Source organism: Erithacus rubecula (assembly GCF_903797595.1).
Source record: "Erithacus rubecula genome assembly, chromosome: 3".
NCBI classification, from domain to species: domain Eukaryota; kingdom Metazoa; phylum Chordata; class Aves; order Passeriformes; family Muscicapidae; genus Erithacus; species Erithacus rubecula.
The window spans coordinates 124,613,325-124,757,503 of record NC_136689.1 but is presented as its reverse complement, the minus strand read 5'-3'; the positions used below and the strand labels follow the sequence as shown (position 1 = coordinate 124,757,503).

General features: G+C 38.5%; 1 protein-coding gene across 1 annotated transcript; it reads left to right on the top strand.

The window, feature by feature from the left end:
• The first annotated feature begins 45,685 nt into the window (after window positions 1-45,685).
• Window positions 45,686-103,658, top strand: TRIQK (triple QxxK/R motif containing). Its single transcript, XM_079301570.1, has 5 exons — window positions 45,686-45,807; window positions 62,685-62,787; window positions 63,250-63,330; window positions 90,585-90,670; window positions 100,596-103,658. The coding sequence occupies exons 3-5, from the start codon at window positions 63,270-63,272 to the stop codon at window positions 100,707-100,709; spliced, it is 261 nt and encodes an 86-aa protein (XP_079157696.1). The 5' UTR covers window positions 45,686-45,807; window positions 62,685-62,787; window positions 63,250-63,269; the 3' UTR covers window positions 100,710-103,658.
• The last annotated feature ends 40,521 nt before the right edge of the window (window positions 103,659-144,179 follow it).

Below are 144,179 nucleotides of genomic sequence, written 5' to 3'. Positions count from 1 at the left end.
TTTCAAGCTATGCATTTTCTTCTTCCCTTTCTCCCTCCCCAGTCTGATAAAATTTACTGAAGTGACACATGAACATTTCCACATTGTGGCAACCATGGTTAAAACATGCAAATTCAAGGAGTGGTTGCAGAGAAAGAGAAATGGAACATTACTTACAAAAAAAAAAAACAACCCAGACATCCCAGAAAGCAGTCAAATATTTATGCAAAATGAGTGTAGCTTTATACACTGGCACTGAACAACACAATGCTCTGTCTCACACAATACTGTCATTCATGTGCGTACATACTGCCACAGGCAAAAGTCCCACACAATGTATTTTTATACAATTGCTAGCATATTTCATTACAAGTTGTTTTTTTAATTCCCTTATGCAGGGATTCTCATGATAGAGACATTCTGTCTCTCCAGAGTTTCCTAAAAGGAAGAAAGGTTGCCACATGAAACTACAGAAAATCGTGGAATAAAACATTAAATCTCAATTTTAAATAGCATTAGCAAAGAATAATGTTATAGCAGTAACAAAGGAGATGGAAAGAAACTTTTTCTTCCCTTAAGAAAACACACTGGGTTCTATTGTGTGTTCTCAGAGCTATCATGTAAGCAATTAAAAACACAATGCAAAATAGAAGAATTGCTAGTATTAAATTTATAATACACAGCACACTAGGACCTTGAAATCTCTTAGTGTAAATAAGAACTGGAGCATACCTCAGCAACTGAAACACAGAGCAGAATGACCTTCCTACCCCAACAAGCAAAGATCTGGTATCATTCTACCCACCCAAGTAACAAGTGATATGATGACAGGAAATGGCCTCAAGTTGTGCCAGAGGATGTTTAGATAGAATATTAGGAAGGATTTCTTGGCTGAAAGTGTTGTCAAATATTAGAACCATCTACCCAGGCAAGTGGCAAAGTCACCATCAGTGGAGATATTTAAAAGATGTGTAATGTTATGCTTAGGGACGTGGTTTAGTGGTGGACTTGGCTGTGCTAAATTACTGGAGTAAGTTAAGGACTTGATAGCTTTTTAAGTCTTTTACAACCTAAATAATTCTACAATTCTACTTTGAAAGACTATCAAAAGGCAAATTTCTAAATACTTAAATTTGGGCAAGGCTAAAGGAAAGCATATTAAATGTTTCACTTTAGTTGTCTTTGAGTAGCTGGGATGCAAAAGCCATGGTTGAAAACATTGAGCAATTATATGCACGAGTTGAATCCTGGACTGTGGGTTTCTGTTAAGCTGAAGCCCTGTGCACATCATGGGCAGTCTTTCCAGGTCATTGGTACTACCTGGCCTCAATGTTCCTTGTTCCAGCACTTGGAAGGCCTGTGAGTGAGGAAGGAATTACATATACCAGAAAATGATGTGGCTTTCCCTGTTCTACCCTCCCAAACTGGACTGCCCCTCTTCACTCAGCATGAGTTAGAAATCAGAAATATGGAAGCACTGTCTGGTTCTTTCCTGTACAAATAGACTGATCATTTCCTGGGGGAAAAAAAATAAAATAAATCCTCTGTGGAAGCATCTAGTGAGGAACCAGCTGTTTGTTCTTCTCTGAGATACCAGAGACAATGAAATGATGAAATCTGCACATAAGACAAAGTCTGCTTCATAAATGAATAAAACATTGTTTTTAATTCCTCTGTGAGGGCTTTTCTGTGAAATCCAGGTGTCCTTTCCATTGAAACTCTCAGAAGAGAAAAAAATTACACTATTCATTACTCCAGGCAGAGCATTTGCATAGAACACTTTTCATACTGTGGCTCTTGTCAAAATATCCCTTGCTCTGCCACATCAGCTCTCTGCCACTATGTACTGCTTGTGACACTCTGGCATATGTTTCCCATGTCCACTACACTCCAGCATGCTAAACATCCTATGCCATGCATCCTCTTCCCCTTTGCAGGATGGTTAAGATTTATCTTCCTTCCTCTTCTTGGAGGACTTTCATATCCTGCTGAAAATTTGTAAATCTGAAACTTCAGGTCTCTATTAGAAGGGACACACAACGATTTGAAAATGGACTCTCCTCATGGTGCCTTTTTGTGATATAATTTTCCTCTGACACTTTTCCCTGCAGTACACAGATACTTGTTTTGGGGGGAACAAGTTTGTTTTGTTTAATTACAGTGCCTTCACATAGAATTGAGTACTATTATGAAGCATAGAATAGTAGGATTTAAACAAGCCAGTTCCTGTAACTTCATGCCTTTTAAAAGCATTACTTCTCTTTTATATCCTCTTAAATAATTTATGTGCACATCACTATTGAACATACCATACTTCACATTCCTCATGTAGAGGCACAGGACACTTGCAACAATGCAAGCTAATTAAAGCTACAGGGTAAAACTCTGACCCTGTTGAAGTCAAAGGGAATTTTGCATCTTACTTCAATAGAGCAAGTATTTCACCCCGAGGCCCCTTCTGTCCTCCTCAGTCTTTCTGGCTGTTTGTGCAAAAAGTCCTGGAGAGTGTCAGGTCTCAGAGAGCCAATTAGCCAAAGAAAGCTGTGTAACAAAGCATCCTCGAGCCAGTGTGGAGTGGGCAGCCCTGTGCCTCAGGAACAGGCCCAGGCTGGAAGAGGTCTGAGCTGGGGTGGGACTGTGGCTCCAAGTGGCAGCTCCCATGGGCAGAAGGGGAAAGGGCCTGAAACTGTGCTGCCAGGGCAAGGGATCTGAGTACTTGAAAGTCAGATGTTTCCCTAATTGCTATTTAGAAGGACTACTCCTGACCAGGGGTCCCTAACCTTCCCCACTGGGTGGGACACAGCTGCCACTGAGGAGCAGCACACGATGACATATCCCCTGGGAAGGACCAGATGTCCTACACATGCAGAGGACATGTGATATTTTGCTTTTATTTTCTACTTTCCTAAGGGTTCCTCAATACAGGAGAGAGAGTAGGTTGTGGCTGGAGAAATTGCTCCTGCAGTGGCAATCCATTCCCAGTTGTTCTGTGTCCCATGGGGTCCTTCAACCTCTCCCAGCTCATGGAACAGATGTGCACTTTCCACATAACAGGAAACAGGGTGCCAGGAGGGGCCAGAGCAGTGGGCTGACCCATGTCCATCTCTACATGACAAAAGTGAGATCTCTAATCACCAGCACCACTGGCTCATGGTTTGTAAAGCTTTAAAATGTGACCTACAAAGATAAGTGCTTGCACGCACAAACTCTCCAAGGCTATTGCTCCTGGGAGGGTTGAGGAGTGGTCTGAGTAGTCCAGTGGGATTAGTTGCTCCAAAGCCAGGTTTTGAGGAATATAAGTGTATTCTGATGTGAAATATTGAATTAAAACTGTATTTTCACATATTTTGTTTCAATGAAGAGGATTTTGGCATGATCTGGCCTTAATACTGGACAGTACATTGCAGATCATGCAGTGGGAGGATCACACAAGAATTACAAGCTGTTGAATGCTTGGGTGGCTATACTGGTACTCGTAGAACAGTGCACTTGGACTAATGTTCTTGTACCATGGTTACACTTACTGTGAAACTGAACCTAGAGAAGAAAAATGATCCTTGAATGTGCTATTAGATCAAGGCTGCTTGGAGGTTTTTGAGATTCTTAAGCCTTATGAAAACGTGAATCAGACATTGTTCACCTTCCAAACTACTATGCCATTGCCTGGAGGCCTCCTTGGTGCTTGAAGTTCCTCCCTATTTCACTTGACTTTTCTCTGTGGGAATTGAATGTGAACAAACTGTATTCACTTCAGTACTCTTGTGTTGCAAAAGGTCAGGTCCAATTCTATAATTCTATGCATTCATCTTTACAAAGAAGTGTTGTGTTCAATCTGTACACAGAAAGATAATGAAAGCTTTTAAGCTGGTTGGAGGAAGACATGGACTGATTTATCCAGTTAATTTTGTTGTTTTAAGAATAGTGAAATACCGCTTTTGAAAAATCTTTGCTGAATTGCCTTGAGGAACCTCAGTGAAATCAAAATCAATACACTTGTAAACACTTAAAAATCTGCCTGTGCCATGATGGCATGAAGTTTTTTGTCTCCATACTACAATCATTGGAGAGGATGACATAGAAGAGGATGACACTGTATTCTTATCAAACATTTGGATTTTTTTTTCCTGAAATACTTTATCAGCATAGGGATACGTTAGTCAGAAAGAAGCTCAGATTCAGAAAAATAAAGTTATTAAAATGAAGCACCATAACTTTATCTATCCTTGGTGGTGTTATTGATGAACTGCAGGAGTATTCAGGATCATTGGATATATTGGAATGAAATAGCTCTATTCTGGGCCACATCAGCTGTGGAAGGTTGTTTAATAATCCCCTTACAAATACAGACCAAATAATGACATTATATAAACAGACCTTCCATTAATTTTCTTTCTAGTGCTACTGCTAGCTACAAACAACAATACTCTTTTTTTATTATGATCTCTTTTGGGGTGCAAAGTTTTTCTTCTGGGCAAGCACAACTGGGACACTATCAGAAGACCATAACAGATGGTCAGAGGTCTCTTGTTGTACAACAAGTTGTACAACAGCCTTTATTCCTGGTTGTACAGACTTTCAAAAAAGGGATTTCAGGTGAATTCTGGTTAAAAGATTTTTAGCCAACAGGGAAGAATTGATCACCATTTTTCCTCTCAGAGTCACTCTTGATTAGCTCTTGAATTTCTCAGGCATCTGAGGTGCAGAGCTCAGTGAACCTGCAACCTTCATCATCAACAATGGGGTTAACTGAGTGTAACTCTAGGCAGAAACTGTTAGGCCAAACTTGATCATCTTCCACAAAATATCACCACCATGCAATGTACCTCATGGAAAGGTCTTCTGTTGTAACAAAGTATGATGCATTGAACCACATGATTTCTTGCCAATACTAATTTCTGTCACATGGCTGCTCTGCTTTATGGATGGTAGAACCAGCTAGACGCCAACCTTCACAAGTCCAGGGACCTGCTAGGCACAAACTGAGTGTATTCTGAATTGCTGAGACCACTGCAGTCAATAAGCCCATGGCATGCAGTGAAAATGTAGAAGAGGAGAAATTCCAGCTAAAAGAGGAATTTTCATGGATTCAGAAAGGCACTAACAGGAGGCGTTTTGGAAGAAGATGACCTTTGACTGAAATACTCATGCCAGGAGTATGACTTTCCTAGTGTCCTTTCCTCGGGAGAATGAACAGGTTTTTATTCACCACACTTTGAACAGATAAAAGAAAGATTTCTTTAATCCTATGCTGTAAGCAGCATTGCTTCCACTGTCAGTGGTATGGCTTGGATTTTCAATCTGACCCGTTCTGGGATACCCTGTGAAGGAGTGTCTCATGCTAACCAGGCAGTGGGCAGCTGGAGCACAGGCATGGGCTGTGATAAACAGGGACCTGCTACTGTCTGCTGCACATTTGTGAGCCCCCAGAGCAGGACATGGATGTGCTGATGTGCTGTATGATAGGGACTGAAAAGGAAAATGCAGTGCAGTGCTCAAAATCCAAGTCCTTTGACAAGGTCATTTGAAATCAGTGGGTTAGCCAACTGGAAGCATTCAATGCAAACATTCACTGTTCACAGCCTGTGACTGCTCTGCCCTGACCTTCCACATGGAATCTCCCTCATATCAGGTGTATGCTACCCTTCCAAATGTTACCTTCAAAATAAAAGTTATCATAGCATATTGCCTGTTGAATTGACTGCTGTATTTATCTATCCCTTGACTGCTGTGAAGTATTGATCTCCTAAGATTGGATATGATCATACTTCCTCCTCAATTCTGACATAAGTACGGAAACAACTGTTGTTTCAAGGTTGTAAATCTTTCAAATATGTGATTATATTTTGTTCTTGTAAGATGACAGTTATACCAATATGTGTTTTTAGATTAAGCAACGTGAACAGCATCTTATTTTGCATACCTTGTTTGTAGCTGAAATATAATAGAGTCATGTACTTGGAAATGTAAAATCATATTTCCTTTCTCATATATATCATGCTTTTCTGATGAACACCATCCAAACCATGGTTTCCCTGACTATTGAAAGGATTGATTTGCATCATTGGATAAGGAGGGTTCTGCTGCCCAGGCAGCCATCTCCAAAATGGCTTGTTCTTTCCACTGTTTCTAGGTATCATAATGAAGTGCTCTGGAGTAATCTAAATTATGTAAATACTCTTTCCTACCAACTATGCTTCCCATACATTCCCTTAGAGCAAGATTAAAAACAGTGAAGGAAGTGTGCTTGATATTCCCTCTAAAATACTATGCACTTAAACAGTACTTTTCCCTGGCTTTTCTACTGGAATGTATTAGGCAAAGCAGAATTAACCTTGTCAGTCACCAAGTCACTTTCTATGACACAGAGTACTGTAACTAAGAATACAGAAATAACAAGAGAGCCTCAATGCATTCACCCTTCACTGATTCCAGCAAAGAGTATGTAAAGTGCTTTGGGGTGCTCTGAGGAGATAGACCCAATATAAATGTAAAGTAAAAGTTAGCAAAGAAAGGCCTTTTTGCCTGGAAGCAAAGGGCAAGGGAAAGTAATCTCAGACAAAAAAAAAAAGAGTCTCATGTCCAAATGGAAAACCTAAAACTCTTCTCTGCTTTAGGACAAAGCAGAGGAAAAGAGAGAGACCAGAAAGATTAAGGGAGAGTCCATACACAAAGAGATGTGCAAACTGAGTCCATGTGGTGGTAAACCAGCCTGAACACCAGAGAATAGTCGCCAGATCTCCTGCTCTGGCTAATTTAGTCTGGTAAAGCAGATGATAAATGGGAGCAAGGCAACCATGTGCTTCTGAAAGTATGGTGTCTGCCTTTCTGCTGAGAACACCCTCTGCATTAGAAAAGGAAGCAGCTCTAATTTTATATGCAACTTATCTCTTTCTCTCTTGGCTGTTAGAAAGTGATGAGCATTTACCAGCCCCAGTTGTTATTCCAGTCATGTGTTCCCAAACAAAGGCCAGGATGGATTCAGAACACAGCACTTGGGATGCTTCTGAGGATGCTCCTGAAGTTGAGAAAGACTAACTTCTTCTCAGAATGGGGCAATCATGAAAAAGGATAAGAAAGAGGTGAAACACCACTTGTGAACTGTTGAATGGTATTGTTAGGTATCAGTATATGACAGAGTGCAAGGGGCTCTGTGGCAGAGATACCCTCCCAGCCTGGTCCATGCTGCTATGGAACACAGATAGCAGGAGGGATAACAAATCAGAAATCCTACAGCTGGCTTCAGCACATCGACTTGATCCCAGGACTATGATTGCATCTGGCACTAATTTGGGACCCTCTACATCACACCTTGTTGCATGGTAAAGACAGGACCATGTCTGACTGGTCACCAGGAGCTCTGCCAGGAGCTCCATCAGTACAGTTCAGTGTTATATTCCCTATAGAAACTCATTTGAGTTCCTCAATAGTCAGACTCTTCCTGGAGTTACTTGCTGAAAACTATTCCTGCAGCACACTTAAGAAAGAAGAGAGATTCCCTGAAGCAAGAGCTGAGGGTTTTGATTTTTTTTTAAAACAAGCAAACAACAATATCCAAAACTCTAGGGGTTTTAGCACTATCAAACTTTCTTCTCTGCCCTCGACTTAGTGTTTTGAATTGACTGTGTTCCTACTTGGTAACTCTGAAAAAATGACTCATGTCAGCTACTACAGAGCTGTGCTGTGACAGGATGTTCCCCAAATTCAAGTGCAACACGATAGCCATTATGTAACCATTAGTAACTAGCCATTTCAGTTTTGTGGTGTTGTTTTCTTGCCACATCTGGATAATGGAGAAAGGACATCCTGAACACTCTGAATGGGAGCTAGGGGTACATTATCTCTCTTTTTTAGAAGCATTTTCTTACAAAAAATTCAGTGTAACTCAAACATCTAATTCTTAATGCAGAGCTGATTGGCATAAAAGTGCCTATAGTCAGATGGAGGGTCAAACAAGGCTCCATGTATAACTGCTTACAAAGCAAAAACAGGTGACTAGAAGATCTCCCCTATAAAATTCATAAATTAGGTAAATATAACTTTTGTATCAGAGACCAAATACTCCCTGTTAACATTGGAGCACGTGACAAATCCAAATGTTTCTGGCAAGATTTTCTTAATTCTGTCTTTCTAATAATGGCTAAAGCAATGAAAGTATAATTTGATGGAAGGAAAGGAGATAAACTCGAGCAAAGCAGAAGGTGCAAGGAGAACATGTTATTTCAAAAGGGCTTACCTTCCTGAGCTTTAACAGAAGAGGCTACTTTTCATTATAAAATGTTGCCAAATTAGAAGAAAAACATATCTCAAAATACTCTTTGTGCTGTGAATGCATGTTTGTGTAACAGAAGCAGCATTGTTATTCTGTGTCATCCCTTGTTGACGAGCCTGTTTGAGTTCCAATAATGGAAAACTATCATGCTGATTTGCTTCAGATTAACCTCATCTTCTTGTCATACTACAGGTATTTTCCACTACAAGAAACAAATATATGGTGATAGGTAGATGATTTTGATAAAGTCTGACAAATATTTTAAAACAGTTGCATAGCTGCTTATTTTATTTTAGAAAAAAACCAACAGCATCACAAAATGGCATCTGTCAGATGTCTTTGGTAATTTTATCATTAGGTGTTGTATGACTTTCTACATCTGGCTATAAGCTACTAATGCTTTTTTCTGTGTTATAAACATAATTTTGAATATCTTAGAATTCTACACAAATCTTTAAGAAGGGATGAAAATAGTGAATTCACCAGCAAAACTAACATTAAGGACTGTAAATAATTGCTTAAAGCAATTATAATAGGTTAGCTTCAGACTACAATAATTTTGTATCCCAGGCACAGAGCTGCTGATTGCCTCTTTTATGTTCTCTCTTTCAGATGTAGGACATGGGAATAGGGAGTTATTCTGATTCTGTAAGGAAAGTAGTAATGCCACAGTGCAGAAAGTATCAAAGCATACAGAGGTACACACTTGTATGGTGTTTACTTCATAGTTAGCAGTTACCAGAAGGGATCAAAGTCAGCACTATTTTTGTCTATAACAAGACTTATCTCTTCAGTCCCTTCCAACACAACAATAACTTGTGCAATTAAAACTTTGGAATTCTGTTTGAGAAGGTGAGCTCTGCACTTATGTAAAATGTGTAGATGCTGCAAGCCTCTATTTATCCAAACCCATACAGGTACTGTGGTGTGCACAGTAACTTCCTATTAGGCAAATAAAATCAAACTCACTTGTGCTAAATGCTACCAGCACAGGGCTGAAACTTGAAGGCAGTGTCTGCTCTTTTTCTACAAATTGACCCTTTTAACACCTGTTGTTTATCAAGGGATGGAGAATGCTTGGCTGGTAATGAACTAGTGGGGTTTAACCCCTTTGGACTGCAGTGTGCAGCAGAATGTTGTGTTTGGGTTGGAGTCAACAGGGAGAGCTTGAACAAAAATGGGACTATGTCAAAATCCTTGAGATGTCCTCTACATTCCATAATAATGCTGACTTCGGAGATTTTGAAACTACCAGTAAAGCTTGTCAGGGAATCTGTAAGTATAAGTCTGGTTGGGGGGAAAACAAACAAACAAACAAACAAACCCTATGTGCCTAAATGACAAACCTTATCTGCACTACAAACATAGAAGGAGCTGGTGGTTTAATGCAGAGTGTTTTAAACCTGAACCTTATTGCTGTCTGATACCTAGTTGGTCCATCTGATAACATTTTCTGGTCTCTTCCAACTATGATCATTTTAGATTTTAGATGGAATAGGTCCATCTAAAAATTCCAGCAGCATGATTAGCACTTACTGAACCATCCTCAGAAAAAAAGAGAAGGGCTGAGCAGTCAGCAAGGCAGAGCTGAGTCCTGTGATGTGCTACCTGTGGAGTAGGATGTCCCTCCCTTGACCAAGAGCAGGAAGGAAATGCACCTTGTCTCCATGCTCTCCGTGGGTATCACCGTGATGCAGCACCACCTCACCAGCTCATGGATGTAAGACAGACCATTACACACCACAGGAGCTGAGAACAGGACTCCTCCTCTTGTTCCCTCTGTGTCTGCAATCTCTGAGCACTCAACCCAGCTTGCTCCTTCAGTTTATGAGTGTCCTCTCACACATCCATGATCCCATTTTAGCATCCATTTTCTTTGTCTTACCTGTGCGAGGGAAGCACTTGGAATCACATGAGGGTTTCCATTATTTCCACCTTGGGAGATTTAGTACATTTTTAGTGGCATTATCTGTCAGTCCAGGCACAAAAGTAAGGTCAGATCTATTCCTAGGGCCCTGTTGGCATCTATAACTGCCTGATTTGTGCTCTAACCATATGTGACACCCACCGAGTGAATTTATTGTAGCAATCACTTTGAGCATATCTCAAGGATTTCATCATGATATTTTCTTGCTTGCAATGCCAGAGAGAGAACAACAGCATGGAATGAAATGCACAGAACTTTTCCTCTTATGAAAGAGAAATGAAGGAACAGAAAACAGGCTGAATTTCTCCAGGGTAATTTTATGTAAAAGAAAGACCAGCAATATCCTTTAAGGCCTGAAATGTCAAGCTTGTAAAAATAGTATTCTTGGGAGTTGTATTTGATCATTTGTTAAATACTGTGATATAAAATGTAGAAATCCATGTGTAATGCTTCAAATCCCTAATCTGGTTTAAAAGGTCAGTTGAAGCCTAAAAGGACTTGACATTTTCCCTTTAAAAATCTGACTTTTTGACTCAGAGCTAACAACATTTGAGCCTGAATGACCTGAAGGATAAATACAAAAGCTGATTTCAATTGAACTATTTAGAAAGCAGGGGATCTTCTAATTTGTAAGATAGCATTCAGGGAGGTTTTTCCATTAAGAACTCAATCGACTGAAAAATTATTTCCTTGGGTATTCCACAATCTTTCAATGCTTGTGTAAATTTTACACAGGAGGGGGCAGCGAGTGAGGCTGAAGATATATATAACACAATGCCAGGAGAGCAGAAAGCCTCTTATGAAACAGAGGTAACTGGTATTTGCCTCAAAAAGATGCATCCTTTCACCTCCTCCTTCACTGCCTTGGCAGACTGGGTCTGCTTCAAAATCTTTCATGTCCAGTGCAAATGAAGCTTGCAAGTGAGTACTAATGTCTTGATAAGCACGAGTGTAGTTCTTTCCAGCAGCACCTCTTGCCACAGCCTTCACTTGGTTTGCAGGGAGTGCTCCATGGGGGTTTGCTGGCTGCTTTCATGGAGGTGTGCACTAACCACCTCCCTGGCTGTGCAGGTGAGAGCCTCTGGCTCTCCTGCCTGGCCCCAGCTGCACCCCAGGCTCACTGCAGCAAATGAAAGCACAGTCCCTGTCTCTTCCCCAGCCCTCCACTGCTCTCTGATCGCCTCCCACCCTCGTGCCCTGCAGTGCCAGACCTCCTCCTGCCTGCCTTGCATCCTCCCAGGGCTTTTACCAGTGCAGTGGTGAAGAAATAGGGGTGCCTGGTGGTCACCCCCACCCCTGGGGCTGCTCACACCCGGAGTGCTGGCCCCTGCAGCCCTCCAAGTGCCCTGTGAGGCAGAGGGTGATGGAGGGGTGACATGCTGTGACACCTCACCAATCCCCATGGAAGTCTGCAGTGGGTGTGAGGTGCTGCCTTCCCTGGACAATCAGCACAGGGCTCCCTGAGAGTGGGAGCAGGAGCACAGTGCCACACTGACACCCGTCAGACAGAGCACACCCATCAGCCACCCCTGGAACAGAAACACCATTGATTCAACAGAGTGCTGTCCCACAATGGATGTCTCCCAGCTTCCCCTGGTATTTGTTTTTGATAAATGCCTCAGTTTCAACTCACATCCACCCTGCAGCTGGGGACTATTATGCTGTGACAACCTTCTATTCCATTGTCACAGTGTCAGATGCCTGAAAAGGATAATAGGTAGATATTTCTGCTCTTTGGATGCTAAGAAGTAAGTGGCATTCCTATTCCTTATTTAGTTACTTTTTAATTTTAATTAATGGCTTTAATGATAATTACCAGATTCCTATATTGATAAAAACTGGCACATTCTGCACGTTAATAATAGCACAAATTTGATATTTATGAACTGCTGTTCTTTTGCAAATACAGACATTTGGTAATCATCATTATGGTGATAAAATTCATTAGAATTTGAGAAACAACCTATTATCCCTTCTGCCCATCATCTTTTAATTAAGTAACACAAAAAGATTTTATAAGACTTTCCTACTCACACTGCAGAGTATTGTTTCTGTAACAGAGTCTTTCTGTATCAAAACACCTCCCTTTCAGTTTCAATAGACAGTGAAAAGACTGTAAGAAGACTGACAGTAGATTTATTCAAAAATGTATTTCAGATATTTCAAAAATTCTAGCCATGCTTAGCTCAGCACACACTTGAACTTTGTTTGGATGTAGACTGGAGTTTGTGTGTAAACTGCAAACTGTTAGAGTCTACAATACAGTATAGTAGTTTGCAATAGGAGAAAACTTTCATGATAAATTATTCTTCAAAAATTTCTAGCAGTATGAATGCTGGAAAAATTGTGAAACCAGTCACTCACACTACAAGTTCAGCTGTATCTAAGTAAGTCTCTCTTTTAATATGGATTTGGCCAAAAATCAAGAAAGTATTAGGATGGATTAGATTTAGACACATTCAAACAGTGCAGGCATTTGATGAGGTTCAGTTGGAGCTTTCAGTCCTCATCTAATTCTGATCTACATCATACTTACAAACTGTAATCTACATTTTGAATGACAAAAATATAAACACCATTAAAATAAGGAGTTTTTGGATGTCTTTTATATTAATATCTGGACAGAATAGATTTCTCTTAAGTAGTAGGAGTGTTTTGTTATTATGACCATGACCTTTAGGACTACATCCACAATAGACACAGTTCGTTTTATTTGATAATATCCTAAATTCAAGTCTCATCTTGTCAACACACACCTGAAGTTACATTTTTAAAGCATGTATTTACCTGGCTTAACCAAAGACTCATACTAATTTCCTTTGATGCTTTCTTCTACTGTAATCAGCAGAACTGTCAAAAATACTGCTGACAACTTATTTTTAGAGTTCTGTTCTATTTTCCTTTTATTCCTGATCACTTTGGTGCTGGAGAATACTCATGCACAGCACAGGAAAATGTTTCAGGGAAAGATGCCTACCCTATCTTTGCCTTTCTTAACCAAGCCCTAATATACTAACACATCCCAGCAGATTCTCATGCATACTGTGATATATCATCACTGTGCTCAGCCAACAGTGAAAGAAGCAATTTTGTGAGGTCACAGGATGGTCAATGCTCTTCTATTTGAGTTTTTCTTGGGTTCATACAGGCAATTTTAATCTCTAAAGGTTGTTCCCCTTTGCATAGTTAATTCCTTCCTCTAAAAATCTGACATAACTCATTTAAGAAAGATCCACAGGCATTTCTTCTTCCACACACAACTGTGTCATAGAGATACCATGATGACAGTAAAAGGAAAAGTAATAAAAAACCTCCTCATGAAACAGACAAACAAAATATTTCCTCCTGCTTAGTCCAAACTCCACTCTTGTTTGTTTGGAAACTACTGAGGATAACTAGGGAAGTAAAATTCCCAATAGAAACAAACAAACAAACAGAGCATATCCACCCAGCCACCCAAGCAAAAAAAAAAAAAACAAAACAAAGAAACAAAAACCTCTATACAACAAACTCTCCCACCTCTTTTAATGAAAAAATCAATAAAAACTCAAGAACTGAAATACTTTTTCCTAAATACGAAGATTTAAAATGGAATGTGATTCTGCATCTGAGATTTGCTGCCTTTCTGTTCCCACCATTTTCTGAGAGTTGACTTTCTCTGGCAAACTGGAGCTTCAGTGATGCACAAGAACCACTTCTATTTCTGAAGAGTAATGGTATTTTATGGAAAATACAACCTTGTCCATTCAAACACCAGAATGAGGCAACTGGACTGCAACATTGAGGATGTCTAAAATTGTACCACAAACATGGGGTGGGAAAACAAACCAAAACAGTCTGATCCTCAATTGAGATATCTTCTGAAACATTTGCTTTAAAGCAACAAATCAAAGCATAGTTCGTTTTCTCAGCCTTCCTCTAAAAATCACATAGAATCACAAATTTTAGGTGAATTCTGTGATAATCTGCACATCAAGAGAAACCTTCTGGGTGAAAACTTTCCCATCCCTAAGTTTCAGAGTCTAAAGTTACCTGGACTAATGCTGAATTTCTGTGCAAGCATTTTTACACAATTTCTGGTAAATACACAATTTTGTTGCTTTGAAATGGCAGATAAAACAAGCTATGTTAGCACAGACAGTCTGTTCAAGTACCATCTTTCACTAATAATAATAAAAAATGATGGAAATGTGATTTATATCTCCAGAAATTTCCAAGGCACTGCCAAATGTTGTCTTCAAGCACCCTGCTTGCAAGCAGCCACTACAGTGAAAACATTCCCAACATCTTTCCAATGCAGCAAGCAGGAATAATGTAATGCTCTTCCTCCAGATGCATTACATTGTTAAGCACTTAATCTCAAGGACCTTTTTGAAGTTCAGATAGTCCTACTTTATTCATCATCTAGTGTTTAGTTTAAAGTAACAAATGATTGAGCTGAAAGTCTTTCAGAAACAAAATTCCTTTTTTTCCCATACATAAACAGAGTTGCAGCCTTTGCATTTTTTGCCATCTGGCCCGCAGTGTGAAATGACATTAGTAGCATGTCAGGTTTATTCCCTTTTCAAAGAGAGAAATAAAGAAAGCAAAAGAAAGAAAAAGCATAATCCTAATCTATAGTATGAAGAGTATTAAAATGAAACATCTGCCTTGCTGAAATGAGTGGATGAACTCTGAAGTCTACAAGCTGCTGGAGTTTGTCAAGTACATGTTTACATTGCTGACTGTTGTAAATTTGCAGGATGATGACAAGAAGTCCACAAACTAAAATATCTTATTCAAATGTTTTTAAACATCTGTTTCAAACAGAAAAGGCCAGAACAATGAAGTGGCAGAGTGATCACAGGCAGACGGGGGATGCAATAATATAACTTGGGTTACATAATAAAAGACGATGGCAACAGAGGCTTGTAACTGCAGTCACCAGCTTGTGCTCAAAAGTCAATTGACTGGAATGCTGACAAGGTTGTGCCTGCCATCAAACTATGTGACTCTATCCAGAGTAAGGACAAAATACAGTCAAATGCTCCTTAAAAAGCCTGCTTTTGCTAAAACACCTGCTGATTACAAAGCCAAATAAATTCTGTGCTCAGAACATCTTTGAACACCTTCGAGAATGAAAGATGTCAGATTTCTCAAGAGCTTTGAACAACCAAGAAGCACTTGAGCAATAAGATTATATTGTTTAGCAAATAGATTTTGTCCTTGGTACTAAAGGCCTTTTGCTTTGCAGGACTTCAGATTTAAGTCTGAGGATACAGATCTTTTTTTATCACCAGCAAGAACTTGAGATGTTGCCATGTGCTGAATAGGAATCTTTATTCTCCCCCTGAAAAATACAGAGACGATTAAAAAAAAAAGGTGTTAGATTGTTTTACTTCTCAGTCTTTTGAGACTTAGCCAAGAATGAAGAAAGAAACCCCAGTATTGTCCTGGTCAATACTCTTTTATAAACCAATTTATTAAAAAAAAAATACTCCTTAATTGTCTTTGTGATATGATATAACATTCTTCTGAAAATCACACAAGTCCTTCGGAGAGTGCTGAGACCTAAGCACATTTGATATGAACCAGGGATTGATATAAATCTTGGATTTTAATATAAATCTGGGATTTATATAAATCCTTAGCTCTAGCAAAATTAAAATATTGCACTGTCTTCAACATAACTTTAAACTGATGGGGCATAGTGCCAGGAAGATGAGCAAGGTGATCATGGCAAAATATAGCCATGGCACAATTATGGACAGGGCTGTAGTATTTATTGTAAGCACATTCTCCCATCCAGTTTTGGCACATGTCAGTCAGCCACTAGTATTCAGGAGCACTGAGGGAAACTGAAAGGAACTAGGATTGCTCCCAGAGAGATTATGTTGGACAAAACACTGTTTCTGTTTTATTTTGGGAAATAGAAGGCAATGTGAATTAAATTTCATTATATGGATATGAGGTGTGCCACTTGCTTGAAAATTAGCAAATAGTCCTTGGCAATTTTATTTCCTAGTATCTGTATTTTATACAGACAATTTATTGCAACTAGCATTTACCACAAGCAAGAGAATTTTACTGTGTATTTGGTTAATCTGAATCATACAATAGTATATTTGCTCCATTTCTCCCCCACATTATCTTGGGAGGATTAATTCCCAGCAACTTTGTGTTTATGCAGCTGGGGTAAGGACACTTGCTTGTGTTTGTAGAGGAATGACAATATTACTGACCTCATCAGTCAGAGCAGGCTGAGCTGTCTGCAAAGCAAGTGTGTGTTCCAGGAGTGCTGCCCAGGCTGCTCCAACACAGGTACTAAAACAAGATATAGATGGAGTTTCTTGGGCAGTCACACAGCAGCACGACCTAAATTGATTTTGGATCTTCAAGGAGAGGAAGTAAGATGAAAGCAGGAAAGGGAAGAGGGGTGATTTATAAGCTAATGCTAAAGGAATGAATAAGGCTCCCTCATCCATCGCCCACTACAGAGCAGTACAGGTCTTTGTTCTGGAGACATAATTCAAGATACAATTTATACCAAAGAATGTAGCTAAGCCTCATGTTTGAGCTTTGTTAACATAGCTAACCAGTTATCTGACTGGTTTCAGATAGCTTTTATTATTATACTTTTAATATTAGTGCCTAATTTACTGTATATTCACATTATCCCAGCCTCGCTAAACTTACAGTTAGCACTACTAGTTACAGGTTTTATTCTTTATTTCCATTTATTGTTGCCTGCTAGAATTCCTTTCAAGGGAAGGATCTCAGTGGAAGTTTCCATTAGACTATGTACATAAAATAAATTATTTTCTCAGGGACCCTGTATGACTAAAACCTTAAGAGTGTGGCTGCCCCTTTAAAGTACATCTTCAGCTTCTTTGTGCTTGTTTGCAGTGAGACACAAAGCTAAGGATTTGGCTTCTGTATCATTTCACTTCATCCTTCAGGGTCCTACAAACCTGGGCTACATCACATAGAGACAGCATAGAAAAAATAACAGCCCATACAGGAAATAACAGAAGTCTTATGAGTGGGTAGATAAGGTGTATCTAAAGTAACTTAAATGAGGAAGTGACTGATACAAATAATAATTACTTCTGTACAGAACTTATTTGTCTAGGTGGTTCTTAATAGACTTAGGAGGTTTCTTCATAGACTTAATGCCATTCTTCATACATTTAATACCATTACTTGTTCATGTAAATACTTTTTTTTAAGCTGAGGTTGAACAGAGAGCTGGTGGTCATTCACTTGGAGAGGGAATTTGGGTGGAAAGCAAGCTATGGTTTTACAGAGATACAGGAATTGTTTATAAAGGTGTTAGGGTCCAGCAGTCAGTTAGGCAACTTGCTTAAAAGAATCTTCAACAGCAGTAGGAACCACTGGTTTATACTTACTGAAGCAAAGGACTGCAATTTTCAACTCTCCTGGTTAGCTGCCCCAGACTTGGCTCTGTTTCTGCTGAAATCATTGCTCTTGAGCTCATGATCCCAAGTTAATTTCATCAAGATGAAATTTGCTCCCTATCTTTTTCTATTAATGTTTTCTATTTCATCTGAATGTAGCACCCTCTTCTATCTAATTGTTCATTTATTAGGAGAAACATTGTTATAATGAACTTACATACTGGATTTTCCAACTCCTTGGTTGTCAGTGAGAAGTGTTCCTAATTTAGCCTATAGTCTAGCTCAGCTAAAAATACTGGAGCAAAATCTTTCAGGGTGAAAATTTAAGAGCTTAAAGGATATGTGGAATCCTCATTCAATAAGTAAATCTACTGCTCAAAAAACCACAAAGCTTACACAATTACCAATGTACAGGCATGGTAGAAGGATGTTTCTTAAGCCTAGAAACAAATAATCACAATGTAGATAATTATTTAAATGCTATTTAGATGGGAAAGAGAAGCTAAATACCCTAAAACAATTTTCATTTTCTAGCTGGTTCTCACACCTAATGTAGTCATATAAAAATAAAGCAGCCTTTCCACACAGAGCAGAACTTTCTTTAATATGTCTTCTGGGTTCTCAGCTCATCAGACTGAAGCACAAACAGAAGGCCAGAATAATTCAGAAAGTGTAGCAAATGTACAATCACAGAATCTTCTTCTGTGGCCATAATTGCAAGCAGTGGTAAAGTGCTGCCTCATTCTATATAGAGACATAGGGATGTAAAAGGTATATGTAAATACATCTTGTGAGATATGTGAGCATATTGTGTGCAGAATAGGTTTAAGAAAAGGTAATTTTTTGCACTGTATTTATACTGAGGGGAAAATTCACAGGGAAAGAACAAACAAGGGACCTCGCTAAAAATATGTTTCCAGCACACTGCCTGGGAGAGTATGACAAGCCCCCACGGTGCTGGGAGGCTAAACTGCATTTCATAAAGGGCTTTCTGCAAAGCTGCAGCAATACTAACAAAGATTTGTCATTCTGAGCACTCAGAAGCTGTGTCAGCTCCACACAAATGCAAGTACAGCACAAAGCCCACTGGAGCCTCTGTTGAAGTCAGTGGAGTTACACAAATATATAATTTATTAAAATCCTTATCTAGACATAAGGTTTCTGTTGTAGAGATGCTGCCAGAAGCATTGTTAGCTTCTCCACTTCACTCTTTGATAAAGTAAAAGGACTGATCACGTATATCACATGGTTGGCTTCACCTGCTATAGTGCAAGGTCACAAAATAACAAAAAATATTCATGAGAAGATAATGTTGGAGAGTTTGCTCTTCATCTGTGAACAGAAAATTACTCCTCATCATTGCTGAAATAATTAAACTGATATTTAATGTTAGAACTGCATTTGTGTATGTGTTCAAAAATATTTGAACATAATTTGGATCAATAGCAGCATATATTAACATAAACACTTTTTGTTGCAAATTAAACAGAAAACATTTTTACATGAATAAATAGTGAAAAAAATTGTGAACATAAAGATAAATTAAGTGAAGAAACCTTTCTTTCCTACTCACTGTTTAGGATGGGCACAGGGAAGGCTGAGGAAGGTGTCTTTGAAACCTAAACTCCAGACCACAATTTAAATTCCACAAGCTGGCAATAGGACAGTCCTCCAAAAGCATGAGTATTTGCAAAAAAGTGAAAAGTGCAAGGTTACTAAGACTGTAGTAGATAACAGTTTTCTGAATGAACAAGAATTTTATACAATGGAAAAAAAAAATGACAAAATATTTAAAGTACAGCAAAAAGAAAAGAAAATTGAGTTATGACTAAATATTTTGGGAAATACATAATTCTATATAAAAATATTACAAAAGTTGAATAACAATGTACATCACTACTGGCAGTGCTCTTGTTAAGGAAAATATCCAATTTGCCAGGTGTCTTTTATTGAACATAGAATCCTTCAGTTTGACTTTAACTCCATAAAATTCTGAGTTTTTCTAAAGAGTGTTTAATACTTCCCTGGTGGACTCCTGGGCCTTTCTCAAAATATTTCATGAAGGGACAAGCTTTTCTAATCAAGGTGCTTCTGCTTTCCAGTTATCTATAAAGTGCATTATTGAAAACCTTTTCCTTTCACAGGAATTTCATCTATTGTTTATATAGGTATCACAGAGAGATATGTTTGATACAAATTGTTTCAGCTGGAAAGAGCTCTGCCAAAGAAAACAGACAGGCAGCTGTTTGCATTGCATATAAAAATTTTGTTAAATATGGCTGCACCTGTGTAAACACAAATTTATTTCCAAGAAGTGCCCCTGCAGCTGCAAAAGCTTTCAGACGTTGCCAGACAAGTTATTTTTATTAAACCATGTAACATACTAAATAGCTCTTTCAATGGTTGTCATGCTGTAAGAACATGTAACATAAAAAAATCTTGTCCATTTTTAGAGAAGATTTATTTTGTTTTTATTTTTCAAAATCTAACAGAGCAATGGATCTACTATATAAATTAGAATTATGCTGCATTAGTATGAAAATTTAAAGTAATGCATGATGTATGTACTTTTTGAACACTATGTGTTTGTGTACACACATATGTAGAATTTAATTCTTTGTTGGAGGCTCAGTATCTGCTTGACCCAGAGTGTATCAGAGATGATAGAGAGATTTTTACTGCCTGCAGAAGACTATGAATCAGAGTTAACTTGAAATGCCTGTATCTGGCATGGTGTTGTTTTCACTGTGCTTCACCTCCAAAAAGCCCAAACAAGACATTCATTTAAAGACCAGGAGATGCTCAGATGCCTGTGGTGGGCTGAGATGGAATCTGGGGAAGGCACAGGGTCCCTGCTTTCCAGCATCCACCAACACTCTCCTGCTCCAGTGAGACAGGAGAGAGGTGACCAATCTGGGTGCACTGCAAACCTGCCTGGATTGTGAGGAGCCTGCCACCAAATCAGATGGCCAAAGAAAGCAGAGTGTCCATGCAGGACATAAACAAGACAGTGCTTTTGAGCCATAAGGCAGAATTTCTCCCCCAGCTCTGGTCACCCTCAAAGACACAAAACCACCTTGCCAAAGTGGGTACAAACGAGTCTCCAGGGGCCTCCTCAGTGACCAGGGGCCACAGCCCATGTTTATGAGCATGCATTCTCCAGCCTTTAGCAGCCCCTGGGGTAGGATTAATAGACATGGTGTGCCTCAGCTCTGGGTTTCCCTATGCAGATGCATATTATGTAATTTGTCTGGGGTATTTGCACTCACTCTGAGGTCCATTCTGGTCCTCTGCCAAACATGGGACTGAAAATACATGTATCATTAAATCTATACATACACACATTCAGACTATGTGCAACACATCAAGAGGTCTACCTGTGCTTAATAAGTTCACAGATCTCCCACTGACATTTATTTTAGTTATTTATACTAAATCATTTTCAGGCAGAATAGAAGCTCTTTTATACACTCTAGGCCATATGAATGGCTTCTCTAGAAAGCCAAAATCAATAGCATTTAGTGATTCTAACAGTGTTAGGTGCAGCACCAAGTCAAGGGTTAGGGAACTTCACTGGATGGGGTAATGTGGTGCCAATGAACCCATCTGAGCTTAGCTCTCCTTTCTGTCTCTGCAGGAGGATGCAGGGCACAGGGTGCTAGAGGCACTGCTTCAATTATAAGGTGAAGTAAAGACCCGTGTGTTAATTTATAAAGTGATCTAACCATACATAATTATTTTAAAAACATATTTCTAGTAATTAATGTGTAAATACAAATAAACATAAACACACATTACAAATAGACTTTTTAAAGACATTTTTCAGTCATATCCCCCTTGACAGGTGTCCCTCTGCTACCAGTTCAAGCACTAGGGAATGGATCTTCAGTAAATGCCACAATACCTCTCAGCAGCCTCAATCTCACTACCCATGAAAATCTGAGGAAAACTAATTGATAGACAGGGTATCATGGAGCTGCCAGAGCAGCATTCAATGAGAAATAGAAGTATCAGAGCAGGTTCCTATGCATTTTAACACAAGCACAACCTGAATCAGTGGCACTATTAATTCAATTTTGCAGGAGGAACAAGCCTGAAGTACTGAGGGAATGAGACTAGATAGAACTGGCATGTACCTGCTTGAAATAAAGCAACCATATTTCACATGCTGCTCCACTTCTGATCAGAAGCTCTAAAATTTCAGGGGTCATAGAGAAAACAGTTTGGAGAGGGAAAAAAAATAAATGAAGCCTACAGATGTAGGGAAGAAAGAGAAAGCAAAGCAAGTATGATGAAAGATGATCACCAATGTTTGCTTCAATTCCAAAGGGATGCTTTCTCTGTTCTTCACAAGAAAGTTGCCTTTGGCTCCCACAAGCCTTTGGAGAATGTTTTCTTTGAACACGTCTGCAGAGACAAGCACTTGGATCTGCCATGCTAGATCAGATAACCGCTGGCATGAAACTTGCACCAGATATACAAGGAAAATGGATATGGAACCTACAAGAGGTAAAGCTAGAAATAATTTGACTTTCAGAAAATCTCAGGCAAGTCAAAAAGTAGGGATTCCTGTAATTTTGAAGACTGAACTTTCAGATAGGTGTAAGAATGAAGTGCTGAAATACTGTGATTCTGGAGAATCTTGCTAGTAGAGTGAGTTGCAGATAGGAAGAAAAACAAGTAAAATTTATTGTTCACCACTGAGAAATTTTTTATTACTGTTTCAAAATTTCAACAGTTGGTCAAAGAAATTAAATTATGAAGCAAGTAATAAAGAAATTTCAAACAAATAGATGTTGAAATAGAGCTATGAATTCAGTCACAACTGGAAAATGAATACATAAAAATGATGAATCACACATTTACCAAAAAAAAAAGACAAATCAAAACACAAAACCAGTAGGGAGGAAAAAAGATCCAAAGAAACACCCTCCCACATTCATGGTAGGGGAAGAATATGAACCTCAGACTTTATGTGCAGCTCTCCTACCTTATGACAGAAGAGTTCATGCAGTAAGTGTCCACCCCAGAATCAGACTGCAAATAAAGGAGCACAAGAATGAAAATCAAATTCTGTCCAGATCCTGGGACCACCATGAGCAAAGAGTAACTGCTTTGTCTGCCATTAGTGTATGAGTGAAACTTTGGACCTGGTCTGGAAGTGGGTTACTCTATATCCATGCAGATAGCTATAATTGGACACGTTTTAGCTTGACTTTTGTAAATAGCATATTCTTTGATAGTGTGTGAGGCTGACGAGCTGGAAAACAGCACAAAGCCAACAGAAAAATGAAAAAGACAAGGTCAGTATGCTCCAGTATTCTTGGTGAGTATGACTAAGGAAGAAGGCTTGTCTCCCCTCCTTGGGTGAACCTTCTCCTTCAACCCAGAGCTGTGCCACAAGCAGCAGCAGGGTACAATGCAGGATCTAGAGTTCCCTCAGTGGGAGGCATGATGGCATCTGCAATGGGGAAACATGGCCATCAGTTTTCCTGCTGAATGGGTGAGGAAACTGATGACAGCCATTCAGTTTGGGGGTTTTGTTGCCAAAAAATGAATATGACATTCTTCTGACTGCTGTGTCCAGAATGTACAGGAGTCATCTTGGGTTCCTCATTCCTGAGAGAAAGCAGGATTGCACAGCCAGCACTGTGTGAAGCAATCATAAAATGTATTGTCCATGTTGTAATTCATATTTTATTGAAGAAAGCCTTAAAATATAAAGTGTTGGTTGATTATGAGTAACCAAATTATGCTAGATGTCCATAAACAATTATAATAAAATATTAAAATAGTTTTATAGTCTAGCAAAAAAAAGGATAAAAATATAGAGCCACACACTTTTGATTTAGTTACTTCAATTTCATTTTTTGTACATTAAAAATGTATACAGGAGCTGCCATTTCAGTTGCATAGGATATCAAGCCACTTTATTTCTTGAGAAACACCAACCTAAGTACAGTTGACTTGCCAAGTCACAAAGATTTGCCCCCACTAATATGCACATAACTGAGTTATGCTCACAATCCATCCTTAAATAATAAATTTAGAATCCTTATTAGAAAAAGTGTTGCTGTCTAGCAGTTGGAGATAAACTATGCCACAGAAGTCTCTCGAAAAAGATAGAAATAAGTTGCTTAATAAAGTCTAAATCATTCCTTAGGTTAGCTAATAGAAGCACCCGTGGTTATAAAATTAATCAGTCTCTGCTATTACAGCAAATTGGTGAAGATTGTATTGACACATCTTCATCTGCATGTCTCATCAGAGGTGTCCGTGCCATTTAGCTACAAAACCCTGGAGGCTTTACTCTGCACAGAATCTTATAATACTTCAATTAAGGGACACCAAGCTGCCAGCCAGACAGCAGAGCATTTATTTCTTGATGACTCCTTAAGTTGTGCCACAGGCCTATCATTAAGAGAATATTTTTCACAGCATGTTGCAAAGATCCTCATGCCATTAAAAGGAATTGAAAAAGCATCAATTTGTTGTTTCCACCCAACACAGATATTTTTCATTGCTGGAACAGCCATTAAAAACAATCTGTTTTATTGCGTTCTGAAAAGATCACAGGAAGTACACATTGTGATTTATTTTAAGTATGACATTAGTATTAAAGGTATAGCAAATCTGAAGTATTTGCAATAAATACTTAAAAACACAAAGTATTAAATATATTTTCTTTAAAATTTTGCTAAAAAAATCCTTTACTATGATTTCATATGCAAACTTCAGCGATTCTGAAATGACCTTGAGGATATTTTTTTGTTTTTTGAGAGAAAAAGACTCTTTTGGCCCTATGATATTCAGAACTAAGGAACAACCCAACATAATGGATTCTCGAGGTGGGATAATACAATCTCTAAGGAAACAAGGAAGCTTTACATGGAATATTGTGTATATACACACACACACACACACACACACACACACACACACACACACACACACACATATATATAAATAAATTCAAGGCTAGGTTGTACGAGGCTTTGAGCATCCTGGTCCAGTGGAAGGTGCCCCTGCACATGGTGGAGAGGGTTGGAACAAGATAACCTTTAAGGTCCCTTCCAGCCCAAGCCAATCTATAATTCCATGATTCTATATGCTTGGTTTTACCAAACTGGTGAGTGAATCTTTTTTGATCTTCACACTTTACCAGACAGTTTCTCAAATTTAAATCCTGACTGTCCTGGGTACAGAGAGGTGGATAAGAGCCTCTTGAGAGCCCATACAATGCTTAAGTTGCAATTTTCTCCTGAATACCACCACTGCTAATTCTGTGTCCTGGGATAGCTTTCCAAGACACCTCATTCTGCTTGTGTATGAGGGAAAACAACCTGAGTATTAAAGCCTTTCCAAAGCTCAAGTCCTGGATTATCTCAGTCATGGCATATTAATGCTGTAGTTTCATGGAAATTTTGAAGGAAGTTCTTTCCCCATTTTGAACTTGAATAGGAGCATCATCTTCTCCCTGATGCTGGAACAGCTATTTATACAGTCATGGACTTCATCTGGACAAATAGTGGGGATAAAAGGTAAACTGGCCCAAAAAATTTAGTTGGTTGGTTTTCAGCCAGACTGGTCCTTGACATGACCAATATACGGCTCCACAAGAGCATGGGCAGACACAGGGCAGGGTGGGCTGAAAGGCAGGAACAAACAATGTCAAGCAAAGCAGAGCAAGGATCCTTTCACTGGAAACAGAGCCAAATTTATTGCTCTCTCAGGGAATTGTACTGCTGGTGTGTTCTTTAATTAGAACTGAAATGTGAAATCTTACAAAAAAGTTTGCTTCCTGAACATGTCTAACATGCAGAAATGAAAAGTAGGACTGAAAATGTTTGTCACCCGATTTTGATTCCTCAAATTGCTGTTTTAGTGTTAAATGTTTGCTAAATATGGACCAAGGAGCAATTAATTATATTAGCCACTCATTAATCTGGCCTTGATATTGATCCTAGAATCTTAACTCATGAGCAATCCCACTGATGGAAATAAGATTCTTAGCATGACTGAAACCTTCTTATTGAAGTAAAAACTTCTGGGATTAAGCCCCTTATTTGTAGGAAGTTGTTTTGGGATGAGCCATTAGCAAGAGACATCTTTAATTTAAATCAGCACTAAACTATTATGTTAATAAATGAGAGATTAAATTATTTGGCCTCCTACTCTTATTCATATATGTAAATTTCTAAAAATATATTGTAAGAAGTAGCATTTGCAATTTCATCTCTTCTGCAATTTATTTATTTAAAACTAACATGCATAGTGAGTGACAATTTTGTGGAGAAAAAATACATTATATAATGAAGGCCAGACTCTATAGCTCTAATTCTTGTGAATAGCCCTGCTTGTGTGAATAGTGCCATTGGTTTCAATGGACTATTCACACCAGTTCAATGGGATTATTCATATACATAATACACTATGGTATTTGGGATGAAAGACGCTATATAAATGTAAACTGTTATAAAAATATTAATAATATGCATTTTAACTTGCAGCAAAATATGCATTTGTCCTGGTAGCCATTATAGCTGATAAGGTAAATCACATTTGAGCTCAGAAACTCCTACTGTACATCCAAAACACTTATTTAACTGTGCTACTAATAAGTAGTTTTTTTGTGAAAATACAAATACACGTTTACATGAATGAAAATGCAACATGTATTTACAAAAAAAGCTTTTGAGAGCTTTCAGGTAAATAATATGTATGTTTTCTTATTCCATAAAAGCAATATTTTTTCTTTTTTCTTTTTTAGAATAAACAAAATACAAAGGTCCAAATTCATCTCTGCAGTAGTTCTATTGACTTCAGTCAAGTTTACCAAAACCAGGAAGGCAATTTCACACAAAGGGTATCACAAAAAACCTTTACTGCCAACCATTTAAAGGAGCAATTTGCAATGTGATGTGTGTGCAAGCAGTTCTTCTAAACCAGCATGCAAACCCTTCAGCAACTTCAGAGGAGCTGAATTGCACATTATGGCAACATTCATGTTTCATGCCAAAACCTAAAAATCCATAGTTACCATAAACTCACAGAAATTCCTAGATATCATTCAGAATTTGCAGTAATAACAATAATTAGAGAAAAACTGACAGACAAGTTGCATCTGAAGAACCTTTTCCCAATAAAATGGTTTATTAAAAAAACTCTGTGGGGGCATATCCACAGCCACTGTGACTCTGCAGTCTTCGATTCAAAGTCAGCCAACTCCTTAAAAATAAAAAGGGGAGAGAAAGCATGAGAGTAATGTAAGGCCTTGTGCCTCCCAAACTAATAGCTGTGCAGTGAATGAATATCATAAAGTCTAGGAAATCAGTCACTGTCATGGAAACAGTTTGCTAATTTATTAGCTTGTTATTAGTCTATTTTCTTATTTATTTATTTCTTGCCAATTCTTCAGGATGCCTAGAAATGCAGTGAGTATAGTGCAAATTGCAGCAATACCCCTTTGGTCTGAGAGGCAGACCTTTTTAGATAACTATTGCATATAGGTAAAGTCTTATAAAATAAAGGCCTTGTAAAATCATGGCTCAGGCCTGCTGCTTAGGCTAAGGAGAAGGGAACTATGGCAGAGGGACTCAGCTGGAATAGAGGGATGTGAGAGACTCTGTGTGACTGCTGCATGTCCCCATCGTGGTGTACGGTGGCTGGCTGACTTGGGCTTGCTGCACCTTAAAGCTATTAAACAGATCACCAGCTAACTGCTTTGAAAGGCCTGGCTTTTGCAATAAAGGGCTCTCCTTTGCACCTGCCAGGATTCTACATCACTTTGCTTTGTACAGATAACCAGCATGGCAACCTAGCACAATGAAACTCTATGTGCTAGATGAGGCAGCTCCTCAGCTCTCTTCCCACTTATTCATTCTGCAGAGGAGAGAAAACTGGTCAGAGATAAGGGGGTGGTGGGTGGGTCTTCAAACTTTTCCTCCAAAATGCTGAGCACTGTTACTTCCTTTGGTGACACCACTTGGGCTCAGCACTTCTACCAGTGCATTTCATCAGTGTGTTTCTTTGGCCTCTGTGCTGTGTTCTGACCCATGTGGATTTACAAGGACACAAAAGAGAGGGAGCTGGGCCTGTCCAGCCTTGGGGAGAGACAACTGAAAGGTGACCTCATCAATATATATAAGTACTTCAAGGGAAAGTGTGAAGAGGATGGAGCCAGGCTCTTCTCAGTGGTGCCATGCAATAGGACAAGAGACAATGGGCCAAAATTGATGCACAGAAAGTTCCACCTGAATATAACAAAGAATTTCTTTATTCTGTGGGTGACTGAGCACTGATTACCATACATCAGTATGGCACAGAGTAGGAAGGGCTGAGGTTTGATTTGCTTGAGTGTTTGAGGCCTTGAGTGGCTCCAGTATTGTAAATCCACATTACAGCTTCAATGGTGAGGAGGTCTGGATGAGGTTCCATAATTCCATAGTTACATTGATAGTCTAGGCACACACTATCTGCATGTGCACAGAGGACAAACTGGTGGAGGATTCTGAAGCTACACTTGTAGGTGGATCACACATATTTTGTCACTGTGTGCCTTCAACCTCTTCCAGTAAAAAGGGAAATTCCAAGTGTAATTATGTGTCTCAATGCATGTTATATTGCTCCATGTATAGGCATAAGACAAATTTACACCCCAAAGAAGCCCATTAATTCACTATATCAATGCTCTCAGTTGAGACTTACCTTCCCCTTTCTTTCTACCCCACTCCTGGTGCTGGTGCTGGTACAGTTTGGCACCAGACAATTTTTCACATGTTCTGCTCTACTTCTTTCTTAAATCCTTCATCCCATGTGTCAGACTATAGAAGACGGAGAAAAGAAATGCACAAGGGTAAGAAGGAAAAAGCAGAAGCTTCTCTCTGCCATGTAATCTAGGTCCTGTCACTCTTACATTTTAAAGGTACTAATTTTCCAAGCTTATTCAAACTATGCTGGACATTCCAAAGTGAATAATAAATGCTGATCTGAATGAGAACTACAGTGGATGACTTCATAGTAGCAGCTGAACTTGAACCAAAAGCATGCTGATCCATATCTGTCTGTTTGTCTACTTTTCTTGGCTTGCCTTGTCTTGGTTTTCTCCTTCCTTGGGTGAAGCATTTAATCTCATCTCTACACATTCTTTTTCAGTTTTCCATCCTATTTCTTCATCAAAAAACAAACCAAAACAAAACAACAACTAAAAAACCACCCCCCCCCACAAAAAAAAGAAGTCCACCAAAAAACCCCAACCAAAAATCCCAAACTCCCAAAGTAGTACATTCATCTGTAAGTACTTCACAGCAACATTTACTGATCCCTGGGACTATTCTTTCTTCCCCTTGCCCTATTTGCAGTGGGAAAGGATGATTGGTCAAATGAAAAGAACAAAGTTAATTGGAGGGCTGAAAGTGAATGGATACAACAAGGAGCTGCACGACCTCCAGAAGAGAAAGAAGATCTAATACAGTGATCTGAATCTCACACAGTTTCAGTCAAGAGTTTAGTGACTAGGGAAAGGCAGCTGGATGCTTGAGCTCCATCAGGACACAGGAAGATCTGAGAAGTTGAAAAGAAAATGTGTTTTGTCCTGTCAGACCCAGCTCAAAGTCTGGGCAGGCTTCAGTCTCTCAGAAAGATCAGGCAGACCCATTCCAGTGGTTTCAAAAGGGCCCTTGAAACCCTGGTATTTTCATCAGCATCCTGGAAAGACTGGTATGTTCATTATCTTCAGTGACTCTTTTTGCACAGGACTTCTATCTGAAATCAAAGTAAAAGTGACAAGAAAAGAAATAATTAAATCCACCATTGTTCACTGACTTAAGGTGAAGGTCCCATTGGGTCAGTCATGTTTAATAGGTATGAATGAACCAATCTTACGCAAAACTATAATCTCTTTAAAAAAATAGAAAAACAAAAATCTGAACAAAAAAGCACCACTTTTTAGTCTTCACAATCTTGTAGCAATGAGTTCCACAAATTAACCATATATTTTCTTTTAATTCCACTTCTTGATCTCTCCTAAGCCTCCCTAAGATAGTGACCTGAGAGTCACTCTTACTCTCTGCTTTTGGTTAATCTCTTTCATCTGAATATAAATCCAAATGTTTTTCCCATTTTAACAGACTGCTCTTCAACTGTTACTGTATTTCTTTCTTGTCTCTTCCATTTCAAAAACTTGAGTTTTTCATGTTCAAAATTTTTTCTGCATCCTCTTCAATCTGACTTCTACACCACTAAGCCTGGAAAATTGCACTTGAATTTCCCATGAGCCTATTCTGACCACTAAGGCACTGCATAAAAAAGAAGCAGTGGCATTGATTCCTCTTCCAGACGTGCTTTCTCTGGGAAAAGCAAATTTTCACAAAGCTGCACCTTATTATTCTCTGCACAGCCAGCCTAGAATTTCCCCTTTTTTTCCTGTGAAACCTACAGCAAACAATGCTAAGACTGCAGATTGTTTTAATGTTCTATTTCATTTCCTTAACATCCATCTGCCATATATTTTTTCATCCTCTGAAACTTACTGAAACATGATTTTTTTTTGTCCTGTGCTTGTGCCTCTCCTTGTACACAGAACTCTGCTGTGCAGCTGAGACTCCCAGATGCTACCAAGCTGCAAGCAGTACTAATAACTCCACATCCTGCAATCAGTTTTTTGAATGTGGAACATGTATAAATTTCTTTTTCATATGCAATGTGAATCAGATTTTGTCACAGGTAGAACAGCACAATTTAAAAAAGTCAGGTACCTATTGGGAGGATAAGTACAAATGCCAACATTTTTAAGCAAGGGTTGGGGCAAGCTGTGGTATCAACAGAGACTGGGGATGCTGATAAGGACTTGGAGGTGCTGGTGGATGAGAGGCTGGACGTGACCCAGCAAGGTGCACTGGGCAGTCCAGGAAGGCAGTTGTGTCCTGGGCTGCATCCAAAGCTGCGTGGGCAGCAGAGGGAGGAGGTTCTGCCCCTCTGATCTGCTCTGGTGAGATCCAGCCTGGAGCTCCCAGCAGAGAAAGGACATGGGTCTGCTGGAGTAAGTCCAGAGGAGGCCATCAAGAGGATCAGAGGGATGGAGCACCTCTCCTGTGAGAAAAAGCTGAGAGAACTGGGATTGCTCAGCCTGGAGAAGAGGGGATTTCAGTGTGACCTAGTTGTAGCCTTTCAGTACCTGAAGGGAGCCCACCAGAAAGAGGCAGAGGGACATTTTACAAGAGCGTGACAAAGGGGGAATGGGCTTCAAATGAAAGAGGAACAGTGTAGGGAGGGTTCAGATTAGATACTAGCAAAAATTTCCTTACTGTGAGAGTGGTGAGGCATTGCAACAAGTTGCCTAGAGGAATTGCAGATGCCCCATCTTTGGAAATGTGTGAGGCCAGGTTGGATAGAGCTCTGAAAAACTTGACCTAGTGGATGGTGTCTCTGCCCATGGCAGAACGGTTGGAACTGGATAATTTTTAAGGTCCCTTCCAGCTCAAACCTTCTATGACTCTATGATTTTCTGCCATTCTATCACTCATTTTAACCAAATTTTAGCCCTCTTTCCATGAAAAGGATGAAGCTGAGATACTTTAATTCCTTTTAAAATATTTTTGGTGAGTACTAAACCACTTTTAATTCTCTCTAAAAGTTAGGATCATTGTGACTGCTTGACTGGGGTTGCCACCAAACTAGAGATTAAATTAGTGTAGGCTGAGATGCTCATCATTCAGCTACTTATTTACATGTACACAATGAAATACATGTATTAATCTCAGAAGCTCAAATTCTACCTAGGCACAGAATGAGAGTAATAAAATAATGCAATAAATCAACTGGGGAAAGAGAGATGTAAATACAGGTGGGAGTGGGAATTTTTGACACTGAAAGGAGAAAACACTACCAAGACAGGGACAAAATACTGCAGACATTAGTTTGAATAACTCAGCCCCCTGTGCAAAAATTTGTTTCACCATCTGAGGTTCTGCAACCAGAAATGTTTGAATTTTCAGCTGATTCTTTCTAAGAAGCCACCATAACTAAGCCAGGAAAACTTTTTAATCTCTGCAAAAAATATGCTTGTAAGTAGAGTAATACCATAAACATAGATGAATGCTCATTTATGCTGTACTTTTCACAACAGACTTGCAAGGCACTGTCAGATGATTTGTTTCCCCAAGATATCTCATTTTTCTTATATAATTTAGGCCCATGCATTATCTCAGTCTAGAAGAAAAAAACACTCCATATACAGAGTTTTGTCTTATTCTGGCAAAACTCCCCCATGAAAGGACTGATGTGCTTCAAACACCCCACTAATGGTACAGTAAATTACATTTTCACATTTGGAACATCATAATAGATTTCTCTACAGAGTGATTTATCATGCAACAATTAGGAACCCTAGGGAATTAGATGACCATTTTAAATTTTATCAGCTTGTTTCAATAAACTGTTAATGTGACCCTAATGTTTGGGAAGCACTTTAATATAATCAGATTTCAGTTGTTCAATCTACTGACATTAATGGCTACCTCATTAATCATAGGATTCTCACTGAGACCTCAGAGCCTGTACTAAGTTCAGTGGACCAGTTCTTAACAATAATCAAAACAACAGGCAATTTTCAACAAGGAAAAACTCTCACTTCAACTGAAAAACATTGGGTTTTGTTATCCTCCAGGAGTTGACAAGGTCATTTAATAATCCCTGAAAGAGTGGAAAAACATCATTTTTGCATAGTTAATTTTTATTTGTAAAGTGGTCAATTAAAAATTTTAGTCATAAAAACTGCAATCTCATGCTTTAAACAAATAGTGCAGCCTAAGAGGTAAAACATGGGAGGAAGAACATGTAACAGCCTGTGTACAAATGGTTCAGATGTCTACCACATGTCCTCAGGGACAGTGATGTTTCTGCCCTGAAAACACCTGTATCCCACTGTGGTGGCTCTCACTTTGCTAAATACACCACTAATTACTAATAATGCTTACCAATCTGTAAAATATTACCAGGATATTGCAGTGGCTTCCCTACCATCACCACCAAAATGTCCTGCTGTCCTGAGCTGTTTAATGGAAGACCACACCAAAGGCTTTGTATCAGATGGGGTGTTAGAATTTGTGTCTCAAGGTCTAGGGAAATTTTTATGACTGTTCTTATAAAGGTCTTGACTGTAGGTGTCTGTTGTCCATCCACATGGAGTATGTTAGGAAACACACTGAGATATTTCAGTGCAAACCTTGAAGAAATGTGTAGGCAAAGGGTGAAGAAATAATGAAACAATTTCTGAGAAATTAAAACTGCAGCAAAAATTACTAGTATTATTCAATTCAGTAGGACTTTTTCCCATTCTGCACTATCAGGTTTAGCAGCTGATGACCTGTTTGTCAGCCTTTGATGGGCAAGCAGAATGGTGGAAACTTCCACTGCCTCTGAAAGAAAGCACTTTACCTGATGAAGTGTCTTCTGGAAATGTCGGAGCCAATTAACTACTCTTAACACACAGTCTGACAGTATCAAACAACAATAAGCACTGAAACAGTTAATTTCAGAAGCTGATTTTAATAGGTCCTGGTTTCTTTATTGAAAGTGTAATCCATTTTTTGTATATGTACTTGATACATTATTCACCTGACAATCAATACAGTTAATGTGCTGCCTTATTTGCTGAGTTAATCTGACCAAAACAGGTATATGGTTGCAAGCCAAAAAGGGTATGTACAGTATTGACATATTTATCTAACAGTTTGTTGGAGCTTCAATAAAATTGGTTTTACCAATTTAGTGTCAGTTCTTTAAAGCATTAGCAAGAATCATGCATTTTGATTCCTACTTTGCTCAGTAATGAAGTTAACAAAGACCCTTAAATTAAGTCTATTTTTCTAATACATTTGAAATAGAAAAATATGACTTTGATCTTATCAGGTAGATGTGTTCAGAGGAGGAAATGTTAGCAGCATTTTGAATAGATTGGAAGGCAGCAACACAAAGCCATACACAAGAGGTAATTGTTTATACAGCACCCTAGAAAGGGATATAGCAATTCACAGATAGGTTTTCAAGGTCAGTGAAAAACAGTAAGAAACAGTAAAAATCCCTGGATCACTAAGTTTACCTCCTGGCTATACAAGCACCACACCAGGCCCTTTCCCTAATAACTGTCTTGAAAAGGGTCAGATTTCTTTCTATAAATGCTTTCATTGAAAGTTACTCCAATCCTTCTGCTCTCAAATGGTTAGAAATCTTCTTATTAATAAAATAACAGGTATCCATGGTCAGTTTTACCATTGTATTACTCTTCCATTAAAGTATTACCATACTCCTCTTGCTATTGGACTAGCTTTATCATCTGGCTTAAATGTTTTTCTACCAGGCATTCCCATATATATATATATATATATATATATGTATATATATATATATATATATATATATCTCCCACTGAACTTCAAGTCTTCTACTTCAATGCCATACAAAATACATCTTATTTACATGAGTATCCAAAGCTCTCCCTTGCCTGTTCCACATTCACCTAATTCTTCTGGAATGTGGCTGATGAATCTTGCAGAAGAGTGTCAGCAGAAAAGAGCCCAATATTGGTGTGCAGAGGGCTATGAAAAAACACATAATGGTGGATTTGTAATCAGTATCGAAAAGAGGATTCTGATCAAAGACCAAGAGCTGCTGTTCTGAACTAGCCAGATGAATGTAGGTGTGGCTATAGGAAAATTGTATGGGGACAACAATTAGAGAAAGTAAATTCATGAGGTAAGCTATTGTATGACAAGTTCTCAAAATCTTCTAGTTCTGTGTAGATTTTTAACTTATCAGAAAAAAATCCTATTAAAAAGACCTGATATAATTTAAAAGGGACAATGTGTGAGAGTTGGGACTAGTGAGGGCAGAAGTAATGCTGTAACAGCCAGCATCAGAAGTTTGAAAGCTGCTTTAATACAGGACTTTTCTATAATATCCAAGTGCAGGGACAGAATAGAGGGAAGAATCCCATGGAGGTGACTGGTGGCAGGAAAAGAACTAGTAGAGAACATAGCACAATAGTGAAATAGATCAGAATAAAGACACAGGAAAATGAATGGCTCTACAAGGTTTGGAGAGATTAAGTAATTTTAATTTTGACTAAAATCCTTAAAAAATTTTTCAAGCCATAATCTGTTAGTGACTATGTATGTGGCCTTGGCTGATGGTCCAGTGCAGGAGTTATCTGATATATGGCTTTAGCATGAAATGTGACATTTTTAGTACATGTTATCTGCAGTGATTCATCACAACATAATATGTAAGATTACCCATTGGAATCTGGTCATTTTGCTTCAAGTGATTTTATTTATAGTTTGTGCAGATGCAGATGAAGCAGTGAATCTAAGCTGGCATTGGAAAACTTCAAAAATGGAAGCATCTTCCTTCTGGATTGTGCTCTGAGATAGACAGGGTACTGTCAGATGAACATCTCATGTTGAACAGCTATTTTAAACTTTAAAGGGACATAACTTCAGGACACAGATCTGGCTGTTTACTCTGTGTTTTGAGAGGGAGGGAGTATAGAAAATGTTGGTGTTTCAAGGGGGGGGTGGTATTGCTTGTATTTAATTTGTTTTGCTCTTTCTCACTGCTGTTTGGGAAGGAATGGCTTTGAACTCTTAATTGTATATTTTGTTTTTATCAGAGCACAGACCCATCCTGTCCTTTCTCACTCCCCCTCCTTTTCTCCTGCAGTTTTCACTTTACTGCTTTCTTCCTTCCCTTTTGCCTTTCATCTCCCACCCTGACAATAAACAGTCTGGAGCTGAATCCAGAGAGCAGAAACAGCTCTGATTCCCTCCCCATCCAATATAGATCCCAGTAAAACTTTAAAATGGCATCCAGATCTTTGCTGTGTGGAATAGGGTCTGTCTCTAGCACAAAAGAAAGCAGAAACCACAATTAGTCAAGGAGGGGGATTTTCCTCAATCAATCTTCCTCACTAAAGAAAGTGCTTGCTCCCACATTAGCAGGAATGTTTTTGTATGAGGAAATGAGCACTAGGAATGGAAGCAGCAGCAGCTTGGGAAGAGGTGGAGATTGTGCAGAAAGGATGATGAAGATGCTAAGGATTAAGAGCCTGGATGCCTCTTGATGCACCAGGTATTTATGTCAGTAATTCTCATTAGATTTAATGTGAATAACAGTCACAATTCCCCCGAGGACTGAGAGAAGAACAGATTCCTTAATGCTTCCATGAGGAATACTTTGAAACCTTCATAAAACATTCATATTTGATGGAAAGGAAAACCTACTTTAATAAAACATGCTTACCACTATTATACAATCAGCAGTTGGTATTTTATTTACTTGAGTATAATGTATAACATACTTGCATTGTTATTATATATTATCAGGCTAAGATTGCTTTACTTCATATTATTGGTTTGTTTATCAAACATTAACAGTTCATTTTACTATAACCTAAAAATGGAGCATTTTAACTAAGAAAGGCAGAATGAACCCAAGTTTACAGAACAGCTTCTCTCTCTGTTTTCTGAATGTGGCTCAAAGGCAGACACAGAACTGATGAGTTTGAGGCAATTGGTGTTTAAAGTTTATTGAGAGCCTTAAAGAAAGTCAGAGTTAGTTTGGGGTCCATTGTTCTGGGCACTGAATAAATGCAGGAGATTTTCAGAGGGTTGGTTTGTTGGCTACAAAGGTGTGTCACAAAACACTTGATGTGCCCTAAGGTGCTTCACTTGGCTGCTTCCAAAGACAAAAAATCCTACAGGCTCTGAGCCTCATATGATGGTCCTGGGGAGCAGGGTCTTAATACATCACAGCATGCAATATAGCATTGTATGCACAAATTCAGGCATCTTAATCCCATCCTGAAAACATTTGATGCTTCCAGAATATATCCCGGGACATTTTGCTTGTGACTGCACACCCTCAATGTCCTTTGGCTACAGAGTAACACACAACATTCATAAAACAATGCACACAGCTACTTAAAATACTCCAGGTTGCACATACATTGGTACCAAAATAGATACAAATAATTCCAAGGAGGGCAAGAAAAGCAAGCTCTGCTCCATAAAAACCTTTCTCTGTCCCAATGCAATCACCTTTCCACAGTATTCCAAGTCAAACTCATGAGTGCCTTTTGTTGATTAAATTTACCTATCATGGGTTATTTTTAACTCACATGTTTAAATTTTAGAAATTGAGGATAAAATGTGTTCAAGTTCCTGTGCAGCTGGGTAAGCACAGGTGTGTGATCCCAGTGTTTTATATACCTTCTAATGGTTGCTAGCATTGCAACCATTGTGACAATAAGAGTAGTACACATTTAAAGCTCTCATATCATGAGTAAAATCTGCAACACTTCTTGAGGAAATGTTAAAATGTTCAACATCCATGTTCTCAACAAGTAAATAACACATTATAGGGCTACATTATGACCAGATTATATCTATTAGTTACTGCTGTGCACCATGTAAATCTCCAGATTCCCCTGGGAAATGAGAAAAATCATTTCAGACTTCAATAACTAACAATCAGTTATTGCTCTGGGCAATAATAAAGCTGAATGCAATTACCTAAAGTGAAGTTAGCAGTGTAACAAATGAAATACAGATTTCTTTCTCTCCTAAAATAAATGTAGCATCTCCTCATCACACAGTACTGCATGGTATAATAGGGTCTTCTAAACAGTGTTTTGTCTGAACAGCCTACTTGAGATTTGAAATATATGCGATTAAAACTTATATAAAAAGTTACTTTTTATGACATCACTTGCATGATCAGTGCTAGAAAAAGACTAACGGCTATGAATCTGAAAAAGTAAAGCACTCATTCTAGAAAAACAAATTTCAAAAAAAGATTATCTGCTCCCAGTAGTACTCCTCTTTCAACAGTAAAGACAATTTACCCCAAAAGGGAAATAGAAAATTTCTGTTCATAAAATGCATTTGATCAGATTTTTCTCAAAATACATTAGAGCTGTAAATGCAGCATTTCAGCCTTCATACTTTTCCTACTTTCTGTTACATTAATTTATTATTTATTCTGTTAACATGAAAATGTTCAGTCTGTTTAGAAGGAAATCCTGTTCTTATTTTAAGCTGATTTTTAAAAGAGTGTTTGAAAACTGAAGTCCCTAGAAGCTAGAACTTTTCTTAACTTAGCCCTCAATTGTATAATATAAAGCATACACATAAATGGTTGAAGGATGAGAATTTTTGCATATAATTCAGGAATTAATAATATTTCAATAAGAATGAAGATATAAGATACTGGATGAAAGAATAATATGCACAAAAATATTCATAACTAAGAATAATAATGTTTTTAGCTATACTACCTTTTACCTTATTATGCAGATTAAGTATTAATTCTCCATGCTGATTATTGTTAATTAATTATTTGCATCTACTTTCTCTTTGTCGCTACAGAATTCAATTATCCTGGAAAAGATTTTGCAGTAGAAAGTTAATCCTAATTCCTGATCTTTTGAGAAACCAGTTTTTATTTATAAATAAAGATTGGGCCTGAACCACGAATTTTCCAGTTATTTTGAGTTACTCAAGACTTTTTTTGCATCTGATGTTTAAGAAACAGCTTCTCATTATGTAATGGGGTTTTTTCATCTTTTATCCTATACTGGGGTTGACATCCTTTAACAGCTCCTTGGAAGCTAAGGACCCTCTTTGAAACTGTGTTCACTTTTTAGTTGTTGCACACTAGGTCATAGTGTCACTTGAGCTCATTTTAAGACATTTTCAGGCAAAGAATATCTTTCTTGTTATATATTTATATAATGCATAGTTCAACATATCATTAGTACCATCAGTATTAGCAACAATATATTTAGAAAATGTGTTGAAGCAATTCCAGTCAAATCTGGTTGCCCTTCATTTCGTACATGTTTTATTTGAATAAAGATATAGAAAAGATGGCTCACTTCAGCTGTACTAATCTCGAATATCCTTTCAAAGTAATTTTAGCTTAGATTTAGAACATTCTGATACAAATCTCTTTTTTTTTTTTTTTTAAACCTAAATCCATGGAGCCATTACAGCAAGGCAGCACCAAGAAGAGTCTCAATATACAGCAGATAGGATAAAAAATTTCAGTACAAAGCTGCATCACTTTGGTTCAGTATTTTTTCTGGAACAGTGCTTGGCAATTATTTCCAAGGTTTGAGAAGTTCCAGCTTCTTACTGCTCTAATCTTATTCTACCACTGCAAAACAAGAAGAACAGGGATGCACTCCATGAATGCTGTCTACCACTATGCTGTTAAGACTCAGTGTCTGAACTCTGAGTTTGATACATTTAGACACAGGAGAGGATGAAACCCACAAAGCTGTATCTCAGTAAAGGGGAATTCAGGGCCTAACTACTTTACCTTTGGACTCATGGCCAGCCAGGAATGAGGGTTATGTCTGTACTACTTTAGTGGTTTGAAGTGCTGACAGAAAAAGCATCCACATTATTCTTGAATTCAAGCTGTGTAAAAAACCCATCTGTTTTCCCTCACAGGTGATGCCAGGATCTTTCTAGGAAGGATCCTTCTGTCTTGTGTCAATCATTACCAAAGGGAAAAGGTGTTGGGATGGGCAGCCTTGCCAGGAACAGGATGCCAGACACACAGTGAGTGATCTGGTGCCTGCGTGGCTGCAGAGCACTTGCCACCAGTTCTGCTGTCATCCCTCCCAACAGTGGAAAAGGACCAGCAGCAGTCATGGCCAAGGGGACAGTCCTCACCTTGCTCTCACACTCCAGTGGCCTGCAGTCACAGCTTGAGCCATAAGCAGGCAAAGGCTGTCAAGCTGAAGACCTGCTCTCTAGCTGTGAATTTGTTATTAGTGAATTTTGGCAGTCCGCTCGTGTTTTTGGGAAGAAATGGTGAAGGGTGGCTTTCCTAGTAATAAATCAAAAAAGCCCACATTAAAGGTATTAAGAAACAGACAGTGAACCCAAATAATAGCTATTGTTGAAGATACACTTTAATAAGGTTTTTCTGGGTATGAGAGAGAGCCACAGATGTTTAAGGTTTTTGTTAAAGTTCCAGTTAGGAATATAAACTCATTTTTGATAAAATAATGAGAACAAAAAGGTTGGCCAATAGCAAGTAACATTGAGGATGCAATTAAAAGAGTGGTAAGAATCCACTGCTGGTCTGGAATCATTAAATAATTTTTAAGTGAAGCCAAACAAAGAATTACAAGTGATGCTTAGAAAGGTGGAAAGCTTTATTCTGAAAACGAATGTTTTGAAACTATTATGGTCACTGCTTCCAAATGATTCAATGCAGTTTGCCAAAGAAAAGCTTTGACAAGCACATGCTTACTTGTTGGATAATAAAGTAACTTCCAGGGTTAATGACATGCTTTAATTCTGAATTTGTCACTGATGAGATCATTTTTTGAATAAATCATCCACTCTTATCATCTGTATTTTGGAAAGCATTTTGATAAATTAAGCAGACTGCAGCAGACAGCTGTAAAAATTATGTGAGAGCTGAAGAAAATGCCTAGTGGTAAGAAATCTTAGTAAAACTTCCCAAATCTCAGTTCATTAAAAGTAGGGATAGTCTGTGGTCTATTACAGTACGTAAGCACCTTCCCAGTGAAAAGATGCTGAAAACATCTCTGATACATAAAGAAAGAAGAGACAATGGCTGAAAGAGGGAATAAAACAGATTTGGATGAGATATTAGGACCAGCTTTTTTTGGCTATTATTTACTCTTTTTTTCTTTTTATCTTAATTACAAATGAGATTAACCATAGGAAGAAATCACAGCAGAAAAGCTTCTAATTCTCCATCTCTGGATTTCCACAGCTCCTTTGGAAACTGTACAACACATTTTGTTCAGACTTGACCCATGCCCAGAAAATGCAGCATAGCAGTGAATCGACAAGTTTTCATAACACAGCACATACAGATCTGATCAAATGATCTAACATTCACTTGTGATGTAAACCATGAATCTGGGGAATGTAGACACCATTATACAGCTGTCTGTGACAAACTAAACTTTCTCTGAAATACATGTCAGGAGGAGTGAGATAAAACTCTGTAGGATCCATACTTTGGTCTGTATCATGAAATCATTTAATTGAATCATTTTGTCAACTCTCCATAAAATTTACTTATTACATAAAAGTTTAACACTGTTCACATTAAACAAACTTTAAGTGAGAAGAAATATTTCCAAACAGCCTTAACTGTATCAGTCTAGTAATTTGGGACTATCATGCAATTTGACAAGTATGGATCTCAAAATATATTACAAATAATTTTAGAAATTGTAAATAGGTTTTTGTTTACTAGATGATGACATTAATATTTGGAGGCAATACATTTCTTAGGTTAATTTTGTCATTGCAAGACCCACATTCATTCTTGGAATCTGAGCTTTTTATTCGATACTGTAATAGATAACTCTTATGTTGATACTTAGCAGGTTAGCTTTTCTAAGTAAAATGAACCAAACTATTGTCACAATAATTTTCAACATATGCTATTTCCCCAATATGAAATACATAATTGTAATTACCTAATTAAATCAGTAAATAAGAAAATCTTATTCTGCAACAGAGATGACAGTTGTTCAGGTATAACAACTATGTGTTATGGTAATTCTGTGTATTACATAGAATAATATCTGCAAGCAGAAATTGCAACAGAAAAAGATTTTATTATAATGCTATCAATCTTCAGCTAGAATCAGGATATACACATATAGATATGTGGGTTGTATATATAAATACATATAGTGTCCAAATTTGCTTCATAAGAATGGAAAGTCTCTATCATATAGGAGACCTGTTAATATTGTAGAATATAAATAAGGAGTTTTTCCTATTTTAGTTTTCAAGGTTCCCAAACAAATCAGGGCTTACTTCTGTCTTGTAATAGGGTCTGTTCCAAAGACCTCTGACTTCCTTTTGACTCAACAGGCTTTGGATCTGGCCCTAAAGTAGTAAAACCTTTGTGGAATGTTTATAGATAACCACTTAGTCCGTGCCAGCTTAAGGAAAGCAAAAGGAAATAAATTAAATGCATCTTCCAGTGACATAAGTCTCATGAAGAATTAACTAGGATAAGCACTTACTATAGTTGGTGCACTGTTGATCTGAACAATGCAGACAAAAAATAATAATTAAAACATAGCCTCATGCTGAGATGAAACTTTCAAGAGTGTCTACTGTGTTAAGCTTATGATTTTTTCTGGTTTTGTATTTGCAAGCATAATTATGTCCCAGAGGCAACAGGAGCTAGAGCTTGTCAGTCCCCATTTCCCCCTCCAATAGGAGATTAATTTCTTTACACAGAAATCCAAAAGTTGATGCTGGAGCAATAATAATAATGTAAACAAATATTTTATTCTTTTAATCTAGAATGCATAATTTAATGGCATAGCTGTATAAATAATAAAAATATCACATCTACTTTAGACAATTAAGGGTAAACTGGAGACAACATTTAATGTAGTATTGATTGACCACACCAAGAAAACACTGTCAGACATCTGTATGGATGATGGCATTTAGGAAAATGCTACCAAGTCTATCAATACAGATTAAGTAGGGGTGGGATGGAGCAGACTTGATGGCTCTGAATCCTGGTAATGGAATATGAAGCCTTTCACCTCCAGCACACTGACTTGAGGCAGCCTAGGTCAGTCTGTCACTGAAAGTCATTACCATCAGATGGTTGAGTGAAAAGGGTTTGTCCTAATGGCAGGCTGGCTGTGTCACAAAATGCACCATCTATCATGACTGACATCATGCTGAGATTTTCAGCTGGAAGGCTGGAAGAAGAGAGGATGGGCTCCACAACCCTCCTATCCCTGCAGGAAGCATGGGTAAGGACACTTGTCTGGGACTACGCTGCAGGGATTTTAGGAATGCCTGATTTTAGGGATAGTGGTGTCAAACACTAACTTAATAGACAGCAAGAGGAAGGTATCTGTGCTGAAGAAATTGGAACTGAAATGTAAGACCAGACATGAACTAACAGGAAAAAATATTAAGTATGGGAGAAGCATGAAAGGAGTAGGCACAGCACACCAGCAGCATGAAGTTACAGTAGCTCTCTTTTGGATGGATTTGAGAGAAACAGTCACAGGTGGGGAAAACAAAATAGGGCTTGTTAAAAAAACAAAAACAAAAACACAAAACAAAAAGTAACCAAACAAAAAAAAAAAAAAAAACCAAAAAACCCCCAAAAACATACCAAAAAACCCCACCAAAAAAAACCAAACAACACAAGAAGTAATTGAATAGAATTCTTTATTAGGCAGACGCCAGAAATGACATATAAAAGCTAAGTGAAAACAAGACAGGATAGGAAGCAAGGATTTGAAAATGAAGGGAAAGTCTGTATACAGTCAGCATAGGGGAGACATTGAACAGATGCAAGGTGAGGAATTACATGGATAAAGGGATGAGCTAAGGTGATTATTTCTTTCAGTTAGCAGTTCTGGTTGGATATGAGAAGAGTAAGAATGTATCTGTCAAAGCCACCAGAAATTACATTGTTAGGAAATGACAGGAGCATGAAGAGAGTTTTAGCTTTAGCTTTGTGGTTAGATGGGGAATACTGCACTTTTTAGAAGCTGTGAAGTATGGTATTACCTGGAAGTTTCAATGTCAGCCTGAATGGCAGCCCAAATCAAATAGCTCTTTTATTGGCAATATTGCCTATAGTTCAGGATAAGAAATGGGACAAAACTCTTGGTGATAGCAAAATTAATATAACAAAAATAATTAAGAACATTGTTTCACATCTTTGAGTTTAACTTGGTGTTTAGACATACATTAGGAGACATTATGTTAGACAGTAGACAAGTTGTTGCACTTTGGGGAGACAGTTTTCTGTATGTTGACTTAATCTGTGTTGTCAACTTGGAACAAAGATGTTGAGTATCATTTCCCACCCTTTTACCTAAACTAACTAAACTCTAAAAGCGCAGGAATGGCTTCTCAGATCTTTGCAAAAGATAAATAAAAAAGGAAACCTATTTTCAATGGGCTTAACTATGCTTCTGTTAAAAAAACCCCTCACAAATCATAAACTCAAAAATTATTGCATATGATTAGAACAAAAGGGGACAGATTCTTATCAAATTGTCAGAAAAAGCTGAAGATCTTGTGAATTAATGAAAACGGGAGAAAAAACAGGAAAAGAAAGTCACTGAAAACAATGGCTGATAAATTTCCTTTAAAAAGTTGTGAAATAAAACTATGTCATTTAAAAATACATTTAGAATTTTACACTAACGTGGGCCAGGGATATGACAGCAAATTGATGGGTGTGGCAAGATCAACAAAAATCCCTCTGACATACATTTCAGTTATGGTCACATAACAGTAATAGTACCCTTCTTCTATAACTACTGTAAGAAACAAATTAAAAATATCCTAAAACACATATACTCCACCCAGGCTGCTTCTAATCCCACAAAGCACAGCAAGTTTGCCAGTAGCACTTCATTGTGCAAAAGTCAACTTCCCTTCTGACTTTTCCACTCTGACCAGTGTGAATCCCTTCTTGCAGAAAAAAATCACAGTGGGAAACAAACAATTTTCCCATAAAATGAGGATTAAGGATGAAGACATGAAAAAGTGAAACTAAAATGGTGAAAACATCTCAGTGCCCATAAAGCTCTTTTTCATGAAATCATAATTCCTCATGGCTTCTTTACATATTAAGTATTGAGGCTGCTGGGCATACACTGATTTATTACTTAGAAGAACAATGCAGTAGTGAAATGAATATTGTGATTAGGTTAAATTAGGTGAAACTGAACTAGAACCAGATGTATTTTGCTACTAGAACTCACATGGACAAAGTCCTCAGCAGTGGTTCAGATAATACAAAATAATGCAGCCAAGATCACTGATCCTGATATTTCTTCATGGAATTTTTTTGGTTATGATTCTACAGTCAAAAATCATGTGTAATATCTATTTGAATATGACTGATGTTTTTTATATAACACTATATTCAAATAACCATTAGCATAATCATGATTTGGGTTTAAGTGAATAATATTAAAACAATTAAGGAACCAAAATTGAGAATTAAAATATTTGACACATACATGGTTTCTTGGCCTACCATTAGGAGTAAGGATGAAATTAAATTATTGTTAAAATTTTTGAAAACAGAAGTTAGAAAAATCAGAGAAGGTGTCCACAGTGGTTGTTGTCCCAGAGGGGCACAAGATTTCTTGGGAAGAAAATGTAAGATAGTGTCAAGTGATCTGCCCCGTTCAAAGCAGCTAAACACTCTTAGTCTGAGATTTCTTAACAAAATAACAGGGTATACCAAAATAGTATTTTGTCTCATCACTCGAAATTGGGACAGACTATCATTCTAAGAAAGCTGTATCATTTAAAGTATCTATTAAGCTTGCTATAGAAAAGACTGGAGAAAATTGTGGTTCGGTATGCCAGACACAAACGCTGAGTAATCAACTTTTCTGCAGGCTCATGCTCCACTCTGCGTGCATGTCATCTAGAAAGATGGAAAGTTCAGCTGGGTATGGCTTTCTCTTACAAAGCTGCGGAGGCAAACAAAGGAAATTTTTCTCCTGTGTGAATCTTTCTTTACAGAGGACTGCTACACTTGGTTATCAAGTGGCATTTTTCTGGAACCAAAGCATGCACTAGCAACACTTACTAGTAAACTGTTCTGAGAGTCAGTGGCTTGCTTCTTGCACAAAACTAAAAGAATTATCTGTCGCCGAAGGCCCATCTCAAGGTATCCAAAGAATTACTTGTTGGAGTTTATCATTTTCCATGTGTTTTTATTTTGAATGTAAGTTCCCATTTGGCTTGTGATGAGGGAGGATGATGCGGTGCTGGTACTAGGTGATTTTTATGCTCCCTTCCAACCCAAACCACTCTGTGATTGATTCTACAACGTGAAAGTGGCCAATTGCTTTTCACTCTACAAGTCTGGAACAGCAATTTGGCAAGAAATAAGCGGTAAAAAGTGAGCGGATGATGTGAGAGGGGTATGCCGAAGCACTCCGTGGCTGAGCTCTCTGCCTGCCCCAGAGCATCTTCCCGGAAAACCCACCGGGCGCCAGGAACGAGCCGCGGGCACCCCGCGCCGCGGGGCCGGGGCACAGCGGGCGGGACCGGGAGGCGGGGACGCGCGGGCAGGAGGTGCGGGAGCCCCGCTAGCGCAGGAAGTCGCCGCGGCGAGGGAGGAGGGAGGAGGTGGAGCTGTCCGCTCGGCCCGAGGTACCCGCCGCGTCCCGGGGTGGGCGATGGGCCGCGGCCGCCGGCCCGAGCGGCGCTGCCCCGGCCGCGGGGCCGCCGCCATTGGCCGCGGGCGGCAGCACTGGCGCCGGCGGCGCGCGGCCGGCCCGCTGACCGCCGCGGGGCCGCGCTGCCATTGGCCGGCGGGCAGCGCGCCGCGTCGCCATTGGCCGGAGCCGCTGTCAATCCGGGCGGCCCCGCCCCCGCCGCGGGCAGGAGGGGCTGGGGTGGGAGAGGGTCGGCGGTGGTGCCGCCATGTTGGGCGTGGGCGGCAGTCACTGCCGTCCTGGGGTTGGTTTTGGTGTTCCTTTTCACCGTACGGACCCCTCGACTGTCAGGGATGCCAGGCAGCAAAACTGGAGGGAAACAAACCCCTCGGCAAGGTCTCTCGGCGGGGCCGTGTTCGAGGCGTGGCCGATGCCTGCGATGCCTCCACGGGAGGATAGCTCACGGCTCTCCTTCCTGAGCACGGCTGCTCACATGCTGCCCGCCCGTGCGGTGTGGTTGGGTGTTTGTGTGAAACTCCGTCTGTGTGAGGTGTTAGGGTGTCTGGAGCTGGACAATCCGCTGCTCTGTGTGTGCTGACCCCCCCAAGTGCAGTGGGACCGGCCCTATAGTGCTGCTTGGGGTGTTGGGCCGGCTGTGGGTGCGCACTAAATCTGAAACAGCCCGGAGTGTTGAGCTGGCTGTGTTTGCCTTACAGGCGTGATGTGTTCCGGGTACATTGGACTCCTTTGTGCTCTCTGCAGAGTGCTCTGGTCATGCCTGTGCTCAGAAAATCCTGGACAGAAATATGTGAGAATATGTGAGCTGCAAAAACTTCTAAATGCGAAGTGTTGGCAGGGGATTCTCTGCCACCCTGTTCATGTGGGTCTCAAGCTGCTCCGCCTCCCAGCAGCTCGCACAGTTGCAAGGACACATCATAGTATCAGAATCCCCCTCTGAAAGGGCTTCTTGGTGTAATTGGCCTGTGTACACAGCACACACCTTCACACTCAGTAATTCAATTGCATCTCACAGATTTTGAGTTCCTTCCTGTTGGGGCCCAGGCTCATTCATAAGGAGCTAATCAGAATGGAATTAAAGATATATATATATATACCTGGCATTAAAGATATATTGAGTTCTAATGTGGCCTTTGCTACTGATACATGACTTCTATAGTAGACAGCTATGTAAAGTGATGTTTAAAAGATACACAAAATTCTATGAATCCAGGGAAAATTGAACTGTGTCCTAAGTACTGCTGTTTGGTGTGTCATTCTTGGCTGAATCACTTCACTGTTTGGTACAAAATGGGATGGGGACAAACCATTTGTTTTTTGTTGATATTTCATCATGCATTAATACAATTTACTCTCTAGGACTTCTTTTCTGCCATTGTGCAAGATGGAAACTTGTTAAGTCTACTTCAGATATAATTTATGTATAATCTTGTAGCTAATGCTGGTTGACCAGGAATTGATGAGCACAAGTAGATGACCTCAAGTGGTTCATCAGCAATCTTGGCAATTCTGTGAATTTGATTAATGTAGCCAAGAAGAGAGTACCACAGTGTTCTACAACTGACTTCTTTCTGTGCTTAAAATAGTATTCTGTACCTGCAAAAGCAATACAGAAAATACTTTTTCAATACAAATGTGGGAGCTCTTCAGACATCTAGGTTTTGAAATATTACTTCAAATCAGATTACTAAAGCAGAGATGCCTGTTAACAGTGGTAAAATTCCTGCTGTATTTAGCTTTAAGTATTGTCTTGAGTTTCCTACAAAGACATATATGTGGCTTTTATAAAGTCATATAAACAGGACTGTACCTTCCATTTCAGATACAAGCAACCAAATTGCAGAGTTTATTACTGCATCGCATTGAATAACAAGGATTTTTCCATATGTCTTTCCTTAAGAACATACTTTAGAGAAATGTAGTACGTAAGGAGATACATACTTTGTAAAACTGGGGGTAAAGGCAGTAGCTTTATTACTGCTTTTTGTTATGTTGGTTGTGGTTTTTTCCCATGAATTTGAGCTATGCAGAGTAAGTTTACATGCACTGAAGGATGCTACACTCGCTCCTGCTGGTTCTGGATTTCGTAGTAATTGCTGTTAGACTCTGCAGCCTCTTCAGATACAAAGCCAGTTTGTTTGCCAGTGTGAAAATATTCTACGTCACTATTGGTCAAAAATACAGAATGGAGTTCTAGTCATGTAAACTAGTATATTTACCTGTGGTACCACCCAGGGTATCTTTAGGATTTACTTATTTAAAATACTTAAGCCAAATTCCTGCAGCCCAGTCTAAAGGGAATCTGAAGGCCAGAGTACTTTGTTGCAGTAACTCCAGAAAACATCCACTTATAGTAGACCCTATGAAGAAAACAATACAAGGGTTGTTTTCTTTGGTTTATATTTTTGTAGTGGAGTGAAGGTATTATCTTTGCATATTTCTATGAGTTTTGTTTCTCTAGACCATGAGTTGGTTTTGGTTAGATAATTTTAAATACCTTTCAAAATGGATTGATACTATCAAGAGTAGTTACTGTCAATCACAGTTAGAATTTAGAGTTTCTGTGAGATTTTTCTCATAACTATGAAGTTGTTGAGTTTTTTTCTTTGGGATATTTCCATATTAATCTAAATTCTGCATTAAGCAAGGCAAGCTGTGAATTATAGGAGAGGGTAGGAGTTGGGCTAATGGTGCAAAATCGGGTTGCCCATTAAAAAACCTAAACTGGTTTAATCTCATTGTGGGCAGCCGACTCAGTCCATTAAGCACTTGTGAAGAATAAGTGAATTATTATGTTTACACGTTATGAGATACATGAAGAGAATGCAGCATAGATGATGGTAAGATATAGACAAAGAAGCCAGTGATTTCCATTTGCAGTAGAAGTCTCCCCCAATCCTCTGACTCTCATACAGTACTACTGTTGTAATGCAATTACTCCTGGGAAACAGGAGTGTGAAAGTCAATGTTTTCTGACCCAAACTCTGCCTTAAATTTTTCTGCTCTTGTGGATTTTTTCATTTGCTTGGAGGTTTATTTGGCTTGAGGAAAAAATGTGAAGAGATTTACTGAATAAATACTTGCTGATCATTTTTCAAAACAAAAAATGAAGTTCTTTTCAGTGAATGGCTATCCTCATTCCAAGTGAAGTCTGCAATGATTAAATATTAAAATGATCCATGGTTTAAATTAATATAAAAATTTTTCAGGAGATTATTACAAAGATTAACATTTTTAATGTTTTAGTAGTCCCGTAGTTTATCAATCACAGGCACAGTGAAACTGCTTTTAGTTAACAAACATGATGATTCCATATATCACTGTAGTATTATGTACAACATAAACCTCGTGGTATGGTTGGTAAAGGAGATGAACAAACAGTGTCTCTTATTAGTCTTTAGTAATCAGGTTTATTATTGAAGTGGTTTTGACACACAAAGTAAGCAGGCCACTGTTGTTTTTTCCTTTTGAATAGAAAATAGGAAGGAAAGATAGTTCCAGAGAAACTGTGGTATTTGCTATAGAGGAAGGAGCTGTTGTTTCATGTGATGACAAACATAGATGGTCGCTGGTATGACTGTGAAGAATAAAAAATTCTTGTGTGTGTATTTTCAAATAAAACTTGCATTAATGCAACTTTAATATCGCAGAATTATCTGCAACAGCCTATGATTCCTGATACATTTTTATTCTTCAGAATTATGTTTGAAGGTCATGGGAAAATGTCATGGAATCCCAGGTGTTTTTTTATCACTAGCTGTGCAGAGATACCCCTGTAATCAGTGACTTGAGCAAATACTTGAGGCATTCCTGACATGGACTGTGCTATTCCTTTGTTTCTCATTTCTTTTGCTTTTTTTTTAGCCACAGGGCTAAAAATCAGCATTAGTGATTTTTGAAGTTTGATTCTGCCCTTCTAAACACACACTGCAGTAATACAGTGGAGCTTTGCACAATACAATTTATTGTGTCCCAAGATTGCAGTTTTAAATATAGTTCATACATCACCAAAATATTGTTCATTCATGTGTAATGATTGTTCTTGTCATTATTCTTCACTCAGTATGTTTTACAATCAAAAAAGAGGCAGAATTGGGAATAAAGGCTGATGAATTAGTCAAAGTAAACCCAGGAGGGTTTGTAAAGAAGGATTGGAGATGGGAAAGGAAGGGTGCAGTAGAAATCCAGGGTTAGATATTGAGCTGGTATGAATAAATAGGGAAAGACTGTTCTGACAGCACAAACTTACAGTGGAGAAGTCACAGCAGCAAGGACAAATGTGAGAGGGGAAAACAGTAAATGTTGGCAGTAGGTTGGTGTTGGGAATGGTAGTTGGAAAGTTAAAATCCAGAGGACCAGCTGAAACACGCCATTTTCTACACAAGTTTGTTGTATGCTTATTAATTCTGTTATTTCTAGTCTTAGGTAAGATAACAAATTAAAAATGGGGTCGCATTGTCTGTATTTGATTGCCATTTCCCAGAAAGCTAAATTAATCCTTGTGTATTTCTGTTGAAATAAAATAAACAGCGGAACAAATTAATAACCTTTTATGTCATTAACTTTTTTTTTTTTTTATTTTATTTTTTTTATTGGGGAAACAGATTGGGTTGAAAATGTAGTAGATTTCGAAGTCTCAATTGATTTCTCCCTGGCTGTGCTGTGTGGTGCAAATGAAGAAAAGGTTAAGTTTACCCATGATAATTCCCTCTCACATTTACATTATCAATCAGCCTTTGTAGCTTTTTATGCTTTTATCTATTGTGTTTTCATTGTAATCTTTACATATGAAGTTCTCAATTCTACAAACTCTTGTGCTGAAATTTATTCACAAATGGCTCTGACAGATGTACTCTAGAAGCCTTAAACGCTGTAGTTTAAGATGGTGCCAGCTGGTCGCTTCTCCCCACCCCTCAGATTGCAGTCTGCATGGAGGAGCTGGCAATACCTGCACCTCAGTTCACTTCCCTCACCTGAACTCACATTTCTTCTAGGGTGCTGTGTGCTGGTGTAGAGGCTGGGAATCGGGTCCTGGGTCCTGGGCACAGAACATACCTTCTTTTGTTGTCTTTTCTTACAGCCTCCTAAAATGTGGTAGGAGATTAAGCACCTGTGTCAGCAACTAGCCTTACCCTAGCCACACCTAGCAACTAGGTGTGCAAAGCCTCTCACACACCCAGAGCTTGTTGATGAGACTCCTCTGTAGTTAAGTTGAACATGTTTAAAACTTTTAAAAATTATGTATATTTTCAATTTGTCACTGTACCAAGTCAGTGTGGAGGACATTTCCGGGCTTGGCTTTAATTGGCTTAACCATATCACCATCTCTGCTTAAACTCTTTGACTTTTGTCTGCTTTTAAAAGTGATCATGCCTAAGAGCTTATATTAAAAACCACAGATCTTTCTTTCATGTAATATGTATGCTGTAGAAATTGTTCAGTAGGCAGTGTGTTGCTCTCATTGTGTGAGGAGATGGTTACACTGCTTCCAATTAAGATTGCGTCACTTATTTTATTGCTAGACCAGTTTTGTATTACGCTCTTGCCAAAAGGAAATTGTTAACCTGAAGCAGTGGATTACTTGTTTTGTTTTTGTGTCTTGGCTGTCAAACTGAAAACACACTATTTATATAGCTAATATTTACATTTGGTTAGGTCCTTGATTTACTTTTAGTCAACTAAAATTAATCTTAAAATTAGGACTGTATAGTAACAAGAAAATGGATAAAGAGCTGGTAAGCTGCCAGCACCCAGAAGTAATGGCTGGGAGCCACTGGCAGTCATTGAGAACTTGTGGGGACTTCTCCCAGGATTTGAATAAGGTGTGATGTGCTTGCTGTTTTGGTCAGTTGTCTGTGTGTAAATATACAAGCAATAGTGGCAAATGTTGAATTAGTTTAGTGATAGCTGGATTGATGAAGTTTAAAGCATGGCTGAAATAATGGTAACCTAAGTGTGTTAGAGTGTAGTTTGTTAGCGTGTGATGAGTAACAAGGAATGCTGGATGTGTGTGCAGCATGGAAAATTTTTATCTTTATCTAGAGCGGTGGCTGAGGGAAGACTTAGAGGTTTGTGAGCAAGGTCCTGTAGACAAAGGGAATTTGAGGGCAGGGCAATGGCAAGAAGGGCTGGGGCTGCCAAGGGGAGGAGAGGTAGGAGCATGGTTTAAATAATAAAACCAGTGCAAGAGTGTTTCATCTAGTTTTATTTCTATGGAAGACATGTCCTGAAAAATTGGTAAGCATGATGAAGGTCCTGAAAGACCTTAGTTCTTTTAGTAGAACTGCTGTTAGGAGGTGGGTTTGAGCTTGGACTCACGCTTGCTGTGATGTTTCTGTCCACACATCGGTCTTACCTCAGTCAGCTGTTAGCTCTCCCTCCCACCTGGTTGCTGCAGAGGCCCTCCTGCATGCTACTGTTTAGTGTCCTAGGCAAGGCTGTGCTGGGTCTGTGTGAATTTGTCATTTCTTTCCTTTGCAGAGGACATGAAAAGTATTGCTTCTATTTTATTGTATATATATGCAGCATGGGAAGCTTTCAAGAATATGTCTTTTCAACAAATTTTAGTGTTATTTTAATGGAACTGCAAAGAATTGCAGCAACTAATAATTTAATGTTTTGTGGTTTTTATTCTGAAATCATAAAATGGTAAGAGCAAGGGTGGATGTTGCTCTCCTTGGAATTTTTTGACATGCTACTTAGTTTATGAATGAATCTTTCTGTAATTTGGAGTGAAACGGTAAATAAAGTGTTCTTAGATTGATGCTTGCTTTTTATTCTGAAAGATAGAATAATTTGAAAGCCTGGGTTATTTTGCTATCTTTTGTGTATACAGAGCTAGAGACCAACAGGCTAAACAGGAAGGGTACTCTGGAAAAAATATTATAGAAACAAAACCTATTGAAAAAATCTTGAAACTATTTTCATTTTAAGTATACCAGTGGGGTTAAATAATATTAATAACTTCTGTTAGAGTAACAGATCATAATAATTTAAAACTAAAGTTCCCAGCACACTTGCTAATATCTTTTATGGCTTCATTAAAATACATCTGAAATAATTTACACAGCAGAGCTTCTGGGTGAATTCTTACAGTTCTGCTTGAGAAGAGTGCCTGTTTATCTTCATGCATGTTTATATGGACCCGTGGAAATTATGATGTAAATGTGGATGCTGTACTAAAACATAGCCTTATATGCAGAGTAAGGAATTCAAAGCATTTGTATTCTGTCATTTATTGCACACAAGTAATGTATATTGTATAGGCTTGGTTCAATTCTGTGTCCTGACCATAGAAGGACACTATAGAATATGTACTCTCCCTTGAGGGGACTGTGGAGAGAATAATGTGTAGGAAAAAGCACAGGGTGATGGCTCTCTGACAGACTTGTCTCTTTTCTGGTTTTGAGCCTTCACATTTATGCACTGTCATTACTGGAAATATTGAAGAGCTGGAAGGGTGTTTGCCCTGTACTCTACTGTTACATGTTTTTATTTAATTACCTTATTAAAATATATATATATGTAGATGAGTGTGAAAACAACTATAAAGCTGAGTGTGTGGGATATAGTCTTCTTAAAGGTAAAAGAGGAGGCATCTTCATTATCAGAGTTGACCCAGCTTTCCTTAAACTTAGTTACAGAGCTGTGCACTGTTGGTACAGTAGTGGCCAGACTGTGCAATTGTATCAGGAAGAGGACAGACCTGCAGTTTCTTGTGATGTTGGTGTGCTATTAAGAAAATCAACCTGAACTCATTTTACTGTATGCTCTAGAAGGTTTTTCATTGTATGTCACCTACAGAGCTAGATTTCAGGCAGTGCAATTACTTCTCCTAATAAAACTTTATGGCAGAAGCACACATTCTACTTTGACTCTAGCCAAGGACATGTACAAACCCCTTGTCCGGGTTTATCACTCCAGGACACCACTACTGCTTAGAGAGATGCACTAAGGAAATTTTAGTGAATGGTGTGGCTTGTCATCTGCTGTTGTATTTCAGGCTAGGTTCCTTAAGAAATGCTTGCAAACTGCTTTTCAGATTATGTCTTTTAGCAGTCTTACAGCTATTCCGTTTGTAACTGGTTTGTGGTATAGGAGATGCATTTTAGGCCAGAAGAGGCCAATGTTTAACGTACCAGAATCCAGGATCTTAAAAAAATGTGCCCTCTCCTAAAGCAGCCACCATCAAAATGTGTTCAGTTTTGTATTTTACTAGTATTTTTATGGTAAATAGAATTTCACTCATACTGAGTGACTCGAAACAGTACTTTTTCTGAAAATGTGTTTGTCTCAGTGTCATCCTTTCTTTTGGCATTATTTTGGACAATGAACCCTAAAGCAAAATCTCTTCCTTATGACACACATCTGCACGCTATTCAGGAGCAGAGGGAAGAGATGGAGATGCAGTCTCATCCCACCCTATTCCCATTAGTGGGAAGAGCCATGAAAAGAGCCCAAACAGGCATTTGCACAAATGGTTTCATCCAAAATCTTCAGCTGTTCACATGATGTTCTATTTCAGCTGATACTTTTCTGCTGGTGGATGATTTTTCGTTTTGCTGCCTTTTCAGCTGCACGCCACAAATTTTTCTGCCTTAAAATGAGGCAAGGAAAGTGTACCAGATTTTCTGATGGTTATCAAAGCTTATTTTTTTATTTGGTACATATAAAGGTTTTAGCCTGATTTTGATCCATTCATTTAATTCAATCTTTGTTCAAGTTTCAGATTGGTAGGTAGATATCAATGATTTTATGATCCCCTTTTTGCCTGAATACAGCATAAAGCTCCCAAAGAGATGGTATCATGTAAGCTATTACTTTATCTTAAAAATCATTGCCTTTAATGGGATCTCTAGGTAGTTTTCAGGACAGCCAAATCTTGAGCAATTTAGATAAAATCTGCAGAGAGTGTGTTTGGCCTATTGTTTTGAACTGCTTTGGAAACTACTGAGCTGATGTTATTTACTCCATATTAAACTTTTCACCCAGTTTTGGCCTAATCCTTCAAAACCAAGTAGTTCTTGGTTTTGGAAATGCTGCTGTTAACATCTATGGGTCTGTGTTCACTAAGCCTGACTATTAAGCTCATTATTAAGTGTTGTGGGGCCGAACTTTACATTTTATCTGTTAACACTAGGTTAGCTACTGGTTATCTACTGGTTTTTGTTTCAATTTTAAATAAAGAAAGAAAGGGATATATTGTGTTGAGGCTGATGAAATGCATGCCAACTTTATGTTCTGATCTTTATGGATCTGTATCTGGATGCAGACCTGTGTCATGTGTTCTGGGAAGACCCTGCTTGATCAGGGGTGTTGGACCAGATGAGCCAGTGTGGTCTCTTCCAATCTGACCAATTCTGTGATTACTTTGTCTTTAGTTAGCTGTTGAATAATGGAGGAACACACAAAACTCACCAAATTAAATCTCCTTACCCTTCATGTTTCGTTTGCTTGGTGACTAGACTAGATGATTTTCTTTTTAAAAGCTGAGTTTCCTGAATGCCTAATATGGCATTTGAAACAAACAAAAAAATGGCATAAAACTGTTAAAACTATTTTTCTTCATTCATAGATCATCCTATTTAATACTTACTGAGCTGCAGTAGCTTCAGAGAAAGGAAAAAAAATGTGCATTTGTTCTGAATGCTAGATGTAGAGATTACCCTTTAAGTCCTTTTGAACACCAGGTTTAGTAATGGAACTAACAATTCAGTTTTGCTGAAGTGTTACCATTAGGTTTATGTAGTAGGGACTACATAAGTAGGGACTGAAGTATTATTTGCTGCTGTCATTTGTAGAGTGCTTTCAACCTTTGGAAGCTTGCTCAGGGTAAGAAGGGAAGCAGTCATTAGTCTATAAATACGGTGACCAGTTTTGGCAAGTACTACAGCTTGAAGTTGTGTGATGGGACACTGTTATATTACAGTGCAATATGTTACAGGAGGGCACATTTGTCTGCCTCCCAGCTTTGTGCCTGCATGGCATTTTTGTGGCTGTTTTCTCTTCTGGTTTTCATTTATTAAGATAATTTTATTTGCTGAGAGTTGGTTTTCTGCTTGAATGATAGACATATTCAAGGAAAGTGGATATCAATATTAGAATTAATGGAAAAAAATTAAGCTGAGACTTAGCTACACATATTTTATTTGGTTTTTTTTTATAAGCAGTGTGAGAGAATGAAAAGAAAGGGAAAATTCCAGCTTTTTCAAACTGTCTTGCTTTGATTTATTTCTTTAAAAAACCTATTTGTTTTTTAATAATTTATTCTGAGATCTTGTATTTTTAGTAGTCTTAAGATAAGGCAAGTGAAAAGAAAGGCACCATAGAAACAAAAACATGATAAATATGAAATTGCTACCTGTTCCAATTTTTGTGTGTGTGTGAATAACTCTAGAAGTTACGAGACTGATTTTCAATAAAGGTCATTATCTCATTTTGCAGTGTTGAAAACTTTGTGAAACACTGTTTTCTGGATGATTAAGAACTATAGTTTAAAATGGTATACTGAAGGGAAGGATAATCCCTGAATACTTCTTCTCACTTGAGGAAGAAATCAGAATTTCATTTCCATCAAAAATGAGTCTAAGCTTAAAAATCTACAAATGAGAAATTAACAAGTGTATACAATTAAAGCATTCAGACTTACAGCAAGGCCGTGGCTTTTGGCACTCCCAGGAAAGAAGGAGCATTTAGGAAAAATAGAATTTTTGTCAGTTCCCAAAACTAAAGATGGCAGAATAGAGGGCTTAATTTTTCATTTAAAGGAGGGAAAGAAGTCACTCTTCCCTTCCTGTGAGACCTAGGAGGGCAAAACAGTCTGTGAGATTTTGAAGTAAAACCATACAGGACTCTTCTTTTGGTTTTTTTTTTTTTGTAAAACCATACATGACTATTGAATTTAAGGATGGCAGCTTCATAACTTGTTGGAAGTGAAGTGCTTAGGCAGATTCAGCTGATTTTGAAATTTAAGGTCTTTATACCTGTTACTTAAATAATCCCTACTTTATCAAAAGAAAAGTACTGAATGGGTATGTGATAGGGATCAAAGAGGGAGTAAAATTGCTGGTCTTTAAATGATCTTCAAAACTGAGACAGAGCAAGTAATTGTTTCTCATTGTTGCTCTTGGCTCATCAACTCTTGAGGCAGAGAGCTGTGCTTCAGTGTGTTTTGTGTGGTGGTGATGTCCCCCCTGCACCTGTGCAGCATCCACAGGCTCTCCCATGAGAGCTGCATCCATCCATGGTGGATCTGACTCTGGGCAATGGGATGGTCTCAGTGTCTGTTCTACCATTTTCAACTCTGATTTCTGCAGTAGTCCCATGTTCTTCCCACCCCCTCAAAAATGTTTAGACAGACTCTCTTATTTTGAAGAACATTATTCTGAAATACTGCATATGGTGTCATTTATTGTGTAATTTTCCTTCAGCAGAGGTTACTCCTCCCTATGAGAAGTGCTGCATTTTGAACTGTCTGGCAAGGCAGAAATGAACCACTGCATGCATTTTTTCCTTCATGAACTTCTTTAAGGATATTTTCTTGACACATCAGTGCCATCACAGATTGATAAAAATGGGTGGAAAAGGTTTCTCTTTGAACATGTTAATGGAATTTTAAATGTGTTTAGATGAAGATATATCTTCATATTAAATTGAGTATATGTTTCACATATGGTGTACCTCTCCCCATCTCTGAAGTGACTAGGGAATCTTTCTCTGAAGGCATAACATCCTTAAATGTAAGGGACATAGAATCACTACACTTAGGAATATTCTTCTACAAAATTTCCTATTTTTTATAACAAGAATAACACCAATTGCTAAATAGATCTCTTCTGTGTAAGTAATGCTTTTATAAATTGTTTTTTATAATAAGTGTTTTGGCCTACTACATTTTCATCCTGTAGAAGCAGAGACAAACCGTACTCTTCTGAGAATGGGAGGAACCTTTCAACATTTTTAGTAGCCTGTTTTTGCTTAAGAAAGCAATTTTGCATAAATGTGAAGTCCTTTTAAAATCCTATTCAGGTTTTGCTACCCTTGAAATAATCAGTTTTTCTAGCTGTGAGTACATTTGAGGATAATCTTGTCAGCTCTTCAGATGTTTAAAAACATTTTGTGTTTAACAAAAGCATGTAGACTCTTCACTAGAAGAACTGCAAATACTTGGGTGTAAATAATCCCACCTATGTTATCTGGGGAGATTTAGGAACATAACAGGAAATCAAGTTTGCTAGAGGTGATTTGGATTCCTTACCATTACATTTCTTTCTTGCCCCATTGCAAAGGGAGTGGAGATGGGCTTCTGTGTAGCTTGTGTGTCTCAGTTACATTTCTGAAACTTAGTGAAACTAATCTGGGATGTTGATGAAGTTAGTTTTTCACAATAAGATTTTGAAACATTTATGAGAATATTCTGAAAATTTCTGTGAACTATTACCTGTTTATTACTTTTGTTAAATAAATGCAGAGCTAATTTCATGCAGTTTGTAGGTACTATATAGCTAAAAAACAACAGAACAGCTCCTTTCCCTGGGCTGCAGAGGGTACTAATTGGAAGTAACAATGTGTGTTTTGTTCCTAGTGCTTACATGAAGCTATGAAGCAGCCTGATGTATGTCTGAGTAAAAGTTGTAGTTCCTATATGGTTTAAATCTTGGGATGTGGTACGATGTTTTTTGTCCTTGTGTAGAACATTGAAATTATTTTAATATCTGTTCTGACTAGTCTTATGGATCCTGTGTTTTTGATTAATTTTTCTAAATTTAATTAAATTTAAATCACTTCTGCTGCTTTCAAGATTAAATTAAGGAAAGGAGTATTACCTTCCTTTTATTAACAGAAAAATAAATAAATCCCCAGGTAAAGCAGAGATAGATTCTGCAAGAAGCACCATGGGCAGGGGACTCTTTCCTTTGAAATAATAGTCTCATTCTTTGAGAGGAATGGAAGAGTACTGTAAGACTTACCAAAAGAAAATGAATATATTTTGTAGAAGTTTTTTTTAAGGCAGTAATAATAGTAAAGATTTTTAAATTCATGGGTATAGTATGGTGAAATAATTAATCTACATGAGATTAATTATTGCAAGCTGCTTCTACTGCTGCGTAGACAGGCCTTAATTAATCCAATAGTACAACCAAAAAAAAGCCAGTTGTGATAACCAGCAGCAGCAATTTCCTAAATATCTACTTGCAGATGACTTTCCACTTTTAAATGTAGTGCTACCAGTTCTTTGGGATAGTAGTTTTGCAGATAATCTGATGTGCTCCTTGAATTTTACCTGAGGTGAGTAAAAGGCTATGTATGCTCTTTTGCAGCTTGCAAATATTTTAATATCCATCAGTTATTGTACCAGCTATGGAATTAACTGGAAGAAGACCAGTTCCTTCAATGTAAGTTTTCATAGCATCTTTGAATCATATTAAAAACTATTCAATTTAGGAGTTCAGGTGCTCAACCTGCATTACATCCTACAAAACAAACAAAAAAGGAGTTATTTTTAAGATAGATATCTATTTGCAACTCAAGATGGGGAACCTCTGCGTATGTACAGATGCCAAAGACTTGGTCCAGTAGCTTTTCATTCTGCAGTGGTTCTTTTCTGTCCTGAAGTTTTACTTGCTTTTCTCTCTGCTGGCTAACTACTTTTCAGCTACAAAACTAGTCATTGTTTCATTGTTTATGTCTTTAATGTGCCCACTGTTAATATTTAGGCAACCTACTGTTAAAGAGTGACTGGTAAGAAAGTTTGTACACATGCAAATAGTTATGCATGTCTTTTGAGTATTTACTGATTTGCATTTTAAGGCTTATCACTTACTAATCGTATATATTGCACCAATAATGTACAAAGTGCAATCTCGGTATATATATCCTATTCTTATTTTTATTAGCATTTCTAAAGTAATTCATAGTAAATTTCTATTTCATTAAAGTAATTGCTTAAATTTTTTTAATGGGTGTAGAAAATGCTACGTATATATCCAGAACAGTAGATTGTGATTTAAAGTGTAGCCAGACTTGAAATGGACATTTAGGACTGGTTTTAATCTCACAAAATGCTATTGACAATTAGAAGTGATAATAAGCAATTTATTATAGGTTTTCATTATTATTAGCAACTGCTTAAGAGTAAGAGAAGAGAAAAACAAAGTGGTGTGTTTTTTGTGGGGTTTTTTTCTGAGTGTGGAACTTTCAGGGGTGAATTACTAGAGGGGAAGCTGAAGGGAGTGAAAAAAAATGAAGAGTATCACAAAAACAATGATATCTTTTAATCTTATAGTATCTCTGAAGCAGAAATAAACAAAAATCATCATTCAATGGGCCCTTGCTTTGTTTTCTTAAAACCATCTTTTATAAAAGCTTGAAAGTTGAAGATAGCTCACATTGCTTTCATATTATCTGGAATTACTTTTCAAGTATTTTCAGTAGCCAGTAAAAGGAGCAGTGACAAAGTCCTTTGTGTGTTTTTTAAAATGGTTATGTAGTCATTAAAACTTTAGGGACTTGAAGTCTGCTTGGGCAGCTTGCAGCACAATGTGCTGCCTTTCCCTTTGGTCTGGCAAAGAAATGCAGGAGAAGCCAGATCCTCCATTTGCTGATGTCAGAAGCAGCAAAAGGGCCAGAGACCTGAGTGTAAATTTCTTTTACAGTAAAGATCACCAATTACTGTGGGATGACCACTCCCATTTTAAGTGGGGAGAATTAGTTTTGTGACTGACAAAGGTTTCCAGTTTATAAATCAATAAATAGTTAGAAAGTTGCATTGAAAACCACTCCTACAGCAAGATTCATAAATAATAAATATTACCTCTTATTAATCCATATTTTAGTTTAAGTCTAGCTCATGGCAGGAAGGTGATGAGCTGTAGTCTCCAAGGAATTAAATTGTGAAAACAATCTGGGTTTGTACATGCTAATATAGATTTGTTATTCCCCTTCCACATCTATCACAACACATTCTAAATTGTGGCTGATCTTCTATGCAAATATCTGTCTTATTAGACACTGGGCTCTGTGTGCCAGTGTCTCCATGGGTTTCTCAGGCCTTTGCTATGTAACCATCAAAGCAGTGGAAATGAATGATGATTACTGCATCCCTTTGAAGAACAAAGAGGACTTGAGGTTCTAGATGCAAGAGTTGGTGACACTGAGCCATGCAGGCAAATCTCTGTGGCTTATTTTAAGTCAGGAAATAATTTTTGCCTGTGTTTTCTTAGTCTGTTTTATTGGCATTGCTAAAAATGCAAAAATCTTTTACAGCTGATGTTTTGTTATAAACCATTAGTTGACTATGGAAATTGCAAAAGGCAAGTCAAAACAGTCTCTTAACAGTGGCATAAAAAAGCCAAGAACTAGTTTTGCAGTGTAAAAATGTATCTCTTGCCTCCTCATTTGGAAAGTTCAAACAGTAATTTATTTTTCCCTTTTAATTATGATGATGTGAGTGTTACAAAGTAGAATCCAGTCTAGAGAATTTCTGTGAAGCATAATAGAGGGGAATAGAAAAACGACCCAGTGAATTACAGTTCACTGCTTACCTGTTTTACATAAAACAGGGAGTATTCTCAGAATTCCAAATACCAAAGTAATGTATGGAAAAATTAGAACACTATAATTGAATTTTCAGTTCGGATTAAAAATTAGTGCCACTCTTCTCTACCTTGTTATTATTCCTGAATATGTTTTAAAAAAGGTTGCTGACTTTGGAGCATCCAAGTTCATTTTATGCCATGTGTCCCGCAAATGAAATTAAGGAGCCTGGATTTGTCACATGACATTAAATGACAGTAATTCCTGTGGAACAGATGAATATAATATAATAAACTTTGTGCTTCTAAAATGCACAAATAATTTGCGGGCATCATTCCTACAGCTATATTTTAAATCATGTTTGAAGCTATGAAGAAAATGATGGTGAATGCTTTAAATTTGGGATGCTGGCAGTGGTGTTCAGCAGTGCCATGGCATGCTTTGTGGTTCGTGATTTGGCATCTCAGTGCCTTCCAGAGCTGCACTTCCCAGGAAGCGTGCCTTGGCAGGCTCAGGGGATGCTCATCTTACTGTAGCACAGCTGGGTATGCCTAACAGAAAAGTACAACTCTTGCAGATAGTGCACGGCCATATGTGCACAATCTGCACTTGGTTTATGGCTACCCAGGATGATTCAGCCAGAGTTTTCCCTTGGCATGGTGCTCGCCAGGGCCAGTGGGAAGAGGCAGGGGTTGGCTGCTGTACATCTTCTGTGCTTGAGCAGTAAATCTGACTCTTCTTGAAAACGTCAGGCCTCTGGTGTCAGTGTTGATGTTGGGACTCTTGTGTTGTAGAGGCAGTCAGATGGTGGGGCTCATCATCACCATGGTGAGTAATGTCTTCATTTCAGCCAAAATGGTTCTATCCCAGTGTTTTGAGCAATAAGCATGACTGCATCAGCCAGTTATTTATTAACCAGGGAAAAAGAAGTGAAATGGGCTTGTTTGTAGAATCTGATGCTTGAATGGCAGCCCTGTGAGGGATGAATATGGAACCATAAGGTTTTGCATGTTATAAGATACATCAGGAATTTGCTAGAGCACTGTTCAGATGATGCTTGTTCAGTTACATGAATGGTGTGGAAGCACCAGTATACCTGAAAGATCATCTTTGTATGGATGATTATGCAGTTCCTTGAGCAATCCTAGTGTCACCTCCTTGTGAGGAGGTGTGCAACATGAGAATCCCATTCAAGAGTCAGCATGGTTGTAACTTAAATGCAATGAAGGTGATTTAAACTATCAGTACCATGCCTGAGAGGTGTAAAATGCATACAGCCCTGGCTCTCAGTTTTTGTTCTCCACTTCTTTTCGTTCACAGATATCTGGAGCCCATGGCAGGAAGATAGATGACTGTGGGGGTGCTGTGCTCTAGGTATCTGCTCCTTTCTTTTCTCAAGGTGGCTGGAAGGTTGTGTCTGCAGGTGGGTTTCCTGAGCAACTCCGACTCCTGTGTGTGGTGTAAATGTATTTTCAATAATGGAAATATTTCTCACAATACTGCATTCATTCCCTGGTTTACTAAAGAAGTAAATTATATGGGAATGTAATTCAGTGGTAAAAAAGCTGAATTACAGTGCAATCAGTTTAAATCCTTTCTTTTTTTCTTTATTTTCATTCAAACTAACAGGCATTCTGTAATGTTAATAATCCATGCAGTGGAGAAAAAGGTATGTTTAGAATGTATCTAATAGTCTTCAGAATAGTGATGATTAACTCCAGTGTCTCCCTGTACTCTGGGAAGGCTTATGTCTTTGTGTATAATCATGTAAATATTGGTTGTTACCATTTTTCTGATGTTATAAGCAACTGATTTTGTTAGTAATTTATTTAGGAATAATATTATGGTTTTTCTTTTGTTTTGTTTTGTTTTCTGATACTGACAGTGATTTTTGGATTGAAAACAATGGGTAGAAAAGATGCCTCTACATCAAGGACTCCTGTTGACCAGTACAGGAAACAAATAGGTAAGACTTTGAAAGAAAAGTTTGTATGCTTAAAATAAAAACAAAACTTTATTTTTTTCCCCAGCAAGTCCTATTCATGTAACAAAACATCCCATTCCTTTTCAAAGCTTCACTTTGTATGTGCTGTTGAGAAATTCATTCAGCTTTATGAAGACAGTATTTTGAGTGACTTCTGATAAAGTATATGCTGTGTGAAATACTGCAGTGAAGTGGCTTTACAATGTTTCTGAACTGTTGGAACTTTCCTGATTTTCCTGTTTGTCTCTAATTTCCTATATGGGTATTTCTAACAAGATATTTTCCTCATTCATAGCATTTTTTTAATACACTGAATGTTATAGACCTTTGCATTGTATAACTATATTTATTGTCATGCTAATGGATATTTTAAATGTGTTAAATTTTTTTCCTTAGGACTTTTTCTGTCCTTACCAAGTACATTTGTAAGTGACATGTATACAGAGTATGTACATGTACACATGTACCTTCACATAGAAACTTACATAGCAAATGCAAATCCCTCTTTCTTTGCTTAAATGCAAAAGTAAGTTCTTTTTAAAATCCATATATGAGGATTCTGTCTCTGTATGTTAAATAATGTAAAAGAGTCACAGTATTTTGAAAGTTTATATATAAAAAAAGTACCTTAATCTGTACTCAGTTATTTAAGTAAATGACTTTGTTTTACAGGTGCTAAGCACACACATCTGTTTAAATATGGAAACAAAAAGTGTCTGGGAAAAAAAGTTTGTTTACAATGTACATTGACAAAGTGAAAGAGCTAGGGTTATATGAACAGTCATCTTTGTCATGTATTAATTTTTTTAGTGCTACCTGATTAATTTAATAAAACTGTTTTAATGGTCTTTTCAACTTCTCATCAAGTTGTAAGTAAGGGATTATTTTATATTTTATCTGTTTGAGATAGGTATGTAGTGGTCGATGTTTCTATGTTTCCTAATCTTGGGCAGTTTGTGTGGCTGATTTCCTGGTCTCATTCTATGAGAAACATAGCTGAAAGCTTGTGAGTGCCTTTTTGGATGAGAAGCAGATAATATAGAAAAATGTTTATGAACTCTCTGCTTTTGGGGTTTTTAGGTTTTGTGTAGAAAACCTTGCAAGGAAGCTGTTGTCCAGTAGAAGATGACACCAAAAATATTTTACCTAAATGTGTTTGGTGACAAATGGGAGCCACACAGTTTGCTTTTGAGACAACTCATCCTATGTAACTGGGTGCTTGGATAGAGGATGATTGTATCAGCTTTGGGCATTTTCTCCACTTGTTTTTCATCATGGTCACTAGTTTTTCAACCACCACCTATAGGGTTGCTCTTTTTGGATTTTTGTGAACACTTTCAGATGACCATGGTTGGAGTAGCCTTTTGAAATCCTCTGCAGGGTGGAAGTGTGGTGATAAACAGGATCTCTCAAGAGACTAGGTTAGGTGTAAAGCTTTATTTAAGTAGGAGGTTCAAATAATTACCTCTCAGTCATTCACAGCTTGTGCTGTTTCTTGCACATCACTACTGTGTGGCACAGTTGGACTTCTCAAAGCTGTGAGATGCCAGGACTGATCAGCTGTGCCTTGAGCAGGGGAGAGGATGCTGTGCTGTAGCAAGGCACTAGGAATATTGGTACAGGGTCCAGCACTCAGAGGTGCTGTTATGTTGCTGACTTGATAGTTTTGGCCTGGTGTGTTGTCTGAACAATTTGGCACCTTCCCTGTTATACACTGCAGCACTGGGCACTGCAAAATATGGGGGGTGTGGGTTCATTGTAAACTCATTTTCTTTAGATGCAACACACTGCTCTTAACTTGGCAAAAGCAAGTGTTAAAAGTTACTGTAGGGAAGAATCTCATGCTGGCAGGCAAATAAACTGCATAACCTAGGAGGTGTTTCTGTGCTTGTGGTACTCCTTAGAGGACAGAGAGCACGAATAGACTGCACTCTGCCATTTGCTCTGATGATGGTTGTTTCAGCTCCCACTCTGGTCATTCACTGACACTGCTGTAGAATTTGCCAGTGGAAATCAGTTCTCTGAACTTAATGAATGTAAGAGGGGAAGTTTGAAAATTTATGGATATGATTTTACACTTAAGTTTTGCAAGTGTGTTTGAGTTTAATGTGTAACCATTTTGGGCTGTCTTTAGGCCTGGTAGCTGAGCTTGGTGGAGTGAGCCCTCTAGTCTCATTATGCCTTTAGGTGTATTATAGGACAAATAGGTGTATTATTGGCAAATATCATCCAATATTGCCCTAATGAATATAAAAGTGGTGGTGTTGTTTGGGTTTCTTTTGTCTCTACTTCCTGATTTTTTTGTTCTTGCTGGTAATAAGTCATCTGTTTGTCACAGGATGGTTAAGGTTGACAGGGACCAATGGAGGCCATCTCATCATGTGCCCTGCTTGAACAGGGACACCTAGAGCTGGTTGCCCAGAATACTGTTCAGATGGCCTTTAAATATCTCCAAGGATAGGAACTCCACAGCCTCTTCCTGTGTTTGCCTATCCTCAAAGTACAAAGCTTTTTTCTTCTGTGTTTCTCTGTGTGCCCATTGCTTCTAGTCCTGTGGCACCATGGAGAAGAGCCTGGCTCTGTCCTCTTTGCACCCTCCCTTCAAGTGTTTATATACACTGATTAATTCCTCCTTGAGCCTACTATTTTTGTCCTAGTTAAATACTCTCAGATCTCTCAGTCTTTCCTCATAGGAGAGGTGCTCTAGTTTCTTCATTTTAACTCCCCTTGACTCTTGGTCTGATTTCATTCAGGTACTTATTAGAAATTATACAGAAAGTTTGTTGGTTTTTTTTAATCAGTCATACTTTAAGACTTCTATTTGACAGCTTAGGTACTTTTTCAGGGATGTTTTAGTGAGAAGCTGTTCAGCAGAGGATCCCTCAGAATACAGAATGCCCTAATGCTCCAGGCTTATTTATTTTGGAAGTGGACATTTGGTCGCCCTTTCTAAGGTAGATTATATCTAGAAACAGTAAACAAAGTGAGGGTGCACAGGGCCTGTCTTTAAAAAAATTAATTTATCAAACACATTTAAAGCTCAAAATCCATACTTGGAGTGATTACTGGCCCTCTTTTCCAGGCATTTGATATCTATGGATTGTTGAAAACATTATGATAGATGCTGGCTGAACAGCTATCTCCTGCTGACTAATGGTATAATGTTATTTTTTATCTTACAACTTAATGTTTTCTAGCCTTGCTGGATAGAAGGTAACCAGATTGAAACGTTTTTCATACCTTTTTTTTGATGGAAAATGGCAGCCTTCAAGGAACAACATGTCACAAAGTCATATCAACTTCCAACACAATTTTCAGTTAGATGTTTAGTGGAGTAATTTGAAATAGAAGCAGATTTTTAATTTCATTTTGTTCCAAGCTTTCTGTTTTGTTCTGAGTTTCCATACGGCATGCCACATGTTTGCCCTGTGCCACGGTTCAAGTTCATGTTGATTACTTCAGTTCAGCCGTTTGCCTTTTTCTCTTCTCCATGAGAGCAGGATCACTCCTGTCTCATTTGCCTCTGTGCCACTAGTGGTTGCTGTTTGCTTCAGTAGCATTTTCAGAGGATTCCCCCAGCAGAGAGATTGCTACTGCTCTTCCCTGTCAGCTGGCTTTCAGCCATCTCTCCTGCCACCAGCCAAAATTTGTCTGTAGTGCCACTTAAGCTAGTGCTCCAGTATCTGACAGTGGCACTGCTTCCCAGTGGGTAGCAGAGGCAGCCTTTTAGTTATCAGACCAAACTGGCTTCGTGAAACCTGTCCCCAGGTGGACAGGGGACAGCCACAAAAACCTTTTCAAACTGGCTTCAGCTGTGCCTGGAGGAGGGAGGGTGGCACCAAGGGATTTCCCCCTGTTCAAATCTCCATGAGCTGCCAAGGCCGTAGAAGAAATGAGGAAAAATAATTTTAGCACATCTTATTCATCTCTCTCTCACATACCCAAATATATACCTGTAGTGCAGCAGCAAACAGGGAAGCTCTTCTTCTGCAGAGAGTTTCCTTCTCCCTGCTGCTGTTTGTGCTGCTGTGCTTAATTTGCTGGAATCTGAGGAAAGGTGTGAGGCAGTATGCATCCTTCTACATTTATGCAGCTTTGCTCCACAAATGCTGTGAAAATAGCAACAGGTTTTGTACCATATTTGCTTTGTTTACTGTTATGTGTGCTTTAAGTTCCCAGAACAATTCCACATGTATATTTTCCATCCTTCTTCATCTGGTGTGTCGCTTGCTCGGCATGGAAGCCGCAGGATTTGTGGGTAGTGTTCATGACTTGTGTGATTGTGGGATCCTAAGCAGGCATACTGAGAGGATTATAGCATAACTAAAACCTGGTCTACAAATCAGGAATAGACATACTTTTGGCTCCCATTACTATTGTGTTGCTGTAGCATAATTTTTCATAGGGAGAGGTGGTTTGCCAGTCATTCAACCTTCAATGTGTAGGCTCAAAGGTCTACCTGTTGTCTGCTCTCTACCTCCTGACTTGCCAGCTTGATCTTTTAAGGACTGGAGCTTATATAGGCATAGCCCAGGGGTTCTTTGAAGCAAATAATGCTCCTCACATCCCCTGGGAAGGAGTAAAAGTTATGAATGAAAATGCATTCTCTTTTTGTTTTGGAAAGCACAAAGCTACTCAGTTTGGTAGAGTGAGCGTGGTGACTGGGAGGTGGAGGTGGTGCCTGTTGGCATCACACATGTGGAGCAATAGGGCAGGGAAGGGGACTGGGTAGGAGTCCTGAGTCCTGCTGTGGCAGCACAAGGAGTGGAGACAGTGGTGCCCACCTGAGCTAACAGATGAAACTGTGTAAAGCTGGGCATTTTAAAAATTCCTGGGTGTGGAGACTGGTGACTTGCCCAGCAGAAAGGTGGCTCATCCCAGGGCCAAGGATGTGCTCTCACTGTAGCCCTGAGATGGAGAAGAGCTTGGGGACTAGTGCCAGCTGAAACATCTCTGGATTTCCCACCTCCACCTACCAGCTGGAGCATGGACCTGTTACCTTCTTGTCTCCAGCCCTTCTTGTGGAAAATTGCCATTTCCACCTGCCCTACTGCTAAAAGGGTTGTCTTTACTCTCTACCACCTCACCTTTGCTTTGTTTTTTGTTACTGTTTACCTTTTCTGTGTTTTTATTCAGTTACTGTGCCTCTATCTTCCTGTCCTGAGTAATGCCATTGCATACTCAAAAAAAAACTTGGCCACTATCAGCCTTCCTTTTCAGCTTAAAAAGAGGGAAAATAGTACATTTTGATACTTCTGTTTCAAATATGTTGCATACTTTGACCTGGAATGTGGGGGTTTTTTGTTTTGGATCAGGAAATGCTTGTTATCAGCATGAATATGTTAGATATAATTTCTGAAATAGCAGCAGCAGCAGCAATGAATGTTTGGACTGAATCTATACTGAAAATTTCAAAACTTTCCCATTTGTCACAAAACAGCAATTCCTCTATCTTTTGTCTGTTAAGAAAAGGCATGGAACCAGAAGGCAACATCTACATCATTGAGATTGCTCTCCTCTGTCATAGGCAAACATGTAGCAGGACAAATGTCAATGGAATAAAAATTCTCCAGTCTGTTTTTTTAACTAGTCATATTTTTCCCCCTATTTTAATGCCAGTCACCTATTTACTGTGGGAAAGGAAAGGGGGAGAAAAGTACAGAAAGAAAATACTAACTCCTCAGAAAGTCTTCTACTGTTTATTTATAGTGAAAAAAAATCCCAACAAAAATAGGGCAGTTCTGGTGTACTCTTTTGCATATGGAACATTACATTTGCTGTCTTGAATTTTTCTAATAAAAATCTACTACTAAGCATGTAAGAAAGAGTAGTAGGAAAAAAAGCCCTTCTTTTGCTATTTATGATTGCTGGCAAGTTTTGAAATCTGAGTTTCATACTTCTCAGTGATAGGCCACTGATGCCATGTATAATTCCTTCTTTTGGGATAAGGTTTTATGAAGAATGAATTTTGTTGTCACAAAAAAAGAACTACATCTTTGGGTCAGTTAGTTAGCTGTTTTGATTTTAATTTTATGCCAGTGGAATCACTTTCTGGAAACTAAAGTGGGAGCAGCTGAGGAAAACACTGCTGTGAAGCAAAGCCTAGTCTGGTTACACTAATTTAATCCACATTTTGTAATGATTGGGATGTTTTTAAATATGTGCTGTGGATTCTGATGATGGATTTTAAGCACATGCAGCTTGTGATCACATATTTTGTAAGTCCAAAGCAGCAGAGCTATGTTTTATTGCCCTGGCTGGGAGCATAAAAGGTGATGGTAGATCTGGATATGTACTTACATTTGTGAGGATATTATTTAGTTTTCATTTGTTGGGCAGACATAGACTCAGTCTGAGTCAGAATGGGAGGGGTGGCTGCAGGTCCAGAGGACTTTGGGAATGTGTTCACATGCCTTGAAGAGAAACTAAGGAGAAAGGCTGTGTATCTGAACCCTTGGATCCCATGCCTTCTCCACAGCAAAAGTTCCTTTGAGCTTGTTTGATTATACTGCTTTTACTATATGTTCATACTACACTTGTTTAGTACTCTTATACAGATGGAAGCTCAGAGTCTGCTTTTATTTTAATCTTATCAACAATATCACTATTTCACTCAGTGGAGTTGCTACAAATTTGTTATAGGTGTAAATTAGAGTGAAATTTGACATGTTTCCAATTGCTGAACTGGCTTTCAGCATGGTGTTATTTCAAGCACTTACAATTCCTGTAAGGTATCCGGTGTCTGCAATGTTACATGTTTGTGTTTGTACTTACTCTCAGCTTCATTCAGTTCTTCAATGAATTCTTTTCTGTAGGCAAAGTCAACCGAGAAAAAAACACTTATAATCTTATACAAAATACATAAAATTTTCACTGTAGACACATATAAGCATGTATATATTACATTCAGAGGCAGAACAGTTTAACATTTTTAGAAATTCTTTCACCAGGCTTTGAAAATCTTAGCTTATGTGTGAAAGCTGGACTTCAAAGTACTCTCATCTCAGATTGAATATGTAAATCTAATTTTAGACACCCATTCCTAAAAAATCTCAGACATAATTTTTCAGTGTGTACGCTGTTCATATATACACATTCTCTATGTGTGGTGCATGTGTGTAGGTACTCCTGCATTAATATAAATGCAAGGAGAGTTGAGCAGTGAGCTACAAATCAGATTTCCTCTCATTTCATCATAACAAAGCAGTGGAGCAGGCATAAGAATGAAATGCCCAGTGCAGATGCATCTCTCAAGATGTGCTTGATAGATGTTTAGGGTGAACATAATTCATAGTTATAACTGCATTTCGTTAGCTACAGTGCTGTGAGAAGTAGCTCTGGATTTTTAGGGTGCAGTTAAGTTTTGTCCAGTCATTGTCCTACCATGGAAAGTGGTGGTGTGTTAAACCTCTGCTGCTCCTCCCCTGTCTGGGCTAGCAGGAATGTATGTAGTTCATCAGGTGTTGCACCTTTTATGGCCTTAGAAGAGCCTGTTAGATGTCCATGTTCATGGAAGACCTGAGCACAGAATAGTCATCTGGCTTTTGCAATTAACTGAGTGTAATGAATCACATTGGTGATTGCTGTCATGCAGTCCATTAATTGTGTGTTGTCATGGATTTCTGTAACTGGATTCTATTAAAAATATTTTTATTTTCAGTGAAAGCTTTTGCTTGTATTATGCCTTATTTTGGGAGAAAGTTAGGAAGTGGCTATGCTGTGCTTTTCAAGATCTTGAACTGTTTATGGGATTGTCTACTTGGCTCTACATATTACTTTCAGGCTTAGAGTTGGATAAGAAAAGAACTTACAGGGCAGAATGAGAATGGTCTTAGGAAGATCAAACTGCTAGAATGAAAATAAGAAAAGACATTTGCTTGATGTGAATTACAGTTACAGAAATCTCAAAACATCATGTGACTAGCTTCTATTTGATGGTAAAGGCTGATTAAAATAAGCACTATGGAAAGAATTCACACATTCAAAGTTGTTTTGGGATGTTGCATTTGTGTAACAGTTAAATCAGTACAGAAAAGCACCATGAAGTTAACAAAGAGCTCTACAATAAGTGGAATGTGGGAAAACAATTTGCCCAGATGAGCACTCTGGTTTCAGTTAATAAATTTACAGATAATGTAAGACAAGTCACTAATCTGTTGCTTAATTTTTGAAATACTTTACTTGAAATCTATTCCTTGTCATTATCTCAGTTACATAGATACCCTATTCATTATGGGACCAAGTGAAGGAATTTTACTCAGCTAAGCTACTGATATGGTTCTAGAATAACTCATAGAGTAAACAATAGTGTTTTCAAGAATTTTGTCTGCCTGTTAGATAGGCAAAGTGTAAAAGCCTGGCTTTTCCTTAATTTGTTTTCTGTGAGTATCTTGTCATTATCAGTGTATTTGCATTGATGCTGTAAGTTTTGTTTCAAAACTGATACCCTCAGTTGCAGTATTTGACTTTTCATTGGCTAAGTAACAATAATTTTAGAATGCATGGGGGATTTTTTGTTAGAAATAATTTTCTTGTGGTTTTTTAAGCAAATACCTGTGGGCCATTGGTGTTTGGATGATCTAGGGTGTGATAGGTAAGAGGATGTGACACAGATTGTCAGTAAATCACCTGCTCAGGTTCAGCCTAGGTGATAGTCATGGGAAGATGGAAACTGCCTGGCAGATGTTGGGTGGCATTTATGATGCGATGTTTGTGCATTCAGTTCCTAGTGGAGAAGTGTTGAAAAACATCATTATTTGTTGGCAGTCAAAACAGAGAGGAGCTGGATAATGAACTAGCATATGGAGTGAAACAGTGTCTCAGCACTAGACATGGTCCCTTCAGCTCAAGGTTGCAGCATAGTGGTAAGAGCACAGCCCAGATTTACCAAAGCTGTTCTGAGTAAGTCTGAGCTCCCACTGTTAAACCCTTCAGCTTTGGGCCTCTGGAGCACAGTGCTTGTGTTGGCCTGTCTCATATCAGCACTAATTAACTTGGCCATGATGCTGTGTACTGTGGCAGTGCATCTCCTGCTTGCACCTTACCTGTTCTCATCCAGGCAGAATGAGTCTGCAGCTGCCACCTTAGACTGGCCTGAAGGACCTGTGGTCACTGTGAACCAAAGAACAGGGAAAAGTTTTAAGTTAAAGTAGAATCTAAATAGGGTCTTTTGCAGGCAATGAGTGGAAATGTGTAAGAATAATCTCTACAGGCTTCTGTTCTAATAGGTGAAGGATGAGAGTTTGGGCTGATAATTCTTGTCTACACTTGTAGGATAAGTGAATATTGTACTGCTTTCTGGCACAAAGGGCAATTTACCCTGATGGTACTGTTAAACTCTTATATCCCTAAAACAGAGTGGCTGCTTGCACACTGCTTATGGAAAATTGCTCCAGGCAATTACCAGTTCCTTCTTGAGCCATATGTAGGAATTGCTTTGGAGAGAGCAACAGTGGGCACACGTGTCAGGGACTGTTGTAACAACTGGAGTGAGCATACCCTTTAATTCCAGTTCCTGTTCACATTGTCTAATATATTGGTGCACCTGCAACCAGACATTCAGAGGGTACAGTTCAACATTACAAACTGACCTTTAGCAACACCTACTTTTCTCTGCTTGATCCAGCCACCATGTCACAATGTGTGGTATACCATCCTCTGGGATGGCAGAGCTGTTTGTGTGCCATTTTGATCCGGCTTGAAGTAAAATATATGCTGAGAAGTTTGTGAGATAAGTGAACTCCCTGATCTGCTTCATCATCTGGCTACATGCACAAACTGAGCTAATACAAATCAGAGCCAGGACAGCACACTGCAGAGCTGAAGTGTGTGGCAAAACTCAGGCCAGCAAGTGTCATAAGCCAGTATTGCTTGAACATTTTGCATGCTAAGCCACACAGCAACTGAGTTTAGGAAGAGTCTTTATTCCATAAAACATGCAGATTGAACAGATTAGGAAGCATAAGAAGGATTTGTGCCCTGTGTAAGTTTCCTTCAGCTTCTCAGAATCAGTTTTGATTTCAATCCAGTGGCCTCTGTAGGTCAGATCAGGCCTGCAGGCTGTGTTACTTTATGGGTAATCACTACAGTAGTTTTAATCCATGCATTTTTGGAGGTATTTTACACTGTCTTCAGTGAGCAATGATGTTGCCTTTCATATGTGAGGAAGGCATACCAAAACCTGAATGCAGTCCTGTTTTTGGCACAGCCTTTTCAATAACATTCAGGTATAGTACTGAGGTGTTTTGCCTACTGAGCAGTGGAAAGAAGTGGAGTGAAATGACTAGTGGGGTTGTCTCTGAAGAAATACTTTTACAGAAAAGATGGGCTGCAGTCCTCTCTGTCTTTTCTGGAATAAATGAGGACTGTGCAAACTAGAATGCACAGAGAGAAACATTGAATAAATTGCAAATCAAATAGAACTGAAGGTACAATCCTTAACATACTTCATAGTGTGAAGTGTCTCAGAAAATCCACCTGTTAAGTACAATACCAGATGGAAAAGATTGGGAGAGTTACAAGAAAGTCAGACTCATGTCTGTAATATAGGAGGCTCTGTATGTCTTGATAGGCAGCTTGGAAAACCACAGACCTCATAGCATATATAGTCCATGAAAGAGCTTCTATCCAAATGGTTTAATGGAAGAAAGAAATATAACTTATATTTGTGTAGAGAAAATCATCAAATTCTAATGAGTAATCATTGTGAAAAGGACAAAGAGGGAAATGCTTTCATGTATTCCTCGGAGAGGGAGACTAAAACATTTTGGCTCTCACAAAAGCAGAAAAAATATATCCCACAGAGGGTTGTCTTCCTCGTCCTATTTCTGCCACAGATGAAAAAAGAGAAATTAAAAGCATAGTTTAGTGTTGAATTTTTTAGTTTATTCAGCTACCTTTCAGGTAATTTTTAGTCTGAAGAGAAACACTTCCTACAGTCAAGAGACCATGAGTAGGAAGGTTGGATTTTCTTGTGGTGGAAATTTGGGACAGGTATCACACTACTGAATTTAGCAGTTATTTCAGATGCTTGTCCTTGTAACTGGAAGCAAAATCCAATCCATGAGTATGAAGATAAAATTAATAACATTTCACTGCTGGAAAAGCTTACTATGTTTCTTTTGTTGTTTATGGCCAAAGCAGTATCAAAGAGCTGTGCATACTGATGATCAGCCTAATTCCCAGCCAGTGATGTCAATTAATTGGCTGGAAATCTTAGTGGAAAGGTTCTCTTCTTCCTAGTGATTACTCATGGTCATGAAAAAAGTGTACTTTATCCTTGCATTTAAAGTATTAAAAGTAATTTATCCTTGTATTTAAAGTAATGATAAAAATATTAAAGCCATTAAATAGGGTACTGGGGATAGTGAGTTTGAAGTACTGAGTACTGTTTAGCTCATCTGTGTTTAAGAAAGATGAATTGAAAGTGAAAGAAATGCTGAGAGAGCTACTAAGGAAGACCAAGAAGAGCCTCGTTTAGCACAGCTGAACACAAATTAAGAAAAATATGGTTCCTTTTGGAACTTCCCAAATAAACACATGAGAAAGCCATAGTCCATATATATCCAGTCTGTAACTGTATAAATTGTTCATAAAGAAACATAACAGGAAACAGAAGGCAGTTTCTTACCAATAGGAGATTCAGCTTCTTGGGTAATGTCCTATTGGTAGGCTAAAGAAAAAAAAAAAAAACCAAAACAAACCAACCAAACAAACCCCCAAACTGAAAGCTCTAACTTGTTTTCCAACTGATCTTTTTCTATGATCAGTTTTAAAGAAAACAGAATGATACATGTGCCTTCTCTAGCAAAGCACTGGATTTCAGTAGTTCACCAAGTCCTTCCTAGTCATATGTTCCATATGGACAAAGTTTCACTGTGAAGTGGAACAGCTTTCCGAGATATTTATAGCTAGAGAATGCATTTGGAAGGATTTCCATAACTTTCTGACTGAAGTTTTACTTGTGGAAAAATTAATACTGAATATTTTTACCAAAATCAAGATTTCAAGAGAACTGACAACATAATCTTGAATTTCACAGGCTTTTTCCTTTCTTTTTTTTTTTTTTTTTTTTTTTTTTTTTTTTTTTTTTTTTTTTTTTTCTGAGAGAACATGAAATTCATACTGAAAGGAGAGAGATGAGGGAAAAGGGACACATTTTGATCATAACCTAACTTTGTTTTTTAGTACCTGTGCTCTCAACACAGTGTGGTGAACCTATCACTATATTTCCACAGCATCATTTTTTTTCTGTTTGTTTTGGGGACTTTTTAATAAATTATTGAGTATACATTTGGTGTTGCTGCATTTCTTGTTCTTTGTATTACAGAAATGCAGTACTTAACAGTCTAGAAGTAAGTATATGGTGCAATTTATCAGAGAATCCCCAGTTGTACATCTTAGACAGAACTTTCCTATGTTACCCATTGGTCTTAGCTGCTACAGCATGTCCTAATGGTAGGATGTGACACAGGCATTTCTTCATCAAAAAACCTCAGTGGGAAACTAAAAGAAGCTTATACCACATACTTCTAGCAATTAGCTCATCTCCAGAGAGTGACAGAAAAGCACATAGTCTGTAGGTTGACAAGGAACCTGGGAACGTATTTTATTTAGTAAGTAAAAAGGAAGATTTTCAAACAGTTTACAGCAGGTGCCAAAGGTGGTGGCATAAGAGCATGGTAATATGTTCTATCCACACTGCATACATCACTGACTGAAGTGCTTTCTTCAGGTGGGGTTGCTTTTCTCCACCTATTTATTTGTTACACAGCATATGCAAAATCAGTCATTTGCCAAGTATTTCAACTTAGTTTATCTGAAATCCATGCAGGTGCACAGCAGTTACTGAAATTTTCCCCGCAGAATTCTCAGATCTTAGAAGTGTGTACACAGGTATGGGGAACATTGGAAGAGCTCTGTTCTCGGAAAATCTTGGAATAAGTTGAGATATTGTCTAGAGTGGGTTACAGCAGAGTAAAGACCAGGATTGGAAAGTGATGAAAGCATTTGTATGTCTGTGGACTGTTGGTCACTGACATATCACACTGGTGTGTCCTCTGGGGCTACCATTTGAACAGTGTTTGAACTCAAACGTTGTAGTAATACTGTTCTAATAATTTAGTGTTGTCTATTCTGCATTTGCAAAAGCTGTTTGCTAAATTGTTAGAACTTGGCATAATGAGGTTCACTGGCTTTTTTGGCTCTAGGTAAAGCATGTCTGTCACAAGGACCATGTTGTTACTGAAAGTGATGCTGTGTCTCTTCTGAGGAATGGAGCTGTTGAAAAATGGGCCATAGGGAGAGTGTGTGGCTGGTTTTTTTTGTTGTTATGTATTCTTATATCTATCTATCTGTCTATCTGCAAAATGAGACATTCAGAAAAACATTTCCTTCCAAATGTGGGACAAACCTCTAGGTTGCAAGGAAGTGAAAAATTACTATGAAAAAGAAATGCATTGACTGTTTTTCACTCTGCATGTTATGTGTAATGAAAGTGTCCTTTCTGACGTGTTTGAAGAACAGAATCAGCCAGATTGAGGAATGTCAGTCTGAATGAGGACTATTCAGAGAGTTTACAAATAAACTCTCATCTGCACAGATCAATGCCTGTCCTGTCTGCTGGGAGATGGGGGCTCTGTGCTGGTGGTTTTATCAGGACTCTCTCACAGGAGGGGGAGTTGAACAGAGGCCAAGTCACTGCCCACTTAATGGTGCATGGCTGATGTTCTGTGTCCTGTGCCACATGCTGGACCACATTAGGTGACTAGGCAGAGGGAAGGCAGGGGGTGGCACACTGGACCTTTGTGATCAGAGCAATGTCTACATACAGTTTCTGAGGAACAAAGTGTAGCTAAAATTTAATTTTCTGTTTAATTCTCTTTCATTTTGTATGCTTTTAATTTCAGAAACTGAAATTGCTTTGTCCGTAGGTTTATAAATATTTAACACATATTTTTAATGAATAAGAAATTGAATTTAAGGGTCAGTTGCAGATTTAGTTACTTTTTCAGGTACTTGTTTAATTATTTCTCATTATATTTGTAAATGTAATTTTAAAATCTTTAAAAATAAATTAATATAGGCCATCAGAGAATCATTCTAATAGATAACATTCATGAGTGTTTTTTACTTCTATTATAGCATTAGACTAGCATCTCAAGAGTTTTTGATGAGTACCAAAGTCTTGCAAGGAAAAGAGATTTCCCAAGGTCATACAGTAATTTTGTGGAAGATTCAGGAATAGGAGACTGCTCTATGCTTTATCTGATCTAATCAAATGGTTTTCCAGATGGTAGAATTTTTTCTTAACAGTCTTTCTGTCTTTTTTATGTTTTGTACAAGAGACATCATACTTAAAAGATTATCCTGTAGAATAAAGATTAGGAAAAAAAGGGTACTGGGAGCAACCCTTGATTCTTTGAATAGATTGCCCTAATACATACCTTTCACTATTCAAATAATTTATAATATAGTGATGTTCAAAGTAAGGCTATTACTGAAACCAACTGATTTTATTCATTAAAATATCAACAGAGCAGTGATCCTGATGAAAATGGTGAAATAAAATCAAAGGGTCACTGATAAAATTATTACCATTGCTCTGATGTCAGTTATTGGAAAAAATGCAACATACAAGTTACTTGAAAAATTTGTATTTCTAAAGAGGTTTGAAGTAAAGCCTAGCTGTTCTTCACTGTGTATTTCAGATTGCAATATTCGCCTGTCAGGCAGTAAGTCCAGTTCCAAAGTTAGGAGCAAAATGCCATTATTTTACTATACACACATGTGTAGTTCATTTTCTGTGAGCCTTCAGAAGGGGAAAAAGATGGAGTTGAAGGCATGAAAAATTAAATTTAAAAGTTAGCCAGGCTCCTCTATCCTATTATCTTAACTCACATCTCATGACTGACAGAAGCCCAGTTTGACTGTTGAAGGTAAAATTCTGTCTCCTAATATGCCTTCAAGACATTATTACACCTTTAGTTCTCAGGTCCATAAACCATTACTCAGGGTGCTCATAAATATGCATTTCCTTTACACTTTTAAGTAAGCTGCTATTGCTGTCATTCACTTTTAGTTAAGACCTGTCAGGTGGTGTTTCTGTTGAAGGAAAGAAGTTTAAATTATGGGCGAACTGAAGGTATGTAGTTCTTAGGCATGCTGAAATTGTGAGTGAGTTGGAGAGATTATTCCTCACAAGTAATTTTAGGATCCCAAGGGATAATGGGGATGTGTACAGGAGATGTTCCCTTCTTGGCTAATTCCATTAAAAGCTTCTGATTTCTGTATTGCTGGAGTGAGACTCCAAAAATCTGCATTTCCATCTTACATAATCACTTTAGCAGCATCCTGTAACATCCACCTCAGCTAGGACTGTCAGTGCATTGATTCTGGAGTGACAGTGGCATGTGGGTCTGACGAAGCATTCTTTGCAATGTGCCTCATGGAAATGAGAACTGCAACTGCTGTCAGTATTACTGCAAACCTTTTACTTAGGCAGAATTAATAAATTACAACTTGTATTTTGGGATGGCCTTGTTATATACAGCTGGTCCAGAATGGTGTGACTTACTGGTATGAAATTACTGCATCTTGGCAGACAGCATTCTATTTATTTTCAATTCTGAGAAAAGCATTATCCACTGGATAAGACACTGATAAGAAGTTAAGGCATTCAGGATCACATTTGTGCCATTCTTATGGTGCCTGACTTTTTGCAGGTCTCCTCACTCAGACATTTTCTTCCTTTCATCTTCCAAACGTGGTTGTGATTATTCATAAGAAATCCCCCTGAGCTCTTGAAGGTCTTCTGTTCCTACATGAACAACATGAATCCCATAATTGTACTAAAGCCATGTGTGTTCCCCACAAGTTCTAGCTCCTGTCCAGGCTTTGTTTGATTCACACCTGGGAAGCTTTTCTTTAGCAAGTTGTGACCAGTGGTGAATTTACATAAACTTGGCAGCAAACTCTCAGGTTGACATTAAAAGGGATTTCTGCTCAACAAAGCAGGTGTCACAGAGAAGTGACCCTAGCTTCTCATGAGCTGTTCTGTCTCTGGTGCTCTGTCCCTGGTTCGTCATGCAACTTTTTTGGTCTTTGTTTACTGAAAGGCTTTGTTTGTTTTTTTCATAAAATCAGATACATGTTTTAATACTGTTCAAATAATGCCATTCTGTTGTGTGTGAGAACAGAAGACTGAAGCAGATAGAAACAGATGTGATGTGGTATTAGTGGTGAAAATCCTGTACTATGTTTCATATGGCCTTATCTGCTCGTGTTTTCCATGCCACCTCCAAGGCCTCTCTGTTCCTGCTGGGGAGAAGGAGTGAGTGACAGATTGTGTCATTCCCCTCTTAGACTAGTTGTCACCATCCCTGCTTTAAGCAAAACCCACAGCAGAAAGGTTGGTGAGGTATTGTTGAGTATCTGTGGCTCCTTGAAGGGTACTTGTGGAGAAGCATTGGACATGGGAGTAGAGATGACTCCAGATTCCTGTGATGCCACAGTCCCACTGTGTCACATTCCAGGGACTGGCCCCAGTCATCTAATCAGGTTGGACATGCTGGGTACTGTGATGTCAGCTACAGCAGAGAGACATCCTCCTCTCCTGAAACATCAGTGACTCTTTATCCAGAAGGTTTAATAGTGTTGCTACAGTACCTGGTGATATGGTGCTTATTGAAGTAACCATTTTTGGGAATGAGTTAGTAGTGTTGTCTGGCAGTAGCATGATACACACCAGAGTAATTGGGAATAAATTTAAAATTACTGATAATGAAGACATTTTTCAGGCAGTGTTTTGGTCCTGCTAATTGCCAGAGATGTGATCTGGAAGAATTTCTTGATGGTTCAGATGGGCTAGGGCTGCTGTACAGATTTTCTTCCGTGAGGAAAGAAGGAGGGTGGCATCCTTTTGACTAAGATCCTTTTGATCCTGGTGCTAGAAACAGATATACATATGTTGAATTATTTCCTAAAAACACAATTCAGTGGGTATCTGACTTTTCCTTTATTGATTTAGTGATTTTAGTTGGTCCTATTGTGTTCAAGGTCAAAAGACACTAATTAATATGAGACAATGATAGAAATTTCTGACTCTGTTGTTGAAGAGATAAGAAGAGAAGATACTTTGTGGAACATCTGTTACATGGATATGCTTTATTGTGGGCAACTGAATGGCATGACCTGGTCATTAGTCTCTATATTTTTCTTTGTCATCTTTAAGTGTTCTCAGTGGAGAGCTATTAGTACTATTTTCTACCTTCCTGCCAAGCACAGGCCAGGGTTTACTGGAGCTAACCTCTAGTAATTATAAAGCCAACATCACAGTAATAAGCAGACAGATAGAATATATAATATTCATAAATTATTGAATGCAGCTTCCTCATCCTTCACAGTAAGTTCTTCAGGATAGGTTTCTTGTGAGGACCCACAGTCCAGCAAGGAGATCAGCAGCAGCCAATGTGTTTTGTCAAAGCAGTTCAGTTTTCTCCTCTGACAGAGTAGCAAAGTTACTGTGTGATGGGGAAGAGGTGCCATTCACCTAGACCTTGTCAATGTATTCTGGTTAACAAACTAGAGATACATGAATATGAAGCTACTGCAAGATGGCTATCAAACTGTTCTCAGTAGTTACTAGTGGAATCACAATGGCCTGTCCAGTATTTTAATTGCCTCCAGTGGGATGACAAATTTAGACTGCAAATTATGAGTACCAGTATGAGAGGCAGATTTAAACTAAATTTAAGAAATCAGTGAAATGGCTTGGAAAAATAGAATACAATGCAACAGAAAAGGGGCAAGTTTCTTAACTATGGCATAAATATTCAACCTACAAACTGAGTAAGTGTAAGAAATGCTTATGCAATAATCTTGGAGAAGGGATTTGTAACAGAAAGTAGAGACACAGGCAGACTGATGGAATGTGTAAGAAAAGTCCATACATAAAAGATACCAATAAATCTGTTTCCACTTTTGGGGGGGAGATATATCAAATTTCCTCTATTTTCAGCCAACCAATCATTAATAAAATCAGTGTAAGCCAAATTGCAGCTGAATGCAGCCTGAATCAGAGACAGACTCATTGTGTTCTGTTTGTCTCTCTTACCACACCTTATGCTGCCCTTTTCACACATCATCAAAGAAATAGTATGATAGTTTCTGTTGCCAAAAAGTCATCTCATCAAATGTTTGATAAAAATATGGTTATTAATTGCATTGATAATGAGTACTTCATAGAATCATAGAATGGTTTGTGTTGGAAGGGACTACATCTTGTTCCAACCCCTGCTGTGGGCAGACACCTCTCACCAGATGAGGTTACTCAGTGCTCCATCCAGCCTTAATGGGATGGGGCATCCACAGCTTCTCTGAGCAACCTCTTCCAGTGCCCCACCAACCTCACAGTAGAGAATTTTATTTTCTAATATTGAATCTAAATCTACTCTCTTTCAGTTTGAGACTGTTCTCTCTTGACCTGTTGCTACATGGTCTTGTAAATAGTCTCTGCAGTAGTAGTTTTGGTTTGCTTTTTTTATTTTCAGAATTTATACTAAAATGTGGTTGTTTATATGGAAGTGTAACTGTGAGCAGTTGTTCCACAGCAAAGTATTAAAAATGTACTCAAAAACAACATGTACAAAGTAATGTATATATATATCATGTAGGTGCAGAAGAAAGAAGCAAAATACCCACCCAGTGATCTGTTTCAAATTAATTGTGTTAATTTATTTTTAAGAAAGGTATTTAGTCTTTTCATAGTTATCTGTTTGAGTAGGAAATGTTAACGAGGTTGTTGGAAAGGTTAATTGAAGAGCTGCTATTGTGTGTGGAAGCTCCCTTTACATGGAGCCAGTACTTTTTAATGGCTGTAGGCATGCACCTGTTGGGTTTAGGCACAGGATTGCAACAGATAGTTTAGCACTGAAAGGCATGAAAAAGGACTGCTTATCAAGTGGTATAAGTAAGCATCAATATTTTTAATGCTGTTCTTCAGATCTTTCGTTATCGTCTTGCAGTTAATTGAGTATATTCTACAGGTATTGAAAACAAATTGCCTAAATAATTAGCTGATTTTAAGTATTGTTTTTATTTGTCGTTCTGTACATTATTGATAATTGGTTCCTGAATTTATTTTCTTAAATGCTTTTATAGATTTTTAAAATATTCCTTAAGTGTCAGAAAAGGTGCTAATTTAAATATATTGTTAGTTGTTACAATTGAAGTATGTTATATACAAATTTTAAATGTAAGCCCTTCTTTTAATGAGATGCTGGTTTTTATGGCAACTCTGAAAATTTGAGGGGTTTTCTGCTTCCAGTCAGAATATTGTATTTAACAAATATTACCAGACTTCTGGTTTGGAATCAGGGAAAGATAGCAATAATTAAATGGGTATATTTTGGTGTACTTAAGAATGCATTATATTTTGGGGTTTTTAAATCTTGCATGCAGCATAAAATGAAGTTATTCATTTTAATGCATCCTTCTTGTTGGCTTAAAGCTGAAATATAGTTGCTTGAAAATTAATTTACCCCTCATGAATGACTGGTTGGATTATCTTTGTAGCATTAAATGTCAACCCTGAGCTCAGAGCACATTGTGTCTACAGTAAAAAGTTGTCCCTGAGCACTTAATGTTGTGTTAAATGATGATGTGTCCTTTGCAAATGTATTATTAGTGTCAAGCTGTTCCGTCTCTCAAGATTGAAAAATGGTCAGTGATTTGAGCTGCCATTAAACCTGAATAAAATAGAGAGGCTGTGGGGGGTTTTCATGCCTTTTCTGAGTACAGACACACTCTTGTGTAGGTATAAGACATATAAAACTCTTTCTGTTAACCTAAGACTCCAAAAACTCACTTTGGAATCACAGCAATTCAAAATAAGAAAATCTCACTTTTGCTTCTCAGGAGAAGAATGGTCATTGAATCTATCTCTGTGACACTAATAACACAAAACACAATGATAAATACTTGAGAGCTTGATCTTGTTTCCATAGATGTGAGCTAGGGCTGTGTTGCCAATTCTCAGATGTAGGTTATAAAACTGTTACTGCAATGTGGTTTGCTAGCTGATTTTTACTGAAGTAAGGTCTGAAATTCCCATGGAATTTTGTTTTTCTGGGGTTCTTCAACATTCTAAATAGATCATTATGTAGAAAGAAGCAGGCATGTTGAAGATATGTTCTGTGAGAGTTTCACAGAGTTTCTGGATTGAAATAAATTCTGTTACTCAGTCAATATACAGTGACTGGTTTAAAATCTCTCAAAGATCATAGAATGAAACACTTGTGTGTGCTCTTTCAGAGGCAGGTGTGTAGGTACTTCTGTGGTTTTCAATGGTGTTACAAAGCACTTCAGAAAACACTTCTTTCCCCGTGCCAGACACCTAACTTGTTGGCATTTAGAAAGACACTTAAAGAAAAGCTGTACTACTATGTATGAGATGATAGAGCTCAGTTTTGAGCTCACACTCTGTTTTTCTTACATCTCAAGGCATGTAAGAAAATAAATGCTTGTCTTTCCTCCTACTAAAACAAGCTACTCTAAGGTTAGGGAATTGGTGGTGGTGCAAACTGATTTGAACCTCTTAGTCCATTGACTTGCTGTTTGCAGACCCTTCTGAATTCCTTTGGTGCCCTTTATTTCCATTGCAATGGTGACATTAAGGTACTTCAGGCAATGTCATTTTGTGACTAAATTCTCTCTCAGCTGTCAGCCTTTTAGCTGGTTCCATGGAAGTGGTTCCCTGATATTTGTAAAAGGCAAGTGGCATGCATGTGTTGAAGGACATGGACATAGTAGAGTGAGTCCAGTGAAGGGTCAGGATGTCCATCTGGAGCACAGGATGTGCAAGAGGGGGCTGAGAGAGCTGTCTTTTCAGCTTTGAGAAAGCTCAGCTGAGATCTGTCTACAAATACTTAATAGGTTAAATATGACCCCAGGAATGTCTTCTAACTTAACCTATCCCCTGAGGCTGCAGCTTAAAGCAGGACCACAGCTGGTACACGAGAGCAGTTCTGAAGAAGCATGTTGCTGATTATGGCTTTGTAGCACTGGGAACTGGCTTGGGAAGCACCATGTCAAAGCTGAACAGGGGTGGAATTCAGGCTGTGATTTTCAGTGCAATTTACAGTCCCTTCATGGCTCTGTGATTTTCTCTCTATAGGACTAGTAATACCCAAGATAGTTACTTCAAAGGTAATTTAGCCATATCTGTAAATGTCTTGAATCAAGATGAAGCCATGTAGGAACTGGTTCTTCTGCTCTGTTTGTCCCTTAGAGCTATTTCCTTGGTTCATATTTATTCTGTTTAACCTTAGAGTTGAAGCCAACCCACCTGACTTGAGTTCTGAACAACTCTAGTTGTTCTTGACAGTAAAACTGGCAGCACCAGGGAGCTCTTTAGTCTGTGCTAGGCTGGTGTCACCCACTTTTTGGAGAAGTCTCCTTATGGAAAGTAAAGAGAGACCTAAACTAGCAGTCACCTAAAACTGAATTCAGGTGTAATGGGTGTGACCTTGTGTTTCTTGCATATAAGGAGGTTGTGGAGGATGGCGTGGCTGAACCTTCTTCCTTCTTGGGCCTTTGTCCCTGCTCATGAGATCTAATTCTCCCTTACCCCTATTGCTGCAGGAAAAAAGATGGGATGCTCTAAGTGAGATTGTGGAAACCTTGAAAAGACCAGAAGTCCATTTTCTTGTTCTGTTTATTCTGTGGGGTTTTGTGGAGGGTTCCTGGGACCTTCACTAATTCATATCAATAATTGTAATAAACCAATTGATTTCAGTTTAACTAGGTATGTGATTTCACACTTGCATTTTATCAGTAAACCTTGCCACAATCTGTCTCTAGTTTCTAATTAGATATGCATATATTTTAGTATAGTTTTCAGTATCAGTTACAGTAAGGTCCTTTAGTTAAACTACTACTGGTGAGTGAAATTTACTCTCTAGTTCTAGTTTTATTGGTTCTTAAGCAGTACTTTAACATATGAAATGGATTGCTAATGTATGGAAAATGTCTTACTAATATTTTGAATATGACTATAATACCAGCACAGAAAGATTCAGGACAGCAGTTTGTTTGTTGTTACAAATTATAGTGAAAGAGTTGAAAGGAATTTTAAATCTGTAGCGTTGATTAAAAAATTTAACTATCTGTCAGGTTTTTTGGCATGCTGTAAATAACTCATCTTCAAATTATTTGTCTGAGTAATTAAATTTAGATTGCACATTTCTCATTTCAAATATTTTGACTCTTATCTATTTGGTTTTCCATTGTGGCTTAATTGGTGTGGTCTATATAAACGGACAATAAATTTATATACCTTTGTTATAAAGATCAGTCAGTGAATAGAACTTGGTATTCATCCCAGACAGAATTATGATTGAATGTATTTGCAAGATTAAAGCACTGAATTTACTTCTTTCTAATTAAAGGCAATTAAAGATTTGCAGACACAAATAAAAGACAATGAATTGAGGAATAAGTGTAGAAGCAAGTCCATTTGCAGGTGAAAAGAAGTGCCTTTGAAGCAGAACCAGCTGTATTTTCATTGAAAGAATAACAGTTTAGGAAGCTTTTCTGCATGTGCTTGCTTGATAGCATAATGTACTCATAAGCAGCTTACACAGTACAGTATTCAGAAAATAGCAGTGCATTAATTTTTAAAGTAGCAAATGCAGGCGAAGAGCAATGCTGCCACATGATGATAATGAAGGTGGATATTGTAAAGTCTGCTGAGAGAAAAGAAAGCAGGGAGCTCCTGAAATGTGAACATTTATAAAACAATAACTAGATATTCATATGATAATAAGCTTGGACAGCAGCATCAACAAAGGCCAAAGATGCAGTCCTGTTTCTGCTTAAGCTTGATGAATTGAAAAGCAGAGAGGCAATCTTTAGTCTGTTATTCAATTCCAGTAATGAGCTATTGTTAGAATGAAAGAGTAAATATCTAGAAGGGTTGGAATTTTTTTTTTCCTCATGAAGTTATTCTGTAAATTTTTTTCATGTTGTGTCTTAAACAGCATCTTTAAACACAATCCCAAATGTAGTCAGTTTTCTGAAATACAGTGCTCAGCATGCTGCATTCTCAGTTGCATGTATAAAGGAGCTTGGTATGTAGACAGAAGTGCACAACTACTTGGTAGTGTCACAGTATTTCTGTAGACTAAAAAAAATTAACCCAGAACTTAAATGAAATTGTCTAGCTTACACATATTATTTAGATTTTTTGCATTTATCATCATGTCATTGGAGGTTTAATTAAAAAGAGCACTGAATATACAAGTCAGGTCATCTCTAATATGTTATTAAAATTATTGAATAGAAGATGTATGGGATCTCAATTTTCCTTGTAAGCAGAGTTAAATTAAAAGTCTTTCAAAATCGATGGATTTTTATTCCTAGTTACATGAAGAGAAACAAACTCTTTGCATATTATATGAATCCCTAATATCCACTCTGAAGGAGGCACCCTTTGTCATTTCTCACAACATAGTTGTTTTACTAGCAAAAAACTCCCTTTTCTCATCCTACAGTTTGTAAAATACAGTTTGTATTGTTACAGTTTGTAAAATAGTCTTAATTTCTACCTGTGGAAAGTTTTCCAAACAGGACCTGTAAACGTGGCACAGCTCAGTTCAGGTGCTGCTGAGGTCACTTTCTTTCCACCCAAGGAGTGGAAAAGAAGGATGGAAGCACTGAATGGGAAGGTGGATGATTTTTGGAGGCACTGTCAGGAAGCAGGACAAGCAGAGGGCTGTACTCAGTAAAAATAGTTGCCCTATCATAGAGTACTTCTCTGGCCTTAAAAAAGGAAGTGATGGACCTGAAAAAGGAAAGAAGTGGTGCATTTGTTTAAAAATAAATAAACTAATAGCAGTAGTTATAAAAAATGTTAAGGGAAGCTGGCACTAGAGTTTAGAGTTTGAGAGAAGAGATGACAAATTTGGAACAATAATGACTAGTTAAAGAGGCAAGGATTTTGTTTAAGTAATAAGAAAAGCAAGATTTGTTCTGGAATTATTCCACTTGTATCTTTTTGTCTTCTTCATGCCTTCATATATTCCATCATGAAAACTTGGTGTCTCAGATAGGCATTGGATAAAGGAGACAAATGGGGCTTTGTCTGATGGGTCTGTCTCAACTGGCTTTGATGATCATTTCCTGAGAAGAAGAAATGGCTTCAAATGATGACTCTGGCAGATAAATGGACTAGACAGCTTGCAGGATAAGTAAGATAAAACTAGAAGACATTGAGAGTGTGAATGTACTTATCCCAACTGGTTGAATTTGCAAGCTCAAAAGAAGGGAGGCTGTAGGGAGCCTGTTTCACTTTTTTCTGCTTGTTTTCCAGGTGGTAATGATCAGTATTCACGTGGCAGGAGCTTTGCATTTCATTGTTCTTTATAGTCCTGTAGTGCAGATGTCTTTCCCAAGGCCTCAGAAAGTTCACATGTTTTAAGAGTCTTTTAGTATGATTGCTGAGTCTGGTTTTCATTACAAAGAAGTCCACAGATGCCCTTTTTAAACTTTTGCACTTAGTGGACTGTTTCCCTACTGTACTTTTTTCCTTTTGGCTATTACATTTAGCAAGGAGAGTGGTAAATTAATGGCAGGTGCTTGGATTTGGAGAACTCCCAGTTCTAGAGTCATCACTGAAATAGCCTGGTTGTTATAGGAGAGTTAGTTGGTCATATCAAACTTAATATAAATCTGGAAGTATTCTCTAGGTAAGTAGAATCCAGTCTTAGCTGTAGCCATGATACTGGGATCAAGAGTAGCAGGATGCCAGAAGCCAAGGCAAAGAGCACCAATAGGCTTTCTCATTTGGATGAATGAGCATGGATTTGCCCATACATGTATTTCACAGACTGGGTCTTCTATGTAACATTTGTCCCTGCTCGTGTGACCTCCACACTTGAGCTGTGGATAGAGGAGGAAAGGGAGGTGAGGTTTACTGGCTGTCTTGTGTTCCATTCCTTATGGACCTTACCAAGCTTTCTAGTTTTCATTACCTAATGCTGTTGCATCACTGGAAGGGAAATTTCTATCTTGTTTCATTTGCCCCTGATGGAAGAGCAGCAGACCTGAATTATGAGAACTGAGATTGAGTTTAGCACTTATCAGTTACATAGTTCTAAACAAAGATATTTTTCCTGCTTGAAACATTTTAGATTGATACATTTCTATAGTTTGTTCACAAGTAAGAACAGCTGCATCACTTAGGAAAGTTGGCTCCCAACAAACAAACAAAAAAATTCAAGGTTGGTGTATATTTTTATGAGTAATAAACTCCTGACATTTGTAATGGAAATTCTGAAAGATCTTTTTAACTATTTCATGGTGAAAGTATGAGTGTGGGACTTTAGGGAGAAGAAACACATTCTCTCTCTGGCTGGATTCATCTCATGACTTAGCCATTTTTGTGGTTTCTGGAAGTCTTTTCCCAGCTGTTCTAAAAAATTACTGTACTCCTGATGCATCCTGTTATCATATATTACTGACTTCTGAAAAATAATGCTGCAGTGGTCATGTTCTTCTAATAAGATGTATTGACTGGATGAATATATTAGAGCATCTGACATAAATCTTCTTTCTGTCATTCTTTGTTCAGTCTATCTTGTAAGTTTCCTTGGATTTATGCTGCCCTTTTTTTTTTTTATTCCTAATATGTATGATTTCAGTTATTTTTCCATTTGTTATTGAGTACTTTTAAGTTATTTCAAGTCTTTTATGAATAATGTCTGGCCAAAGAATAACGTGGATACTTTCACAATGTATAATCCATAGGACTAAGGAGAGATTATACAATGAAAGCAAATTCGTAATGAGAGTTCAGCATTCATGGTATGCTACACAGACCATCTCTGTACTGAGTATGAACAGGGTGATACAAGGAGTAGACAAAGTCAGAAGTGTGTTTCCTTGAATCCAGTGTATCACTGGAAGAAGACATTCACATTACAGAATTTCATCACTACACTATAATTTCCCAGTTTTCAAGGTAGCCATAAAATTAGAAATTTGCATTATTGATCATGACTGTAAAATCACATCTGTGTGAAAAAATAGGATTTTTGTATACAAAACCGCTGGAAAAAGTTTAAGAGCAGAGGCTAAACTATTTGACTGTAGCAGTAATGAAAGCAATGTACAAATAGGTAAATTTAGTGATTTGAAAAAGGCCAGACACTCTGCTCTAAGCATTATAGTTTAGCTTTGGAATTAGGCATAAAGAACAAAAAAGGTATGTGTGCATTAGGAGGGGAAAAGATGACAAGGATTTTTTTAAAAAGCCAAAGCAGTTGTACTGAGGCTCTGTCCCTCTGAGCAGTTTCTTCACAGATTCTTTTTCTTCTCCTTTTGTGACTGTATCTGTACTTTGACTTCTTTTAACTTAAAGAAGCTGTGGTTAATAGTTCATAATACAACACTACCAGGCCTTTCAGACAGCACAACTATCCCTGAAAGATATCAAGTGTTTTAGGCTTCATTATTGAGATAAATGAATTATACTATTTCTACTATTTCTGAATACTTACATGTTTCACTCTGAACTCAGTTCATATGGATTCATAGTAATCAAGCCATAGGCTGCACTCTTGCAGGAGATAGTCCGTGTAACTTGTAAAAAGTTAATCTAGAAGATTTTGTGTAATGTATTTCTACCAGCAGATGATGTCAAGTAATGGTTTTATTAGTGTTTACTTAGATTGATCTCCATATCTCTGAGTTCTGATACCTGCAAATAACATTCCAGTTCAGAATTATGAACCTTTACATTCAGCAGAATGTCTTGTATTGCACATTTATATTTACATTAGAGATGACTAACCAAGAAAAATTCTAATGAAAATTTTTGTTTTGATTTCAAGGAGAGAGAAAAACCATAATCTACCTTTTTTCTATTTATTTGCTGACTAATTCCTATGGAGCAATTTATTAAACATTGTACTGGTGGATATCTATCCATACATATATTTTGATGTCACTCTGGAGTAACAGGTTCTACACTGATTTGCTGGGTCTTGTTTCTGCCACTGTCCATGTTAGGCATGGTTGTTCACAGATTGAATCCCTGTGTTACACAGTAGATGTTTAAAATACTAGACTGTAGGATGTTTTTAATATGTTAAATCTGACTTTTCAACTGAAATAAATGTTCACTTTCTTTATATTATTTTTGCATTGTTTTCATTGAATATACGGTTTTTTTACTCTAGGGAAACAAGATTATAAGAAAACCAGGCCTATGTTAAGAGCTACAAGATTAAAAGCAGAGGCCAAGAAAACTGCACTAGGCGTAAAGGTAAAAAACCTCTTTGATAGCTCAAACCACCTTTGTGTTTATTTCTTTTCCCCATAGATGTACTGTGTGAATATTGATTTCTGAGAGAAATTGTTTATGACACTTCAAAATCTAAGTAGAATGCTAGAATCTAAAATATTTATGATGAGCTGCTTTTACTTAACCCTAAAATGGCTTGAATATTTGAAGTGCTGAAAGATTTTATGTAGTCTATGTCCTTGTTATGATGCATGCTTACTTTAAGGTTTAAAGTACTGTGTGCTTAGAAAATTGATGGTATTAAGGAGCCTGTCTACACACAGAACAAATTCTTTTAACTATTTCATATAGCTAGACAAATTGCAATAAACATTTCTCACGTTCCTCTTCTCACCCTATACTAGTAGTAATTTAAAGACTGGATTTGTTAAGTATTGTTAATTCTCAGCATTATTGTCTCAGTCTGCATTCTTGTGTACTGCCTCTGACTTGGAAAAAGAAGGCTTAACTAACAGCAAAACATACGGAAAGGTACTAAACTTTATTTTGAAAATGTTCCAGTTTCAGGCAGGTATGAAGTATAACAATTTTTATCACAGCTGTGAATATGAGCAAGAAGGACAATTAGAAATATTTTCTGTTATCTGCTACCTGGTGTGCCATCAAAACAGGATCTGTCTGAACACACATTATTTATGTTGTCTCCACTATTTTTTCCTCAAACTTAATTTTTAATCTAACTGGTGTACTATTAACTTAACAGCAAGAGTAAAACCTGAGGAAAATAAATAAGCGGATCCATTAACTGGGTATTCTAGTAAAAAAAACTTCAGAAATGTTAAAAGGAGAGCATTTTCTTGTTTCTGGCAGATGAGAAATCAATTTTTTCAAGTTATAGCTTATAGCAAATGCCAAGGTATTACTACCAAGCTGTAACAGCTGTTAGGCTGCCAGATGATGTATTTGGTTGTCTTCCAGAATTTGCTATTATAATCACGAAGCAGTGCTTTCTTTTTGCTCCTGATTGCTGATCTCGATCAAGCATTACTGTGCGGTGCAGTATGTTTTCACAACATAATCTCCTCAGTTAGTGCTGTGTGTCAGGTTTTAATGAGAAAAAGTGGATTGCCTTTTTTGTTTAAAGGATAGATTATTAACCTTTTGAGTTCCTTTTCCTTCATTTCTTATTAAATTTTCCTTTTTCTTTTCATTTTTCTTTCAATGACGTGACCTTTTAAAAGTGATGTTCTACTTCGAGACTTAGTGTGCAGCCTAATTCTTTTAAAATGTACAAATTTTTGCATGTCTTTCACAAGTGAGAAGAGTATGAGATTTGGTCCTTCAAAACCTGTTTCATTTCCTTATTTTCTTAAGTAATTCTTCCCTAAAAATGAGGGTGAATGGGAAAGCATATGTATAATCATATATGTAATGAAGATTTGAGTATTAGTGAATAAAGGACTTTTGCCATCAAGGTGCACATGTGCTCTTCAGGTCCTGAGTGGGTGTGTTTCTGGGATTCTCCTAGTTGCACTGTGTGATGTCTCAGGTTTGCAATTCTGCTTCTGCCTTAAAAAAAAAACAAAAAAACAAAAAAAACCAAAAAAAAAACCAAAAAAAAAACCAAGAGAAAAGAAAAAAAAAAAAATCTGCCTGTAATATATTTTTGTGCTTTTGGACCTTAAAAAAAAAACCAAAACAAACCTGGATCATCCCCAAATAGATCACAGTAATTTGTTTTGCTTCCAAATTGCTGAGAAAAGCTGACAGAGCTGAAGCAAGAAAGAAGGTAAGTTGTGCACCTTTCCTTCAGGGATTTTCTGTGTGGTAAGGAAGGCAGAACTTTTGACTGCATCTTTCTCACTGAGCCTGCTAAATACCAACAACCTCAGGCTCACTAAATGTTACATTACTTCTACCAGAACATGGGCAATTTCTGTAAAGTCTGCATTTCTGCTGACAGACCCCTCAGTGCTCAGCACAGAAGTGAGGTGTATTTAATGTCTTGGGGTAAAGGTGCCCCTCTTCCCACCCTGCAGTGACAGCTCTTCACCCTGCTCAGTCCCTGCAGCAGCAGAACTTCACCATGGGCAGTAGATGCTCCTGGAGTGTCTGCAGGGAAATCTCCTTCCTTACCCCTGGGGAGGCTGCTTAGGTGTCAAGCCCTCCCTCAAGCATGGCTTGTTTTGCTCAGTCCACCTGTCCAAGTGCTATCTTTTTACAATTATCCTCCACAGCTATCCTAAATAATTCTCTGTTGTTTTCTGGATAGTTTTTGAAATAATTCTTGACAACTTATGTTTGGTATGATGGCAACTGGCAGGACAGCCAGAGAACACAATTTGCTCTTCAGATCCCTTGACCACTTGTCCCAAGGCCCTGAGGTCCCACTTGGCCATCCTTGGTCTTGTTGGGACTTTGTGTGTGTCCACTTGGAAAACCAGTGGGCAATAGTCAGTGGGCTATGCCAAGCTGGGAAGTTTCTTGGTGATTTCCCCAAGGCTCACACACCTCCCTATGGGCTGGGTCCATTTGGCATGTTGGACCCTCCTTTCCTATCAAAAGAGAGTCACCAATGACTACCACCCCTTTTATTTTATTAATTGAGGAGGTTTTCATGGGGTGTGGGTAGGTTGCCCTGCCCTAGGCCCCTCCAGCCTAGATGGATCTTCATCCACATTCTCATTCCCTGGTTCTCAGATTCCAGGACCTCATATCTGTTGTTTAAGGGCACCTGGAGAGGTGAGGTAGGTCAGGAGGGAATTCACCTGCCACCCCAAGCAGAAACCCATTTTCATTCCCCACTATCTCTTATGAACTCCTCCTTTTCCCTGGAATTAGTAATGGTGATAAACAACATGATTCACCTTCCAAAGGCTGGGATTTTAGTCTTTTTTTTTTATTATGTAGGTCCTAATTCTGTGCTGTAGCAGTTGATTAACTTCCATCTGTGTTGAGAGGAAAAAGTGATATAGCTACAATGCAATGTAATAGAAATGTCCAAAGTTCTTGTAAATCTTTGAGAAGAAACCAGACACATACATGTGTTTGGAATGTATTTTATTTGTGTATATACATATCTATTCAGTACATGATGCAGTATGCAGCATTTCAAAATAAATTAACCTTTTATTATAAAAAGTTAAGTTGAAGCTAATAAAAATATTGTAGAGGGAGGATAAATGCAAAAGTATAAGTTCTCTGGAAAAGGGGAATATCTTTGTAGTTCTGTGAAACACAAACTCACAATAAGCTAATGCAATAACCACCATACAGCCACTTAAAACAATAGGCTTTTTAATGTCATTGATAACTCTAGGGTTGTTTTGCATTAGTGTCCTGAAGAATTTACATGCCAGGCTGTAAACTAAGACTTGGTATAGAATTTAGGGCAGGAAAAAAGAGGGCTAGATACAGTGAAGGGATTGTATTCCTTAATTTCTACAAGGATAATGAAATTCAATTGTTGTGTATTTCACATGAGAGCTGACAACATTAGCTTAAAAAAAGGCCCTATAAATGACATAAAACTTTTCAGAACCAATCCCCCGGAGATTCTTCACATTTCATCGCTGGCATGCTAATTAGCTTGTCTTGTCAAACTTTGATTGCCTTGTCATTTTAATGCAAGGTTTAAAGTAACAAAGTTTCTTTCAGTCACTGGCATTTAGTACTTTTTAATTTCCCCAATGAGGGATTTTTATCTGTGTTGATAATGTCAGAGAAGCAGCTGAGCACTAATAACTATCCAAAGTTAGTTCAAGAAGGGTGACCATGCTAGTACTTGGTGTGTCATATTTGCTCTTTAAACATGTTTAAAAATTAAATATTGTAGCAGAGCTATTGAACTGGATCTGTTTATATATGTGACACTAATGTAGACAGTGCCAAAATACATTGTGTCTCTTGGAAAAGCAGGACCCTGTCTTGAGAAACAGCTCCAAGAGAAAGCAGTATGCTATATGTCTCCTGGTATTTGGATAAGACAAAATTCTTTGTAGCAGGACCAAAAAGGGAGTCTCTGAACTTTCTCTGGGTCATTTTGTTGGCCCCCCCACATGGGGTTTTTGCTGGTGGAAGCCCAGTTGTTCATCCTTACCCAGTAGAGCAGGAAAGCTTTCCACCACTGCTGCTAGCTCTGCTCTTGTTGGATGAGGAAAACATGCCAGCAGGAGAGTGACAAGCAGAAAATGGTTTGAGGTGTGAAAAGTTGGACCCCAGATAGCTGGAGTTTGCTATGCAGAGATTGAAAGTTATGGGTGTTCTTGGGGAGAGATTTTTTTCACAGGCTGCAAGAACAAATCAGTGGTCCATGCAAAACGTGATGAAGTTTTCTCTCTTCTCTAAATGTAGGCACAGATCTTAACAGTAGTATTTGCAAAGTACTTGCAAAGACATTATTGATTGCAGAATATCACTCCACAGAGAATTAGTAGCAACACAGTACATTGATTCAGGCAAGAAAAAATGTTTCCTAAACAAAGTGAGAACTTACTTAAATAGAATGTCTGTCATTCTTTTGCATATCTGCTTAATCTGTTCTGTAGTGAGATACCTCACTATGGAGATTTTATCTCATCTGGAACAAGTTAGATAGGAATAGATAACAAGACATTCCTCATGTATTTTAGCCAAGGATATTCTCCAATTTCATACTGTTCATAATCTGCTAAGTTGGTCTATTACATTTGCCAAGATGCAGTTTCATAGCTTTGTAGAAATTAAGGCCACAAGAGACTATTAGATCATTTGATCTGCACATCTATATGTTACAGATCATAAAATTTCATCCAAATACTTTCTGCAAAGTCTAAGCACTTTGTAATAGCCAAAATACTGTGTCTTCAAAACTTATGTATCTCACAATATGCAGAGCAGCTTAATGTGTCACCAGTGAATAAAGCGTGATATTCCCAGTTATCCTTGGAGTCAGACTTTGACCTTGACATGAGAGGAAAGGGAAGCAACATGTACAGAGAAGAACAAAATAAGACCCTTGCCTGACCTGAACACTAAAGTGTCATAATCATGGTGGTTCTACATGTGAAAAAGATGCACCAAGCAAAATCTTCAAAGGATTTTCTGTACCAGCTTGGAGCAGTAGCCCATCTTTCTGAAGCCTTCTTATGTCTCTACTTAGGACCAGTCTGTAGCAGTTCAAAGAATAATCAACAACAGCAAAACCACAAAACCTAGAAATTAATTTCTCCAATACAATTGGAGGAAAATGCCAACATCAGAGAACTTCTGATGCTATATAAAAAAAGTCTGATCAGCTAAACATAGGGTTCTAATACTTTTGATAACCTGATTCTTCAGGGGTTCAGAATGTAGAACTGATCATGGAAGTTTTCTGAGTTTTCCTATGGCCTTGAAGGAGAGGACCAGCAAGGGGAGCTGAATTTGCTGCCTCCTGGCAGCCAGGTCCTCCTTTTCACACAAGCCCAAGTTGAAGTATTCTTTCTAATTGGTAAATAAAAATGTATATTTTTGAGAGAGATCAGATGATAAAAGACTCACATGTATGGAAGTCCATATTTTCTTGAAGAATGTTCAATCATTCTTGCTCCTAGAAAATGGCATCTTAGTTCAAGGCTGAACTTATCTAACTGCAGCTGGGCCTTGAAAGTTTGTTGTAAACAGGATAAAAGGACCCCACACTGTGAAATGGTTTACTTAAATACAGGTGTATATAATTACATGCTGTAACCAAACTACCTCTCATTCTTCTCTATGATAAAATAAATACTGGTCATCTCCCTGCTGGAAATCCCTCCACCTTTGTACATCCAGAAATCACACTGAGTTATCCAGGAAATCCAAAGACCTTCTTAGAGTCACAGTTTTTCAAGGCAGAATACTCCCCTTAGTAAGTGCTGTCTGCATCTTTGATACCTGTATATATTATTATGTGTTTAGCTGTTTTTAAATGAATCCTGTTGCTTTGTAGGGATATAGCCAGGTGATTTCAATGACTCTCTAATTGCACCTTGTTCTCATTATTTGAGACAACAGTGATCTTTCTTCCATCTGAAATTTTCACAGTAAAAAATTAGAGCCTAAAAAGTGTGGATGGAAGTTCATAAATTACTTTCGTTGCCTTCTGTTAGCTGTAGAATGCCCTGCATTAAGGAAGTAAACATTGATGTATAAATATGATTTTGTTGAAACTCTAAAACATGATCTTAGTGAATATTCACCTAAAGTCTTCAGTTAGGAACTATATGAGATAAAGATTGTATGTTCCTATAAATTTATTTTTACAGCTATCCTTGATCAACATGATTTTCTTTTCGTCTCTTTCCAGAAAGAGCTAGGAAGAGTTTAGCATTTCAAAGGGAGCAATTTGTGGTACTCTTTCACTTAGTTTTAAGCAGGTTTCAGGTAAAAAAGGTGTGAATCTCTTTGAAGGACAGTTAAAAAACTCCTCACTGACATTTCCTGGAAGTATGATGTTTCTCTAAATGTGTAGGATATGATGCTGCCATACACAGTGTCCAGATTTGTCTTATCATAGCTAACATTTTTCCTCACCCCTTCTCCTGATTAATCTTGTTTCCATCCCAGATCTGCCACTCGGTCAGGGTGAATTTGAGGACATAATCCAAGTATTTTGGCATGAGAGACATAAAACTGACCAAAAAATGATAGGAGAATTAAATCTTCATTATGCTGTAATGGTATGCATTTGCTTTATGAAAAGTTTCTGGAAAACTTACCAAACTGAAATCAGTAGGGTTCTACATATGTTATTCTACATGTAAGAGGATAAAATAGAAAAATCTGTTACTTTTTAAAGGATTTTATGGCTGTGCTTTGGGATTTGAGAGTAGGGATGTTGTTTCCTTGTGTTCTGTACCATGACATAAAAGGAAAAAAAAAAAAAGAAAGAAAAAACTCTCTGATCATTTTAAGTTTATTTCTATAGGACTTTTTCTCTACTCTTTAATTATTCATGGTGAAATCCTTTGAGTAAATGGGTTTTGCAGAGGATGATGGGGATGATCCATAAAGTGCAAGAGAAAGGGAGCTATATATGCCAAGCGGGGAGTATTTTAACATTTCATTTCTATGCATGACTTAAAATACAAACAGCAAGGCCTGAAAAGTATAAAACAAATTAAAATGACAATATATATCTGTTGTTGCAAATGGAGTACAGCGGTGTAGCATCTCATTTGCTATTTACCTTGCAAAATTTATGTTTATAAAAGTTCATAAACTGGATGCAATTCTTAAGAGACTGCATATCCCTTGCTGAGAGCCAGATGTCCTTTGTAAGGCCATTTATTTTAGATTTTTGTTACTCTGCCTTTTTCAGTAATTCAAATCTAAGTTTCTTGCATAATTCTGAAACCTGGAGTTTTAAAGAGACTTTTCTTTCCAAGGCATAATAAATACTGATCCACCCACCCATTTCCTAGTGCCTGTGGAAGGAAAATAGCATTGCAATCACAGTGTTACTCATTGTGAAATCCAGGCAGAGGAATTAAAGAACTACTTCTGTCAAAAAGTTACTGGGCAGCCTGAGAATGAAACTCAAGATTTTCCCCATTCCACTTCCTTTGACACAAATCTTTAATGCAAAGGTTTCTGAAAAGTTTTCTGCTGCTACCCACAGCATTTCATAAGAGAGACTGGGGAGAAGGGAGGGGAAAAGTAAAACTATTGTAAAACAGAAAGCGTGGGAAGTGTGGCATCCAAACAAGGGAAAAACTTTTTAATACTGGAATGAATTTGCTGTCTGTGTCAAGTGTGACTGGTGCCTGCATTGTATGGTTTTGTTGTCCACTCTCCTGAGCAGATGGAGCCTGCAGTTGTATGTCACTTGTTTATTACATCCTCTTAAGATTAGTAGCTGTGTGGCCAGATGGGTCTGGGAGCACAGCTGTGGATACAAGGAAATAAATGAAACCTGTCTGATACTGCCGTGCCCTTTTGTGAGATACTGACGTGTTGCAACTGCAACAAAGCAAAAATCACTTTTCTTTAATGTATGAGTGAATTAGATGTACTTTTTGAAAAAAATCAAATCATGAAATTGGGAGGATGAAGTTCAGAGAATGGTACCATTCTAAGAGGAAAATGTAGTTGAAATCTATAGCCAACAGCCTCAGAAAATTTACAGGAGCAATTTTAATGTGGTAAAACAAATTTAAAGTATATCTCAACCATTCATATAAAATACAAAGCAAGGGTTTCTATAGAATAAAGAATATGCTCCTATAGAACATATGCCAACTAGGCAGTAGTATTTCAAAATTTATTAGATGGCATATGTTGAATTATTGATCCAACATTCTGATAAACTATATAATGCATTCATGTAAATGCAAATTAAATGCTGTTCTATAGAAGAATGCCAGATTATGGGCTAGACTTTAAAAACTGAAATGCACAGTTTTAACTCCTTCATGTCAGTGGACACAATGCAGGTCACAAAGCCAACACCAACCTAGGATTGATCCCACAGAGCACACAAGAGGTACCATCTGCACTCCCTTCTGCTCTAAGGGGAGAAAGGGTCATTTTTGGGAAGAATTACCTGGCCTTTCTTAGAGGACACAATGAATCCTACACCAAAGGCAGATTCTGTCCTTGGACAGTAAAGGGTGTCTTGTTGTCTTAGTTCAGTGTAGGCATCTCCTTTCAGGTTCAATGTGACATTCTCTCTACCAATTCAGATCAGTTGCTATAAACTTTTTTTCTTCTCTCATTTCAAATGCACATTGGGATTGTTCTGATGCAATTGTTTTATAGCTTAATGTGAAGCTGAGAATTGGAGGGGAACTTTTGCTTCTCTCCTTACAAGGAGAGTGGGGTTTGGAGGTGCTAACTAAGCTTTGGAGAATCTCGAGTGCACAATTTTAAAAATTCATCATGATGATCAGGAGTCAAGCAGTAGATGTTAGCTATAGAGTCATACTTTCTGTGAGCTGAAGGGACATAAGGATTTTTCACAAATTTATCTTTCTTCTTTCATTGTCTAGCAAAATGAGAGTCAACAGTATTGGAATTGTGCTGTGCCTTACAGAAAAATAAAAACTTAAAAATGTGAAATACGGTTTCTTTGAAAGTAATAAAAATGAAAGAAATATAGGAAATAAAAGAAAAATAAAAAGGATTATTGTACTATAATTATATTTTTACAAAGTCCTGCCTTAATATGATAGGCAGTCACATAATGAGTATAATGCATATAAAACCATTTTTCTGCTTCTGAAAGCTGCCATAAATCATGTATACTTTGGAATTCTCTTTTATGTTAATTAAGGAAGATTCAGAAAGTTGCAATATTTTATGGGAAGAGAGGCAAGTGCAAATTGTTGTGCTTTTTGCTTTATTGCAGAGCATGAGAAAGAAAAGTTTTATCCAATTCTGAAGGAATTTGTAGTTCCATATTGTACTGCATGCCAGGAGGTTGGGAGGTAGAGGTAGCAATTTTCATTGACTTCCACCATACTGTGTTTGCTTCATTAAAAAATTACAAATTTGTTGGCAAAAAGCAGTAACATATTGCTAGAAAACATCAAAATTCACAGCGTAAATTCATAATTTAAATTTATGTTCAAAACTGTGATTTGTGAATTATGTCTTCTCCTTAAAAAAAAACAAAAAAAAAAAAAAAAAAAAAAAAAAAAAGAATAGGATAATAAAAAGGTTTAAGGCTCCTTTTTCTAGGTACAACTAAAGATTTTTAAGCTAAATGTCCTCTTTCTGATGGTATACCAGACTCACCAAAATCTTTATCTAGTGAATGGATTCTACAATATTTGAAATGGTGACTACAACAGAGAATTCCTTAAAGCATCAATGCCTTATGCAATTATATATGTCTGGTGTTATTTTGATGTGCATTGTAGAAGGGAAAAAATATTTACTCCTGATTAATCTGAAAATATAGTATTATTCCTAACAGGTTTTTCTTTTTCTTTTATTTCCACAGGAAGTTGCCCTTGTCCTTGCAGCTATACTGGTATTTTTGTTGGCTTTCTATGCTTTTTTTTATCTTAATGTTTCCAATGAAGTTGACCTTGACCTGGATCCAGATGAAAACTAGCAGATGCAATGAAATTATCCTCAAGATCTCTTCAGCTTCAACAAGGCTACATAGGAACTTCACTGCACAGTCCCTTCACTACAGGACAGTAAACAATGCCATTTCTTGCAGTCTGAATTCATAAGGAAGTCTTGCAATACGTCAGTCACATTCCAGGTCTCCAAAATAAGAACACTTATGCCTGGCCAAGTGTGTTTGTTTAACACCAAAGCCAGGAGGAACAGTACAATACATGAAGTTTATTGTTTACGTTATTTTTTTCTCAGGCGAGGAACTTTGATGTCAAAAGACAGGTGCTACTATTATTATGGGTATTGATGCTGATTTCACAGGAGGAGCATCTGCCTTGACCAAATTTAGGAATCAGAGCTTCCTAATAACCAAATTATTTTTATGTTCCTTTCTGAAAAGAAAGCAGAAATACCAAATAAAACATTTTTTCATCAAAACCCCCTTATCCTTTCTCTCCCTTTTAATCCTTCCTATGCATGTGTGCACATGCATGAAGAGGGAAGAGATTGTAGGAAAAAATATCTTCTTACAAGCAGTCTGTCACCTTCTATATGGACTTAATTTTCTGTCATTCCAGATTCTGTGTGCCCATATATCTGCAGTAATCTTTTTCATTCTTTTGCCAACTGTTCAGCACACATGTGTTCTGTTAGAAATGGCACCTGGATGACAGAAGCTCTAACATTCACATATGCTTCTGAAACACAGTTCTTTGCCTCCTGTGCTGTCTGAACTAGTGTAAATAGAAAGTTTAGTAAATGTTGGTTTTAATTAGTGTATTGGTCTACTATTAATATAAAGTCAAAATTGTATTTTAATTATGCTCATCCTGATGGTTTTGCTATCAACTTGCTCTACCTGTTAGGGGCATGTTGTATAAAAACATTCCTTTCGAGCTATACAGGCATTTTAATCATCAAACTAATGTGAGAGGCAATAAGTAATAAGAAAACACTTTTTTTTTTTTCCTGGCATACTAATAACTGGTAAATCTTGGCTCCATTAGCATCCTTCAGTTCTTGCAAAGTGCCTTTCAAATTAGGCACTGTTGATAGCATTTTTGTTCTTTTTGATAGCCAAAAGCCACTTGAAGAATTTGGTGTGTCAGAGCAGCTGCAGGGAACTTTAAAATTCTGGCTTTATCCTGTTCTGCTTTGAGTTTGGCATATAACTGAGCTTGTGAATGTAGAGACTCAGTTTTGATCTTAAAAATGTGGTCAGTCCTTCTCTGACTGAGGTTCAGTTTTGATTCAGTTTGATAATAAGAACACACAGAGCCATTAGCACTGAATGTGGCAGAAAAGTTTTTGTAATTCTGGAGTTGGTGAACTAGCTTGGTTTTGCCTTTGACATAAATTTCAGAGCTGAATGTTAGTTTTAATTGCAACTGAGGTATTTACAGTCTTGTTCCTGAGATGCCTGACTGAGATTTCTTATAGTGATTTTGAAGACAAAGGATACAAATCACAGTAAATATTATAATATGAAATGCATTTCTTTTAAATTGACACAGTTCCATTATCACCACTTAAGAAACTTGGATCAATACAGTTAATTTTTAAAACATACAGTAACTATGATCATATACATTTATGAGTCTCTAAAGATCCACTTCATATGTGTCATAGTCTTCATTCACTTCATGCCATGCAAAACAACTCCTCTAGAAATTCAGAGTACAACAGTCTTCCAAAAATACGTGAAAGAGAAACATATATATGCAAATATATCTCATTTTCTAATTATGACTGTTACAGACAAATCCTAACATTTATGCATGCATATGACTTATTGTCCACTACTAGTCGTGCACATGACCAAACACCTCACAATGTGTTGAGTTTATGGTGAAGCATTATCTGACACAGGGCCCAACTTCCAGTGGAAGGAAAAGCAAATCAGAAGCAATCTCCTTGGATGTGATATTCCCTTTACTTCATCAGCACTCAACCACATGTCACAGGAGCTGCAGACCTCTCCTGCTATTTTACATTAGCAGTTTTCATGTTCTAGACATGCTGGAAGGATTGCTTCCTTAATGTCAGCATATAGGTCTCTGGGTCATGTCTGGTTTGAGAAAGATGTGTAGTTGCTCCCTTCATGCAGGTCTTGTCATAACCTGCTCTCTCCATTGGTCATATTAAAAAGCAAGAAATTCTTGCTGTCAAATTCATGAACATGAAGTTCCTAGACAGAACTATTTGATTTCCCATAACTATGAATCAGTCCAAATCTGAAATGTATATATATGTGATTCTGTTAGCTTCCCTGATGTGTGGCTTATGAGTCCATATTGCCAACAGTTTGCAGTTTGTCTATTGGCTTCATTTGGATTAGGTATTTTCATTTGCATGAAAGATCATAGAATCATGAAATCATTTTGGGTTAGAATGGATGCAAAAGATCATCTAGTTCCAAAACCTCTCTTCCATGAGCAGAGACACCTTCTACTAGAGCACATTGTACAAAACCCTGTCCTGGGCTCAAACACCTGCAGGGATGGGGCATCCACAGCTCCCCTGGGCAGCTTGTTCCAGTGCCTCACCACCCTCAGAATAAAGAATGTTTTCTTGATGTTTAATCTAAATTTACTCCCTTTGATATGAATCAACTCCCTCTTGTGCTGTCATTACATGCTCTTGTATAAAGTCCATCTTCTTTTTTGTAGGCTCCCTTCAGCTGCTAGAAGGAAATTCTCATGTAACAGGAAAGTTTCTTTTTGCTTAAACTGGGTAGATTTCTGTTCAGTGTATGTAGCAATATATGGTAAATATTGCAGCAAATACACTTCTCTTATCAGTACAATAATTCTTAATGGAACATGTGGCTTATTTTGCCCGTAATTACATCTGAGATTGAAATATGCCTTTTGGATTTTGGACTATCTCTCTTTGTATGAGTTCTTCGGTGCCTATTTTATTAATAAATGGGTTTTTTTTTTCCATTTCGATTATCTTATTAGTGTTGAACACACTGAATTATGCATACATTTGAAAGGACATTAAAGCAATCTAAACAGCACAATGTTCTAAAGCAAGCCCTGGTATCTGTTTTAGAATATCTGGATTACCTTTAGGCAGTTCTAGCCACTAAACTCACACTAAATCTAAAAGTGGCCTATGAATACTTAAAAGACAATGTAGAGAACTTCCTTTGGCATCCTACCCAATACTAATAAATCAGATCCCTTTCTGGAGTTGATCCATGCAGTTCTATAACTTCAGTCATACAAGACTTTTTGTATTATAGAATTAATAATTCTGTATGCTTATTTCAAAGAAGGATTGCTGTTCAAATAATTTATATGGCAAACCTGGCTTTATGAATTCTTTCAAATATATTCACCTGAAGGAAAATGTAGACATCGGTACTTGCCTTCTACTGGAATAAACCGTGTTTCTTTCTAGCAGAGGTTGTGGAGGAGATGCATATACTGAGTCCTTGTGCTGTGGGTGGGAGCAGATGTCCTGTCTGCAAGAATCTCTGACTAGGAAGGCATGACAGTATTCCAGCAATGATTTTGCTCAGTAAATCTTCCCAGGTGGTTTTCCTTTCCTCTTTCATTCTTAAAGCAGAACCAGCATGTAGACCATCTCAGGACAGAAACCTCAGTCTAGTATTTTTGCTAGTGCTTCTAGTGAACATTGCCAAGGAAAGGCTCTAGTTCTACTACCTAGAGTCCATAAACATATTTTACTGGAAGCTTAGGAGGCATGTTAGGCATTTCCCTAATAGACTCTAGAGATACATTTAAACTTTTCTGTAATTAAAGTTCACTGTTGCATATCATATAGACACCGTATGATTCAGAATCAGCTCCTTCCATGCATCAGAGCAGCTGTAGCAGGTCTGTAGCAGGACATGTAGACTGGGAGATTGTGCTACAACATCATTACCTGCTGTAAATGCAGGTGCTACAGGATGAGCAAACTCATCTGTTCACCTAGGTGTCCTCTAGAGCAGCTGACCTAAAAGTTTTGTTTGAAAATGTAGGTTTTGAACAACTCTACTAAAGGAAAACACAGTGAAAGACCTACAAAACTGTTCATGCCTCTTCCATGAAAGTTGCTACCATGGAAGGGGCTAATCTGCTGACTTAGGGCCAAGTTTTGAATGCTGCCATTTACAGAAGGAAAATGCTGCTAAGAGATCCCAGTAGAGTGATGGTTGATAAGGGATTGTCCCTGTAAGGCACAGCTGAGCCAGTTGGTGAAGGTCAAATGCATTCAGGATGATCCTCTGTAGAGAACTGCACTTGAAAAGCAGAGTAGGCAAGTTAAAGTGCCAGCAAAAATGATACTACAGATCTTGATCACAATACAAGTTCTACTTACAGTAGCATAGTAATTAGCGGTGCTTATGACTAAGAAAATAACAATATGGCACATCAATAAGACAGCAGAAATGTGATGTTGGAACTGCATCCTAAAAGATTTTACAGTGGATTATGCCTGCACTTTGGGAAGTGAAGCCATGAGATGATTAAATTGGCAAAGTTTATCTGTGATCTTATGCTTACAATATTTTTCCCTAAAAGAGTCAGCAGCGATACTTTGCCATACTTTTCCCCATCATCCTCTTAGTTTGCTGTAATGCATTTTTGTAGATGTATTTCTTTCTACACATTTCCAAGAGTGAAAAAAAATTTTGCGGTTCATCAATTCATTTAATTGACAGAATCCTCTACTCATCCTTTTATCCCCCCTTAATCACAATCAAATTAGTGGGGAGACAGCCAAAATGTTAGGTACCAGTGTCTCTCAAGCAGATGTCACACCACTATTTTTTAGCTCGTTTAAATGAATAAACATGTTAAACTGTGAAGTATTACATTTTAGATTTTTTCATTAAAAAAATGGGACAATCTGTTTACTGTCCTTAATTGAGACAACAATCCTGGTGGTTGCCAGTTTTGGCAGTTGTAATGATGAACTATAAATATTGGGACAGACTAACTGATGATTGTGGAGGATAGTTCAAGTACAATACTCATTCTGCATGAATACTTTTTTCAGTGCTACATTTTTTTCTAGCTTCCATGATTGTTGTACTGGTTTTGCATGCTAAAAACAAATAAATATCTGACTAGTCAATCAATAGGCTTGATTCTGTTGTCTTATTCTCCATAGCTACATATAGCATAGAAAAACTGTCCCCCCTGGATCACAGTTCATGCCTTGCCCAAACTCTCCCTAAAAGGTGTATGTGCATGTTAGTTACAAATATGAGCTACAAAGAGCTACATTTCACTGAACCGTGGAAAAATGGAGCAACATAAAGATTTTTAGTACTCTTTTTGCCATTTCACAGAGATATTGTAGAAATTTAAAATAGTGCAGCCACAGGAGGTGAGTATGGAGTCTGGAGTTTGGTGACAAACAGATGTCATTTTTCTACCACAGAAGCAAGGCTGGAAGAAAATCAAGGCGAAATGGCCAGTTCTTCCAGGAGCCAACCACCTCTCAACTCAACATGTTGCTCAAGAACAGCTAAGTCTGATATCAAGTCAGAGCTACCACATCTTCTTCTTTTTCATAGAACAATAAAAGGGCCACATGGAGATAAAGGTGTCTGGAGCACCTCTATCATTTATTTAAGTAAGAAAGAAACAGGCTTTGGGGATTTACACAAAACGTAAGTTAGTCAGAGTAGTTGTTTCTGCCTTTATGTGTAAAAAAGTCACACTATGCCAAGCTAGAGTAGCTTTGTGTGTCTGTTACAGAGTTAAATGTAAATGTTCTGATACTGGCAATGTCCACATTTCTCTAGAGGCACCTACTCCTGTGAGACTGTTAGCAGAGGAGGGATGTGGAGGGAAATGGCAAGGGAGCCATTTTGCTGATTCTGCACTCCTAAAGTGTCTCCTGCTCAGTGGGGAACTGCTGGTGTTTAGAGAAGGACTGGATTGCTTTGGACAGGCTACAAAAAGAAAAGAGCAGAGCTTAACCTACAGGGTGAGTCTCCTACCATTACTGGTGCCTGATTTGTTATCACAATTAAATAGAAGTTAAGACATTCAGCATTTTCACTTTTATTTATTAGGTTCTTAAGACAGTGCCAGAAAAATTCTTTTATTGTCCTTTTGAAGCTGTTCTGCATACTTGTTTTGCTTACTGTCTGTGGGACTCCTGTCCAGTTGAAGAGTGCCACACTCACGCCTACTGCTCTTTTGTAATATGAGACCTGGTGGCTTTTCCTTTTGCAGGGAGGGGCTGGGGAGTGACCTGCCTTCTCCCCTGCTCCCACCTGAAGCTGAAGAGCCTCAAGTCACCGTACTGTGTAGTGCAGTCAAACTTCTGTTTTGGTGAGGACAGCAAATTGTGAATTCAGGACAGTTTTATTTAGCCTTTCCTGCCTGAGGAATCTTTAGAGCCGCAAGTGTGGTGAAACTCCAAGAGCTCAGGTTTTTCCCTACTTCCCTTTTGATTACTTCCTTCAACTTAAGATGACCTAAGGTACTATGTTTGCTTAAGGCAGGGCTGTTTTAACACCAGTGTCATGTGGTTTTGCTGCCCCAAAGAGCTCATGACTGCAGGTGACCATGTTTATGTTTATCTGTTCATTAATCATAGCCTCTCTTGAGCTGCTCTTCTCAGGCAGTACTCTGCCTTTGAACCACTCTCTCTCTGCTGCTCCAGTAATGCACTAAACAGAAAAGAGAGTAGAGTGCTTTTTCAGATCATTACCAAAGCCACAAATTAATTTAAAGTTAGGCAATATATGTGGGAGCATTCTCCCAGTGCACTGTATAGATGTTTATTTTGAAGAGCAGCCTGTTCTTGTGAATTGTATTTGACAGTCCTGCACTTATACATGCAGGCTTCTCAGTTCACATTAAAATAAGTTATAAACATGACTCTCTTATTCATGAGACTACATCTGAATTTTTTATTTTCTCATAAACCGATCATCATCTGCCTTTAATTAATAGAAGAGTGGCTTTATTTTTCAGTGGTACAGTTTGGTCAAATATAGCTTCTCATCTGAAATGTTACAGAATTATGATTACATCCCTTTGGTTGAGGATTACCTCAAAATAACAATTACTTGCAATATGTATGACTCTTTCTGAAGACTGGGATGATGAAATTTGGTAAATTCTAAACAGAAATATCAAATATATGACTCCAACAAGAGCAATTATTTTGAATTTTTTTCCTGTCAGCTGGCTTTACCTTCTATCTTTGAAAATTTTCAGTTTTTTGATATCAGAATGAAGTGGGAAATGCCTGAAGAACAAATTAAAGGACTGCTCAAGAGACTGTTCCCATGCATTATTCAGCCTCTTGTGTACACGTGGCTGTGACTGGGCTTATGTCAGTGTTATGGGGTGATGGAGAGGCAGCACATCTGAGACAGCCCACTTTGCTTGGGAATGTAGCACCCTCAAACCCACAGTGGCAAGTGTTTCTTCTACACTTTATTAGGTTCCTATGTACAGAAGAGACATCTTACTAAATTAATTCCTATCTACAGAAAAAGATTCTGTTTTATACATCGTTACAGATAGAAAAAAGGAAAAAATGTTCCTTATGAGCGAGGGTATTTGGAAATAAGAATCATTCCTGTGGCATGGGAGTTGTGCATAGACATCAAACATGTTTAATTAATTTAATTTAAAAGATAATACAAATACAGAAAGGAAGATTTCATTGATCCACTATTCCTTACAGTACAGATCTCTAGAATAATTTCCACAAAGCTCTTTCACCACTAGTTTAAGGGACATCATTGCCAACTCAGAATGAAAAATTATCTTGTACTTCTCAGAACTTAAACAAGAAAATTAGTGTATTTTTGTTAAACACTGAGTTACTCAATTGCTTTGAAAGGGTTTACCAGAGGGTATTTACAATAATGTATAAGTCAAAGTGATGCAGAATAACAGAAACAGAATATATAACCGAATTTTAACTAAACAGCTACAGAGCTGGCCTAGGGACCTTCAGCACTTTCTTGCTGCTTCCTTGCAGAGCCTTGAGGAACAGATCTGTCACATCCACTCATTGACTTTTATCCTAGTGACTTAATTTTCCAGTCATTTGTAAAAAATTAAAACTCCTTGGTATTGGTCTGGAGCAGGCTGGATTTGATCTTTGCACCTAGATCAGGTTTTCCAGGTTGCTCTGATCAAGGTTCTTCATCAGGTTCCTTCCAGAGAGCCTAAGCACTTTGAAAAGAGTCTGAGCAGTCTTCCATCAGGTGAGCAATGAGGTAACACAAGATGAAAACACTGAAAAACTGACACAACCTCCCTTAGAGAGAGAAATACTTGCTGATGTTGTCTGGCAGTGGGGTACACGATGTGTCAAGTTCTCTATGAAGGGAGGAGTGAGCCTGGGCAGACAGATCTCAGGATGTCAGCAGGGACTTGATGCAGATGTTCTGCCAGATGCTGCTGCTTATGGACTCCCTCCTCCAATGGCAGAAACCCAAGAAAACTTATGAGAGGACCCCAATGCAATCTTTTCATGAGTAAGATCATGAGAAGTGTTTCTCATGCTAAGAAGGAGAAAAGTTGTTCAGTTCATTAACAACTCAAGATTATAGGAGCTGCAGGTGCTACTATAAGCCATTCTTAGCCTAACAGCAAAGGTTCCTTTGTAAAGCTTCACAGAAGTCTATGCACATTGCAGATAACTAAACAATTTAATTCTTGTAGTCAGGAAATTGATGCAGCTGGAAATGAGAGAAAAAAACACCACAAAAAAAACCCCAAAAAACAAAAAAACCCCTAAATCCCAACCCCCAAAAATATTTCAATAAGAAGTATGCTAATTCTCTTCCAGAGGAACTACAGAGGCCTTAGCTCTGATGGAGTCTGAAGAAGGAGGCATGTACACTACTGATGTCTTTCTCTTCATGTGGTAGTCACAGGGTAACACATCTTTCCACCCAGCCAACAGGAATACTTTAATTAAGTAAAACAGGATTACAAAACACCAGGCTATTTAACTGCAGAAATAAAGTTTCAGGTCATTAAATTACAGCTTATATAGGTACCCCACTAGTACATCTCTCACAGCCAAATACCAAAAACAGATCCACCACATATTCATGCTCTGTCAAGTTCTCCTGTGTCTCAGAAGTCTTGAGGAATTGAGACTCTGTGAAAGATTTTGTATTGTGTTGGTCCTGTCATGAGGTGTTTCTTGACCTTAGCATGGGCTGAGAGATGAAGTTGGCAGGCTAATGAGAAGGAAAAAGAGGATAGTCTGTAAAAACCTCTACTTATGCTAATCTTTATTATTTGGAGCCAGATATCACAGCCGTCTTTGGAGGTGGAACTGGAATAAAGTATTTCAGGAAAGACACTGTTGCTCCTCTTTGAAAAGCACAGTAGAAAAAGCTTTGGGCCATCTATGTCCCAGTATAAGAATAATCAGTGATGTGGAAGGCTGAATTGATGGTACTGAAATGAAGGAAGCAACCAGCAAGCAGAGCAGGCTCTTCTTCCAGAACCTCAAATCCACAGCAATGCCATGGCCTGGAGGAGCAGCAGTTCCTCTCCACCTGAATCCCAAGCCTTTGGCCAGTTCACTCTGCCTGGAGCTTGGGAAAAACAAATGTTGTGTGACCTTCAGCAGCAGTTATGCAGGGGGTCTCTGCAAGAATGAAAATTTACTCGCATGGAAGAAAAGAGCTTGGAAAACTGCTTAATACTCCCACCCACTGACACTCCCTACTTGTGAACTGTATCACTGCTTTTCATCCCTCTTACAAACAAAGTTGATTTGACTAATACTGCTAGGTTCCTAATGACTTGCTTTTTTGATATATGGCAGCTGCATTAAAGGGGGAAAAAAGCCCATGCAGGGAGTGGTTTGGTTCACTGTGGCTGGCACAGAGATGGCTGCAGTGTCTCTGGCAGGACAGCTTGTTTTGGGGAAGGACAGTCTGGTCATGGTTACACCATCATGGCACATTTCTCTTACTGGTATTGCCTGCTCTGAGAGTCCCTGCAGGGCCAGAGCAGCTGATGTGTTCCCTGCTGCTGCATCAGCCTTCCAGGCAGCTTTAGTATTGACAGGGATGATCTCTGCAGTGGACCTGAGCAAGCAACACCATGGAGACAAAGCCAAGTCAGGAATGCACATGGCAGGATGAGCAGAAGCCACAGGGGACACAGAGCCTAGATTTGCTGAATTGTCGGGAGGCTGGTGTCTAAATCCTACTCTGGTCAGAAATTAAGGGAATATAAAGGCTGATTTGATTAAGGGCAGATTCTCAACTGATCATCAATGTACAGTGAACTGGGCACACCAGAAAGTCTCTGTAGAGCAGAAGGCAGTCTGGAGTTGCAGATGTGAGATTTTGCCACCAAAGGGCCACCACCCACCAGCAGTTCTGCTGCCAGTCCACAGTGGAACCACAGGTGACCTTTTCAGCAGTGTGTCTGGTACCACACTGACCCACTGCATGCCTTGGCAATATTGAATTTACTGGTGGGTGTCCTTGGCTGTGTGGTCTCTGGAGGGCTGTGTCCAGCTGCTCCCAGGCTAGCCCAGGTTTGCTGCCTGTGTGAGGGACAAATACACAGGATTATGCATCATATTGAGCCAAGCAAGACTGTGGACACATACATAGAAGCATAGGATGGTTTGGGCTGGAATGGACCTTAAAGATCATCTAGTTCACATCCCTCTGCCATAAGCAGGGACACCTTCCCCTAGACCAGATTGCTCAGAGCCCCATCCAACCTGGCCTGGAACACCTCCAGGGATGAGACATCCACAGCTGCTCTGGGAAACCTGTTCCAATGGCTCACAGTGCCATCCTCACAGTAAAGAATGTTCTCCTAATATCAAAACCTATCCATTTCCAATTTAATGTCATTACCTCTTGTCCTATCTCTAGTGGTATAAAAATTGTAAATTTTCTCTGGCATAATTATAACCTTTTTGTATATGACTTGTGATTTGTTTTTTTCCAGTGTTTTTCACACCACTGTATCTAATCACCACTGAGATTTTAGCAGAGTTCTGGGAGACCATGTCACTTTCTTTCTCCCACATGCACATGTGTTTTCTTGGGTTGCATTAAATAAGATGTTTTGCACTCACTATATTTTGCAACAAGTCAGTATAGCAGAGTTGCAACTTCTGAACTGTGCTGAACTGAAAATACAGGAAAAAGACTAAACCTAGACCATTATTTGCAAAAAAATGAATTTAATAATATTCATTATTTAGTCACTGATAAAAATACTTATTTCTAATTATTAAATCATTAATAATTTAAATACTTCAAATATCTTTAATTAAATCCACTGTGCTGAATAATACCAAATTCATTAAGATGAAAGTGATAGGTTGGGATGTAAAGAGTCTTTCACTTCATTCAGTGCATGGTGCCAACAGCCTTCCTCCTGAAACCTCCTCAGGATATGTTTTACAGCCATAGGAAGTTACAGTGCTGGGGTTTTTTGGTCACAGCCAGGCTTTTCCTCCCTCCAGTATGGTGTTGGGGTCACTGCACAGCTTAAGGTTTTGACATTAGGTTGAAGCAAAACTCAAAAACCTTATAATTACTAAACACTATGTAGGACTTCTCTGAAGCAAAGGGGGTTTATCTGTTGTTTTCCTACAAACCTGAACTCAACTACTTTCTCTTTCGTTATTACATATTAGTATTTATTCCTTCTCCTGATCCTAATCTATCTTAACCTTATGCAATCTATTGTAACCTTACCCATATTTGAGCAGATGTTGTGATTCATTCCAGAGGTGGCCACATTTCAGTAACTGAGTGAAGTGGTCCCACTGCATCATTTTACAAAGTTTGTAGAATTATTTAATGGAAACATTTTATTTAAATGTAAATTATTCTACTATTATTATCATGATCATCACCATTGTTATTACTGTCATTGTCATCAACTGCTAGGGGTGAATACTAAGAATTTTTCTATCCACATTATGAGTAGAAAGAAACACACAGGAATACAGCAGAGGTAATTGTCTACCTATTCATTAGTGTGAATGGACTCATAGTTTACTATCAGCTTTGTATTTTTTTACTTCACTCAGGTAGTAGTGAATGTAATGAAAGCAGATTAGAGGTATTTGTCTGAGTTCAGTAAACAAGTTATTTTAAACAAATTTAACATGAATTTTACATTATGCCTTAATTTTTTTTGCAGACTTTGTTATTCCTTTTTTAGGACATCATTACACTGGCTCTGTGAAGCCCTCAAGGAAATGTTTTACAGGTGCATCTTACCTGCTGTTCATTGTGATCAAATTCATACTGTTAAGAGCACGGCTGTAAAATGTTCTATGTGGACATGCATTACCTCATTACCTAAATATGGTGCATAGATTTTGTTCCTAATAAAATCTCTTAGCATTGTCTATTCTCCAGCAGTGGGGAAAAGTTTGTCCTTTGTACTTCTGAAGTGTGCTAGCCACTGGAAGAAAAATATTTGGAGTTTCCCCAATACAAATCCTAGGATTTAAGAGGATTCAGAACCAGTGCAGGTCTCACCCATCACAACACTCTAGCACTGATGTATGCAATTTCTCAGTCCCTGACCCTTGGTTGGGTGCCCAGGGTCCATGAACAGCACATGGACGTGCTGGAGGGTGGAGCATACGTGATGACAGGACATAGAGATGTGGAAGTCAGGAGCCTGTCTGAAATCCCATGCCCTTCCCCACTTTGGAATGGCTTTTTAACTGGCTTTTAAATTTCAGTGCCATTGAAGAAGAAGACTTGTCCATTTCCCCACCATCTGAATGCTCTCTTGATGGCAGTAGGTGCCAGCTCTGTCCAAAGTAGAGCACCTGTTGGATCTCTTAATCATGGTCCTGATGGAAATTACCATTCCTTTGCTGTGAGAAGGGTTGAGAAAATCTGACAATTACTTTCAGGGAGATGAAATCTTCTGACTAGAGGATATCACAAGAGGAGTATGTTCCTCTGGGGGTCCTGATCAGTGGAAAGCTGAATGTGAATCAGCAGCCAGGAGGGGCAGCCCTGTCCTGGGGGGCATCAGGCACAGCATGGCCAGCTGGGCAAGGGAAGGGATTGTCCAGCTCTGCCCTGCACTGGGGCACTCATCTCCAGTGCTGGGGGCAGTTTGGGGTGCCACAATATAACAAAGATAATAAACTATTAGAGAGTGTCCAAAGGAGGGCAACAAGGATGGTGAAGGGTCTGGAGGGGAAGCTGCATGAGGGACAGCTGAGGTCACTTGGTCTGTGCACCTACAGAAGACTGAGGGGAGACCTCATTGCAGTCTGCAACTCCCTCATGAGGGGAAGAGAAGGGACAGGCACTGATCTCTTCTCTCTGGTGACCAGGGGCAGGACCTGAGAGAACTTGTAACAGAGGAGGTTTTGGTTGGATATCAGGAAAAAGTTTTCATCCAGAGAGTGGTTGTGTTCCCAGGCTCCTCAGGGAAGTGGTCACAGCACCAATCCTGGCAGAGTTCAAGAATTGTTTGGACAATGCTGTTAAGCAGATAGTGTGACTCTTGGGGATGGCGTTGTGCAGGGCCAGCAGTTGGACTGGATGATCCTTGTGGGTCACTTTCAGTTCAGGACACTGTGTTTCTGTGAGCTCTGACTGGGCATAGTTAGGCATGGAGCTGCATCTCTCATATCCCATTCAAACACTACAGTAGCTTAAACCAGGGGAGGACTCCAGCAGCCATATTTCAAAAGAAATCAATAGCTGCCATCGTGTTTTATGAAAAATCCAATTTCAGAGCTCTTTGGTAGAAATTCTTGGAGTGCTCAAACCAGCCCTGGGGAAAGATAAAGGGAGGAACATATTTTTATTTCTGAACTAAGGTGGTGCCTGAAGTGGATGCTGGGCAACTTGACCTTTTTAACACCAAAGAGTTTTTGGGTGTGACCCAAATTCAAGAGGCCTGGGAAGCTTTTATACTGGCAGCTGAGCTTAGGGTTTGGAATCTCCTGATACAGACAGCAGAATATCTCCTTTGGATGTAAGTGCATAAATTCCAGCTCTGCCACATTTTAAGCCTCTAAGTCCTCTTGTGAGTATAAAGCCATGACAGATATATGCACACCCTTCCATCTGAACTCCAAGATTTCATTCTTACTGCACAACTCAGGAAATTTTTAAACCTTAATTTATGCTGAATCTGTATTGAAGAGTGTGCTGGTTTTGGTAGAGTTAATGTTCTTCACAGTAAGGAGCTGTGTTTTGGATTTGTGCTGAACACAGGGCTGATCATAGAGATGTTTTAGTTATTGCTGGGCAGGGCTCACCCAGAACCAAAGCCTTTTCTGCTTCTCATACTGCCACGATAGTGAGGAAGTTGTGGGTATGTGGGAGGTTGGGAGGACACACAGCTGGGACAGGTGACCCCAAATGACCAAAGGGATATTGTAGACCATGTGGCATCATGCTCAGTGTATAAAGTAGTCCAAAGAAGGAGGAAGGGGGGATGTTTGGATTGATGGTATTTATTTTCCCAAGTAACTATTATGTGTGATGGGGCTCTGCTGTCCTGGAGATCCTGCACAGCTGCCTGCCCATGGGAAGCATTGAATTAATTCCTTGCTTTACTTTAGTTATGTTCATGTCTTTTGCTTTCCCTGTTACTCTGCCTTTATCTCAGCCCATGGGTTTTCTACCTTTTGTGCTTGGATTCTCTCCCTGATCCTGCTGGTGGGGGAGTGAGCTAGCAGCTGTGTGGGACTTGGCTGCTGGCTGGGGTTAGACCACAACAAATAGCATTTTCATCCTGAGTTTTCCTTTCACCATTTCTTGCTAAACTAGCATACAGCAGACATGAAAACGCATGAGGGGTTTCTATAACAACACTGCGAAATAATAAATTCCACAAAGCAACTCTGGAATCTACAAATGATGTAAATGTTGTTTTTTTTTTCATTTAATTACTATCCACATTTGTGTCCAGCTTCAGAATAATACAGCTGCAAAAGTAATTAATTAAAATAGGAATGCAGTTTAATAACAGCACAAGGGTTCTGTGTTCACCAGTTGGTTACGGGCACTAGCTAGCATGTTGATAACAGGTTGTTGCCATTGTTGCCACCTCATTAGAAAATTAGCATTTAATTAACTTAGGAAGATATGGAACAATTTTGGTATGGGAAATATTTGTACACATTGTCTATTGGAATTAAAAGCTCCCATCCAGCAAAAAGCACAGCAGCCTCTACAGCTGGTGGCTGTTGGCCCACAGAAACTAAACAGACTGGCTGGTCTGTGCAGCTGCAGCCGCTGCCTTTGATTTGGAGGGGAAAGGGAAACTGTGAGACTGTTATCCAGGCACCAGCTGAAAGGAGCCATCCAGCTGTGACATCAGTGCTTGCCTTGCAGGCACCCCAGCGAGTGCCCAAAATATTAATGCATACACATTGCAGGCTTGAACTGTCCAGCAAAAGTTTCAAAGGAAAGATGGCTCTGCTTCAAACTGGGCTTGAGGCAGCCTCCCCTGAAGCCAGTGGGAGTATTTCCACTGCCTTCACTGGGCTTTGGATGGCCCCACTGGGGTTTCCTGGCCCAAGAGCATCAGTGCTGATTTGAGCCAGGTGCAGGGAGAGGCAAGTGCTCCAAGGTTAACCACTGCTGGTTTGGAGGGGCAGAGGGTGGGGGAGAGAAGGGGAAAGCCAGAAAGGGAATGGACAGCTGAAAGGCAGCTGGATTTTCTTGCTGTTGCTTTGTTCCCGTTAACACTGGCTGAATGGCCTAAGATTTTGGTGGTTGAAAAGATCCTCTTTAAACTTCAGTGTTAAAAAAATAGCCTTAAACCTCCTGCTGTCAAACACAAAACAAAAAAAGCTCCTGGTTCCTGGGGTGAATTATTTTTGTGACCAGCCTCTAGTTGGATGCAAAAGCAGAGGAGCAGTCAAATGACACTGAGCCTGGCTCCTGCGGGGTGAGGAATTCACACCTACGAGTGCCAGCTCTGCCATGGGCATCTGTGGGGGATTCCTCCAGACGGGGGTAAATGGTTATATCACCTCTGCCATCCCTTGGGCTCAGGAGCACATTCTGCAAACCCTCTGCACGTGTTTAATGCTGCACATGCAAAGCCGTGGAGTGGTGCCAGCATCCCACGAGTTTCTCCCAGTGACGTGCCCTCAGCTGCAGCTGCAGCAGCAGGATCTGTCCTAACCCCGGGCTGAACCAGCGCTCTGCAGCAGCCAGCCTGCTCAGCTGCTCTGGCAGCCCTGCTCCAGCTTCTCCAGGTACTTCTGACAGAGATGTCACTGCCCTTGCCAGCAAAACCTCTGCTCCCAGCTCTTCATTTGCCCTTGTGCGGATTGCCGCCTGCCAGGAGCTCTGCAGAGGGACAGCAGGGTCTCGGTGAGCAGGACAGCAGGGTGGGCTGTGCTGTGTGAGGCTGTGTACCCTGGGATCCCCTGTCGGTGCAATGAGCTGGCAGCTAGGGATGGACAGCCCCCATCAATCACACCCTGAGAGCCTGAACCGCTGCCACTGCTCTTGTGGAGAGCAGCCGAGCCGGCGGGGGCTGTCACTGAGGCACATGGCCTCGCTGGCAGCTCCTGAGAGCATCTCCCACTGCACTCCTGTTTATCACAGGCAACTGCCCCCCGTTCTTCCTCCTGGAGTGAGGTGAGCAAATGCCAGAGCAGGAGGGATTAAGAATGATTGCGTTGTGATTGGGCAGATGCTTTTTAAGGCAGACGCTGAGGTGTGTGATGCTGCTCTGCACTGAGTGTTGGGCTGTGATGGAGGCAGGTAAAATGGGTATAAAAAAGGGGCATTCCTTGAGCCAAGCACAGACAGACACCGTGGGGGCTCAGCTGGGGGGGCATGCCTGCACTACACACCTTTAATTGGTGGCAGCAATTAAAGGCTCTTTGTGAGAAGGAAGGGATGTAGATGAGCATAAGTATCAAAGCTTCACCATTTCTTTGAGGGGATTATTTGGGCTTGAGGGCTGCAGCAGCATTTTATCACCCCAAAATCATCTGCCCCAATCTTAGTAAGATTAGTGCTGAAGGCCAAAGGTACAGGTAATGTAGCTCAAAGTGTTTTCCTTGCCCAGCAGCAATGGTTAAATACATGCAGGAAGGGACAAATAAATCTGGAAGCACTGCAAAAAGCAGAAAACAAACAAAACATCTCATTAAAATCTCCTTCTGTGTCAGTTGTATTTTTTCCCACCACTAATTCAGAAGAACTGGCTGGTTCTACCTTACAGGTCATCCCACAGGTTTATTGCACAGAGCAGGGACACTTGTCCATGGACCTCATGGACTCATGGAGTGTTGCTGTGTGTGTGGCTCTGTGGGAAGGCAGAAGGCCAGATTTCTGTCCAGCAGCCCCTGTATGACACAGGCTGACCTGGGCTGGGGCCTTCAGGAGAAAACATCACATAGTTGTACACTTTCACGCTGGCTTTTCCCTTTATGTTTTCCTCTGTTCACACATTGCTCTCACTGTCAGTAATTTATCTTCAGTGAGATTTGGACTACCTACTTTGGCACAAAAATTCAAGAATATGATACAGGCCACAGTAATTTAAGCCTAGAGGCACCCACATCCATTTTAGTAGATCTCAGAACTACCAGGAGCAAATGGCTCCTATTCTTGGAAATATTTGGGCATTTAAAAGAGTACAAATTGGAACACAGAGCCATCCTCTTGTCACATCCCTGCTCCATATGCTCCATTCCCCACACTCTGAATACCCGTGGGACACATCCCCATAAACAAACCTTGCCAGGCCAGAAAAGGGTTGTGCCAACTGCAGTTGTCCAAAATGCTTGTTCAGCATGTTTCTCCCCAGCAAGATGCATGCTTCAGCCCACCTGCTATCTCCAGTCAAGGTCTGGTGACAATCTGGGACACTATGTCCATCTCTGCTCATCCTTTATCCAGCAGCCACCTCTGCCATCCCTGGGTATGCAGTAGCCAAATCCATAGACCCCACCCAGTCCCTGCTCTCAGAAAATGTATGGAGAGTTATGCTGCTGAACACTGATGAAATTTCAGGTGGTGCTAAATCTCCCCACTACACACTACCTACATTCTGGCATTTCACTAATTTGAATTGCTGATCTATTTAAAATGTAAATTGCTGATCTATTTAAAAGGCTACAGCGGGAGCACAGTTTACGTGGAGATCCAGCTGGGATGGAGGGTCAACATTCAAGTTCAGTGTTTTCTTTCTAAACAACTTGGCTGCTAGAACAACACCTCGAGGATTTGAATTTAGTAGATCAAATTTTCTTCACAGTACATTCCCACTGACACCACTTAGGTCAATGGACCAGCTTGTGAACTCAGTTAAATCAGCATGTATTGGGAGTAACATTACAGAGAGTTGTGGAACTATTCCAGATTTAAATTGGTGATAATGAGACCAAAATTTGGTCCAATGTACTTGCAGAGATCTGAGAGCAAAGCATTCATTTCAGTCCTCAAGTAAAATATACCACCCTGCAGACTTCTTTAAATCCTTGAACACAAGTCTCTGTGTAACAATAAGCATAAACAGAGTGAACACTAAGAGAATAAAGAATTAAAAGTTATTTGCTAGCTCATACAAAAACCAGTAAAACCAGGACATATTCCTCGTTAGATTAAAAAAAAAAAAAAAAAAAAAAGGATAAGATAATCAGATGAACTACATTAATTTTCAGATTATGAGCTTGCAAATATTTCTCCATGTTCTAGTTTAACACAATATTTTGAGATGAGAACTATAATTCAATGTTCCACCCTTAAAATAACTAGCTACACTAATTTTGTTAGTGGCACCAGCATCCCATTTATTTTGTCCATGTTTTATTAATCATCGATATGATTTTTTTGTACTTCAGGACTTTAGTCTTCTGACTAGGTACCTGCCAATTAATTTCCTTTTACTCTTCCCACCTTAGCTGCTTTGTGATTTACCAGCTTTTCTGGAGATTATTTCAAAAAGTGATATTTTTAAAAAATATTTGCATGAAAATTTTACTGTTGATTAATTCAAGTTCTTGAATGCTTATTCATAGAAGAGACCTACCCCTCTTTAGTTTATTGGAAACATCTGTATTCTTCCTGTTTGGACAATGAAAAGTTGTAACTAGCACTCTGACAGCTGAGCTCCCAGAGTTAATACACACATGATGCAATTGTAGAAACTAATATGCATTCAAAAATAAAAGTATGAACTGGAGAACAACCATAACAGCTCCAGCTCCTGTAGCATTACTGGACCTCAAAAACCCTGCCTATTTGGGCAGAGGAACAAAAATTTCTGTGTTTCTTTCTACCAAATCACTCACTTTTTCCAGATATGTGAAATGATAGTCTGGAAGGGTGGGATTAAAAAAAACAAACGAAACAGCAGGAAAGATTTGTTGTGATTTGAAAAAGAGAGAGAGATGTAGCAAACATATATATCTAAGCTCTCCTGTCCCTTTCCTTTCAAATAAAATAAGAACACAAAAGTGGATGGCAGGAGAGGGAGGTTAGGACAGAGGAACAGGGGAAAGCTGAAGAATAGTTTTAATTCCTTTTATTCAGAGATAGCTCTGAAGTAGGATGTTTCCTATCCTCATGTTCTGGGAGTCCTGTTTCTTGAGGCTTGCCTTTTTGGTTTTTTTGTTTTGTTTTGTTTTTTCTCCTTTCTTTTACAGTTATATCTGCATGGACCGGAATTCAATATAGAAGAATGTATATACCCGTGGGGGAGGCTCAGTGTGAACCACTACAGTTTTTCATGGGAATCAGTGGAGCTGTGCTGATTTACATGACAGGAGGATCACACGTTTGTACCTGGTATTTGAACTGAAATAGCAAAATACTGGTGGTCTAATTTGGACAAGGTTTGGATTTTTGTTTTAGCCAGTTTCTGATATGGACTATGGGGATAAAGCAGACATCTTCATTATCGTCTCTAATAAAAATCTGAGCTCCAAAGTTGGTAGTATGTGACTGTGCATAAAATTAACTAGATGTGTCAGTTAGCAGATCTGGCTGAAGTTGTGCTTGATTATATTCTGCATGCATATTTGTTTTCAGACATATTTACAGGGGTGCCTCTATCCTGATGCTTGAGTTAACTGTTACTTTGAGGAAATAAACAGAGGTGAGGGTCCAGTCACCTTCATCTGTTGGAAGTTAATAAGGTGTTAATGAAACGTTGGCAAATAGCAGCAGTTTAGCACTTGGTTGACACTTGATTTTTAAAAGAGACAGAGTGTAAATAAGCTGTGTTTGCAGTGAAAATTAGAAAAAGTGGGAGGTGGGGGAACAAATAACACTCTCACAGCTTATTAGTTTTAAGCAGGAAATCCTCGATAGACCACATCAGGGAGAGTTAACTCTGATGCTGCAATCACTGGCAGCAAACAATGCCCGAAGGCAAAGGGGTCTGTTTTCATACAGGCTTTTTAAGACACTCTTCTAATACAAGAGCAGCCAATGCACATAACGAGGACTCTTGGCACTGCTGCCTCTGACCTCTGAAGTGTCTGTGGGAGCATCTGGCCCGTTTCAGACCACAAATCCTATGAACCCTTGGGGTTGTTTATGAGGGATGGGCAGTCTCTTCCTGCAGGACACTTAAGGCTGTCAAGGAACATGAACTCTGTTATTCCTGCAGCATTAAGGACAGCAAACTGCACCTTGAGAAATGGTAGCACTCTGAAGATTTATTAACTACTGTGTGCTGTAGCAGGGTTGTGGGAGTGATCTTTGGGATTCAGGGAGCAATTTAGGCTTGATATATATTAGACAACTCAGCATAAGACAGTACAGCATCATCCTGAGTGAACCTTGCCTTTTTACACCTCTCTCAGTATGTGTGTTCAGGAGATGGTACAGCCAAGCTTTCTTTACTGGTATCTTGCTCCTGGCTCTGAAGAAAGAGGATTGTGATGAACCAAGAGCTTCCCTGGTGTGGGAGGAGAATTAAACAATGCCAGTTTGGAACGATAGCATTTCAGTTAATGTTCTGGGAAGATCATCAGCAACTTCGTTTTAGAATGGCTTTTGAGTAGGGATCATTGGCATGGACACCTAGCATAGATCTTGCCTAGGCAGGAATATGAATATTTGTAGCTGCTGCACTGAGAATTTTCTGTTTACACAACATAATCAGAAAGATTTCTTGATAAAATGTTCAACAACAGAAGAGTTAATGCCGAGGTCATTCAAAAAGGGAGCTGCCCTGGGGACATCAGTTTTTCTGGACTGTTACAAAGAAATGGTTTGTTTTTTCAGGTGAGTAGTGTGTGAGTGATGTTTCTTTGCCAGGCTGGAGAGATTGGTGGGTTCTGGCAGATTATCAGCCATGTCTAAAATTACTTTAGCAGCGTGGAGTCGTTGCAGAAAGAAGCTGGAGCTACTTTTCCCTCATTCTCATGTGTCACATTCATTCAAGGATTCTTACCATGGCATGCCTTACCAGCATAAGGCAGCTCCTTTGGCACATATACTGTGTAATAATCTCTTACGGTGCATTGCAATTGCAAATTAGAGCTACTTTTAATTCAAAATGTAAAATTTCATTTTCCTGAGGTAAGTATTGTCAGAGGAATAAACCTGTGGGTGTAATATACCCGTGGGTATTAGCAATTCTAAAGTGTTGAATAAATGAAAAACACAAAGCCTATGTTTTTGTGTAGGGTAAATAATGCCACACATAAATATTGAAGTATTGAACATAAAATACTCTATGCAGAAACATAGACTTTGTTTGCTTGATTCTCCTGATGTGTTAGAAAAGCTTTAACCCAAGGGGGACTGTAAGTGCAGTCTTTAAAATTAATTCAAGTGTCGCGTGTTGTCTATAAATTCCTGTATTGAATTACTGTCTTGTTTTAGTTTGAGGCAATATATTGTTTTGTTTATGAAGACTACAGTGTAGCAGGGATCTTTCTGGTATCAGCACACTGTGAGATATACATCTTGCAATATTTTTGAAAGAATCTGCAAATCCATGTTTCCCAAATGAGGCAGAATCTCAAATTCTGTAATATATCCCTCTGTTGCACTGGAGTTTGGCCACAGTCAGGATTGGGATGTTGGGCAAGGCACAGGGTATCCCAAATTGATTGGGAAGCAGTTTGGGTACCTGGCTGTTCAATCAATGAGGACTTGAGGTCAGGCTTTCCCTTGACAGGTTGGCAGAGAACATTAAGTGTACTTTCTCTGCCTTTGTGGAATATGGCCAATTTCCTAGGATAATCCATTTTTCCACTAGCTGCTATTATGAGGACATAAGACACCAGGAGGTGCACTTTGACCTCTCCTCTTCTCTTCTGTCAGACACAGAGTATTTGAAGCTTTTGGCCTTTTGTACCAAAGGTCCAGTTTTGTTGTAAGATGTCAAGGCTCCTTTTGTAAGGGGCACAGAGCATAATTCCTATGATACTTTTGTCACAACAGTGTATTTGTTTTAATGACAACTAAGCCACCTTTAGCAAAAGCAATTGACCCTTGGTGATGATTGACTTGCTTGCCATCAGAGTGTGGAACATTTGTTTTGACATTAGTGCAATAATACCAGTACTGCTACTTTCTCTAAGTATTGTTCTCTTACTGTGTATCCAAAATTTTTGAATTCAAAACCCTCATGTTCAGTAGACACAATACAGAATCTGAGTGAAAAATCTTTTGCCGATGGAACTTTCATATTTTTTCTCTTTGTTTAGCATTTAAAATATAGAATACAAGGCCTGTTTTCTTCAGATCCAGGTCAGTGCAGCAGAAAATTGTGTAACCACTTAAAAAATAATAATTTGAGGTCATGAAACAAGAAGAGAGAGAAGGTGAAGCAAAAATGCTGTCATTTATGGTGTAGCAGAAAGTAAAGAGGGGACTGAGATGAATAGAAGGAAATAGCACTAATATTACCTGACTGAAATTATTTACTCTGGAATATTTTAAAGGCAAAACAAAAATAATAAGGGATTAACACCTGAGGAAGAGCTGCTTTATGATTTTGCTGTGAGTTGCTCTTTGCTCATAATGTTAAAAGTCTCAAAATGATCCATTTGGATTAGTCAGGAGCGAAAAACTCCTGCCCAGACTTCTGCTTGATTACAGACCTTGGGTAAGATTATTACAGGTATGCCTTTTCTTCAACCCATGAAGACAGTATTTTCCTAGACTAGGCTAGAAGTTCAGGGTAGTGTTCAGTCTTATATTAAAACATGCATACTTGAGTACTTAAATACAAGTGTCTTAATCTAAAATGAATCTAAACCATCTGACCCTCCATGGCTATTCTGGTCTAATGTTTAATTTCCCTTTATGCTCACTGAACATGAACAGTCCTCTCCAGAGGAACTGACATCCAACCAGTGGTCAGGATTTCTAATTTCTTATTAAGTGGGAACAAAATTCCTGGATATGCTCAGGTGGCTAATTTCTATTGGACACCAAAGTCAATTTCATTGAGATGACTTCTACATCTAGCCTTTAAAATTAACTTTTCAGTTATTCCAGATTCCTGTCAGTCCTTGAGCATCTTTGAAAAACATGTTGTCCTGTATTGGCATATCCTCTGCCATACCACAGGGACACTGGTGTTTTAGACACTTCTGATGGGCAGGATGGCAGATGCTGCTGGGGACAAGTGAACAAAAAGCCTGTGAACAAAAGTGGGCTGGATATGCCAGAATTTCAGCTTCTGCTCTGGGCAGCTCTGGAGGAATTTATGGCCACCCCTTGTGGAATTGCCACTAGTTTGCTTGCAGTGTGCAGTGGAGAGTGGTTGTTTCCCATGCTCTGATCAGGATTTTTATGTAGCAGTATCTAGAATCGACTGCTTTTTTTGCTGCTCTTTTATACTATCTGTGAAATTGGCTTTTGGGCACTCTTGGTGTTTGTTGGCTGTTTTCCCCTGTTAGCTGTGGCACATGGACTACATACAGAGCTTGCATTCAGGCTGCCACCCTGTTTGGGTAACTTGTCTGGGGCTCATGAATATCTTGCACAAGCCCAGTCCCCCCATGCATAAATCACCTTTACAAATGAGAGGAAGGGAGGCAGACCTGGAAAAATGGGCCAAGTTCCTAAACTAGCAGTCATGCAAAGGATGTGGAGACCTTTCTCCCATGTGTAGTAATGCCTCATGGTTTCTCTTACTGTGGGTAGTTTTACACAGGTGATTTTCTGATGGATACCTGTTAGGGTGCTTGATGCCAAGCAGGCAGACCACTGAAGTTGGAAGCTCTGTTTAACTGCATTCTCCATGTCCAGATCAATAGTCATTCTGTTATGAAGCAAGAAGCATGACTGTGCACAAAGGGTTGAGTCCTTTTTAATTAGGTGCTCCCATGATGATTATTTTCCTGACATACACAAAAGGAAAATTAACCTATGCGTAGTTCGCCTCCAAGCACTCTTCAAGGGTTTCATTTAATTTGTCACTGATACAGAAAGAGGACTAATTTCTTAGTAGATATTTATCTGGAGGGAAGAAGGTGGTAAATAGTTACCCATGCCTGTGAAGTGCAGGTGTTCATTAAGTGTACCCTGACACAAATATCTTCCTTTTTTCCTTTTGTCTCTTCTGTTTGTTTGCTCTCTGCTGTTTTATTCAGGAGCAGCCAAGTGTTACCCAGCAGGGATATCCACCTGTGGTCACTGGGGTAGATATGTCATAAATATTCCTGGAAGCTCATTAAAATTAATCTAACTCCCAAGCGGCTTTTGTTTGCTTTTGAGCATCCTCTGAAGAAACTCTGTAGCCAACATTTTTCTTACATCAAAATATGACTCCTCTATTTTACATGGACTTGTTATTTTATATCACTTCAAAAAGAACTGGCTGTGCTCTTTCTCCGAAGCGAGAGTTAAAATTTCATTTGTAATTACAGCAAGACCACACTTCCTTAATAAGCTAGAAAAAGAGTCTTAAAAGAAATTCAGTAAGAAACAAACAAACAAAAAAAAGCCCCACACCTAAAAGCCAAAACTTCAGAAATCTTAAAACTTTAGTCTGCAGTTTGCATTACTTGCTTTATGTTTGTTCAAAACCTGGTGAGATGAAACCCCTTTTTTACTCTTTCACATTCTTCAGTTTGACTGTGTTTTTCTGGTAAAAATATTCTAGAGTTATACTTCTTAAATTATTGGGAGGCATTGCAGCAAAAGCAGGTTCAAGTCAAAAGGACCTTGAATATGGAATCACATTCCAAAATAGTTGCATTTTGCATTTTTCTGACCTGTTTCTAGGAGTTAGTTTCACAGCTTCCACCTCTTCAAATATTCTACTTCCAAATTTCAATGGCTTTCATTGTGGTTGCAACCATTTACAGTAAAGTCAAGATGTCAGCCGTTAAGGTCTTGGTATGATGAACTTGAATCAAACACAACTTGAAGAATGGATTCTGCATGGCCTGGGGACCCAGTGTGGTCAGCTGGTGGATTTTGCCCTTCCAGCTGGAGAACCCCCTGGCACTGATGTCAGGTGTAAATCAGCCACAAATGCAGATGGATTGTCCAAAGTGTGCCCATGCTGAAGGCTGGCATGACACTGCTCTTTTCTGCTTGTAATGGGCAACTTCTCTAGCCTTGACTAATTGATAATGGAAAGTTTGGTCAGCAAACAGATATTGGAAAAGAGTATTTGTCATTTAGATATTCATATAATTATTATTCAGCATATGTTATATTCCAGTGGGGAATAACGGGCTGGGGTGATTGGGGATGAATACATAAACCATTCAGGAACTGTTTGATAATAATTAAGGAAATAAGATGCCTAGTGTGTATAAAGTGGGCTTTTAATTATAATAGAAAAGAAGTTCTTCAGAAATAATTTGTGAGATAACTTATTTCTCGAGTATGTTTTGGCAGGGTTTCAAATAATGTATCAGATAGTGATCACATATTCTGTGAATGGATTACAACTAACCCAACACATTATCCAGACCCAGCTACTGAAGCCCAGCTCCCATGCAAATTGAATGGCATTCCAGGAAGATATCAGAAAATTTCAATCTGTGTGCAAGATTTTCTGAAATTGAGTCAGAGGTGGAAAAGTGCACTGTTTGCTCTGACACACAAAATCTGAAAGAATGTTGATAGGATGGTCTTTGCTGAGAGTGTGAGAAGCACTTACTCCCCTTTGCAGGAAGGTGGTGGCTGCACAGCGCAGTATTGGGTCTGTTAAGTCCACCTTTGATCTGGATCAAAAATGAGTATGTGAGCATTTCTGATAAATTAGCCAAACCATTCACTAGGGATTATACCTCATGTTTTTATGTCATTCCTTGTCACGACGGAGAATAGGACAAAGGCATTAAAGCTGTCAGAAAGTTTTGTCAGAACATTTGCATGAATTTGTACTGGGAAAACTTGATTAGCTCTTTTAATCATATGACTGCTGCATGTTTGCCTCATCAGAATTTATAGTGGGAGGCTTGTGCATGTTCTGTTTAGTGAACTTCAGTCTGGTGGGAAAGCTCATGCTGAGCAGTGCTCACGCTTGTGGGGAGAGTTGGTGCTGTTTGCTTTACTCAGAATGTCAAGAGTTGGAGAAAACTGCAAGGGAAGATTGTCTTAGGTTTGCTTCCTCTTTGTTCATTTGCAGCAAACTCCAGGAGACAGCTGCAAGTGTCTGAAGACCTTATGGGATCTGGAGGCGAGCTGTTGGCAGTTCCTGGGACAAAAAAACAAGGAGGTTCAGTGGTTCTGGCAACACCCAGGAAAGAAATACTAAATTTTCTGAGTTTCAAAACAAATTACAGTGCATATTTCAGTGCTTCATATGATTTGAGTGTAGCAAAGCTGCAGCTAATCCTTTTTTGTTTGGGCTTTCTACTGAGCACAGGAAGCCCAAGCTTGCTGTGTCTGCTCATTTATCATTGATACTGTAGTAACATCTACAGAGAAGATAGGAGAAATTCACAAAATGCCACCTTAGATTAGAAGCTGCTGATTGAGGTGTTCTTTTCAGGAAGGTGAAAAGGAAGATACCTGGGATTTGGTGTGTGAGCAGTCATTCAGGTGGCTGTGAGAGGGCACGAGGCTGTGCACCATAGCTGGTTACATGTCACAGTTGCATGCCCACCACCTGGAAGGAGAATTATTAGAGAATCATAGAACAGGTCAGGTTGGAAGGTGTCTCTGGAGATTACCTATTCCACCCTTCCCCCACTACAGTTTTGGGAATATTCCTACCGAACAGGGAGTGAGCCCTACTTAGCTTTAAGCTTTTTAAACCTCTAAACCTGTGATACTCTTGACAATATGACTTGCATATAATACCTTGAAAGTAATTATAATAATATCTCCCTCTTGAAATACATATAATTCTTTTTAATTCTCTATCTAAGCTTAGAAACTAGTGCAATGTTTGCAGTTGTTGTAAACTGCCCTTTGCAAATGGTTTCTTCTCTTCAGCTATGAACCTCAGGCTGTATACAAAGCCAAGGGTATAGCCCACATTTTGCATTAAGTAGCATTTGATTAGGTGGTAATAACATTAATTGGCACCCAGAATCAGCTGGCTGTAGGTGATCTGAAGTGATAATGCACTAGAGCTTCTAACATTCTAAGTCAAAATGCTCCCTTAGCCTGAGGAAAGATGCAGGTGTTTGGAATAAAAGAGTGTTTTGTAAATGAAGGACTTAACGCTGTGATTCCACTTCATTGCTCCTCTCCTGATGCCTAATGTAAAATGATCACTTTATTGCCACCTATCTCCTTTGTTTTAAAAGCATTAGAAAATTAAACAGCAAACTTTAAAGATAAAATATGTTCCAAGTTATTAAAAAAATTCAAATCAAAGAAGCAAAAAGAATATTGAATAACTTTAAAAAAAATTTAGAAACATACCAGATTCAAGCCAGCATATCTATTACTAGAAGATACAATTATAAATGGTCAGTTCTTGATTATCTTGCTTGCCTCTAACAATGAATCCCTCAAAACAATTGCCTTACCTGAAAGACTGTTTCAGCTTTGTGGATTAGGGGTCTTCATGAAGATAGAATATATGTATGCAGCTGGCAAAGCAAGTGTCTTAGAGAATCATAATTGTTCCCCAATTCCCACAAATCCTTTCATAAACCATAGGCCTCATTCTTTTTTTAATGCTCTTTCTTATATTTCATTAACAGCTGAGCCATTGCTGAATTATACTTCATATAATCAGGAGTTAGGCTTTAGCAAAAATAGCATTGCCAACTGAGGGTGTGTGAGGGTTCCAGTAACATTGCACTCTTTGGAAAAGAAACAAACATGAGCAAAAAATTATGAAAGCCTCTAAAATTTGTCTTCATTATATATGGCCATAGAGAATATTGGCATAAAATTAAATTTTACATTGTTGTGAAATTGCAGGTGTGCATTTCATGTTTTATTGAAATCTCTGAAAGCTTCCTGTCCTGTATTTCTCAAGGGCCAGGACCATGCTGAGGGGAGATGCTCTGTTACCAGTGCATGAGCAGTAACAGAGCCAGAGCAGCCCTGGCAAGAGCAGGAGGGTCCTCTACAAACAGAAACCTGGTGCCTGTGTCCAGCTTCAGGGGGAGCATGGCATGGGGTGCCCGCAGGGAAGAGGGTCTGGCTGTGGTCCCTTGGACAGGCTTGTGCAGGAGTGTGCACAGTGCTGGATGGGCGTGTGACCTGTAGAATTAAACACATTCCTCCTCTTAAACATATGCACTCTATTTGTATGTGGTCTAAATTGTTCTCATGGGTTGTCCTGAGCAAGGTTTTGGTGCCCTCAGTTGCACCCCAGAATAAAATTGGTTTGCTTTATTTTTAAATAACAGGAAAGAACAAGCATAATAGAGAAGAACAAGCTAATAATGAAGACACATGGGGTGAGTAAAGCTGTGTAAGGAATAAAACAGCATTTAGACATGTAGATCAGTCTTTTTTAAATTATGCTATTGGAATATCCTTGGGGTTCTATGGGCAAATCATTTGTATAAAACGCTGAATAGAAATGTGTAGTGTAAACACAACAAAGATCTGATTCTTTTCTTAAAGACTGCTATGCAGTTTACATAGCTTGTGATTCCCAAACAAAGACTGGTTTTGTCAGACAGGGAACAATGTGCATTGCTGCAGGCATGAGAAAGGAGAGCTGCATTTGGAAAGTATTGCAATTATAATGGGAGTAGATTACGAAGCAGATAATTAATGGTAGGGATACAGGATCTACCCTTCCCACTGGGATTCATTCTCACTCTGCTGGTGTAACTTATAGCCCTGAGGAACACTTTTTAGTTTCAAGACTCTCTTTTCTAATCTCTAGGTCTTTTGGTGTTTTATTGCCTTGGTCACAAAGGTTCAAGGAGGTCACTCCAGAAGATATTCTCTGCAAGGGATTAAAGTGACTCAGAGGAACAAAGTAATTTGGAAGTTTTTGCAGAGGCCTTCTTCCACCTTTAAACTATAAAATGTCTTCTCTTCTACTCCTACAAGACCACTGCTGAAGCATTTTACTTTTCTGGTTTATATAATTCTTCCTTCAGGAAGATCAGAAAAGAGTATGTAAATCTAACTTAACAGTTCTATCTAAACAAATGGAAATGGTATATTAAAAAATGTATATACTTGGAATGATGAATCAGTTAATGATATTATTACTGATTAATATAGCATTTCTCTTTTCAATTACATTAAATAATATAATTTTCTCCCCCAAAAGTATCTTTCATTAGAAAAAAAACAAGATTTTGGATGAAGAAAACTCATTGACAGAGGATGATACTTAATAGGGCAGATCAGTGTGTGAGATTTATTCCTAAAAAAGTTGGGATAGGTATTAAACATAATTATTCACAAAGACTTAAGAAGGCAACACAAACACTGCAAGCAGAGAAAAAATTTTTAGATTTTGAATTGTTGACTGGTCAAGTATATAAGCAATGAATAAGAAGCATAGGTTGCTATATTCTTTAGATTATCTGATACAGATTGTTTTCCTCTTAGTGTCTGGCCTGTAAATAGAAATCTTCCAATTTGCATGCTAAGCACATATATAGGAACAAGAGAAGACTTGTAAGTGGAACACAGTATCACCTTCAAAGTCTTCAAAGTTATTCAGAGTCATCAAAACAGTAACTCAAAGTATCATCAAAGCAGTAAGCAGCATAGCCTCCATATAGCAAAATGTAAATAATTAGCAGAGAACCATCTGTAATGCATTATGAGCAAGTGTGTTCTGGGTATTGATCTATTAAGCATACATATATTAATGTAGTCAATGTGTTGGGATATGTCACGCTGTGCAGACTGCTAAAAAAGGGGAAAACTATTTTAAAAGCTTTTCTTTTTCCTGTGTACTCCAGCATTTCTGCATTATTGTCTTCCATAATATTAAATTTAAACTTCATTGATTATATTTTTGTGAAGATAACAAAGTCTTTCAGTCTTTCAATTGGTATGGCCTACTGATAAGGGTAAAAAAGGCTTTTATCTGGTCACTCAGCCCCTTTTGGTCTAACAAGCATGCATATTTTCCATTCAATTAATGTATTTTAGTGCAGAGCAAAAAAAAAAAAAAAAATTAGGCAAGTTTTATAATTGCTGAGGTTGCTGGAAGAAAAGGTATATATATTCATGAAGTGGGCCCTGTACTTTGATGTTTTGCATAATATAAGCCCTGGAACCTCACCAAAAGACAGTCCTGCTTAGAGAAAAAATGCTGACTATATTGTTTAATAAGAAAATGGAAAATATTATTGATTTTATAGTAAAATTATATATGCAGACTTATTTAAGATTGAATAATATATAATTCATAGCTGATTCTATTTATTTTGCAGAAGGTTTTGTGCAGTTCAATATTACTGAAAAACAGTATTTCTACAATCAAGCTTAGGCTTGTGATATGGTAGGGTTGAAGACTATTGAAATATGTAATATCTTAATATGCATGACTTTTGTGTTTTATGAATAGCATATAGATAAAGTTTCACTGAGTCCTCAGCATTTTTCTCTGGAAATTCTAACAAATTTTTATTTTAAAAAACAATATCACTCTAAAATTTTCATTTCAGATTCCTTTAACCTATAACAGGCATTTTAGGAGAGAAACACTCCCATGCCAGTGTTTCTGGGGTGAAGGTGAGGACAGAGAAACAGGAAGGTTTATAATGTCATATATAGGAAAATTATATGGAAGAGAAATTGCACAAGGTTATTCAGGGAAACTTCAACACAACCAAGAAGCAGGTCATTTATCTGGTCCCAAGTCCTATTACAGGTTCTTAACCACAAGACTGGTTTTCCTTCTTCAGTTGCAAATAATTAATAGCATTCTGAAATTATAATTTCACTCAGCCTTGTTTCCTGTTGTGCTGGCTGGTGGTTTTCAGTGTAGCTGGTGTCTTACCTTTTATTTTTCATTAATTGGTTGGCATTTGATTAGCCACCAGCCCCCCAAACCACAGGGAGTTTTGTATTTGAGCAAGCTGAGGTGAGAATTGAGTCCAATATGAGTCATTTGAGTGCAGCTGAGCTGGAGATTCAAGGTGTTAAGTACTTACTGAAGACTGTTCTTATAAATCAGGTCAGTCTGTGTGTGTACAACTGTGCAATTTGAATTAATATGCTTCTGCATGTGCTGTATGTTATTAGAGCAGACAAAGGAGGTACAGTAAGGAATTGAGGAACTCAGGGAAAGCCTAAGCTGCCTTAATGCCAGTGGGACACAAATATTGCCATATTTACCTTCAGTGTAAGCAGCCAATTTTTTTAAAATTTGCATGTTTTTCTGCCCTGAATGTGAAAATGGAGAAGTGAGGTGATATGGGACATCAGGTTTGTTGCTGTGCCTTTGCTTCTGTTTGCAACTATCATCTTGCTTTTCTCCCTCAACTAATATTGAGTTGAGGCCACCTGATAAGAGAAGAAGTTCTACAAATGTCTGTTTTCTTCCATAAGGAAAGATTTTTTTAAAGGTTTTTGGTTTTGTTTTGGTTTTCTTAATATATGGTAGAGCAAAGGACTCCAATTCACTTCTGGTTGGTGTTGAAAAGAGCTTCTTACAGTCTGTCTCTTTTCATGTTTTGTACCCTCTGCAGTGCCCTTGTGCTGCCTGAGTATTTACTGCATGGCAGAGGAATGTGGATCCTGTAAATGTGAAACAGAGTTTGCAACATTTTCGAATCAAAATACTTTAGCACTAAAGATTCCTATTTTACTAACATTTTAAGAAGAGGAGAGTCCATAAATTTGTAAAGCAAGTCACTAGCTTAAATGTCATACAAACTGTGCTTGTCATGCAAATTTAGAAACTGATTTACGGGCTGAAAATATTATCAATTGAGCTAGAGTATTATGTAATACCTGAAGTGACTGCTCACCCTGCATTATTCAGAAGCATGTATTTATTAAAGAAAAACAGATTGAGCTCAAGTTTGGTTTTTTGTTAAATTTAAAATGGGGATGAAACTGACAACTAATCAGTCAGAGCTTGTGAAAATGATTTGTGACTAGAAAAAGGAAGGGAAAAAAAAGACAAGGGGTGAGAGATAAACATTGCAGATTGATTGTGCTTTATTCTGGAGCAAACTTGTCCATATGTGTTATAAATGTGGTAGCTCAATCATAAATGAGGAGCAGGAGAATGCAAGCAAAAAAATTAGGTGAATTCACAGTCATCTGTGTTTTATTTAAGTGGATGCTGTAATGTGGTAATAGAAATGTGTTACCTACATCTCCTGTTTTAATGAACATTGCTTCATTATACTGCTGTAGTGAATGTTTCTCATTTCCAAGAACATAAGAGGGGATCTTACTGTGGAGAAAAAAATACTTTATTAAACTGCAAGTCGCCAGCATGCCATTCTTGACAATCACATAAACATACACGCACACACATGCATAAATATGTATAGGAAGCATAAAATAATTAAAATATTCCTGAATCCGTGCATACAATTTCATTTTTGTAATATTCATTTCGTCTGTTGTAGGGAAATGCTGTTTAATTTGAATGAGGCTGTGAATTTTGCAAAATGAGCTGGTAATAGCATTTTACTTAAACTTATGGCATCTCTGTTCATATTGTATGGTTCAGGAATGGTTTCTTTATAATTAAAGTGTCAACAAACCACATTTGAATCAAGAATGATGAAATTCATTCAGCATGATTTGCTAAAGAATAATAATTTTAAACTTTCTCCCTTTAAACAGAATTGTTTAGGCTCTCTCATCAGCTGTCCAGGGTTTCCTTATTTCCTTTTCTAGGTATCCTAGGATATGAACTGGTCTCTTACAATGCTTTCTTTATTTCCATATGCTCTGCAAATTATACACATTTTATGGGTCAATTATTGGAGGCTATTGTATCAATGCTTTACATGAGCATTGGTAAATATTTTTGAAAACTTTACTGAGTAGGCAAGAAGATGCAACATATTGCACCTCCATTGCAGAGAGTATAATCAGTGAAAGTCCAGATTTTTTGCAGAAATGTGGAGACTTCCAGGAATCCAAGTTGATAAACATGAATTTGTCGGCGCGTTGAACTTGACTCCACAATATTTGGCTTATTAGTTCACTGCTGAGCACAGGATGGTACCTCTGGCCTTGATTCAGCAGTCTTTAAATAAATGGATAAGTGCTCTGCTGAATCGGGTCCAGACTAGTGCAGTGTCAATATAGGGCATTTTGGGTGGAAGAAAATGTTGACCACAGGGGGTTGATCTCTTTGTCCTTGTAGGGGAACAAATCTAAAATAAATATACAGAAACATTAGCAGGAAAGAAGATGGACTGTAAAGTTTTACCTAAAATTAACTTTAGGTTGTATGTTCAGAGCAACAGTGCTTGTTTTGTGAGATGGAAAAGATATGCCTGATCTTCAGTATTATTTTTTTTAATTACTCACTGGTGTTGTATATAATAAGGGTGGGATTTGCTGCACCTTAATGGCTATCTGAAAGCTGTCTGGTCTGAGCTTCTATAGGTGGAAAGAGACAGCCTCTCTCTAGGAGCTGATTTATCCTGTTGTAAGGTATGTGTGGTTAATTACCCCTAGAGATGCTCTGCATGGAAGGAAACTACTGGACTCTAATCAGACAGAAGCTAGGTGAGATAAAGAAGATGCTACCTGACTAAAATGAAAAAAAAAGTTTATTACACAGGTGTCTGTCTTGTCTCTTGCCCAGCAGAATTAAGACATGAAACAAAGGGAAGAAATTAGGTTTACAATTTACCCCTATGCCTGTGTGAAGCAGGTGTCTGAATGCGAGCCAAATAGCCAGCCCTTAGATCCAGCTTAATTTCTGGAGAATGGCTGCTGTAGCAAAAGCTCCCAGTGTTCCTCACATTGACCTAGTTTTCAGTTATCTAGTGACTCTGTGCTAATGTGACCCAGTATTTCTTTGCAGTTCCCTGTCTGGTGAATTTAGATTTTTTCTTTTTTGTTTACCATTGGTGTCTATACTCACCAGGCACCTAATCCTGCAAAGTGTTACGTCCCACACGGGAGGCAGGGGCTGTTCTCTTTTCTCATCTAGCAGGAGTCAGGCTGCCCCATATCTCCCAAGATTAGACTGGATAAAAGACAGGTAAGCATAAACAGTATTGTAACTGGCTTTAGGATTGTACCCCAGCAAAGGTCAAGCATAATAGTGCAGTGAAAATAAAGCATTTTGAGTCATTTATTCCTTTAAAAAGCTTTGTATCATCCATGCAGCTGCAAAGCCATAATGCTTTCATTAAAAGTCACATCTGTGCTGAATTAAAACAGGAGCCTTTTCCAGCCAAGGAGTATTTGTCAGCTTGAAAGTTTTTCTCTTAGCTCCTGAAGCCTTTTTCCAAAATGCACGGGCTGAGACAGAGAGCAGACCTTGTCACGAGCTGGTACCGAGGTTTAAGTACATTCCTGCTCTGTTATTCACCGTCTGGCTCCAATTTAGAGGTACATCTCCCTTGTGTTCACTTTATTAACCTACATATGACTGGCTTTTTTGTTTAATGTGGAAATGAAAAAATAGACGCTGGGCCCAAGAAAAGTAGTCTGAAAACATCTTTTTTCCAGATTTTCTGTTCCTTGTGGCACATTAACCACTTGCACGGAATATTTGGTGGATAAAATATATTTTAAAAGAAGCTTTTTGAGAGTAGGCATTTTTAGCTTTATATGAAAAGATTGAAGCAATCACAAAATCTTAGTTCTCTCATCTCCCTTATATTTTGAGCCCATTTACCACTTTCTACTAAAACTGGCTCCAAAGATATGAATGTACCAAATCAATGAAAATTTACTAAGTGGATATAAGAGGATGGCCAAAATTAATTCCTCAACTGAGAGTGTGTCTGCAGCAGGAGCCCAGCAGCTGTGTGCTGTGTAGCTGCAGCAGTGCAGGAACAGATGTGTTTTCCTCAGCACACTGCTGGATGCCTGTTCCACAAAAAGCCACCACACAAGCTACTACTGATTTGTCCATCTGATGGGGTTGAGACCCAGCAAGTGGGAGGACTTGAAGGAAGAACTGAAGGTATTGGGGAAGATCTGTGGTGGATGTGAATGTGGATGTGGGTTTCTGGGAAGCAGTGTTTGGGACAAGAGACTTTACAGGTTCTGCAGCTCACAGGCCAGATGACTGAGAAGAGGGGTAGAAAGCTTCAAAATTTGTCTTTTCAGTGTGATCACTTTAGTTAGAAAAGGACAACAAGCAGCTGTCTGTACAACAACTGTAAACAGAGTCCAATTAAGTTTCTAAAGCACAGCAAATTATCTTTATTGGTTTACTGAAATTTTCTTTTTAAGTGCAAGAGCAGCAAAGCTTTGAGAAGTAACTAGGAAGAAAAAGATGGGTGTATCTTTATCAGCACAAGTGGTAGCAAATTATCCAATGGGACAAGAAAGGCAACCAACCATTTATACAACTGTGCTGTCCAGGAACCTCCAGGATTCCTTGTGCTGATCTTTGTGTGACTGAGAAGAAAAATACTCTGCCTTTAAGGATCTTTATCTATTTTTCTGGGTAAAATAAACAAACTTCCACAATTACTTAGGCTTTTAATGCCTAACATATATAATATGTTTGTTGTGCCTAACAAACATAATATATTTGTATAAATCAACTATTTATCTATGCATGTGTATACATAAAAACTTGAGAGTGTCTTCAGTCCTTTATAAAAAGACAACAAGCAAAGAGATCTGATTTTATTTTAGAAACAATAAATAGCACTCCAACTATATTTTCCCTTTCTTAACCTAACACCCCACATTGCTGATGTCAATGTCATCCCCAGTCACAGAATTATGCTCTTATTTTTCCCAGTAAGGACTGCCATCTCAGAGGAAAAGTTGTACCAAGGTTTCCTCCGGGTTTTTGGCTGAGCTGCTTCACAAGGGAAATATTTTGTTTGAAGAAGATATTTGGATGTAATACAAACAGTGTGAGGAGCTTCCCTCTCTGCAGAGAAGGGGAAACCACCTCCAATTCTTTTTTTCATGAGACGTGGCAGATTTTCAGGATGTGCTTAACAGCGCTGTGCTGAATCTCATATCCTGGGGAGAAGTTCTGGCTCTGTGGAAGGCTCCCATCAGTGCTCCTGCCAGCTCCTGTGAAGTCAAGCAGAGGCAGGACTCTCAGGAGCAGGGAGGAGCTCATTTCTTCCTCCCTGCTCTGGAGTGGGGCTTGTGGGGGGTTTCCTCTAGAGCCTGCGTCATGCCAGGTCTCTGAGCTCATGCAGCTGCAGCTCGCCCTTCCTCTCTGTTGTGGAATAGATAACTTGTTTCCATTGCATATTTTATAGAAATAAATTCAAGGAAAATACCCCTGAAGTTAACCTTTGATTTAGGTGCTCCCTCAGGGTTGATTGCTTAACCTTCTTTTGAAATTATTTAAAAGGAGAAGAGGATGGAGATAAATGTGAGGGAGAGCAGTATTTTTCTAAGCAAAATGAAGGGTATTGAAAAATATAAGTTGATGAAAAAACATTTCTGACAAAGTCCAAGCTGGCTTTGCAATGATGCAATTTCCTTCACCCTGTAAAGTTTTACTGCCCTGTATGTCTTGGGAGCAGAGGAGGAGATGGGCAGCCTATGCCCATGTTTCTTCCAATAGATATTCTTAGAGGAGTGGTGGCAATCAATATTGAAGCACACTTTGATATTTCTAGGTTCCAGTAATTGAGAGTTTCTGAATTTAACTGTCAGGTGCAAACATTAAAGAGGATCAAAGGATTTTATTATTGCCAAGTTGCAATATTGTTCAGAATCTGCTGTCTCTGGAGACTGACTGGGCTCTTCTTTCCTTGCAAATTAAAGGAAAGAGGGATTCAACAGAATTCCCTACTTCATGGATTTTGCTAGCTAAGAATAGGCACCTAGAAAATTAGAGAGAAGTAACCTGAGTTAAACACTGATGTCTGTAAACTCACTGTAAACTCATAGCAATGGAAATTGTATGCTGAAAAGCTGTTAATTCAGTGTTTATTTTATCTTACTGTTTATTGGCTCATTTTAATTTCCAATAAATTTAGCCCTTAGATCCTCTGAACCCAGGAAGAAGTAATTATTTGTTTAACAATAAAGTATTTTTCTTTATACCCATCTTTCTCCTTGTGCCTCACCACACAGGAGGGGTGTGGTGGTGGGGCAGGGGTGCCACTGCAACCACTCCTTCACTGAAGAGGAGATGCAGATGATCTCCTGAAGCTGCTCATCATCACTCACTGCCTTGAGTTGTTAACCATTGCAAATAGAAGCAAGGTGGATGCTGCTGTCTGGTGCAACATTACATGATGGAATAATGTTTGTTGGTGAAGACTTGAGTGAAATATCTTCTTTCCTGACAAGCTTACTGTGAGGAAAGCACTGGGAGTAAAGCTCCATGGGGATTTCCTTGTGAGTGTTCAAAGAAAAGGCATTTCCCTACTTACAGCCCTGGAAGGGATATAGCACATAAACATGGAATTAGAGTTATCTTCATGTTTGCAGGATCACAGGTTCAATGTTTAAAGGATGTGAAAAGTGGAGGTAAGAGATCCTGGACGGTGCCCAGGACCCTTAGCAGTGTTGGCCAGGAAGCCAAGCAGAAAGGGGAATGAACCTATGACTTTGAGCCCCACTTCTTTAAGTAGGGGATGTTGGTTTAGGTATCTCTCCCCTATAAAGCCACTGACTTCTGGGTGGAATTTAACGTGTTTCAGACCATTGTCAGTTAAAACTGGGTGAAAGTGGTCAAGCTGATTCTTGGCAGCAAAGGTGGGCAAGCACTTCTGGGTAGGAGGTTAGCTGCCTTTAGGTGCTTGGGGAGAGTTTGTGGGATTGCTATTTTGAAAAACAGCATCTAGACTTATCAAGTGGATAGTTTAGAGATTTGGATCTGAGTACAAAGGCAATTTGTTTTCAAAACTGCAGCAAGCAGAGGTACAGATTCCTTTCCTCAGAAATGCAATGTTGCATCCAGTTGCTTTGAAGTTCTCCTTAGCTGTCACCTGCTAAGAATGTCCCTGACTGTTTGCATGTCTGTGGGATAGCTGCATTGAGTGATCAGGATTTGCATTTCTGGACAGTATTAGGGACTAAGAAAGGTGATGTTGTCTGTACCTTTTCCTATCTGTAGGCTGCACTTTACCACTGGTTTTCTCAGAAGAATGTTTTTGACTCCCCATTTAGTTTTCCTTGCAATGGATTTTTGTCTAAGATTAATGCATACCAAACAAGTAGCCTGCTTAAAAAGAAAAAAAGAAACAAAAAAAGAAAATAAAAAGAAAAAAAGAAAAAAGAGAAAAAGCAACCTAACAGCCAAGTAACAGCAACAATAATAATAATAATAAAATCCTAGTTCTTGCTAGGTTGCAATCTCAATCCAATCCCCTTTGACTGTAGCCGTGGCAAATCGCTGTCTGAAAATGACTGCCCTATTCATCTGTTAATATTGTTACAAAGAAAGCTACAACTGTACCTATCAGTGTAACTAAATTAGAGCAGGTTCACATAAGGCAGGCACACATAAAAATGTACTTATGAAACAGATGTATCCCTCAACAGGAAAATGACAGCAATTCTGATAAAATGCTTTTATTATTTACTTTCAACAAGTATCTATAGCTGCAGCTTGACTATTGTAGAATCATTTCAATAATCTTGTTATAGGCCTGGCAATAAAAGGAAAAGCACTTCAGCACACTGAAATGGCCTGGCTTCTGACATCTTCAGTGGCATGTCAGTGATACAGTGATAGTTTTTTAGCTGTCAAAACAAACAGCCACATTATTTATCCAGGTGATGAACTGCTTCAAAGCAGAGCACATCCCTCGTGTGGAAGAAGGCAGCTTGCACAGGTTGGGCCCTGCTGGTAGGAAGGAGTGGATGGATGGAAGGATGGATGGATGGATGGATGGATGGATGGATGGATGGATGGATGGGTGGATGGATGGATGGATGGATGGATGGATGGATGGATGGATGGATGGATGGGTGGTGGATAGGGGATGGATGGATGGATGTATGGGTGGGTGGATGGATGGATGGGTGGATGGGTGGTGGATAGGGGATGGATGGATGGATGGATGGATGGGTGGGTGGATGGATGGATGGGTGGATGGGTGGTGGATAGGGGATGGATGGATGGATGGATGGATGGGTGGGTGGATGGATGGATGGATGGGTGGGTGGATGGATGGATGGGTGGATGGGTGGTGGATAGGGGATGGATGGGTGGATGGATTGATGGATGGGTGGATAGGGGATGGATGGATGGATGGGTGGTGGATAGGGGATGGATGGATGGATGAAGATGGATGACTGCAGTGTGAGGGAAGCCTCATTTGTGCTGGGCACAGGGGTTGCACTCGTGTCTCTTGTTGGTACACACAGCATCATGAAATATTACATTTGGAAATTAAAAAATTATTTTGGTCTTAAACGGAGCAAGTGTTTTCCTGGTGTTTGCAGGCTTCTACTTCTTACATGCTGTAAAATTTATGGTCCACTTACAAGTTCCTCTAAAACTAGTGCCTAGAGCATGTCCTGTTTCCAGCCTAAAGTTTTTTTGATATGGACTGTGTGCATTTTGAAAATGGATGCAAAAGGAGATGGATAGTTAGCATTAATGCATTCAGTGTCTTTCCAGGTTTTCATAGATTTCGGAAGAACTGTGAGATGATAGCTAAGTATATGCACAAAGCACTGCAGTTGGCAAGTACAGAAGTATCTTTGGCTATCTATAGTAAGACAGAAAAATAGATTCAGTGGCTTGAATATAGTCATGTAGGTTGTTTGTGGCAAACTAAGGACTATCTTAAGAGTATTTAATTTTAATCTGCTACAAAATAAAATTGATTCAACTTCAAAAATGTGATATAGCTTATTTTTATTTTTTCTCAATCTTGCAGAAATTTTCACAGCAGGGAATGAAGTTCAGAGCATTTTGGAGCAGGAGCTGAAAATGTCTAAAAATGTCGAATAGTGGACAGTATCTATGAGAAGTGATATGAAATGCAAAATCTTATGTGAAAAAACCTGTTCTGATTCTTCTAGTAATTCTGGTGATTGCTCCAGGTGCCTATAGAAACTTACTCTTTAGCAGAATATGATAAATTACAAGCTCTGGTAATGAAAGTGTTAACATTTCTGCAGCAGCATCACATTACTTTTTATGGTGTATATTATTCTAAATAGTAGAATCTTTATTTTAAAGTTTCTGAATATTCAGTGTAAGAACATACTGCAACTGAATCTTAAGCTTTTTAATCTTTAATATATTTTGAGAATCTTGAAGCTGGCTATATGAGTTCTGCTTTTTATATTTCCTCTGCTATATTTATATCTCTACTTTTAGTATTTCTTTTTGCAGTTTGCTTTAATATCTATTGATTGAGAGACAAATAAATGTGTTTTTTAAATATTTGTTTGAAATTTATAACTTTCTGAAACTTTCTCCCCTTACTCTAAACACACTGAGATTAGATTCCCCCTAAAGGAAAATAGTTATTCTGAAAATTAGAAATAAAGCCCATAATCATTTCCTCCTTTTTTTCTTTTCATTTCAGACAAAGTGAAAAAGCACTCCATGTGTGAAAAATGTACAATTTTAATCTTTTCTATTCCAAGAAGCAAGATAAATTATTGACTTTTAGGCTGCTGTCTTCAGTGAGGACACATGCTTGGACAGTTCAAGCAGGAGATATCACAAATATCTCAGGCAGTTGCCTAAGCTCTTCCCATGCATGCTTAATGAGTCTCTGCCAAAATATTTCAGGCAGCAAATAAAATTGCTTCTCCTTTGAGAGCTCCTATTTCCTTGTTTCCTTGCTCAGCCTGAGACCCCCAAAGGAGGGCTTTGAATGGGGAGATTATAAATATCTCAGCAGAACAGACATAACACCTACAGTGAAAAGGTAGTGGTAGAAGGAAGGAGGGAGTTGGGAAATTAGGGATATTTTTGGGAAAGGTATATTTTTTTTCCCACAGGGAATTTCCTTTTGGCAGGTGTCCTACTGATCCTGACTCAGATTAACTGATGTTTACATCTAGATTGCTTTTTCTAAACCACTTGTAAACTTCATTGGCAATTTTACCTGACTGATAACTCCAAATACTTTCAGGCCTAAAGAGATATTTTCTTTTAGGTGACATGAAAATTGATTTCTGGTCAAATCAAATATTTTGAAATGCCCATCCAAAGCCTCTAAATGGAGAAGCCAATACTGTATCAGTGAAACCTGGCAAATGTAGGAGAAAAAGGTTTATTCATTCTCTCTATAGGAGCTGTGTAAACAAAAACAAAACAGTCTTTCAGGACAGAACATGAAGAACTGGCAAGCAAACACAAGTGTAATGGAGAAGATTTCACCCAACTGCCTAATTGCTGGCAGCATCTCTGCAATTTTACAGCATGTCTCTCTAACATAATCCTTTGAAAAACAAAATGCTATGTATTGCAAAATAGTTACAAATCTAAAGAATTTTGTATCCTGTAGACTTCAACTTTTACCTACAGCAGGGTTTTTAAGATACTTGCTCTTCATGTTGAGCTAAAATAGAGCAACTTATCTTTTCATGACATATTAAAATTTAATGATGAGTGAACTGCAAGACTCTTTTCATTTTCCTGCTTGATCCAAATGACAGTGGTGGCACTGCTCACTTTTTTCTAGGGACAATAATGAAAACCCTGGATTTTGTGCAGCCTTGTACTTGCAGTGTCCATACTGCTATGGAATGATTAACCATTCACATGGCTACTGGAATTTCATCAGCAATGTTTGATAACTGATTCTTTAACAGTATTGTTAAGATTTGATGGAATGGAACTAGGATATTTTAAACTCTGCTAGCAAACTGTATTAAGGTAAAATACCAGAATTAAAATGCAAAACGACTGGGAAAAAAATCCCCAAACCTCAAACCTGCAGGGACAATAAATAAGTTTTATTCAGTTTCCTGAACATGTGGCCCTGCTTGCTTATACATAGAAAAGACCTTTGATTGTTCTAATTTTGCCTTCCCAATAGTAAGCATCTGTATAAAATAATGCAGATGTATGTAATTATAAAAGCATTTCATGCTTATCTAAGATTTCTGGTTTTTAATCTTTGCAGTCTTTCAGGGTTGAAAGAAAACCATGTTGTAAGTACCTGTCTTTATTAGGAGATTTTTTTTTCCAGATTTGAACAAAAAAGCTTAACTCAGTTAATCCTTTAGTTACTACTCTCCCATGATGCATCGTTGATGCTGTTAATATTTTTTCTACGTATTAAACTTTGTTATCACAGTATTACTGCGGGAGTAACTGCAATCCATTTAGCAAAAGCAAAAAAAAAAAAAAAAAAAAAAAAAAAAATTTAGGTGAGTTACTGCTCTCTCCAGTGACTAGTGCTAATTAACTCACTGTTCATCTGCACTATGACAATGAGCAGTTTTTAAATGGTTGTGAAATAATCTTGTGACTCAACTATATTTATACAATGTATTTCCATTCTGAACCCAAGAAACTATAAAGTAGTTTGAACATTTTACAGATCACACCAGTTAAGGAAAAAGAAGTCATATTAGTCAGGTGTATACTTGCAAGCAAATACCAATATTCTGTTCCATGGACACAGGAATATCAAATTACTCCAGTTTGTTTAGGGGTTTTTCTTATCTGTATCTTTATGCCTATCCAAGACAACCCCCTTTGTTTCAGATGGGCTTTTCCACTGAGGCTCACTGCAATCCTAATTCTGGCACTAACCAAATCTGCCTCATCTGCCTCCAAGAACTTCTCTTTCTCTTTCATCCTCTTCCACTCCTACACAGAGAGGCCAGCAAAGCTTTGGCATCCATGTAAGTTAGGTTCCTGAGGACATTTGCATACTTCTGTATTTTGGGTTAAGAAGCTGTTTAGCTGTTACCTGTTTGCCCAAATATGTTTCTTGCTTCCACCCAAACATCTGAACATCACCTCAGTAGCTACCTAAGTCAACCTAACAATGCTTAATACTGACTCTACTGGTATATTGGTTTTAACTCTGTTCATTAGCAGGTAAGACCATGTTTACTGGTGCTTATAAAAGCATATTTAAATGTTTTTAGATGTCTAGTTTCTGTGCATAGCATCTA

Excerpts from the sequence above, each read along its gene's own strand:
- TRIQK (XM_079301570.1), top strand. The coding sequence starts at position 63,270 with ATGGGTAGAAAAGATGCCTCTACATCAAGGACTCCTGTTGACCAGTAC. Across the intron at positions 63,331-90,584 it reads CCAGTACAGGAAACAAATAG|GGAAACAAGATTATAAGAAA; the intron begins GTAAGACTTTGA and ends TTTTTACTCTAG. Across the intron at positions 90,671-100,595 it reads AAACTGCACTAGGCGTAAAG|GAAGTTGCCCTTGTCCTTGC; the intron begins GTAAAAAACCTC and ends TTATTTCCACAG.